Genomic DNA, 130,390 nt, shown 5'->3' with positions numbered 1-130,390 from the left:
CCAGCCCCACAGTCAAAGAAGTTACCACTGACCTATCCGGGCCACGATCGACCTCCTGTAGAATAGGGCACGATTCGCACTAGAAGGACCTAAAATCGTGGCCTGGATAGTTCAGTGATAACTTCTTTGACTGTTGAGCTGGGTGACACGGGATCGCATCCATCAAGGAGCATCAGTTCCCCTAAGATTACAGGTACATCTTGTTGACGATTGTCAAGTAGCTTGAAACCTAGGTTCAGGGTTCCTTGTTGACTACCTCCAACCACCATCTGATTAATTAGGTATCTCAAAATAGGGAATAACAATTACAGATTACGTCTTTAATATATCTATTCATCTAGTGCATATCAGTCCATAATGAGACTCATTTAGGCTCATTATTAGAATTATTCTATCTTTAGTAGACATTCCATTGAACATTTTAATTTGTTGACAGACTAAAATTGAACAAACCGGTTAACTGTCAGTAGATTAAATGATGTTGGATTAATGCAAAGATGTTTCGATTAAGTATAAATAGTTTATCAAAATGATCAATTTGCGGAAACAACATATTTAAGGTTGACAGATAGCAACCTTGAATTCATTCTTACTGTTATTCATTTGAAAACTGAAACTTAAAACAGTCAAGAAGATACGATTTAGTAAAGTTGAACTGTGATTAGTAAGGGAATTCAGGACACAAGTTTCGTTTAATTTTCGAACTTATTAGATAAATGTAAGTATATTTTGGCGTTTTTGTTCACAATGAGACTCGAATTCAGTGCCTATCGTTACAAACACTAACTCATAATCTACTAGGTTAGTGAATCGAGGTATCCACTATCTTGTTTAATAAGTGTGAAGTTGTCAGTAAGGATTTGTAATTTCGTTGTCGTTGTTTTTCTGAACTACAATTTATCATTCCCAAATAATATAAAATATATGTCTTAGATTTCAATGCTAATGGGAATTCAACTTCATTTAAACTTGTAACTAAATTGTATTGTCAGGATAACTCACTCAGGATTTACATATGATAACAGGGACTGGTCACTTCGAATCTTAAATAACTATAATGGAAAATTGCAGACCATTATTATTTACTGAAGTTCAATTCCGGATATGAACTTACATTTATCATTAATTCTTTAAGGATATAGGTAAAATAAATGAATATATTATTTATAGGTTGACATTCTAGTTGATCATTGAAATAAACATTGCCTAAATGATTTAATATACCAGGTCTTTTAAACAATCTATCATCAAAAAAGGATTCCTCTATGAGATCTGATGCATACTGTTGATGTATAATGTTTCCTTCATAAATTAAAACTATTAATGAAATTAATTTCTAATTGAGTTTCACCTGTTTTGTCTCCCTTCCTATTCGAATCTCATCCAATAAATTTTGCCAAATTAGCTAGCATACATCAAGTGATCAGTATAGGATTGTGAAGATAGTCAAATGTTCAAAACAGGTGTACTTTCCTATATGGGCAAAATTTTGAATCTTATCCTGAATTTAAATAATATTTATGATCTTCTTTTTCTTTTCCTGACAGAAATGTAAACAATTCAATGTTTGAATTCATTTAGTACTGTTTGTTTGAATCTCCCCATCGATTTGTTAGGACTGCAACTGGTCAGTCTCTAATTGGCATATGTGCATACTGTGCGTATTGCCTCGATATAGCCTTAATTCACAAGCATGGTAAACAAAGATGGATAGTGGCTAGCAGTGGAATCCAGGACGCGCGTTTCATCCTATTTGGGACTCGTCAGCTGGATGTACCTGTATCAATGTTTGCATTCATGTAAATATTTCTAAATTTTGGGAGATAAAACTTTATTTTACTAGAAGTTCTGTAAGTAATATCATTAAAATATAATTTTTATCAGTATAGGGTTGAGGAGATTGTTGAGATCATAAATCGATCAATGTTTGACCAACATTGAAAACTTGGAAACACTGGACTGTATCCAATATCAAATTCTTAGATAGTCATTTATTAAAACTTTTAATTTCACCTTGCATGGAACTATAGGCTAGAATTTTGTTTAAATGTCTAGTACTAATTACTTAGGGGTGAAACTCCATTTACATGTAAACAGAACAAAGTGATCGTTAAATCAGTCTTTTAAACTATTGAGACAACTTATACTATATCAGATACTTATACTTTCAAAAAGTAAGTCGGGTTTTTGTCAACTCTTACCAGTAATTTGATAGTGCAGTAGGATAACTGAGTTACAGAACAAACTATTGATTGTAAATGGAGCAATCCTTGAATAATCGTCCTGATTTTATCCGACTGTAGAACCGTACTAAATGATTTGTAATATATTGAGTAGTACAAGTTTAATTCGAAGTTGCCTATACGCCTAACAATCCACCGAAAGCATAAACAAATATCAATAGATTGTCAACCTGGTTATATAGACAGAATAATCTCACATTCTTAACAACTATTTCACTTGTGAACATAAATTTACTCAGCATTAGAATGTTTGCAACTTTAATTTACAAACATTTTTAAAATTGAAGATATGAACAACTTACTTGTTTGTATTTTCATGTGATGTTAGCTGTTCAGTTATTCTTGGGTTTTTAGGCAATTCTGTGGCTACAGTCACTTCATACCGTACTCTAAAAACTCAACAATCTCCATAAATATTGCATACGAACATCAATACTGGTTGAATTCAAGAGAAATTCATCGAGTTCAGATGATAAGTTGTTACCAGTGGAGTTTAACAATGCAGAAAGTTAGATATTAATGAGAAGACGTAATGATCATAATGTACCATGAATAGGCTGGATTTAAAAAACTTAATTCACTAGGTGTTAGTCAGTCTGGTGATCTATCAGAGGTCTAGAGGTCCTAGTGTAATGAACAAGAACACGACTGGGGACAATCGAATGTATTTGGACACAAATTACAGACTATCTCACTAAAATCTGACAACCATACAGTAAACATTTAATTTGCAAAACAACAATCAATTGTCTCAATCTTCACTGCTTCTTCTGTAAATATCAGTTCATCTTCTCTAATTTCATTGTATATGCATTTTCCTACCAATTGCTCTTCATTTTAGTTCTTTCCTTATCGGTCTTCTGCCGAAATACATTCTATGTCTGACCATCACCATATACTACTTATATGGATATAAGTAGATCACACTACACTAGGTTCGATTCTTGAATGCTCGTGATTCCTTAGCCGAAATGAAACAACTATCCAGTACTCCCTGGTTCTGAATGTTTACCTAAATAATTGTAATCAGTCCCGTAAACTACAAATAATTGAAGTGTTATTCCTGTCAATGATTATGTAGAAAATGTACAACGATTCTTATTCATTAACTAAAGACAAGAAACACTTTATCCTATATATACATAATTTCCATTTATCATAACATACTTCAAAACTGTCCGTTGTCTCTGCTAGCCACTATCCATCTTTGCTTACAATGCTTGTGAATTAAGGCTATATCGAGGCAATACCCACTGTATGCACATATGCCAATTAGAGACTGACCAGTTGCAGTCCTAACAAATCGATGGGAAGATTCAAACATCCATCTTTGTTTAGAATTCAATATTTTTGTTAAACTATTTGTAAATAACCATGTTAACAACTAGAATAACCACACAATAGCTACATAAATAAAAATAATGAAACCATACATACATATATGAGTATTAATATGATATATTGTTCGCCATAGTTTCACCTTATCAACTAATCCATGTGAACACAAACACCTAAATATAAACAATTTTACTTCTATGCAATCGGATACACACACACACACACTCTCTCACTTGTACTGTTTTCAGGACATCATCATCATCAACCAGTATTAAAAAATGTCAACATTACACTCTATATGTATCACAAATTTAACTAACAATATAGGCTACAAAGAGCAACAACCATAATAGAAGGCACCATTCACACACACACACACACACTCACATATATAAACATTCCATTTTATGTTTTATTTCATTTCCTAATTTGTTTTTTTTAGTTTTATTGACACTTAAGCATCTTCATTTATTTTTCAAATGAATGCAAAATAACCAAATGTAAAACAAAGTGGAATATTGAAATATAAAACAAAACAAAAACAAGTTGTTTATGTCTTTAATATGTTTATAATTTGTTTTTAATTTACTATCATTCTCCTTATTATTCTTCATTATACGTTCATTATACGTTGTAAACACACATAAATCACAGGTCATTTTTTGTTTAAATGAACATCGTGTTGTCTAGGCAACCAACTGTTGTCATTGTTAACAGTATCTTTCTTTTTTTTTTAAAAAACAATCCTTCATTCTACTGTTAAACATATGTTGATATGAGGAAAGAATAACAGTATTATTATTAGTAGTAGTAGTGGTAGTAATGGTAATGATAATAGTAATAATAGATAAATAGATCTCAAGTGATCACTAACTTTTGTAACGGAAAAAGAAAAAAAGAAAAGGACGTAACTGACACCATTTTTGACGGCCGCTTCGTCCTATTGTGGGGCTCCTCAACAATGCGCATCCACGATCCCGCCTCATGAGATTCGAACCCAAGACCTATCAGCTTCGAGCGCGGGCGCTTAACCTCTAGACCACTGAGCAGGCATCAGGTGGTGTTAATGTCTAACTTCAACCAATCCACGAAATTGACCAACCGTTCACCAATTGTTTTCAGTGAGTTACTATCTACACAAAACCCCTTCTGATAATAATCATATGCTCACTAGTGATTGGCTTCAAGAGGTATTTCCTGAAGTTCTAGTGAGAAGCAGTGACTAGTGGAGTAACACCATTGTTGTTTACTATTCGTTAGAACAAACCGTTATTGCTGTTGTTGTTATTATTAAGTTTGTACATGTTGATTTTTCTTAGAAAAAATAATTACTTAATATTACTAGTGTAAGCCTAAAAGGTGTATAATGCTAATGACATTGATGCCACAAACCGATCTAAGTTGGGAAATCATTAAAATCAGAAGGGGTTTCGTGGAGATTTAGTATTTATCATAGTTGAAAGCGTGAGTCAATTGAAGCTAGACCACCATGGAAAACCTGGAAACACTGGACGGCCGTTTCGTCCTATTATGGGACTCCTCAGCAGTGCGCATCCACGAACCCGCTCTCGCGAAGAAGCAGTGACCAGTGGAGTTCAAAACCACGTCTGTTGTGAGATAGGAACTCACTGAAGACAATTGGTGAATGGTTGCTCAACTTCGTGGACCAGTTGAAGTTAGACATTAACACCGTTGGATGCCAGCTCAGTGGTCTATCGGTTAAGGGCTTCGGCTCGAAACTGGTAGGTCCTGGGTTCGAATCCCGCTCGTGAGAGCGGGTTCGTGGATGCGCACTGCTGAGGAGTCCCATGATAGGACGAAACGGCCGTCCAGTGTTTCCAGGTTTTCCGTGGTGGTCTAGCTTCAATTGACTCAAGCTTTCAACTATGATAAATCATTAAAAGCCTGAATGCACTGAACGTCCATCTTGTCTTTGTATGGGACTCTTTGGCACTGAGTATTCATGATCCCACCATTGAGGGTCGAACCTAGAACCTTCAGTCTCCCTCACGAACGTTAAAATTTCAGATCACTAACTCAGAATTCGGTAGTGTATATGTTTGACTTTAATCAATCCACGATATTATATGGCCAAATTCTATTGCCATGATTTTTATTCCTGGTTATAGTGTCGTAGATTTGTACTATTTGAGGAGTCCAATAATTTGATGAAACGATCGTCCAGTTCTTCAAAGTTTTCAATCATTGTTCAATTTAGATTGGTTCGTAATGTGATTAAAACTCAGCAACCTTCATAACCCCATATTGATGATGGTAATTATGTCAAGTTTATGCAAAAATTTGTAGTAAATTGTTAGTAAATAAGTTACAAATCTAGGAGTTGAGAGAAATTTCTAAACATTTATTGCATGGTAGTCAGTGATATATCAACAGGACTTCAAGTGAATGATATTCTCTATATAATCTGATTTTTGTAGTTCCATGGTCAAAATATTGAACTATGAGAAGTACAATAGACTTCTCGTAGGGCTAGGATATTTACATTGATCGGTAATTGGGTTGTAATCTAATCGGTTCAGAAAATTAGTACAATTTTTTGAATGAGATCATGAATCGATTAATGTTAGACCACCATTGAAAACCTGGAGGCACTGGACGACCGTTTCGTCCCAGTATGGGAATCCTCTACAGTGAGCATCCACGATCCTTCATATGAGATTCGAATCCAGGGCCTTCGGTCTCATGTACGAACTCTTAACCACTGGACCACTGAAAATTAGTACATTTATATCAAAAATATTAAATAATTTTTTTGATTATGTGACGATAATAATCCTTTCTCCATGTTCAACAAAACTGAGATATCTAACAGTTTCAAACATTCAGTGTCAGTGTTTCCCATAAGAGTGTAATTTTTATTTGGGACTTCATTTTAATCATCTAAAACCATCCACATACGTCTTCTGTGAATACACTATTGTAGCAAGTCCAAACTTGTCAGATGAAAAAAGCAAACACAGTGAAAGTCAGAGCATGAAATGAAATCCTCACTAAAATTATGTTCTTATATACAGAGTTCATCTACCAAATGGAAGGAAAAATAATTGATATTGAACATTGAAAAGCAGATGAGCAAGAAATTTACGGACACGTACCCTATCTTTTCTTAAATTTGATTTATGAATATGGATTATTTGCTGATAGGGTGTGTAGCTGGTCTTCATGACATTATAAGGAATACCAAAAGGCTTAACTATTATGTAACTTAAGTAAATTATTGAGTCTACAATCAATCTAAAAGATTTTTTAAAGGAGGCTATATTGGCAGATGTTCTAGAAATGTGTATTTTCATGTTCGTGAATGCTTCCCATTCCGGTTAAGCGAACGTGTAGTTAAAACCGTTAATGGTTCAGTTCTAGCTCATTTATTATAAACGGGTCAAATAGCTAACATGGAGCAGTAATCTGAAGTACTAAATTGGGCTAATATTTATCTACCGAAATCCATCAGACCAAGAATCCTTCAAATAGCCGAAGCTTCGCACCCAGAAGAAATATATTCAATCACTTCTTTTATCTTAGTCAACTTTTGACCTAATTAGTTAATAATCATTTCGATAATAGGAGGATATAATTTGATTGATGTATATACAACTTTCTTCTTTGTATTTCCATGGTTTAAATAGTTCTTATTCTCATATCTTATTATAATGCTTGTGGACATTGGGAAAAAGTTGTTTAGCACTCAGCCCTATTTACTAATTCTTACCTGATTCATACTGTTTTGCATATTACGTAATCTTTGACCAAATATTTATTTGTTTTTAGAATTAGATTATTATTTCTCTCACATTATGCTACCCATATTTATTCTGAACATTAGTCGTACAACTTTTTTGCTTGATATTGAAACTGATTCAAGTTAATACTGGATATTAGTCATCTCAAGATTAACAAATATAAAACAGTAACTAGTTCAGTACAGGTGAATATAATCAACTCTGGACACGTTGCTCCAAAGGAGTGTTCCTTCAAAATAATCTATACAGTCAAAGGATCTGGATCGAAGGAAGGTCGAATAAAAACTTATGCACTGCTGAGGTGTTGACGATCTACTGATTCAAGCTCTAGCTCTGTGTTCAAAAACGATACATCTAACCTCTCATCCCTTCCATGACCCTAATTCCCTTCTGTAGTGTTTTTTGGTCTTGTATTTTTTTCAAACTCTTGTTTTGTTATTTTAAACCGTAGTCACTTATTATTATCATTTAACAATTTTCTATGATTATTATTCAGTTATTACTATGACCTTTATGTGTTTCATTTTTCTTCATACCTGTCAAGCGAACAATTGTTTTTCATAATTCTGACCTGTAAATTATTTTCATCCTTATATTCTTCTCTAACCTCATTTGATGTTTAGAGTCTCGAATCACTGTATGATGCAATGTTTTGTATGCTTCTATAGACATATATTTACCATACAACTATGAATACGAATATACAGTTTAAGTAAGTCGTTGAGTGGTCGCCAGTTAGATATTAGAAGTTCAGGAATCAACGTCTGATTAACGTATATTCTTTTCGATGCATATTGCCAGCCGTCATGATGTCTCTGATTCGGCTCTCTTGTAACTTGTAAAGCGAAAGGTCGTAAATATTTCACAAACACACGTGAATAGGTTATGCACTTAATTGACATAATGATCTGTTAAAACAGATAAGGAAACAGATAACTTATTGAAATATCTAGATGGCAGGAACAGGTAGCCCAGATATTCAAGCAGGCCGCCTTGGTCGAATAGTAATTGTGAATAAAACCAGCTGAAATCAGTCATTTAAAAATAAAGTTCTGCATTTGAAGGAAGTGATCCAATCAGAATAAGAGAAAGGCTTTCAAGAATGATGTGGTAAAGTGACCATAACGTCATCATGGTAAGGAAAGATTTGTTAATGTTTTCTTTTGATATATAAATCCAGAATGACATACTTGATGACTATGGCTTCGGCGAACTTAAGAAGAATTGAGTTTGATTGTCTATTAATGATACTGAAGGATTTCAATATTATGAACTTGATATTTTGTGTTAAAGGTATATTTCGAAATAAAACTCCTGAAAGTCCTTATTCTCACTGATCTACTACATTTTTGGATATGTTCTTGGAATAGAATATAGGCTCTTCTTTCTGCTCTACCAGTATGACAGCTACTTGAACATGATGATACATATCCATATCTAACTAGCTTCACGTTTATAGGTATGATAAATTTATGATAGTTCTGATCACTAAAATGAATTCATTTCATTCTACTTAATTCCTTGTTCTTGCCTTGTTCAATACAAGCAATTATTAAAACAATACAATTTCCAATATTATCCATAAATTTTCTCTAAAAAATCATCTGCCTAAATCATTACTCTATGTCCACAAGTTTAAAAGTATATTCTCCTAAGTTTTTACAAGAAATCATGACCTGTCAATTCATTCCATGTAGTGATCAATATCATGCTATATCATAAGTTGCCTGAGGTTTGAAAGTTAAATCACAAGAGATCTTCTTAGGCATGTTATAAAGATATTGTATACTCTTTAAACTATTAAACTATTATGTTCAGTTGTTAGATAAACACTACAGAGGAAGTTCGGAAGTAGAACAAAACAACTCTTCAATACTCCCTAAATTTCGATTGTATTCCAGTTGATACTAAGATTCTTAATGTAAATTGCCCTTTTTAAGTTGTTTTATTATATTATTATTATATTAGATCTTTTTCAAATCTGTGCTACTCGTTTAAAAACAATAACACTGTATTACACCTAGCCAATATGTATTTATCGCAATATACATAAGTATAAGCAACGATAGATAGTGGCTAGCAGTGGAATCCAGGACACGCGTTTCGTCCTATTTGGGACTCATCAGCTAGATGTACCTGCATCTCAGAGTTGATGTTCACTCTGGGACTCGAACCCAGTACCATTCGCTCAGTTACTGAGTCCTGATAACTACTTACTTGTGCAATCGGGTAAAGTTTTTGAATTCACTTAATATTACTTGTTTAAATCTTCCCATGCTTGTAAATTAAGGTAATATCGAGGCAATACGCACAGTATGCACATATGCCAATAAGAGACTGATCAGTTGCAGTCCTAAACATCAATCGGATGATTCAAACAAGTAATACTAAGTGAATTTATAAATACATAAGTATATATTCATTTCTATTTTTAAAACAAACGAAATAGTCTAGTTAATTAGATGTAAATTGTTCTTCAATGCATCCTATACATATCCGCGAAATAGTAAATTCTTATTAACTAATCTATACTACACATAGTTAACAGGGGGAACAAAAACCCACAATACGCATTATATCATTTCATGTTCTTTTTTTTCTTTTTTTTTGATTATAAAAACACCTGGTCAGAATTTTTTTTATTGTAAACACTTATTGTTACTATGCAAATGTTCTGGGAAAAATTAGATGGAAAGGTAAAATTAAAAAAATAGGAATATTATAATAAATAATTATCTCCATGACATATATGTTTTAAAGATTATGTAAATATAAACAATATACTTATATGTTATTAGTAGTATGACAAATTGTAAGATTGGAAAGAATATGAACTATTGTTTATTTAAATTATAGTGATATGAAAAATATGGTGAAATTAAATTGGCCAATTAAAAAATATTTTTTAATGACTTTAAATGAGTTTAGGTAATGAATTCCAAGAGGAAATATATGAATGGATAACAATAAGGGAATATAATTTGGTAACTATGGTGTATTAAGTTTCTTTTTGATTCGAAAGTATCACATGACTAATTGATTTTGGTTAGACAATTTTTTTTTTTTTACAGAGATATTTGATAAGTGTTTTGTCCTAATACACAATTCCTCAGCAGTGCGAATCCATGACTTCATCACTGAACTTCAGGTTCCACAATGGGTGCCTAACTTTGAAACCATAGGGTTTTTATCCAATTGTCAATATTTCGAACTGTAGTTATTCCGTGTTATTGTATTACCATCTGCTGAGAAGCGATCCAGTTAATGACATTTTCCTAATCCATATTTCCGTAATAACATTTGCTGTTACCTGATTAACTGTTATCGCTTTTAGTTTGTTACTGAATGATAACTCAGTCGATAAGAGCTTAGTCCTTCTCTATGAAGCCTAGAGATTTTGGATAAAGTCGTGGATGAATATTGTTGATGAGTCTCATACTACGATAAAATCACTATACCTTGCTTACTAGTTCCTAATGGTTGTCTAATTAAAATTCCGGCTCAGTGGTCTATCGGCTAAGGACTCCGGCTCGAGACTGGTAGGTCCTGCGTTCGAATCTCGCGAGCGCGGGATCAAGGATGCGCACCGCTGAGGAATCCCAATATTAGGACGAAACGGCCGTCCAGTGCTTCCAGGTTTTCGATGGTGGTCTAGCATCAATTGACCCATGATTTCAACTATGAAAATAATTAAGATCAGCTCAATGATGTAAACTATGACATTTCAAATAGAATAATTATTGCATGATAAACACATGTTCTACAAAATAGGAAACAAATAGTACACATGACCTTTTCCTAAAATACTTTAGAAGTAGTATATACGAAATGATAAGATAAAAGGTAAAGAAATTATGGCATTAAAAAAAACAAAACAATAAAGACATTTCTCTTTAATTCTTCCTCTACCTAACTAACTTCTTAATTCCGTGGATAACGTTTTTTTCCCCTACTAGTTCTTATCTTCAATAATAATAGTTTCACTTATCTTATAAAATGTTTTTCAGACTGTTGAAAAAATACACCCTGGAGCATTATTCCTGTCTAGTCGCCTTCTGTTTTTTTCTTTTTTTTCAGAATGTAAGTTTTACTTATCAGAACCTTATTGTTTTATTCAATGCCGTTTTTGTTTTCTCATTTACGTATAGTGCACAATTATATGGTTTATGTATAAACCCGGTGTAGTGAACAGCTGGTAATAAGTTCTTTCGACATATATACATATATACATGTACTTCAAAACACAATAGACTATTAATCCAATAAAACATTAATAACCTTTACACTTGAATCTAAGAATACTGCGTATGAATCACACCCGTTTCATAATAATAATAATAGTAAAGTTTTCATTTTGTATTGAATGAAGTGAAAGCCAGGAAAAGTAAATTAGATGACAGAACTGAGATAATAGATTTGAATAAATAAGGTTTTGTTGTTTTATATTTCTCATCTGTATTTTGATGAGTAAATAAAAATTTATATAATTAGTCTCAAATAATAATGATAGATTTTACAATTGATTGATTACTGGGTGGTGATCAGTGTCATGTATGTCAGATCGTTCTAAGTGTAGATCGAATCCTATCGATCAAGTTGCAATGTGGCCACTAGTCTAGGTGACTCAACATTGAGTGTACTATGTTGAGATAAGATGGTGGTTGAAGGTAGTCAACAGGAAACCCTGAACCTAGGTTTCGTGCTACTTGATAATCGTCAACAAGGTGTACCTATAATTTAAGGGAACTGATACTCCTTGACGGATGTGATCCCATGTCACTCAGCTGCACAGTCAAAGAAGTTACCATTGAGCTATCCAGGCCGCGACCGACTTCCTGTAGGGGTAGGGTTCGATTTGCACTAAGAAGGACCTGACAATCGTGGCCCGGATAGCTCAGTGGTAATTTCTTTGACTGTGCAACTGGGTAACACAGGATCGCATCCATCAAGGAGCTTCAGTTCCTTTAAATTATAGGTACACCTTGTTGACGAGTGCCAAGTAGCACGAAACCTAGGTTCAGGGTTTCCTGTTGACTACCCCAAACCACCATCTTAATAACGATAGACTTTATGGATTTATTTATTCACTGATGCATTTGAATATTTATATAATGTTATGATTGTTGTCATAGTTGAAATCATAAATTAATCCCATCTGGATCACCACTGAAAATCAGGAAGCACTGGAAGACCATTTCATTCCAGTATGAGATTCCTCAACAATACACATGACCAATCCAACTACAAGGAATCGAAGCCAAGATCTTCGGTCTCATCTAAGAACACTTACTCTTTAGACCATTAAGCCGGTACCCATTGATCCTCATGTCTAACTTCAATCAACTAATTATATTTCGCAACCATTTTCCGTTATCTGCAGTGGATATCTGTCTCACATTTAAAACTATTGAACTACATTTATCTCACTAAAACCCCATGAGTTACATCTTTAACCTAGTCACTAATGAGCATATAACTTTGATCTTAGCTAAAACTAGTTCATGATTAAAACTACAAAAGTTTCATAATCTCCATAAATTTCCTTATACCACTAACTACTCCTTGTCTGTTATTGATAATTAGTCTTATAAACATTGATCACTGTGTCAATTTGACAATCGGACAACTTTTAAATTGTTTATAAAGTCTATTCATCATAGAAAACAAAATTTTTCACTTGTTCATATTACTAATTAAATCGATGCTTAGAAGTTAACGTCATGTTCCTAGATTCACAATAGTGATTGAGTTCTATTGAACAAGTGTCCAATACAGTCATTAAGTTGAACAACTTAGTATCATGAAGCCATTGTATTTGATACTACGTAACCAAAAGTTCAATATAAGTAACCCTATATAACAGTTTAAATGTAATTTGGCTAATAGTACAAGTTATATAAGATTAAATTTGTTACACATGGAGATTGATTGACATTTTCAAATTAATGTATGTATAATCCGTTATACTACTTCAAATATAGACTACTGATATAAATTGTTAGTAATATTATTATTTTTTAATTATAATATCGTTATTTAATTGTTATTTATCCTAACGAGAATTTGTGGAGATTATAGTAATCTTAACAGTTAAATTCATGAGTCGATCTAAGCTAGACTACCATTCAAAACCTTCAGGCAATGGTCAGCCGTTTTGTCTTAGTATGGGACTCTTTAACAGTGTCGGGTGTAGACAGTTATCCACCTCGAGCAATGGATGAATGGTTGCGTAAAATCATGGGTCGTTTGAAGTTTGACATTAACAACGTTGAATGCCAACTTAGTGGTCTAGAGGTCAAGTATTTACGAGCGGGATCGAAGGTCATGGGTTGGAATCCCACGTAAGGTATCATGGACGCGCACTAATGAGGAGCCCCATACTAGGACGAAACGGTCATCTAGTGCTTCCAAGTTTCCAATGATGGTCTAGCTTACATCGACCCATAAATTCAACTGTTAGTATTTATCTACTGGAAACATGTACTAATTATCTCCAACTACTTTAATAGATCAGTTTATTTTTAAATTAATAAACTGACTACGATAGATTAGTATTTTACACAGCATTTGTTCAGTAGCACAATATTACAAGACACTATTTTCATTACTTTGTATCTAATCAGTGTTGTAAATTAACCGGAAAGCCAATCACTAGGTTGAAACTCACAATATTAGCAGTGTTCAAATTATAGTGTTGCTACTAGTTTAAATGATTCAACATCGTGTGGACTCTGTTGAGATGTTAAATAGTTGAAAGTAGACGGCAAGAAACTATAGCTAATATAGGCCTTATATTAGTTGACAACCTTTGGCAAGGCGTACCTACAAATTTGAAACAATCGATAATGTCTGGTGCATTCGAACCCAGGCCAAACTTATGATCCATCAATTTGTATAACTTTTGAATCTGTTTACACGAATTTTAGCTATCATAGTGTTTGTAGTTGAAGTTATATACAATTACGTAAAATATTATCTCACTAATTAAGTTGCAGTTATTTTAAAATCAACTGGAACTCATATTTCAACAAATTGGCTTGTCAGAAAAGAGTTTTATGGAGATTTTAGTAATTTTATATAGTTGAGATCATGAGCCAATTAAAGCTAGAACACCATGGAAAACCTGGAAGCACTAGACGACCGTTTCGTTCTACTGTGGGACTCCTCAACAGTGCGCATCCACGATCCCGCCTCGCGAGATTCAAACTTAGGACCTACCAGTCTCGCGCCAGAGCACTTAACCGATAGACCACTGAGGAGTCCCACAATAGGACGAAACGGCCATCCAAGGCTTCCAGGTTTTCCATGATGGTCTAGCTTCAATTGACTCATGATCTCAACTATATAAAATTGGCTTGTGCCAAAATAGATACAAACACGGAAACAGTGATTGATTTTCAGTCATATCTATCTATCTAACTATATATTCAATGTCCACTATTTGATAAAATGAAACAAACAATGAACAGTTAACTAAATTCTCAATTGAATTTTAGCTTTTCTCATTTAAACAAACACAAATAAATAAATAAACCAAAACAGGAAAGTATACTACAATTAATATTAGTAATCTGTATAATACTTGAATATATGGCACGTGTTTCTTTTACATATTTAAAAAAGAATAAATAATATACTGTACTATATTTAGTTGTATAAAATGGAGAAGAGAAACCAATCACTGTTAGATTGTTTTAATAAATAAAACGTGCTTAATAAAGTAAATTTGGTAGAAGAACGAATTCTAAGAGAAAGGAAAGTGATGTATGCTTAAGACAAACTACAGTAAAGAAGTATTGTGCTTTTTATTTGTACACCCGATATCTTGGTAGGACCAAAAAGAGAAACATACACGCAACAAACAATATGATAGACTTTAGTAAACAGTATTTACACGATACTTTATATTTTAAAGAGAAAATCATTGTTTACATTTATATTGGTAGTTTAGACTCTTTTTTTGTTTAAATAAACTATGCTAACATACTTTCCCGACCCCCCTACCCCCCAACCCCCGAAAAAATAAATCTAATTCATGAGTTGTATTCTATTTCAGATTGTGGAAATTGTTTGTCTCAAAACTGCTACTCACTTAAATGTAGCTAAATGAGAAAAAAAAGAAGAGAGAAAAAGAGCATAAAGACGAGTGGCAGAAGATAAGAAAATTGGAAGGCAATATTGTTTTTTTTTAAGAGAAAAACAATAAACGAACTTAAATTTCAACAACAGACAACTCAAGGAATAAAGTCTGTACCCAAATAGAGATGGATTAAAAGAGTCCTGTCAATCAGAGAATAAATAATGATAATAATTGTAAGTTTCATCCTATTTTAGTTTATACTAGAAAAATAACTCAGGAACATATTCCTCTTTCTAAAAGTAAAAACCATAAGAGTAGAGGAACATAATTTATATTAAAATCACGAACCACGCTAAGTTAGATGATCATTGAAAACCTGGAAGCACTAGGCGGCCGTTTCGTCCTAGTATGGGACTCCTCAGCAATGAGCATTCAAGATCCCGCCACAAAGAATCAAACTCTGAACCTTTGGTTTCGCGCGTGAGTAGTTAATCTCCATACCTTTGAGCTGGTAGTCAGTGGTCTCGATATTTATTTTCAATCAATCTACAATATTACGCAACCATCTTCTATTTTCTTCCGTAGATAACTTTTCCACATCCAACGCAGTTAAACTTTATTGTTCATAACTTCTTACACTAGAATTACAGTAGTTGTACCACTAGTGAACGCATAATAATTATCATTATAGAGTTATGGAGATTGTTAATTTAATCCACAATCATGTATTGATAATAGTATATATTCTCCCAGAGAAAAGATATTTTCAACAAGTCAGTAATTGTTTTCGTTGGTTATTGCCATCGCCAATTCATTTTGCTTTCATTATACGATTGTTAAGACACTTTGATTTTTACAAGATTGATCCCATCTATCTGAACACTAAATAACCAATCAGCTTATTAGTATTCCAAAATACCACTAATTTACATCAATCATTTTACTCCAGATAAATTTGATAAAAAAAGAGCTTTTACATATATGCTATTGAACATGATGAAGGCATTTATATTCTAGGACATCTATATTGTGTCATGTAATCACTGGATTGAAATCATAATGGTCTCCTTCAACCAATCTATGGTAATGTACCATCATTTATTTGTTGTTTTTTTTTGACTTGGACGACTTAGATGGAATATCAGGAAGTCTATTTTAATAGTATGAGGGCGTGATGGATTCACAAACTGGCACTAGGATGAAAGAGCTGTCCAGTACTTTCTGGTTTAACCAAGACTGATTCATGATACGAACTATGGAATCATTTTTTTAATTAACTAACTAATAAACATTCATATTACTGACCAGTTATATGATTTTCATGGAAGATTAATGAATAATAATTGACTAGTACGGTAGTTATTATATTCAATTTGCAAAGACTCTTTAAATGAATAAGATTGTATATTTGGTGAGTACTTCTCATTAAGAACCATTGAAAATTGAAGAATCTTGGAGTTGTGAATATTCTGGATTCGATTCCATGTGAAATGTATACTAAAAGCTGAAGGAACTCAAACTAGATTGTAATAACATCTAAGTACTTCATATTTTTCAATGGTTCTCTAGATAATGATAGTCCAAGGTAAAAATCTCTCTCGAAGTATAAGTTATTTGAAGCAGACACTTTTAGTGTATGCATGTGTATTTACAAACAGTTGTCTACTCAAGATACTCAATATCCGAAGACCAGATATCATTAGCAACAGTCTACTGTGGGAGAGGACAAAGCAGTTTCCAGCTGAAGAGGAAATTAGGAAAAGACGATGAAAGTGGATAGGACGTACATTACGGAAATCATCAAACTACATCACGAGGCAATCGCTAACTTGAAATCCTGAATGGAAGCGGAAAATAGGAAGGCCAAAGAATACACTATTCCGAGAATTGAAAGCAGACATGAAAAGAATGAATAGGAACTGGACACAACTGGAATGTATTGCCCACGACAGAGTTAGATGAAGAATGTTGGTGGTCGGCCTATGCTCCTCTATAAGGGGTAACAAGAGTAGCTAAGTAAGTAAGTTTTTGATCAAGGTTAAATGAAATATCCATCTGTTTAGACTAATATTTAAATAATTAAATGTTCATAAGCTTATTTGAAAGAAAGAAAAAAGAGAAGACAAACACTGCCCCTTTTCAAATTTTTATACCAAGAATATTCAATGATTTACGAAGTTGAGCAACCGTTCACCAATTGTCTTCAGTAAGTTCCTATCTCACAACAGACGTGGTTGAACTCCACTGGTCACTGCTTCTCACTAGAAGTCCAAGAAGTACCTCTTGAAGTCAGTCACACGAGACTGGTAGGTCCTGGGTTCGAATCTTGTAGGGCGAGATCGTGGATGCGCACTTCTGAGAAGTCCCACAATAGGATGAAACACCCGTCAAGCAGTGCTTCCAGGTTTTCCATGGTGGTCTAATTTTAATTGACTCATGCTTACAACTATGAAAATACTCAAATCTCCACCAAAACCCCTTCTGATATTCAATGATTTATCATTTTAAAAATGATAATTTCTTTCTCTCCTGTAAATAATTCCATTTATGTAAATATCCTTTCTTTTTTCTCTTCTGTTTTCGTTGTTCAAAGGGATTATTGACTTTGGTTAAATAAATTCTATCATATTATTTACAATAATAACATGATGAGGGTATTCAAACAAACAAACAAACAAATCTATACATGTACACGTAAACATGGAATGAAAGTGAGCAAGATTTGTTTTTTTTTTCTATACTACTCAAAATGAACAATTTTTTTCTTTTTTTAAAAAAAGAAAAGAAAAAACAGAGAAAGAAAAAAGACCACAATAAACAAGAATGGAGTGAAATAACACTAAAAGAGAAATTCTGTTAATAATGCTACTTTAGAATAGAATGTGTATTTACTTTGTAGTGGTTTAAAACAAAAATAATAATAAAACCAACTAATAACTGTCAATCATTCAAACATTTTGCATAATATACTACTTAATTAGTTTTTTATCTATATTGTCTTCTTACCTATCTAAAAACGTGTTATTTACAAAGAATAGTCTTGTATAAAACATTTACGTTAGACATTGTTTTCTCATTTGTCGTTGTTGTTGTTTTTGCTTCTGTTTTGTTGATGAACAAATTTAAGAAGTAGGTTCCGTCTGTTCAGTCAAATTGATGACGGTAAGCAGTAATATATATATATATATATATATATGTGCAGGAGAAGACGACCAGTGTAGAAGCAGCCTCAACAGAAGTAGGTCTCAACATACACAAAGGGAAAAACAAGATTCTCCGATACAACACAACATGCATCAATCAAATCACACTTGACGGAGAACCGTTGGAGGATGTAAAGACCTTTATATACCTGGACAGCACCATCGATGAACATGGTGGATCAGATGCATATGTGAAGGCGATGATCGGCAAAGCAAGAGCAGCATATTTACAACTGAAGAACATTTGGAACTCAAGACAATTGTCAATCAACACCAAGATCAGAATTTTCAATACAAATGTCAAGACAGTTCTACTGTATGTGGCGGAGACGTGGAGAATTACAAAAGCCATCATCCAGAAGATACATGTGTTTATTAACAGTTGTCTACGCAAGATACTTCGGATCCGTTGACCAGACACTATCAGCAACATTCTACTGTGGGAGAGAACAAACCAGATTCCAGTGGAGGAAGAAATAAGGAAGAAGCGCTGGAAGTGGATAGGACACACATTGAGGAAATCACCCAATTGCGTCACAAGACAAGCCCTCACATGGAATCCATTGGGGGTAACAGGCGTAAGTAAGTAAGTAAGTAATAGAGAGAGAGATTCCAAACAATGAATGTGTTAATGGAGGTTAATTTCTGCAATATGAATTTATTGACTAATTATTTAGCAAGAAATATGACTAACTTGTTCCTTTTATACATCTGTCATTTAAGTAGCATAATAGAAGTATGTAATTAAAGGTTTACGTTAAATTAAGTTTTTTTTTCATTGTTAATATCATGATAAAGATGTAGGATATCTCAACCTAAAGGATAATAGAATGGTGTATTAAAGGGAAAAGTACTAAGTTCAAGTCCAGATATGAATATCAATAAACTATGGTAGATGAGTTCCAAATCAAATGAAATGCTTATTTTGGATTGGATTTTCAGTTATAATTTAATTATAATCAAATAAATATATTGACTTAATAAACGTAAAAATAGATGGGTTTAAGTTAATAGACTTAAGTATAGTGATTCCTAGGAGAAATACTATTGATTTAGACGCACTATGATGCCGTAACTTGTGGAATCAAACTGGTAATCATGGAACAGTAAATTATCAATGAGATTCTGTAAAGATTGCACTACAACACAAATAGACTGGGATCGAAAATGTTTATTTCTGGATTTCATTTGATTGATTTAAATGATATCTTACTTACGATTAAAACGAAAGGTTTTTAAGTTTAATTTCATCTAAGTAATGTGTGTATAACATTAGGAAGTCTCAAACCAGAACGGTATTCAGCTATTCTACAGTTTTTTCTCAACAATTATATTGAATATTAATAGTGAATAGTTATAGACAATTTACAATAGGTCATAAGTATTGGTTTTGTTCCTGATGGCTTTTGTCAGAATAAGAGTCATTTGAGGACTTATATCCGTCAGATGGTTGAAACCCAAATAAAGTTAAGTCATAAATGTAGGTGTTGTTACAGAGCTTTTCTGTCCTTGACTAGTGTCCTCTAAGATTGAAATATGAACATTATTTGATTATTAAGTAATAAACAATATTATATTGTATGTTTCTGATCGATCACTGAATGGTAACCAATATGATGTTTGTCTAGACGTTTATTTATGATCGAATTTTATCAATTAGCAGGTTCCAATACCATCACTAATTTAAGTCATTCAACATCGCATAAACTATGTTGAATGATGTAGGGTGGTGACTAGAGTAGTCGATTTGAAACCCTCATACTAGATGTCATGCTAACTGGTACTCTCCACTGGGACGTATCCGTAATCTTGAGGCCACATTATAACGACAGACAGAATTCGATAAATATTAAGGGATCAGACAAGCATGAAATTTTTTAATACCCAATGTCCAACTAACGTAAATATCTCAGTCCTACATGAAATCAGTTTTGACTTGGGTAGCTCAGTGGTAATATCTGAAACTGGGAAACTGAGTGATACATGTCTAATCTCTGCAAAGAGTATCAGTTCCCTCCAGATTACAGTTATGTCTTGCTAATAAAAATATTGTATCATATTGTCCAGTCTTTGGTAATTACCAAGTTCTATTAATCATACGTTAACACTCATGAAGCTAAATGATTCAATATATCGGTAAACTTTGCAAACTACACAACAAATTTATGGTCAAATTATATATTTTCTTACTATGCTTTCTAATATTTGATTATAACTGCTAATGAGGTTTTAGGTATCAATACCAAGGTTGGACTTGATAGTTTCAAATAAATTGAGCATTAGGTAAAGAGTCAATAACAAAAATATGTTTATTATTGACTACTAATCGGGAGATATTTTTTTGGAAAAGGCATATATCTTCTTTTCAGTTAAATGAAATCATATCTTATTTAATGTGCTTACTTTATTTCGATTCATAATGAGATAGAATGTACCTTCTTGGCAAATAATTTAAACAGTTGAATTCACGAGTCGATTAAAGCTAGACCACCATGGAAAACCTGAAAGCACTGGATGGCCGTTTCGTCCTAGTATGGGACTCTTCAGAAGTGTGCATCCACGAAATTATCACCGTTGGATGCCGACTCAATGGTCTGGAGGTCAAGTGTTCGCGCGTGAGACCAAAGGTCATGAGTTGGAATCCTGCGAGCAGGATCGTGGGTACACACTGTTGAGAAGTCATATACCAGGACGAAACGACCGTCCAGTGCTTCCAGGTTTTCCATAGTGGTCTAACTTTAATTGACTCATGAATTCAACTATTAAATTACTACAATCTCCATTAAACCCCTTTCTGAAAAATAATTAAAATATCTCTTAATCAATCATTAAATTCTAAAATTATACATGATACACTACTTTCAAATGACAGTTGTCTGGTTTAATGATTAAGAACTGAAGCAACTTTTGCAAAGAAACAACTCCCCTTTTTTTAGAAAAATACACAAAAAAAGTGATAAGTGGCTTATGAACATATGACATAATTTGTCAATATGATGACATAATTGTTCATAACTTTAACAAATAACTACAAAGCTATTTATAAAGCAGTTGTATCTGGCGTTAATCTTCCAATAGTTGTATATCTATATTGATAAAAAGGGGGACTTGAAAATGTCATCAACTATAATCTCTATGTAATATACACACCTTTCAGACATCTAGTAAAATAAAACTATTCACAGTTGTTGACAGATATCAAGATAATTTACAAGTTGAAAAATATATAGTTCTTTCTATTTCATTTGAGATAGAAACAGGTGGCGCATACGTACCCTGTTTTCTTATTCATACAAACATAAGTGTGAAATGGATTATCTAAAAAAAATTATTAATAGTCATGATGACAGCAGATTACTTACCTACTTACATATGCCTGTCACCCCTCGTGGAGGAGCATAGACCGCCCACCAGTATTCTCCATCCAACTCTGTCCTGGGCAATCCTTTCCAGTTTTTTCCAATTGTTATTCATCCTTTTCATATCTGCTTCTATTTCTCGGCGTAATGTGTTCTTTGGCCTTCCTCTTTTACGCTTCCCATGACAACAGATGAATATAGAATTTTAAAACATGGTTAGGGATTAGATCTATAGTTTAGTCGATAAAACATTTAGTTTAGCAACATCGACTTAATTGTTTTGGATTTTGATGTAAATCACAATTTTCTTTGGTTTGGTGGGGAAAACTTGAAATGTCATTTCATATACGTGTTGAGAATGATACGAGTATCCCTTTTGAAACTAAACCATATTTATGTTGATTTGAGAAATGATTAGATTTAGGAACGTATACCATTTGATTCCAACTCGATGGTCTGATTTTGGGAAATTCATAGTTTGATCTCATTTGCAGTCGTGGGTGTTAATTGATGAGATCTACTAAACTAAGATGAAACGGCTGTCAGTCAGTTCATAGTTCTTAATTGTTCTCCCTGTATACATTAATCTGGGATGTCTTTGAAGTTTATTAAGTTTGCACAAACTATTTACTTTCAGGAAAACACTATAAATAATTGGCGAGTTACATGTATTTTTAGATGTTCATGTTTCAGTACGAGTTAACAGTGATAGGTGTCTTATTCGATGCAATAAGTATTTTGTATTGCAATTTTGATCATTATGTTGCGAAAATATTTCATCAAAAGAGATTATTAAATGCCTAGTGGATATCACGATGGCGTTTGAAGCGAAGGGTACTGGGTTCGAGTCCCAGAGTGAACATCAATTTTGAGATGCAGGCACATCGAGCTGACGAGTCCCAAATATGATGAAACGCGCGTCCTGGATTCCACTGCTAACCACTATTCATCTTTGCTCATAAAGCTTGTGACTTCAGGTAATATTGAGGCAGTCTACATATATACCAACAGAAGACTGATCAATTGCAATCCTAAATAACAATGGGAAGATACAAGTAAACAACACAAAGTAAGCTTAGAGAAATTATATTTATGAAGTAATCTTGAGAAGTGTATTTTACCCATCAGTTATAATTTACTGTTAGTTGGCAAAGGTATTGAACAACACCATGATAAATCAGGCTTCCGAAATGCATTTCAGTAAATGTGAAGATAGCTGTCTTCACTGACGGTAATACCATGAAACCCAAGTAAAAATCAAGAACAGTTTGGTGGCTATTTTATTCTGGTCTTGGACTCCTTATCAGTAAATATTTACAACCTCACACAGGGTTGAACTTAGGGCACTCAGGTATTGCGTAAAGAATGATACATTTAGCTCAGAAATTCTTAAGTTCAATACCAATTTCAGCTAGTTGACTCCATAGAATGATAATCATAAAATTATGTAAGTAATACTTAGAAATACAAGGAAAACAGTTGAAAAGGAGAAAAAAATGAAATACTGTAATAAAGATTCAGTTTAGATGAATAATCTATCTATCAAGATGGATAATAATTATCATGATTAACTTAGATATATTCAAAGTGTGGAGTGATTTACTACAGACTGTTTTTATTTTGAATACATAAGTTCTGTGTTGATCGGTTGTATTTTCTTATTTATCGACCACGTACATGGATTGAAAAGGTATAATTATAGGGTTTATGATAACTTTTAGATAACCTATAGTACTTGACTCCACTCCGGATCGAGAAATATGAAGACCAGATACCGTAATATACCTCAGCGATCCGTTAGGTTGTTGGTGTGAATTATATTGGAATCCTCGATATAGGTTTGTCTGTTAGTTTCCGCTCATCAGAATGGCATGTCTTCAATCTTGCGGGAAGTGAACGTTAACCACAAATCAACCAGCGCTTTAGTAGGAGACACTATTGTTGGACTATTCGTTGGAAAATAACCTCCAGTGGGACTGAGATGTTTAGAATAACTGATTTCTCAAGAGTAATATTGGGACTTTATCGACAGAATTCGATCAGCAATAATGATACTGTATGATATTAATATAAATACTTAAGATCTATCCATGAAAAGGTCTGTTGGATGATCATCGTATGGATAATCCAACTTTAGTTTGTCTTAAAGCATCTGTTTTGATCGGTTACCATCATCTGAGGAAAAGGACTAACCAGTCTTAATAATTTACTCTCTAGAAATGGAACAGTCAACAACAAAATTAGTTCGTAGTCCTGATAATCAGTCATTTCTAATCTGGGTTAAAGCTCGTATACAGCATAATTCATATCTCAGAAGTGAAAATTACTGAGACTGGTAACAATTTATAAAGACTGATCGACTCCGAGTTCACTGTTACTTAAGATATTTCAACAGAAATATTCATTTGTCTATCTGACTAATCCACAAGATTAAGTCAAGTAAGCGTGATATTTGTACTATGATAATTGTTTGTAAATTATTCCGTAATACAATGCATGCGCTCACTAGTGACTGACTTCTAGAGGTATTTCCTGGATTTCTAATGAGAAACCGTTACCAGTGGAGTTCAGCCAGGTCTGTTGTGAGATAGTAACTCATTGAAGACAATGGTAGATGGTTGCACAATTTCGTGGATTGGTTGAGGTTAGACATTAACGCTGTTGGATGCCAGCTTGGTGATCTAGAGGTTAAGTGTTCGCCCGCGAGACCGAAGGTCCTGGATTCGGATCCAGTGAGTGGGGTCATGGGGGCGCACTGCTGAAGAGTCCCATACTAGGGTGAAACGGCCGTCCAGTGCTTCCAGGCTTTCCATAGCGATCTAAGTTTAATTGACTCATGAATTTAAATTACTACAATCTCCACAAAACCCCCTTCTGATAACAATATATTACCTTTATATGTGTCCATGATATTCTAGTTTATTAGTACACCAATCCGTTCGTAGGTACTAGAGTGTATTCTGGACAGATTAGGTAATTTCTCTTGTAGGCATTACTCTCAATACCACTCCCTATTTTTATTTGCCGTCCATCTCTTGCTGAAAATATAACATCTTAAGAAAGAAATTTGACAAAACAATTCATAGGATATACTAGCTTTCTCGGTTATGTTACAATTCATCCCTATTCTAAATCCTCTATATTTTTCATTCTTTGAGTCCTTTTAAACTGATTAAGTGAAGTAGCCACTTCAGTATAACACAAGGTCAAGGTTATTTGAACCATGACTAATCTTACAATTAATTCAATGGATTAAGTTACACCTATCACACTCCAATGCTCGTAATTCATCTTATTGGGACATCTCAATATTACAAAAAAAATCACACCTATCCCCCATAATGAAAAAATACAAAAACATAACAAATTAATAGTACAAATCAAAATTAAAAAATTCTCATCTGTTTTTAATACAATATCTATTCAGAAGGGGTTTTGTGGAGATTTCAGTATTTTCATAGTTGAAATCATGAGTCAATTGAAGCTAGAACACCAAGGAAAACCTGGAAGCACTGCTTGACGGCCGTTTCATCCTACTGTGGGACTTCTCAGCAGTGCGCATCCACGATCCCACCTCACGAGATTCGAAACCAGGACCTACCAGTCTCGCGCCAGAGCACTTAACCGATAGACCACTGAGCCGGTATCCAACGGTGTTAATGTCTAACTTCAACCAATCCACAAAATTGAGCAACCATTCATCAATGTCTTCAGTGAGTTGATATCTCCCAACAGACCTGGTTGAACTCCACTAGTCACTGCTTCTCACTAGAAAAAAACCCTTCTGATAATAATGATAATGTTTATTGATAGGTATTAAAAAAAAGGAAAAGAAAAGGGTGAAAAAAGAAAAATGGAAAGTAGGGAAATAATCATACAAATTAATATAGATGAGTAGATAAACAATAAATAGATATAATGTATAAGATATGTTAATTCATTAATTTATTCTTCATTAAACAATTAATTGAAGAATAATGAACTCAGTAGTATACAATACACTTGTCTAATTGATTAATTATTTATTTATTATATAAAGATCCTGTCAGATCATTATTCGAAGTATGTACATGATACGATCAAGCCTGTGGAAATACAAGTACTACTACTAGTACTACTACTACTACTACTAATACTAATACTACTACTAATAATAGTAATAGTAATAATAATAGACAGTAGATTGGTTGACTCTGATCAGATAAAAAGTTTACTGATAATAGGAAAAGAAAAATATGAAAGTTTTTTTTAAATCGTACTACTAAAATAAACCACTCCCTTTTTACTTTTTTTTTTGCTTTACTACTTGTCAAATGTGTAAGTAGATATATCAGAAGGAATTGTCGTGATCATTTCAAATAGGAATTGTTTTCTTTATTTATCTAAATTGACTCTTGTCATTAATTATCAAACAATACTTAATGAGAAAGAGATATATATGCACATATTGTAAGTAATATACAACAGATGGAATATATATATATATATAATCACCCTTTAAAATCCGTTTTAAGGAATATAACTAACATGTTTATTAATGACTAAATGAACATTGAATTATTAATTTATATGTATATTTGTGGGCTGTGATACTGCCCTCATGCCCAGATCGAAGCAGGTGATTTTTTTTAAGAGGCCACACCCGGAGCATTCGACCTAAAGGTCTGATCTACAAGGCAGTGGAGTATCGTAAGGAGATGCAATCCCATGGTAGCCAGTGACCAACGATTGATTCATCCGCCATTTGTTCCATCAGGATCCTGGAGCCCATGTGCAACATTGGTTTGGAATCAGGGTTTTCCAACTCCCCTAAGTGGACTTTCCGTGTCCACCGACCCGGTTAAAGCGCCGGACATTCGCTTCTCATCCTCTCAATTTCGTAAACAATAGTAGTGCCACGAGAAGGCAGTGAGTAGGACTTCCTTGGCAGAAGGTGTAGACGCGTGGCTATGTAAGGACGTTTCCAGAGAGAGGGCGGGCCCTCCCCACTCTCGGCCGTACCAGGGCATTTGGGGGCTATGCTTACAGAAGAATTTACTTCAGTTCAGTTTTAAGTATGTATTATTCAAAGTGTTTCTTTGAGATGTTTGCCCAGATTAAGATATATATATATATATATATATATATATATATATATATATATATTCCAGTGTATTCTATAGAGGAAATAAACTATACTGGAAGAGTTTTTATCATATCAATTCAAATGTAATGATACCCCCCCTTTTCCTTTCTACACCTTTTTAATATGATAATAATAATTATATTACTTTATATATTATTTTCATGCTTAATCAAGTGTAACAGATTGTTTTGATTGAAATCAAAAAAGACTAAACAACCTTTAACAACCTTATAATCTTTTTCTTTCTATAAGTCTACACTTAAATTTGTTGATTATTTAAAATTAAAATTATTCTAATAATAAATACATAGGTCATAATTATTTTCTATGATGCTAATAATAGGAAGATATAAAGGTGATGACTATGATGCCGAAGGCAGTAAAATTTGTTCCTTCTTTTCCTTCTTCTTGTTCTTCTTCCTCTTCCTCTTCTTCTTCTTCTTCTTCTTCAAAACACCAGATGTTAAGTGTAATAACTCTTTGATGATGTAATATCTTTTTTTTATTTTTGGAAGTACAGCACATCTTTCATTCCATTCTCTTATAGACCATTAAAGAGTCACGCAAATCATACATACATTGCTCATTTATTCATTTACATATTGTTAACATCATTAAAATATGAAAACTAATATGATTAATACACACATAAACAAACACACATATATATAAACAATCCAACTGTGAAGTGTTCATACCCTTCATTTATCCACTTCAACAACTATGATTATATTAGTAATATTGAATCAAATTTAACTTGTCATTTATAACTTTAATTTTCCATTTTTTTTATATGAATGTTTGTTTTAGCCATAATAAAAAAACGATATTCTCATGTTTAGCTAGAAATTTATTTCAGTTTAATTTAATGAAGCTAATTAATGAGAAATAAATATCTTTGTGTTTTAGATGGTTGGCTGAAAAAAAACTTGTTAATACTTTACCTACTTATGAGTAGGTTAATAAAATAAGCTAAAATTTAAGTTCACCTGATGTTTGCTTGTATCTTCCTATTATTGTTCAGGATTGCAATTGATCAGTGTCTTGTTGGTGGATTGCTTGGATATTGCTTTATGTCATAAGCTTTTCAAGCAAAGATGGATAGTGGCTAGCAGTGGAGTTTAGAATGCAAGTACATCCAGCTGACAGGTCCTAAATAGAACGAAACGCGCTTCCTGGACTCCACTGCTAGTCAATATCCATCTTTGCTTAAAAAGCTAAAATTTGTTTTCTATTTTCGAACTACTCGAATAGACGATCTGTAACAAAAATAATGGTTATATATTTTTTGAACTTTATTTTGAAACCATTGAGTGGGAATACAATGGTCGTTTAGTAAATTGAATAGACTAAATTTGGAAGTGTGGGAGTAGATACGATATCTAGATTCAGTAGTTCATGAGAAATACTGGAAAGTGAAAAAGTAGGACAAAATTGATTATCCAGTACTTTTTGTTTTTCATTATTTCACTATTTCTCATAAATCCATAACAATAAACGCCTTTACAAGAAAATGAGGTTGATTGTGTTCAGTAAGACTAAAAATATTATCGCTTCATTCATGATTGTATCTTATTTTTTAAATTCCATGTCTGATAATGCTTTTATCACATTATCTTACTACCTTAATCTTGTCATTTTCATTTTTTCACTGGGAATCAGTTTTGTCATTTTAGTTTTCGTCTGTTTACTTAGACACTCCTTTCCATTCTCTCCATTTATAGACATGGTTTTTTATGTCGAAAATACCCTCCTAATTTGACACATATGTGATCTTGTTTGCCTTCTGACATCAAATTATTTCGTATGGTTGTCTTAAATATCTGGCAGCGCTTAAATGGTATCATATAAATTCAATTCCTATCGTGCTTTTATCTTTAGGATGCCTATTTGTTGTGATGAGGAGGATAAGAAAATATGGGGGCTATTTTTGGGATATCTGTAATCTGATTTCTTAATATGTAATTGCTAAAGCTTAGTTCACGCGATTTTTATATTCACCGGATTTCAAATCTTTATGTCATTTATCAATTTTCCTAACACTTTCTCGCGTTAGTAACTTATTATATATTGGTTACAAGCCTTTCATTACAGTTTTGTCTTCCGAGTACCCTACTGTGGCAAACAGTAATTTATGATCTATGTTGCTCTACGGTCCCGTAATCCATGCATTTAATGATGTACGTTTTCGAGTCAGAAATGCATAAGTTAGATCACTCATCTGATGTTTATTTTCCCACTGAGTTTTCAGAGAAACGAAATTCTACTTGGCCAATCAGCATAATTATACAAGTGGTCAAACCCATTCGTAGCAGGTAGTATCAGGTAGAGAATTAAATCCCATTATATCTAAGGGCGATATTAGTGGGATGAGCTATTACATTATTACTCAAATAATTCTATGAACCATGACTTTGAATGAGTGCCGACTTTAGAGAAATTATAGCTTGTAAGCAGGAATAAATAACTTTTCAGAGTAGTCAAGTTCTATAAGCTGGATGATTTAGTTGAGGTGCTTTAACTGTATTTCTGAGAACATATTGTCAGGGTATACTTCGTGTGGAATTAGGGCCTGTCCAAACGGTCCTATAATATACTTGTATTAATCCCGACAAAAATCATCTATATGACATACGACATTGGTATTTAGAAATCAAAATGACTAACGGTATTAATTAGAAGCAATCGAATATGTATGTTAGCTAAGAATTCCCAGGATTGTCCAAGTCAAGTCAAATAGAACACAGTAATAGAATTAATGGCAGTCTTTGATGTTCTGACCGCAGAGTCCAGTTAGAAGGATGATTTTTCGACTTAGGACATCTTTCACAATTGTTTACTGTACGATATACATTTCTATTTATCTCCAGCTGCCAAAAATTGGGTCTTTCTAAATATTTCACTTTTCTCAATGCCCAAAATCTAGCCTTAAGGTACTCAAGGACAGATCATTTAAGGAAGAAATACCATCAGAAGTAGTTAATAATTCATATTGCTTGGCAAAATCTACGTTCCAGATTACCATCCCAACCTTTACGTATAACACTTGGTATATATCCGAAGTATCGACAGACTTCTCTGAAGAGATCTAGATGGCTTACTGGTAGAGGTTACACCAATAAACAGTCTGTAGTATCAATAGGTTTAGCTCGTAATGACTTTCAAGATGAGTAATCAACATTGTAAAACCCATCTTTGTACGCTTCTGTACAAATACGAAGGAAATCCTTCTATGTCCGCTTTCCCTAATGACTAGCCCTTCGCGTTCCTGTATTACGTATTGTTCCTTTTGCTGTCTGTATTTTTGTATATTTCTTCCCATTTTTGAGATTGATCGCACCTATTATACCATATTGTTTACGAATTCCGGATCTTAACTATTTCATTGATATTGTTGAGTATTTCAGTAGCCATTTTATCTTCGCTTTACTTAACTGTATTTTATGGTGCTCGCCATATTAGACTGCCATATTTGTGAACTCGTTGCTACTGTTTTGTGTGGTTGATTTTGAGGCACATTCCCTATTTGTTTTAATAACATAATTAATTGTATTTTCTCTGTAATCATTGTTTTCTAGTTGGTTACTCATCCTTGGAGTGAATTAAATTGACCTACCCTTCTCTTCTAGGTAGGATATTGTTCATTGACTGATAGGAATATTTTTCTTATTGTGATAATTTGGTTTTATCAAGTGTCCGTACCAGTTGGAAGAGGTACCGTTCATACACCATTATTTCTCGTCGTACTTATATTCTTTCTTATAGTACTTTTTCTATTTATCTTATGAACTATTTTGAACGTTTGTTACCTTATTATAAGAGAGTTATTAGCTATTATCGTCTCTTGAATTATGGAACTGTAAAAAGAGCAACTGTGATTCTATCAAGGACAGTTACATTGAAGTAGTTCAATTTCTGGATCTAACAAACATGTTGAACTTGTTTAAAACTTTTGTGCTGAAAGGTATTGTCATAAGCGCTCAGGGTAATGCTCCAACGTTTAACCATAAGAGGTAAGAACTGTTCAGGCTGATGAATAAAAGATGGCGAAATTCTTTCTAAATAAATATTTATGAGGCTGTTTAACAGTCAAAAAACACAGCTAATTATTCTCTCCGAGCTTGAGGATAAAATTGTTCATCAGCAATAAGTTTACGTAAAAAACAGATTACGGATCAACCTTCCTGCTTCACAACTGCACCAATACCTACATGTGATGCGCCAGTGATAAGTACCGAGTGTAAGTACGAAGAACAGCACCACTGAAAAGCTCTACCAAACTTCATAGGCATGATCCTTGTTCCTCACTCTATTTAAATAAGTTGGACGTCAAGATTTGAAATAGACAATTAACGTGACATAAAAAGTCGGGAATAAAACAGGAATGATACTGAATAGCACATACTAGTGAACGTAGTTCGGTGAGATTTTTCGGAGATGGTTCATTTGTAAGTGGAGCTAATCACAATACATCTGGTCCAAAATCATAATCGTCAATTAAATATCTAAGACATTCAAAAAATCTATGCAAAAAATGAGCAGAAAGGTGTCACAGGTGTTCAGGGTTTGGTAACTCTTTTGTCCATGACACCCTTATAATTAAAGGATACCAACCAAATCAAGTTAGAGGTCAGAGATGAATGAGTTCCAAGATATATTTGGACAGTTGTCGATATGTTGAGAAACGTTTGAACAGGGCTGGCCGGTAGTTGCAAGGGATGCGTGGCACTGTGCAAATACTCGTGATCTGATGCCAATGCGTGACTAGGAGCCTTTACTTGGAGTGTGTCCAGTAAGGCTATTGAGGACAGTATCAGTGTCTAAAACTTACTTACTTTACGTACTTTGCTCAGTTTGCTTACTCTACTCACTTTACTTCACTTTGCTTCCCTTACTTTACTTAAATTACTTAACTTACTAACTTAATTACTTAATCAATTGCTTAAGCCTGTTACCCCCAGTGGAGCGTAGTCCACCGACCAGCATTCTCCAACACACTCTGTCCTGAGCCTTCATTTCTAGTTCTATCCAACTTTCGTTCATTCTTCTCATATCTATCTCCATTTCTCGGCGTCATGTGTTGTTTGGTCTTCCTCTTCTCCTCTCGCCTTCAGGATTCCATGTGAGGGCTTGTCTTGTGACGCAATTGGGTGATTTCCTCAATGTGTGTCCTATCCACTTCCAGCGCTTCTTCCTTATTTCTTCCTCCACTGGAATCTGGTTTGTTCTCTCCCACAGTAGAATGTTGCTGATAGTGTCTGGTCAACGGATCCGAAGTATCTTGCGTAGACAACTGTTAATAAACACATGTATCTTCTGGATGATGGCTTTTGTAATTCTCCACGTCTCCGCCACATACAGTAGAACTGTCTTGACATTTGTATTGAAAATTCTGATCTTGGTGTTGATTGACAATTGTTTTGAGTTCCAGATGTTCTTCAGTTGTAAATATGCTGCTCTTGCTTTGCCGATCCTCGCCTTTACATCTCCACCGTGTTCATCGATGGTGCTGCCCAGGTATATAAAGGTTTTTACATCCTCCAACGGTTCTCCGTCAAGTGTGATTTGATTGATGCATGTTGTGTTGCACCGGAGAATCTTGTTTTTCCCTTTTGTGTATGTTAAGACCTACTTCTTCTGAGACTGCTGCTACACTGATCGTCTTATTCTTTCTTTTTTAGTTGAGTGTGCCATAGAATAGCCAGATCATTTGCGAAGTTTAGATCGTCCGTCTGAATCCTAGCTATCCATTGTATTCCTTGCTTCCCTCCAGATGTTGACGTCTTCATAATCTAGCCAATCACCAGGAGAAAGAGAAAGGGTGAGAGTAAGCAACTTTGCCTAACACAGGTCTTTACTTTGAACGAGTCTATGAGCTGTCCGCCATGCACGATTTTGCAGTTTACCCCATCATAGGACTTCCGTATGATGTTGACTATTTTCTCAGGTACACCGTAGTGCCGAAGAAGCCTCCATAGTGTTGTCCTGTCGACGGAGTCAATGAAGTTGATGTAGAGTGGTGAATCCCATTCAACTGATTGTTCCACAATGATCCGTAGTGTTCCGATTTGGTCGGTACAAGATCGATCCTTACCGAATCCAGCCTGTCGGAGTCCTTTATTCCGTTTAACAACACCCTGTTGGAGACGTTTCCTGGTATGGAGAGGAAAGTGTCTCATTAGTCCTCTTACTTGCTTTGATTGCCCTTCTTTGATATCTTGATCAGGTGTCTTTCTTTCCAGTTTCCTATCGAGTGGAAACAGGTTTATCCGAACACATAGCGTTTTTAAGCCTTCTCGTGTAGGAATTTAGATTCACATTCAATGAAGAAGGTGGAAGATCCTCGAATTCTACTGGAAGTCAGAGCGTCTTTCCGTAAGCGAGTTGAGTTGCAGTGCATTCAATGTCAGCTTTCGCTGCATTGCGAATACAGAGTAAAATAAGTGAAAGAGCGTTTGTCCACTGTTATACGTTTGCAGCTAATAGTGAGGCTTTAAACTGTCTGTGAAATCGCTCTACCATCGCGTTAGCCTGTGGGTGATAGTCAGTCGCTTGGAATCGTGCTATTCCTAATAGTGCAGTAAGACATCGGAATAGTCCAGACTCAGACTGTTGTCTTAATTCCCCTTTTTATTCATACTAGGCCAAAAATATCGTTTTGCAATGAGTTTAGTGATTATTCGAACATGTAGTTAAGAAAGCTTTTGCAACGTACTTAAGACTTTGCGTGGAAAATGTCTCGGCACGATCGGGCAGTCCCTATATGTCACAAAAATGTTTCCTTACCCGTCCCTACTTGTTTGACCCTTGATTTCGGGGTTTTTGAAGATAACTCGTGCTGAAGACCAGTGTCTTATTTTTAAAACTGGGAGAGTTTTAGAATCTCGGTTCCTTGGAAACTGTTCAAGGACGTTACACGAGACAAGGCATCTGTCACTACATTGTTTGTCCTAGGAATGTGTTGTCTATCTGAAGTGAACTGTGAAGTGTGTATTAATTGTCCATACTCTCTAGGGGAGTACTTGTGTGAAGAGCCTAAAGAGAAGGTAAGAGGTTTATATTTGGTGAACGGAATAAATCCTCGGTCTTCCACCATGTCGAAAGTGCCATACAACATAATACACGGCTAGAAGTTCTCTAACGAAGTGCTATACTTTGGTTCAGTGTCTTGCAACCGTCTCGAGAACACTTCCCACCGTATGATGCATCTGCCTACATATTAGTTTGCTATATAAGCCCTTAGGTTCATACAGTCTCGGTCCGGCTAAAGTAAAGATCAGTTACTTAAGCTGGCTGGTGAAACCTTATCTGTTTCTGAAACACGGATCGATATGGTTGAAACAAGAACAGAAATAAATAAATATATGAAATAACTTTTGGTGAATAGTGACTAAGCGACACAATGAACATATCTGTGGAACTCAGTCTCGTCTATAAGAAATGGACAAGTTTGTGATTGGTGAATGAACAACGTATGGTGTCATCAAAGCCAGATGAATCCAAAGTGGTGGGTGCTTGATTATACTGTTAGCGAGTTCCTTTACTTGCCACGCAATAATACCCATTATCACTGGAACAGTGAGATGATCGGAATCCTACTGACGCTGAATCAGAGCTAATGACGAAGCGATTGTTGTGAGAAAAGAGTCCATCCCCACGATCCCTCGCTAAACCTTAGTAGCGGAGATGTCTCACTAACAAAATGACTCCTCTAGCAACAGACAATTCACGTCAAAGAATATAAATAATTAAGTACAAATGGGAAGGTAGATGACCGGGAAAAATTGTAAACCACTCAAGCTTTCGTGTCTACTCCCAAGTGACCAGATTTCCGTTGAAGTGTCCACCTTTCGACTGCTCTGAAACAAACTCATTCACTCGAATTGAAAAATAAATAAATCTGCAAATGATTATAAGATCGATTAGAATTAGTGCAGTCGAATGGCTAGACTAACACCCATCGGACATTACCAAATACGTGAAATGATACTGAAACAACAGGGAATAAGTGCAAGGAAGTCATCTGGTTTATGCGAGCTCGTGACAAAGCCATTGGAGATATTGGGGAATACACTAGCTTTAGGATGAGCGCAATTTTCGTAATCAGCGTAACCTAGCTGTTTGCAAAGTACTTGGGTGCATAACTTTCCATAGTTGAACATTACGACCTTTTAATGATATATCTAAAGTGAATGAGTATTTTCGTATTTTCAGGGGCTTTGCGGTGAGACTATAATTTATGGACAACCTTTGAGTGACTCTAATTGGAGTCACTTCAAAGTGGCCTTGAGAATGCTTACCTACTAACTAGGGCTAAATGAGGGTTGTAAACTTGTGTGAAGGATTGTGATTTACAGTTGATGGGCAGGGATATAGATTGGACTTAGGGTTTTCATCACGAACTGACATAAGCTGAAATGCCAAGATGCTATTTAGCCAAAAAGGTAAAGAATTTCACACGGAAATCCAAGACCTGTTGTCGTAAATCTTATTGGTTCGTCCGTAAATTATAGTCTCCCTGCGCACAGTTTTGCTTGTCTTATGCGTTTCTCAAAGAGATAGATGAAACTGGCTTTATGTAAGGGCTATCAGCACAAACACAGCTGTGTTTCCTCCTAAATTTTTCGTTTGGTTCATTGTCAGACTTCTCAAAGTACGCTGAATATCCCGTTGGTCCTTTGTTGCCTATTATCGTCAGGGCTAGTGTCAGTGTTCTTGTATACACCTTTGATATATACTGTATCTATCCAAATAATGATGTAGAATGCAATAGAAAACTTGTCGAAAGTGCATTGCATTATGTACATGAAGATATTAGTCATCCTTCTTTCTCTGTGGCATACCTTAGACATGCCTTTATCAAACATTTTGACTTCGTTGGTGTTCGTAGGTTGTGATTTAGAGTTAGTAGCATTGTACTGAGAAATCTAACATAAAAAGCAAGAATCCTTGCAGTGTTTCTCATTTAAGAATTAGAGAAGTCAATAAATTTGCTAATTTTCGTTTTATGTTAGGGTCATGGTTTTTCCGGGCACATTAACTTTTTTCAATACAGTAAATAAGTAAGGTTTCATGTACTCGGCTTTGAGCTGTGTTTTAGTGTAGAGACCTGTGGTAACACAGGCGTTGAAGTTGTATCTAAAATTAAGTCTACGATGAGGATTTTAAACGACTGAAATAGCTGTCTTTCGAGACCAACTCACTGGCGGACGTCGCTCCTTCAGAAAAACGTCATCCAGATTCATCCTTAGTATAATCCAACTGTAATTAACTGTGGTATTGATAAACATTGCTAACAAGTCACTGTTTATCGTAAGCTGCGTGAATCAAAAATCAGTTCAAATGAGCAGGTAATCGGCGATGGGTTGTTTTCGGGGGCCTGTTTTCTCTCGAATATGACGTATCTCACTCTTGTTTATTCACTCTGAAATTGATTTATCAGATAGATCGATGTTAAATAAGTTAATGAAAGTTCTACCGATTGTTTTGAATTGGGTCTCAAAAACACTATACATCAAATGTTTAAGAAATGCTGTTAGTTCATTAACAATAGGCCTGGAGTTTTATAAACTTTCATATTAAACACCTTGGTGTCTCAAGTTACGCTGAAGATCATGCAAATGTAAATCCAAATAAAACAGTTAAAACCGATTTTCATAACCTAGATTATAGGCTGTAAAATAATTCATTCAAAATTACATCCCTAATACTATGAGGATAGGGTTTTATCAACCCGAAGTACGTTTTTAATAAATCATAACTTGAAATTCAATTCTATGGGAACTCGGCTCATAACAACTCGCTTCTTTCAAAACACAAGGTCTGTATTTGATGTTAACGATTGTACGTTTTTTCCTGTAATGTCAATGATAACCCTTTAAGTCTGCAAATAATCATCTATGACCTTTGGTCTTTCGCTACAAATTAGCTATTTTTTACATACACCAACAAAAATAATTGAATCTTTTATCGAGTTCTCTATTTTTAAGTCGCTCTGAGTGAGCATATCAGTGTAAAAACTATCAGCTTGTGTAGATCTCGCGTATTTTCCTCTTAGGATGTCAGAAGAAATTCAAAAAACTGAAGAAACATCGATACGAGAACTTCTTTTTGAGCGTTATAAAGACTACTTAAACCTTTCAGACGCGGATCGAATTCGTTACGTAAACTTTTCAAAAGAACTGAGCGCTGCATTAAACGGTGATGATCCATCATCCTTAAAAAGAACGATTAGTAATCACATCTTTTCTGATCCTGAAAAGTTGATTCGCATGAAATTATTAACTTTTCCTTTGCCACCAAATGAAGAATTAATGGTGCGCCGGGTAATGGACAGTTGTCCATTTAAAGCTCTGTTAAGCTGCTTTGGAGGTTCGGTAAACTTGAAATAACCACCACATAAATATATAGGTTTTGTTTTGGGCGGTATATTTGGGTTGTTTTCAGCCAGTGTGGACCCAATGAGTACAGTATATGGTGCGGAAACTCCAACTACTCGCCAAGTTATGAAGGAAATGTATTCCCGTTCATTATCACATGCCAAGAGTTTTGCTATGATTGGGACACTTTTCGCTGGTACTGAATGTGCTCTTGAGAGTGTAAGCTATCTTATGGCTTTGTGATATTGGTTTTTTAGTACCGTGGAAAGAGTGATCTTCTGAATAGTACATTGTCAGGTGCAATAGTCGGTGGTGGAATAGGTTTTCGAGGTAATTTTGTTTATACGTGATACTCATTTAGATTTTACTAGCTGGTTTACAAGCCGGTCTTTTGGGAGCTGCTGGTTTCTCAATATTCTCTACTGCCATCGATTACTATTTTAGACACAAAAACTAGTCTTTCTTGACTCAGTACTTGTACAGTTGTAGTAAAATATAATGAAATATTGCACAGAGTTTCTTTTCATTTTACCCCGTTTATCCCTCCCATTTATTAAGTGTTTGTTTTCAGATAAATTACAGTCGTTTCTCGGAGATGAGTCATAAAATTAAGTCGGAAGTCAGCTCATATTACAAACACGATAAGGTTACTGTAAATCACCGCAGAAGTTCTAGTGTTGATAGTAACGATGGTAAAATGTCTTATGTCAGTCGGTCGTCTAATCATAAACATAGCAAGACTAGGCCTCATAGTTCGATTAAGTCAACAACCCATTCAGAACACAAGAAATCCCACCATTCTTCCAAAAAGAAAAGAAAAAAGCATAGAAGGTCATCCTCTAACTCATCGTCCTCTTCATCATCATCGTCGTCATGTGACAATCGCTCTGATAATGGAACCACGAAGAAACACACATCATCTGCTACTGTTCCTAAGGAATTGTTGTCTCTTTCACTGGAAGAAATACAAAAGATTAGTGAAGAAAGGCGACAAAAGAAGGTAGGCAGTTGCCATACATTTCCATACAATTTTTCTCATTAGTAAAATTGACTAAGGCTCTCTCTCTCTCTCTCTCTATATATATATATATATATATATATCAGTTGATTGGTGTCATTCTTAGTAATTAGTTAGGCAGTATAGATCACTTATTCCACAAACACTGCTTGGGTACATAGTGAATTAAAAACTATCACGATTTACAACTAACTTAATGTATACAAACATGAGACAAATGTTTCAAGGAAAATGTTTAGTTTGATCACAGCAAAAACAATGAGCGTAGCAGAATATATGAATTAATTTTTGTCGTGTAGTTTCTCTTCATACCATAATATCGGGAAATGTTTCGTCAGTGATGAACGACAAGATGGGCAATGATTTTTTCTGACTTATTACTCTTTCCATTCCGACCACAACATGCCTCCTGCAAAAATAAGATGTTTACACTGGTTTCTTAATGCGTCTACCAAAAGTAATTTGCTCTTATGAAAGTTTAGATTATAGACCTTTCACCCACGTCGCCAATCGTTATGTTCTCTTGGCCTGTCAATTATCAAGTTATTTTACCAGATACGGGTTGTTTTAATGATTCACATATTTTTGATGAAATTTCTTATAAATACGATAAAAATGTGTTGAATGCATCAATCCATGATCAAAAATCTGATGCGATTTTGGTAGATGCTGGTTTTTCTAATGATTCATTATTCACCAATCAGGTTCTTAATAAAATTGAGGAAAATATTTCAGAACAATCAAATTCTGATGTTGTCATAGTAAATGTTATTTGTCAGCGTAATGTATTTGTTTCTGATGGGAAACTTGTTCAATGTGAAGCACGATTCCTAAATGAGTTCTAACTTAATTAGAGTTTGAACGATTTCACATCGACCCATTGTTTATCCTTCTAATGCAGTCAGTTCTAGTGAATTCTTTAGTAAATGTGAGAAACATGCTGTAAATAAAGCCACCTCATTTGTAACGTGGGCATATGAATATCTAACATTGTTTCGTGAGGGAGGATAATACGGGAAAATCAGAATTACCTATTTTAATCAGGATATGATTTTACGTGGAAACAGGCAAAACCATGTGAGTTGTTATATCCATACGAAGAATAGGCGGGCAGTAACCGCTAGGATATATTTGTGGACTGTCATATATATATATATATATATATATATATATTCTTATTGTATAACTATTAAGTAACTATATTATATTCACATCCCTTTTATTATGAGCTTTTATTTGACCTATTGACTGTTATTATACGATTTACTCTTCTTAAGATATTTCCAATTTATTGGTAACAGTCTCCTACAATCACAGCCACTTTTTGGCCTGATTCTGTATAATTGTTATTTTTTATTTCATGGTATTATGCTGTATGGTTTGTTTGCATATAAACCCAGTATTTCTGGAATATATGATTCGTATAGCGGAGACTGATGTTGGCGTTCTGAACTGAGCCGGCTGGGTTAGAAGAGAAGCTACTATCTCGGAGGACCAATAGGAACTCATCGCTGCTCGTACTAGTTTATGCGTCATTAGTGTGGTCGTACAATTCGGGTCTAATTGGCGATCTTATCACGTGATATACTAACCAGGGTATAAGAACATAACGAGGTGGTTCAGTGGTTAAAACATTAGGCTAGCAGGTTCAGAACTTGTTCCATCTATTTATGTTTAGGCGGTTTAATAGTATCAATTGTTCCTACATTAATTGTGTGGCTCCAAGCTGTGTATTTAATCCTGCACTTGGTAGCTATGTTTCAGACCGTAATATATGAGATTTCAATTGTTCACGGGGGCATATGGCTTCTTAAGCCGCAGATACGAAAGTCAAATTCAAAAATATAACCACTGACATCTAACACCAACATACTGTATTCTGTGTTAGTAATTCAGTCGATTCTTGTTACATATCAATGAACTGTACAACTTTCTTAAGATTCGCTCGTTTTTACCCTTTCATTTTTCAGCGTTAGTACAGAAATGAAGTGTACTTTATTGTGGCATGCACGATTTTGTACACACTATTACTGGTTAATTTTACTAAATCGACTACGGTCAGTAAACTGTGTTGCAAGCATTATCTATTAAAAGCAAAACTACTATATTGTTTTATGCTACAATGAACGAACAAAAACAGCATTTAAAAACCAATGTAAATATCTTATTTTTGCAGGAGGTATTTTGTGGTCGGAATAAAAAGAGTAATAAGTGCGAAGGAATTATTGCTCATTTTGTCACTCTTTACTGACGAAATATTTCCCGATGTTATGATACGAATATGTACGCTTTTCGGACTGCAAATGGTTTTTGTTCAAATGGGGAAAAATCCAAAATTAGCTAGTCTTTTCGAAAACAAAGGTTAAATGTTTGCTAGGGAATACTAATCGTATGATATATGCGTTGGACTTATATTAAGATTTTGTTTCGTAACAGCTCAGTTAATTTACAGAACATTTAGTCCGTTCTTGTTTAGACCTCAACCCCTACCCTAATCACTAGTAATCTGAGTGTATATTTTTGCATTTTATTTACCTTATTTTTTAATGATATTATTTAGATTGTTTCAGATATGTCCTATAAGAAACACATTATCACTGTTATTAATTGTTTGTGAACATAAGGTTATGAGTATCTACGTTGGGACTCACATTAAATTCATCACTAGAATTCAGACAACTAACTCTCAGATCCTAACACTGTTCCATGTATCTCGGTTTAGATAACTGTCTAATATCGTTAGCTCGGGGTCAAGTACATGAGTCTGTACCTACTAAATGAAGAAAATAAAATGAGAACTGAGGACCGTGACTCTGTAAGCCTAACTCTTAAACAAAAATCTTGCAAACCATCTACTTTCATTTATTTAGAAATTATACAACTTTTCCGTATTTAATAAATCCAACTCATGGCTTTGTACATAACTGTAGATTGTCTAAAAAGTTGGTCTTATTTGTGAATAATAGTTCAACTTATTTTTTTCGGTCACTATAGCGTGACAAAAAGGGCTTGCAGACAAGAATTCTAAGTCTATCGCATTTACGATTATTTCCTTATTACTAATTATTTCCTTCCTTAAATATTCAAAGGCTTTGATGAAAATCCTGGAAACACCAGAAGAGAAACGAGCCAGACGTTTAGCTAAAAAAGAAGCTAAAGAACGTTGGAGACGCGAACGAATGGGATGGGATAAAGAGTATTTAGGTTATACAAATGAAGATAATCCATTCGGTGATCATCGTCTTTCTGAATCATTTGTCTGGAAACGGAAATTAGAAAGACAAGGATTGTCACATTTATCCAAAGAGGATGTAGGTTTTAATCTTCCTGTTCTTTAGAGATGGTAATTTTTTGAAAAAAGGTTTATGCTATTCGCACTGATTATCTATCGATAGTTAACTCGATATTGTTTCTCAACTAGTTCAAACCTTACATCAGTTAGCCATAAACGACTTAAGCGTAAATTTCCATCGACACAAATTGACAGAATTCACATAAATATAAGAAGAAATTAGGAAGAAAGTCATGAGTCAAAATAATGATACTTATAATAAAATAATGGTATCAGCTAAACATAGAGAATATGGTTTGATAATGTCGAACAAAATCACGGGATAAGAAATATAAAATAACATTAAAATAGAAGATAAAAAGAAAATGTATTCAGCTATGCCACTGCAATTGATTTCGAACCACTTTACTCACGGTCCTCAATTGTTAACTGAGATTGCTGCACCAACTCAGACCGGGAAGTTTGCATCTTACAATATGGCCCAATCCAACAATTAATGATCTTATGGAATAACTTCATGTTATTATTTGGTCACATCTAACCATCTTTCAGTTTCAGTCAGTTAGTCATAGGCAACATAGAACCTGGTATATATATATATATATATATATATATATATATATATATATATCGGTCCAAGTTGTTATAGCACATCAGCATTGGAAGGTAAAATTATCAGGACAGATTAATAGAATTAGCTACAGTACTAATGGTAATGGGAAATTTTAGGCATAGACAATGTGGTACGAGAAGAAAGAATAAATTTCCAGAATGCAAAGTATAAGTATTTTAAAATAAAGTGAATGCATTTACGTTACTGCGACAGATTTTGAGTCATGCCTGTCAACATCTTCAAAAATTCGTTGCAATAATCGCAGACTTCAACTTGGTAGCCTGAGTTTACCTACACGGTTCAGTTCATCACATAATAACTTTGTGGATAGATGTTACCTTTTGGTTTGGGCTTCCCTAAATTTCTCTCAATTTACTCTCAAACCAGCTAACATCGCGCGTCGATTGAGAAAGTGGTTGAGCATACGTAATGCATTTTTCAACCACTTTAGGTGTTAGAGATTCTTTCACCCTACTGATATCCCACCGACTATCGTATATTTATTAAAAAAGCAGTATAAACCAGTGACTCTTATTAAGATGCTTTTATTAAGATATGGGTCTTGTTGATTCTCCATATATCACACGATAAAGCACTGGTAAAGATTCTCGTTGACATGTTTTAGAATAGTATAAAACCAACTATTAGCGTGATCTATTTATTCTTAAACTGCATCACATCATCTCCTTAAAATGCGATAGCGTGTAACCCATCCACCATATCCATGTCCAAACAAATGCTATATCTAAAGAATGAGTTCTAATGATACTATCTGTTCATTTAGAGATTTTTACAGAAAGTGGGGCTATGGCGAACAGGTGAATAAATCATATCTTTACCTTGATTTTCAGTTTAATCAAATGCAAAGCATAGAGTTCTGGTCTCTGCTTGTTAACACGGGAAACTGTGCTTTTTCAGCGATTCAAACCCAGTTTATTGAATACTATGTTTAGGGAGATTATTTCTATATTTCTTAGATGATCTTACCACGTATGATACTTAATATAATGTAACCAGGCAAACCCATACTTTTCATTATTATTATTATAATTAAGTGTTTAAGTATTCTGTTCTGTTTCTTCACTTGCAATCACTCAATTATTTCTCAATATCAACTTACACCTAGCTTCAAGTCTTACAAAAAAAGAAAATGCAAGAGAATAAAATGGAATTGGAAGCTGTTCGACGTAGACGTATTGAAAGAGAACGAGAACGTGAACAGCATGAGAAAGAAATGGAAATGATGCAACGAGATAAAGAAGCAGAATATTATCGATCATGGGAACAACAAGAAGACAGTTTCCATTTACAACAAGTATACTATATGCTTATATTTTAAATAAGTAGTTGTTTTATCCTCTGAAAAAATATGTATTTAGATATATACCCTCATTTTTACTGTTATAGCTAGCTACTTATATTGGTTTATGAAGTGTTATGCTTGTAGGATACATGTGATGAATTCAGTCTTGTACTCTTTTTTCATGTGTAGGGATTTAAATGTGTGTTGATGATTATTTTTCATACATGAATAACTTTATTGCATGATTTTTTACTGAGTGATAAACTAAAATTGGCGTGTCAAATATTCATCTTGTTTTAGTTATCTAAGCAATCTTTGTGCTCAGTAACCTTTTTTTAATTTACTGGACTAAGATAGTAGCAAATAGACCAAGCGTACTAACAGTATTGTGTATGTTAGTTTGCAAGACAGTAAAACCTAATGTTAATTATTTTGTGTATAAATAAAATCATTTCTACTCTGGTGTCATATGTCTCAACAGTGCACATCTACAATCCCTTTGGGGATCAACTGCTAGGCCTTCATTTCTCATAGTGAGTATGTAGTGTGTAAGGTCACTAAACTGGAATCATATGATCTGTAAATGCGACCAGTCCTCAATAATATGGCAAAACAATCATTTAGCGGTTACGTTGGTGGGTAAATTCCCCGCTCTTGGTATTGATAGTGAATTGCACTAGTTGTTACAGACGTTTACTACAAATTCGAGGATTCATGTCGGAGCCAGTTGGTTAGCGTGAGCACACAGTAACTTGCCAATTGATGTCGATGTGTGATAAAAATAATCTTCATATTTGACTTAATCAACACAAGCCTCTCAACCAAGCATAATTAATTTTGTGCGCAGTTGGAGTTAGTCAGAAGCAAATTCAAGGTCCAGGTCTCATACAAGTCGAATACGATCAACAAGACTTACGTAAAATCTTAAAGGGACTGGTTCTCCTTGTTGTATTCGGATCCGCATTACCCAGTTGCACAGATTTTAGACATCACTGAGAGCCATTTGGGCCTCGGCCAACTTTCCATAGGACTGAAATCTTTAAGATTGGTTCATCACTAACGTAGTTTTTGTCTAGTCGTTTAGTACTAGTCTAATTCTATCAATCAAGTTACAATGTGACAATTAGTCTGAGTGAATTAGCATCACCTGCAGTATGTTGATATGTTAGATGGTTGAAACTAACCGATAGGATACTCTGAATGTAGGTTTGGTGCTAGTTGGCATTCCTCAGCAAAGCATACCTGCAAAAATAGAACGGAGCAAGATCTTATATCTATTTGGTTTCTAAAACGTAAACACATTATTACTTCAAAAAAACTAATCAATTCTATATTAATTTAAGAGACTTCAATGGTTCTATATTTGTATATTGAAATTCTTAATACCTTGACCTTAACAATCATTGGTTAATTCTATTTTGACCATGTAACTTGTTTTTGGTTGAATTGCCTTTGAATTGTTTCTATGATTTAACGGATCAGTTTATATGGTCGTCTATACCAACAATATGCTAGGCTTCATAAATCTTGTTTTGTAAATGATAGATATTTTTATATTGTTAAGAGTTACTTAGCAGAAGTTGTTCGGACAAGTCTTCAGAAGAATTCAAGGAAAATACTGAAAAGAACTGTGGACAAATGATGTCTTTTTGAAAACTTACAGAGAAAATGTAGATAACGACATATTAAACCTAGTTATTTCTAATTAGCTAATTATCAGAGTCATTATAGATTTTATTACATTTTACCGAAGCTTCTGAACCTAAAAATGGCCTATGCGTATTATAATCTTTGAAGTACAGCTTTTTCTACACGTATCAGTAATCCATGTTTGTTGTAAATTTACTAGCCTCTAAGGTGGGATTGTGGTTTATTGGTTAAATCATTAAGTTTTTAATTACTGAGTCTTAGGTTTGAGAATGTTAGCATGTTCCTGGTAGGATTGTGTTGAAGCGTTCTGATTGGGCATTTCTTATCCGATTAGCAGATAATTGGCGAAGACTCTAGAATATTCTCGTGCAAAATTATAAATATACTGACGTTTTTCTTGCTATGAATCCTACTCCCATATAACCTTGTTTATTTGGAATGTAATTTCGTTTCTGTTCAATCATGTTCTGATTTGGGGACTGGTTGAGTGAAGTAAAGTTTCCGAAGAATGCTAAGCAATAAGAGTAGCTTGGTCGTATAAAGAGATATATTAACCGATTCATCCTATCAAATTTGATTTAGACACAGCACTCAAGAGACACTTAAGAAGCACCATTCATACTCCATACAAAAAGTAAAGTGTAAAACTGAGTACATATATATGTACTTTGTAAACGAGTTACATAAAAAAGGCTTTAAAAAAAGACCTACTCCACTTACTTCATTTTAGTCAGTTACACAGTTCCGTTACCATGTCTCATAAAAAATACATAAGTGAAAGACGAATACATAAACTTTTATCTTCTATATGAATTAAGTTAAATAATTAATCAAGTATTTAAATTAAATAGCTGATTAATCTTGTCAAGTTTTCTTTTTATCACTTATGGTTTACATCATGAACTAATTTTAGTTTGAAAGCTATTAAGAACCAGGATCCATTGGGCAGCTACTATTCCTTAACAATACTCATTCACGACCCCACCTAAAGTCGAACCTAAAATCTTAAGTGAACCTTTAGAAGACCACAGTTGTCTAACCAAGGTCGGTTCGTGATATTAGCTATGAAGTTCAATAGTCTATACAAACCTCTTACATTAGTTTTAACATTTATTTATGGCACCAGTGATAGAATATTTGTCCAAGGCTAGTGAAGTATACAGTTTTTTATTTTTGAGATTTGTTAGAATGAAATAATTTAATGTCCAATTAGTAAAGTCATCATATATTAGATTGTATTTGTGTACTTGTTAGTAGTTAACTATCGCTTCGTCTATGTTCATATTGATTATGAGATTGGTGGAACATTGATTATACATAACTACTCTTATAAACCATTTCAATTCTCAATGTATGACAAGGATAGGGGAGTCTTTACTAAAGGAGTGGTAGTTTAATTGAAGTAATAACTTATCATTATATGAAAATAGTTATGAACAATGAGTAGTTCAAGTGTGATTTTCTAAAGTTATATTTCTTTCCCTGTTATTACCATCAATATTCTAGCTGAATATTTGCATATACACATGATAAATCTTAATAATCTTGCCAATATTTTACTTAATAATATGATATTTGTTTCTTTTTCATTATTGTAAATATTAGGCTAAATTACGTTCTCGTATTCGTATTGCTGATGGACGTGCCAAACCAATTGATTTGTTAGCAAAATATATAGCTGATCAAGAGGAAGATCCAATGGAGTTTGAAATATCAGGTGTAGTGGAAATTTTGGAACCGACACAATTTCTTGTTGGCTTAGGTATAGAAGATTTAGAAGATTTACTTGAAGATATTAAGGTTTGGTTGTATATTATTGTACTTTCTTTATTATCATGTTATTCATTATGATATCTTTTAAATTATTGATTTCACCAAATGATTTATTTTATTCACTGTGAGAGGAAGATGCCTATCCATCAACCAAAGGACAAGTATACTATGCAGCTGTCTTCATTGTATTACTGTATAACTATAAAACATGGTCTATAAAAATAGAAGACATGTGTAGGCTGGAAGTTTTTAATCATAATTATCTTCGAATCAATGTTTGACCATAGTGAAACAAATAAGTGAGCAATACTGATGTTAGGGATTTGTACTAGGTGGAAACAGTAAATCGGTTGGTTAGATTGTGGATCTTCATCGGCTGTGGTGGTTGAAGCCTGTATTACATGTGCACAACCATCCCCTACTTTGCCGCGCGATGTTGGTTGGTGCAGGAGTGAGCTGGAAAAAAGGGCAGGAGCTCCTAAATCAAGACGTAACATCAGTCTATAAGTCGTTGAATGTTGGTCTGAAGCACGTTGGTAAGTGCAGAATAGCGCAGTTATCATGATCAATGATCGGAGATGTTAGATGACATAGTTCAGAATCGACCACCATGGCGCTAGTTCACTTGCTTTTTATCTTCTAGTTTTTGGGTTTCGGTTATCCTTCATACATATCTTTTCATTCTGTCTTTTAAACCATAGTCTCATTGTTTAGTGTTCCTTATTCTCATAATTACTGCAGTTATTTCGACCCCTTTGCCATTCGTCTCATTAATGTCATCTCATCATGATAATGTGGTACGGTAACTTATTTTAACAAATATTCGTACCAGCCTGTAAGATAATTATGACTGATTGCCTGGGCATTGGGATGAGAGATTTGTGGAGATTATTTGATTTGAAGATAGTGTGTTATCTTTAGACTTCTGGGTCTCGACACTCAATGGTCTACATTTCTAGCTCCAACCACTGCGATATTCCTCGACTAACATCCATTATCCTTAGTTATAATTACTATCTCACTTTTGATATGGTTGAACCCACGAGTAAAAGTTCCTCATTGTTTCTCCTAGTCTTATTTCATAAATACAGACACTCGTGGGCAGTTATATGGGGATTGAGATCAGTTATCTTAGATGTCAATAAATGATGATCGTACAATATCCTATGTACCACTAACTAAAAAACCCTGTTGTTTTAACACTAATCTATCCATTTTTTCTAATGACTATTTTCTTGGAATACTTTTATTAACTATAGGTAGTGTATATGGAATTAGAAAAAGGTTGTAATGCAGAATATTGGCGTGATATTACAACTGTTGTTGAAGATGAATTAAATAAATTGCGTCGATTAGAAGAAAATAGCGGAGTAGCTGGTGCATGCGGTGCCGATACCAGAGGTCGTAGTTCGGCTACTATTAGTCAGTCTGTTATGCAAAGTGTTGCGGAAACGTTAAAAGGCAAAACATACAATCAATTAAGTGCATTAGAGAAACAAGTAAGTTTTTCATTAATTTAAATGTTACCTAGATGAAGTCTAATTATTTATTTTGTTCATGCTAAAATGATGATTGAAGCGATATTTTCGGTAATGTTGAATTCTCTGAGTTGTTAAGTTTTCTTTGTCATTTTCTGGACAAAATCATTAGTGCTTACTTCAGATAAAAGCTCTGACACTGTTGTCCAGAATAACAGCGAAAGCTTTCGCCATTAAAAAGAAACTATTCAGCTTAGAGCATTTAAGATTACTAAAAATTAGTTCATGCGGTAAAGCACGACTGTTGATAACGTAGTAAAACTTTACTCTCCTTTCTTCGATTTGGACAAAAGAGCAGTATTATTAGCCCTTATACTTAGAAAGTGACTCATTATATCCAAGTACCTAATGAATGAGTTTATTTAAATTTGTTTTTAAATTAGTAAGAATGTAAGCATATGCTTTATATTGGCTTGTACTACATCTAACAACACAACCTTTCTTATTAGTCTAACTGATAATGTCGGGCGTTGGGAGGCCCTTTCTTTGCTTTTTTTACTTCGTATATATATTGAATACCGATTTCCTCTAATTGATCCATTAATTTTGGCTTCAGAGTCATGTTGAATTGGGGAGCATATTCTAAATGTTGATATAAAACGTGACTTACTACAATCTTACCTTGTCAATTTTACTAATTAACAGAATCACTGTTGTAATTCAAAATTACTGACATTCATTTACTTTCGAACACAAATACAATGTTAATGCTATCAACTACTACTGGAGTACTAATGAGTTTAAAACGTTACTTTTTTTATAGAATTGTATTTGCATCCACTATAGTTTTGAGGACGTTTGTGTTTGCAAAAAGTAAATAACTCAAAATCCTCTTTATTGCTCCAAAGATATCTTTCTACATGACTTATCAAAGAAGGAACTAAGTCTACCTATGTTACAGCATAATGGTATGCAAACTGGTATTCAGTTAATCTATGTACCAATAATTCAGTAGTCAAATCACTCTAATTTAAAAAAAAACAGATTTCACATTCGATCCCAAATACAGCCACACCTATTTCGGTAGCTATCTAGTATAATTTTCTATGAAAGCTGAGTACATAACCCACTTGTACTTAGGACATGAATTGATACTAGCATTTTCTGATAAAACGGTAGTATCATTAACATTATGACAGTCATTTGAGTTTATTTTCCGTTACATTCCATTAAATTTCTTATGTTCAGACCAAAGATTTGATTATTTAAGCAGTTATATATTGTCTGTATACATAAAATTAAGTGTTTCACTTTGTGGATAGTTTCGCAACACCCAAGTTAATTACTGGTTAATAAAGCTGATAATGATTATTATTCTGTCTACTATCGAGTCTGTAATAATATTAAATTGTTAGTTAGTAGTTACATATACCCAATGTCATGATTTTAAACAGTCTCAGTTACACCCTCAATATAACCAATCAATGTTCATTGTTTCGACAGTTGTTGATTACTGCGTTTATAATTGCTTTTGTTATAAATTGAAATTAAAGACTAATATTGCACATTTATTTATTTATTTGAACACATAAATATTGGCACAAGGAGGTACCAGATATATATGCGCCACACAAATCTTATTTGATTTGTGTGTGAGGGCTGTGATACTGCCCAGGTGCCCAAACCGAAGCAGGTGGTTTCCTTTGGGGGCCACACCCGGAGCCTTTGACCGAAAGATCTGATCCACAAGGCAGTGGAGCATCGTGAGGAGATGCAGTCCCATGGTAGCCGGTGACCAACAGTTGATTCATCCGCCATCTGTTCCCTCAGGATACTGGAGCCCATGTGCACCATTTGTTTGGAATCAGGGTTTTCCAACTCCCCTAGGTGAACTTTTTGTGTCCACCAACCCGGTTAAAGCGCCGGACATTCGCTTTTCGTCCTCTCAATTTCGTAAACAATAGTAAAGCCACGAGAAGCCAGTGAGTAGGACTTCCGTGGCAGAGGCTATATACACGCGGCTGTGAGAGCATTTCGAGAGGGAGGTCGGACTCTCCCCACTCTCGGCCGTACCAGGGCATTTGGGGGCAATATTGCACATAAGAAATGATATCATGTTCCTAACGATCCAGATGTCAATAATTGATATAACACGTAACTGGATGTTATATTTTCCTGTTCAGTATATTATAAATCCTAATGAGTTTATATAACTGAATTTAGGATAGTGTACATTCATCTAGCAACTCATTTGTTACGATTATTTTAAACAAGAAGTTGATTGATTAACTACTCAAATGTTGGTGAATTATGTAATAAACTATGAGCGGATTAGAGTAACACACCTGAATAAGTTGTTGTCTAGTTTGTAGAAATTGCATAGCCTAAACTTTTGACACTGATTTTTATAGTCCAAGATCATTTACACTCGCCAACGGAAGTTTAAAATTAAAACATAATAATGTTAATAACCCCCTTTTTTTTCTAAAAGTGTATTCTCGAATTGTAATCAATTAATTATCTGACAAGTGCAGCTACTTTATCTTTTAACGTTTTTCCATGTTCTTCTAATTCTCATTATAAAATGATAGAGTTCGCTTCATTTTGTACACTATGTCTACAGGTATTCTTGAAATTCAAATAACAGAGACAAGATAAGTTTGATTTGTAAAGGTAAAGAAGATGGTTTTTAGCACAAACCGACACTAGATAAGTAACTTCTAAAAATGAACCAAACGATTTTTTCTTGAAAAAAGGGTTATCTAAAAATACAAAGCAATAGTTTGCCTCTGTTGATTACCGATCCATATAAATTGTTTAAAACAAAGAAGTATTGAAAGTTGTTTGGTTCTCAGTAATGAAAGTAAGGAGTAGAGCGTTAGAGATAGGTCTTTATACAAATTGTCTATCCATACATTCTAAAGTGTTGACCTGTTAGAAATTTTTTTATTAATTCCCTGACGTTAAACGGTTCGAAGTAGTCAATCGGCAAAAACCCTTTACACAAATTTCATGTTAGTTGAAACTTATCAGTTCTAGAAGATGTGGAATCTTTCACGTACCTGGACAACATCATCGATGAACAAGGAGGATTGGATTCAGACGTAAAGGGGGGATTGGCAAATCAAGGGCAGCATTCCTACAACTGAAGAACATATGGAACTCAAAACAACTGTCAACCAACATCTAAGTAAGAATCTTCAATACGAACGTCAAGGTAGTCAGCTCTGCTGTACGGAGCTGACACGTGGAGAACTACCACAACCATTATCAAAAAGGTACAAGTATTTATAAACAGTTGTTTATGCAAGATACTGAATGTCCGTTGACCGGAAACAATCAGCAACAGCCTATTGTGGGAGAGAACAAACCAGGTTCCAGCTGAGGAGGAAATTAGGAAAATACGATGGAAGTGGATGGGACATACATTACGGAAATCACCAAACTGCATCACGAGGCAAGTGCTTACCTGGAATCCTGAGTGGAAACAAAAAAGAGGGAGGTCAAAGGACATACTATGTCAGAAATTGGAAGCAGACATCAAAAGGATAAATAGGAACTGGACACAACTGGAATGGATTGCTCAGGACAGAGTTGGATGGAGAATGCTGGTGGTCGGCCCATTCTCCTTCACGAGGAGTAACAGGCGTAAGTAAGTAATGAAAGCGGTCAGTAGGATATACCTGCAATATTAAGACGACTAATGTTCACAGTGAAAGTCAGACTTACGTCACTCAGCTTTACAGTTTCTGAATTGGTAATTTCGTATTCGTTAACAATTTAGACTTCAGTGATTTTTGTTATTCCATTACTTTCGTTATACAAACATATAATTGTTGTTACTAAATTTACCAAAACATAAATTAAAACTTCCTCGTTTTTCTCATTATGTTCTTTTGTTTGTTCTTATAGATTGCTCCAAAGCTGCGTGGTGGTGAAGGTGTAGATGTGACTTATTGGGAAACATTAGCTCAATTTGTTCGTGCTCAAATGGCCCGTACTCGTCTACGTGATATGCATCAAAACAATCTTAAACGTAAATTAGAATGTTTACGTCAAGCTCAAGGTATTGTCTCAGAACCATTATTTCCTAGTGCTGCTGTTAAACAGTCAAATGATCGTGTCGAATCGGACATTGAACAACCTGCTCAGCCTACTGAAGATGAAAATGATCCTGAAAATTTCATCCCACCTCCCTTACCTCCGATTGAATTGAACAGAGACGTAAGAGAACTCGGTTTGTAATAATTTAATGTTCATTTACTCACTTAAATTTCATAGAAGCAAAGAGTAAAAATATTAAAAGTGTTATTTCTGGGGAGAGAACTGCTTAACTGACTTGAGTTTGACACCGAAACCATGAATTCGACGATGGGTAGTGGGAACACAGAGTTTGGTTGATATGGATTTACTTGATCCTTGGAAGTAGATCAGTAAGTAGAAAGGAATGTCAGATAACACAATCGTAATTAATTAACGGACAAAACGGTGTTACAAAACGTTTAGATCTTAAATTTCTCCAAACATCCACTTATAGTTATAAGTTCTTTTGTTTTTGATTCGTCTTAATTAACTAATTTTATCTGTCATAATCTATCACGCATCTAATTAATGAGAAACTCAGGAATCACCAGTATGATGACTCATATCCTTCCCTTCTCTTCTGTCTTTTTGTGAAACAAGAGACGATTACTATCGAATTTATACATTATACATCTATTCGGCAATGAAGAAAAATGTCCGTATGGGCAATAAGTCTGATCTTTAACATTTATAAATGAGTATGATCGGGAGCGAATATTATTATTTCAGGTCGAAAAGAAACCTCTAACCATATCTGGTTATAATTTAACTAGAAAGAACTAATAGTGTTATCACACAATAATCATTTTTCTGATAGTTCATGTATCAACCAATGCCTTATCGATGAATTGGTCAAATTCAAGTGTAACTTTGCCTGTTAATATGAATTACAATTAAAATGATTCATCCTTTTCATCAATGTTTAATTATTATGTAATCCGTTAATTTTTCAACTGACATTCATGTTTCTCGATGATTCTTAGTTGCAAATAGTAAATTTAAGTGAATTTCTAAGTAGTTAAAGCAACACATCCTATAATACAAAAGTGAAGAATGAGGATTTATGATCACTAGCGTTCAACCATGTTGAGTGAGGCAATTACCTACCGGTAGTATTTGAAAACAGTTGCACGATATCTCGAATTAGTAGGAGTTATATGTGTAAACTGTCGAATTCAGGCTCAGTGTTATAAAGGTTAACCGCTCGTCATGAAACTTGAAGGTCCTGGGTTCGGTTTGTGGTGGGGTCGTGAATAAACACTATTGAAGAGTCCTATACATGGACGAAACACGTTTCCAGCGATTCCTAGTTTCTATTAGTTGTCTAACTTAGGTTAGTTTGTGATCTCAATAATATATTCAATAATCTTCACAAACCACCCTATAATGAGAAAACATATGTTTTTTTGCAACGAGAAAAGTACACACTTATACTGTGTCGTCCATTAAAACAAATTTCTCCCTCTCTCATATTCTCTTGAAGATTTACACAGCGCTGAAGCTATCAAAGCTGTTCGTGCAGCTGAACTACAAGCGGCGGCTTTGATTGAAGAAGAATCGTATAATCCATCGCTTTATTCACCACCACGTATAAATCCAGATGATTTAGAATTGGACGCCGTTATTTATAATCCAGAAGATTGGACGCCGTTATTTATAATCCAGAAGATGATCAAGCAAAAATTGAATATCAGGTTAGTCAAATAATGTTAAAGACTATTTATTTAATTTGTTCATCTTTTATTTTTTGTTGTTGAAAAAACTAGATATTTTAGCAACGTGTAAATTTAAAACATGATCACTTTATACATTAGTAAATGTGGTTATATTTGAGTTCAGTGAATGGTAATACACTGATGTTTAAATTGAAAGGTAGTAGGTTCGAGTCTCATTGTTTAGGATTCAGTACATTCGACTGACGAGCCCTAAACAGAACGAAGTATTGATCTAGACCGATTAGCCTTAATAAAATGAACCAGCTAAAAACAGACAGTCAAGTACCGATGCCATTTTAATATCTCACATATCATGTCACTGTTATACTTCCCGCACCCAGCTGACTAAGTTATATGATTCTCATACGGTCTCCTCATTAATACACAGCTTTGTCTGAAATGGATTTTGTTCTTCATTAGCTGTGATTAACAGATTTTGGTGTACCAATGTGCTAAGAGTTTAGTATCGGTGTTATTGGAGTATGTTTTACTTCTGACTGGAATGCTAAGTGTTTTAAGGCAGTCACCAGGAGACCCTCGACTTAGGTTTGGTGCTAGCTGGGATTCATCAGCAGTCAATTTCTATGGAAGCAATGCCTCCTGTGGGGTTCGAACCCGCGTCACTCGCCCTCACAATCCGAGACGTTACCATTGAACTGTAAGAATGAGATATCTACATTGGAACAACACATGTAAGCGAACAATTGTTTTCAACTAGATCGTCATCAGGCTTTACTCTAATATACATGAATATTTATACGAAAATGTTAGACCAATCAAGGCTATGAGTCAATAATCACAATGAAATAGAATACGTTACCAAACATAATAAGCCTTCCCACTATCAACTTGTACTTTTACCTATTATGCTCGGTGACGTATTCTATTTCATTGTGATTATCGACTCAAATAGCTTTGATTGGTCTAACATTTTCGTATAAATATTCATGTATATTAGAGTAAAGCCTGATGACGATCTAGTTGAAAACAATTGTTCGCTTACATGTGTTGTTCTAATTTTCACAATGGGAATCTTTAATATCTACATTGATTGATCACTGAGTAATAAAGTGACCAATTTCATGTTTGTCTTGTCATGCTATTTGAAATCTATCTATCAAGTTACACTGTGGCCTCAAGATTGCAGGAATGTCTTTCTGATGAATACAAACTGATACAAAACCTATTTCCAGGGTCTTCTACTGACTACTTCCAACCATCTAACATCTCAACAAAGTGTATATGATTTCGGGTCACTTTGAGTAGTGGTCACACTGCAAGTTGGTTGATAAGATTCAGTAAGCATTAAAAGACTAGAGAAGTACGATACTGATCATTATTCAGTAATCAATCAATTGCTATTTTATTCTTCTAAATATACTTTATTTCTCAAATCAATAGCTAATACATCTATAGATGTTTTCACATAAGTAGTAAATTCTGCTTAAAAAACTGTACACTTATGTACGCACTGTTTTTCATTATCAGTGATAAGTGGTAATCTCATACTTTGCATTCTAAATTAAAATATTGTAATTCGTTAAACTGTTTACAGTGTTTACACTTATTAATATTACTTGTCCATATTATTTTACTCAATCTTGGCTTTTTATTGAGATCATGAACCGAACAATGTTAGACCACCATTGAAAACCTGGAAGCATAAGACGCCCGTTCCGTGGATATGCACTGCCGAGGAGTCCCATACTAGGACGAAACGGCCGTCTAGTGCTTCTAGGTTTTCAATAGTGGTCTAACATTGATCGATTCATGATCTCAATAAAAACTCAACAATCTCCACAACCCCTATATTGATAATCTTGCATTTTACAAAAATATTACAACTTATCTATTAAGTACAAGCTTTTATGTAATTGACTTTAAACTACAGTTTTATATGGCAAGTGGTAATACCACACGACTATCAAACGTTTTAGAGGTGAGGTTTGAAATTGAAACATGATAGTTAGTGACCAGGTGGTCGAAACTGAACTATTTGTTCCACAATAATTTAACGAAATAAATTCACAATATATAATCATGTTTTACGTTTAGTTTTTCAATAAACACAATCCTTTGTTTTTTATTTTTTTAAATAATAGCGTCAAGAAGTTTTACGTACAGGAACGATGCAAGCTACTGAAGAAGAAGAGCTTATAAGGCGAGCTAGAGAAGGCATGGAAGATGGTGAAGATGCACAATTCTCAGTTATGGTAAGCATGGCTATATCTTTGTACAGAATAAAGCCAGCAGTGGGATCCAGGACACGCGTCTCGTCCTGTTTGGGATTCGTCAGGTGGATGTAGCTGCGTCCTGGATTCCAATGCTAGCTGTTATATTCCATCTGTTCTATACATAAACTTGTGGCATAAGAGCTATCTCGAAGGAATCCGCACTGGATGCACGCATGACAACTAAGACTAATCAAGGTTCATTCAAAGTATCAAAAATTAGATAATTCTAACCAATACAAACTAAATTATCTTGTTGTCTCGTGAAGATATTTTAATAGGGTAATGAATGTATAACAATGATTTCGTGATTTATTTAAAATCAGAACCTAGTTTATGTTTATCCATAGAAATTATGATGTGAACAGGTGTATGTGTAAGTGTTTTAGATAATCCGTCGTTAATTATTGGTTAAAAGATTGTTTCATTCACTAACCAACATTGCCTAATGGATAATAAAAATAGTGGAAGGCGTCGGGCAGATAGATATTTTATTGTTTACGAGAGGGACAGACCGTTACCGAGTTGATAGACGTGTTTCTCCTCAGTATTGAAATGATGGGGAAGACTGGTAGCCTAGGGCAATGTTCTTAGTTATGTTGTGCTCTAATTGCGAAGCTTTCTTTGTCGTTCTGATCAACGCCTTCAGCATTTATTTTATTCAATCCAAGGAACGTAACACATTCCAAAGTTGACCTATTATTGGATAATATCAATGAGTATCCACTATCAAATCCAACTTCATTTTATAGTTTTTTTTATGAGGAAACATCTATCACAGAATATCTTTAATTTAAATAGTTTAGAAAGCTCTGAGGTTAGCTTAAAAGTAATATATAAGAACTCTCGCCTAAATTAGGGCGAATAGTTTCACAGTATTTGAGCGCCGAGTTGATGTAAGACATTAAATTAATTCCTTGAAAAAGCTTGGACCAGATTGCCAGGCGAAACGTTGGATTTACTACAAATTCATTCACTAAGATTTTACAAATATATTATTCCTATTTAGCTTAAAAGTAGTTTTAATTGGGGACTTGGGAGAATAGAGTAAACTAAACAGTTGTTTAATCTTAATCAAAACAGACTTAAAATGAAACTCCGAGGTATGATCGTTTTAATTTTATTTTAAAGATAATATTTGTAAAAGTTTGAAGCCTGTTGATTTAATATAACTGTGACTGAAATCATGTTTTGAATGATCATTTAAAAGTAAAACACTACATTCTTTAGACGTATGTATGAATATTTTTGTCATATGTAATAGGATCAGTTAATCTTAATGGGAGATGAACAGCTGTTATGTAGGAGGTGGGGCCAATGCCGTTTTGTAACTAAGTGTAGTTTCATTTACTAAGTCTTAAGTAGCTACATTTATATGAAGGATACTTCACTTCTTCAGTCGAAGTAAGATTGATTCTTCAAGTCATTTAGTCGATATCTCATTACTTCAGCATCTGAATGACTAAATACCACCACTACTACAGAAAAGGTTATTAGTATAAATTACTGTGATATGTATAACTGGATGACATAATATGTTATTCATAATTGTTTTAATACAAGAAAAGGCGTATGTAGTTGTTTTATTGACTGATCTCACCTAAGATCATTTACCACAGTTTCTAAGACAATTAAAATTAATCAAGTAGAGACTTTTCCACAAAATAATCACCTGATTAATGTGTGATGTATATTCAAGTTGATTGTAATTAACTAGCTACTTGTATTCGGTGATTATAATTCTAGGGAATGATCCACTTTTATCTTAATAAATACACTAGGAATCCGTTACTGTGAATGGCTTTTGTTTATGATCATACAAATTATTTTCTATCGTATAATAATGTACTTATCAATGACTAACTTGGACAATTTCTGAAGTCCTAGTAAAAAGCTGTTATCATTGAAGTTCATGTGTCAGTCACCGTAGATGGTAATGGTTGCGTTATATTACAAATTAACCATTTAGAAGTGTGAATCATTGGTCGAAAACTCATTAGTTAAAGGGTGACGCTTTGACACAAGGTCCTGGATTCTTTGGCTAGCAGCGCCTCGAGTACTCAGCATCTACCACAAAAGAATATTGTACTGGGAAAAGATAATTGTAGTGATTATTTAGCTGAAATCAGCTTATGATCTAAATCATAACATGTATTTGTTTTACCCGTGACACGTATTATAAATTTATCTACTGTTTCATTCTCATTTTGTCTTCTAGATTCCAGTTGAAGATCAATCTTTTCTTTGGTCCGATAAATATAGACCAAGAAAACCACGTTTCTTTAATCGTGTTCATACTGGTTTTGTATGGAACAAATATAATCAAACACATTATGATTTAGATAATCCACCGCCCAAGATTGTTCAAGGCTATAAATTCAATGTTTTTTATCCAGATTTAATTGACAAAACTAAAACACCAACTTATACATTGACAGCATGTGGTGAACCAGAAAAAGATTTTGCTATTCTACGTTTTATCGCTGGACCACCATATGAAGATATTGCATTTAAAATTGTTAATCGTGAATGGGAATATTCATATAAGCATGGATTTCGATGTCAATTTCAAAATAATATCTTTCAGTTATGGTTTCATTTTAAACGATTTCGTTATCGTCGATAATTCTTACCAAAGAAAAATGGAGATGAGAACTACTGTATACTGCTTAGGTTTCACAAAAACTTGTATATTCTGTATTTTCACATTTGTTATTTAATAGAATGTTTATTTCGAACTTTTTTGATATTTTGAATTCATATATACTCCATTCAAACTTGATCAATGTAGTAACGTGATTTTGTGAATTTTTCTGTTATCACACGCATGTACTGACAACTACAGTCTATCCGTTTAACGATGATGCCCGCTGGTTACTGAATATAAACAAAGCATATCTTAAGCAAGTAGTGTGACTGATTCATCATCATTACATTGATTCGTAATACTCACTTCATGCTTATTTCATTCGGGAGTTCCACTGAATACGTGAAATCCTATTTCAACACCGATGGTTATACATCTTTGGTGTTTTAATGTTATCCGTTGTCGTTGGGAATGTTTATCAGAAGTAAATTAGTAAGAAATTTACTATTCTGTCATAGATTCGAAGTGGTAAGGGACTGATTTTTTTGTATGTTGATAATCTGTTCTACTTATCAAGAAAAGATCTACATTTCGATTGAGAACTTACCAATAAATTAATTAATACTAAGATGAGTGAATTAGTATCTATATGTTGATCTGGTTGAACAATTGTCAACAGTGAATTACAGTTGCCTATTTGTTTTTTTCAGACTCACTGTCGCTTAGCCTTCATTTGTAACGAAATTATATGTCGATTTAGATAGTTGATCTGCATTTGTCAATAAATGAATTATATCTACAAAATAATTTTGGTTAATACTAGTTCATTAAAGTTATATTTAACTTTGACGTCTCAATCACTATTGCTGAATTACTATCTATCTACCACTTTTTTATGATATTTGTCTTATATTAGATTTCTCATTCTCACGGTTGAAATGCTAATATTAACAATCAAATTTAATTACAATATACACTCCGCACGTATATAAGGTATCAGTTCAGTTGTGCTATTCGAGGTAGTTTACGTAGTGAAATGGATCATGTAAATACAGTATCTTGTTAAACATATGTTGGACACTGACTTCCATTTCGCCATTTTCATTCTTTAACTATCCATTGAATAGCATATGTTGTAAATCTACTTTTGCTTAATACTGAATTATAACACAAGAACTATGCAACTATGTGTATATCACATCAAATAAACTGTCTCTTAGTGACATTGAGTCATTTTCATTCTAAGTTGGAGGTGAATCACACGGATAGTGATCATTTACTAGCTACAATATGAATGCCGTTATAGATTTAATAATCGTAGTTTTGGAAGCGAACCGAAAATAGGTTTTCATTGATCACTGAATCGTATACACGAACGGAAACATGATTCTTTGTGCACCGTAAAGATTTTTATCCATAAGTGTTGGCAGAAATTATTAAAATTATAAAACACTACCAAGGTTGATGTCTTTTCAGGTAGGTATGATTTGTGGGAATTTGCAAAAGCAGGAACATTAAGATGATACCTGGAGGTCAATTCAAGAATAACCAACTTAATAATGGAACTATGACAGTAACAAGGCGTAAAAGTACCGGTTAGTTTGCAAGTGAACCTTTAGTACATTGAGAGCTTAGCCTACTTCATAAATGATCCATAAAATGATTATTCGGCTATTGAGTGGTCGAAAAAGGAAATTATGTTTATTATTTATTATCTTACTGGCTAAATGATGGGAGAATATCTAATTTGAAGATATATGTGAGCAGCATCGTATGAAATGTTTCACAGAGGAAGTTATCACACATTAAGCTGTAAAAGAGGATACATCTGCAAGTCAAACTATAGGAATGAGCAAGTTGGACGGTAGGGCTGATAAGATGGAAAAAAAATAACGCTACTTGAAAAGGACAGGATTTACTGATATACTGTTAATTGGTTAGAATCCATAAAGATTTTGTGCAAATGTTCTGAATATCAGCGATGTATATATTATATTTTTCAGAATAAATATCACAGAAATTACGAAATGGTAGGAGTTTTTTAAATAAAGTATACTATAGAGAAAGCTGACTATACAGAAAATATCTACACGAAAACCATCAAACTTGAGAACCTAGAAAAAAAAAGTAAAAAACGGAATTATGTTGATGTTAATAATCCGGATAAACCAAATCGGTTTTGAAATGATGGATATGGGCAAGTGAGTAGTGGAGGTTTGGTTGAATCCAAAAAACTGAATTTATTTAATTTATCATTTTCTTTTTCATTCTCTAAAACTGAGGATTTAATAATTTCGCGAAGTTCTATCCAGGAAACAATTAAATTAGAATCAAAATATACATTATTAAAACAATTAGATGATGACTGATTTATTATCCAAGTGAAAGCATCACTTGATGAATAACCAAGTTGAGATTGAACATGTTCACTGAAAACTGAATCAATGGTAGAAAGTAAATCAATTTCTGTAATTTGATCAGATGTATTAGTATCGCTGTCAAATTCACGATTATTTGGCATTTTTAAATGATTAGAATCAGAGAACAATGTTTCAACTTTGGATGCTTGTTCAACTTCATCTAATTGAGGAGCAAAGCAACAATTCAAAGCACCAGGATCAATGGGATGAGCTTCTGTATTGAAAATGTAACCACCTGATTCTGGAAAACATTGAAGTCCTGACGGTAAACGAGAACCTTCTAATGATGTTTTTTCACCTGGTAACTGATGTATGAAGTTATTTTCATCAAATAATAGGTATAAATATTTTGTTGTTTCTGATAGGAAAAATGACTCCATTCTATCTTCCAAAGTATGTTTCGTAACATCTGAAACCTAGAGAAACGGATGCTATATAAATATTATTGTTTAAATAAGTACTTTAAGCATAATAAAAGAGATATGTCTTAGTGTGAGGGCTAGCATACTAGGCGAGGGTCCAAATTAAAGTAAATGGCTTTTTTAAGGGGCTACTACACGAGCCATTTAACCTAGAAGTTTAATCTACAAAGCAGTCGAAAAACGTTAGAATCCGTCCCATGGTACTTGACGACTAAAATGGATTTATGTACTGTTTATTCTCTTAGAATCCTGAGGCACACTGGTTTGGAATCGAAGATCCCCGATTCTCTCTGTTTTCACCAACCAGGTTAGAAAACCGGACGTTCGCCGTTTGCCCTCTCATTTCCGTGAACAGCACTACATTATGAAGGAATTGAGTGAGACTTACCTAGCAGGAGGTATGAACGAACGCCGTATGAGAGCATTTTGAGGGGGAGAGGATTCTTTTCATTATCGGCTGTACCAGAGCACTTGAGGATTATTCATAATTATAAATGTCTTGCAAGAGGGTAATTTTACATTGGTTTTCAGGAGAGCCACAAACTATCCAGGCTCTTTACGAATTGAGTAGTGAAGCTTAATCATGAGGTGCAAACACATAGATACCAAGAACGGTGATAAAAGAAGCAGGAATTATCGTTGTTTTGGTGATTAACAGTAGGGTGAATATGAATATAAACCAGTTAATACTTGTAGGGAATCAGAACTACAAAACATTCGTGTAAGCTCCATCAAACGGGATTAAAGAGTGTTGATAAAGTCACTACATGCAACAGTTGTCTTTTTCTTTCACCCTGTTTACAAAAGATTGTGCGAATGTACACCAAAAACTTTTTACCTTTCAATCAAACATGAAAAATCTTGCAAAAATGTTTCTCGTAACTTCTCACGTACAAAAATTCACCACTTGATGGGCGAAAAAACTGATACATAAACGACAGTTTTTATTGATTTTCTCCAGTACCAACTAGTGACGATTTAATCTATCAAATTATATTATAGAACTGATGTCAACATCTATCAGGTTAGACTGCTTCAACTACTTCTGAGATTTGATACTACTGAAGAACACTGGAGACTATGTAAATTACTAACAATCAACATTATTTCGTCAGAATGAATTTCGGTTAATCCAAGACAAGTGGATAATTCCGTAGTACAAAGCTGCAATGATTAATTCGTTTAAATTTACCGTAAAGTCCTTTGGTCCGATCAACTGAGCAGGTTCGCTGTCAGTCACATAAACTGTTTTAAAATGACGTACGTAAATATATAATTGGTGATGTCTATCTTCTGTTGTGTTTGCAGATAAGCTTAACACCATTGTGTTTGTTATTAGAGCCCGAATCAAACGAAGTATAGAGAAAATATAAAGACTACTGATATGCATTTAATAGCCTCGGAAATCGATCAAAATGGTAATATAAACACACTACTTCTTATGTGATTTATGTACAATCAGGTGGATACATGTTCGGAATATTATATTGATCGATTTTTAAGCTGACTAAATTTTGCTCTTTTGATTCCATCACATCACTTTCCTCTCCTAAAAATACGTTCGACTAACAGTGTTGTAATTGGCGTACATCATTTAGTATATGAGTAACATAAGGAAGCGTGCAGAAGTTGTTTAAACTACTTGAATCTAACCATTCGAGTTGACCAAACGACAATTTCATGGATGAGTACATTATTGTTTACAAACGGCAAAGTTTGCAGTCAAATTTTTGTACTTGAGAGGTTCTTCAATAATCGAAAAATCTAAATCCTGAGATTGGTGGATTTGTGAAGTGTTATCACAAGACAATCATATAGAATTTCTTATAAAACTGGAAGAGTAAATGTCACTGAAGTGTTAGTTATCACATTTCCATGAACTCTAGACTCAGTCAATTACAGGATAAATATTTTCAGTGAAGATATTTGAAATTCGTTTTTTCACTGTGAAAGGCAGTGATAATTCAATTAGTTAATGATATCAAATTATACTAGAAAACTAGAGTATCTTCAACAAACTACTAATGTTTATAAAAACAACAATAAGCTGATTGCTTTCTACCTTGAACAGCGACTTACTATACTCCATATCAATATAATAATAAATAAACACGAAAATACCTACCGTCGCAAAACCACAAGGTGTACGCGCTGAGACTTCAATCGAAGTCAAAATATCCACACCCATATCAATCAGAGCAGGATCACGTGTAGCACGATATACGTAGAGAATGGATTCAATTAATTCTATTGGAAAAAATAAATCCATCTATTATTTTGACATTTTCAGGAGAAAAAATATTTCAAGAACGAAAGAATAGCACAACTCAGAAAAGATTAACGAAAGACGAACACTTTAAACACTAAGTCTCAGGTTCAAACTCCACTTTATTTCACTTTGAACAACTGGGTAGTGTCACTGACTTTAACAGTTAGAGTGCAGTTTATACCAAAGCCTACTTAAAACTATTTTATATGAATAATCTTTTATTAGTAAATACGGTTTGTATTTGACACATTCATTTGTTTAGATCCTACGAATAAAGTGAAAATAAAAACAAAGAAATGACTTTTAAACTGAACAATATTTTCTTACCTGGTCGTAATGGATATGCCTCACGACCCTTATAAGCTTTATGATCAGATAAACTATAGAACTCCGGAAGAAATCCATATTTTCTCCATATTTCGTGATAAGCAATCAAATGTCTGCGAGCACCCTCAATATCACCTGTAAGTGCCTATAATGATTGTACAATCAAAGTGAATTTGCCCTATATTAAATTACATTTCTAAATTTATTTGACAAAACTAAAAACACAAAAAAAACACTTAGAAACTTTGATTACTATAACTTCTTTATAAGGAAAGTTAAATAAACTGAAGGTAAAAACATTTCATGGATAAGTGCCATATGAGAAAGTAGCCTGTCGCTTAATAATTATCAATTAAATTGAAGGTGGGTCCAATGTAAACGCAGAAGATTCTTAACCTTCACTTACCAAGTTCATAAGATAGTAGAGTTCATTGTCAACTTTATAAACATACGGCACTTACTAATATACACCTCAACATTAAATCTGAATGAGGTTAGAAGATGACCGTATGTTAATTAGAATGTTTTAAAACAGTAAAAAAACCATTTTATCCAATGTCATTTTGCAGGGAACATATTCGAAGTGGATCCTAATAATTTTGGATTGCAATAAAAAGTTTAAAGCGGTTCAGAAGAAAGTTTACATATATTTAGGACAAGCACCAGTATTTAGAAAGAGTTGGTCAACATATCTGTTCAAAGTGATCTCTAAGAATACTTTATTCGTTCATGTGAAAGACCATGTATTCTAAATAGCCTCATTTAATAAAAAGTAAATAGCTGGTTAAGTAACTGTTTGTAATATAGAATCCGTGGAAGCCTATGGCATGGGATCCTCTTGTGCTGGTAAAATATTTCAAGAACAATTTTGCAAGATGGCATAAGTCGTTTCGTAGGAGAAATCAGTAGTTACTTAATTCATTCCTTTTTTAGGAGTGAAAGTATGAGAATTATTTACTGAACTTTATTTTTATTACAGGAGGGATTGCAGGGATTATATGATCTTCATGGTTTTAAATCACTAGTGGCCAGCTTCAAGATGAATATCCTGGAGCTTTAGTGAAAAGTCATGACCAGTGGAGTTCAACCATGTGGAGTCTGAGATAGTTATCCACCAGAAACAATGGAAGATAGTGGCACAATATTGTGAATTGATTGAAATTAGACAAGTACACCTCTGACTGTAAGCTGAGTGATAGAATTGCTGAGCGTTCGAGGGTGATACCGTAGGCCGCTAGTTCGATCCCCGGTGACGGGGTTGTATATGCGCAGTTCTAAGGAGCTCCATACTAATGAGAGGAAACACCTATCCAGTGCTTTCTGGTTTTTAATGGTGGTCTAGCTAACATCAGTACGCTATTTAAAGCTATGTATTTTATTTCACAAAAATGATAAACACTCATTCAAAAGACAATCTTTGGTTCCAATGTTTCTGTGAAAACAAACAATAACTACTTTGAGGGTGATCAATCATTGTACAGGTAATATACTGGAAAAATAACAATTTTTTCTTCAGCATACTAGACGTATCCGGTGACTAACTAAGGATATAGAAAAGTAGATGAAAATATACATCTGAGAAACTACAACACACCAATTAATTCTTGTCTTGCGTTTAGCATAAAACTAAAAATGCTGGCAATATAGGATAAGACTCACGATGCATGTGTTTGGAAAGTCAGTTCGAATTATATAGCAGTTTCATTAATTTACTGTAACTCGTCTACCAAGTACGACTTCAGGCCATAACCGAGTTTATTTAAGAACTAGTAATACTACTCAAGCGAAGCTCAAAAATAGAATTCATAAGTTTGAATTCAATCGACTCAACAGAAAAATCACCGTTTCATATATGTCGCAGAAGTGCTGAATAGTACTTTTAAAAAATAAAAGAATGAATGATGTAAGACAAAATCCAAAGTAAACGAGTTGTTTTATACATAACCAGATGTTTTAAAAACAAACAAATGAATTACCAATAAACCAGGCCAAAATGCTTCAAGACTCTGAAATACTGCCATTGTAACTCCACCTTTATCCTTATTTATCATTGGATTCCAATCACCATGTCGAATATGTTTTTCTATTGCTAATCTGTACTCTAAAGTTGTGAAGATAAATAAAAGACGGTGAATACAATACTTTTATGGTCTACGTCGCAGAAATTCTTCGCCTAATTGTCTACCTAAGATCAGCTCATCATGTTAACTTTAAAATTCAACAATCTCCACAAAATTCTTATACTAAGAACAGAATTCTCCCTGTAGGAGTATCAACGTGTAAAAATTTCACTAATGTTTAGTAATGAGAACATCAAAATATATTTATTTTAAGTTAGTACAATTATTGGCATATCAATTAATAGTGACAGCGAAACCCAACACTAGTAACTATTTCAGTTAGCCAGCCAAACACGACATAAAACTTAAAGCGTGTGCACATCGGTTTACGTTTATATACCCCATTAACATAAATGAATGAAATTGCTAAGGCAAATTCCAAGATAGTAGATGTAATAACAGTATTATTGGTAATGGAAAAGACTAAGAAACGACGATACGACTCAAGAAAAGGTGAAGTAGTGAAATAAAAAAAATTTGGGAACTTAGAATGCAGAAGACAAAAAGTGGGTGCACCTGCGCCACTGCAAACGACTTTGAGCCATCTCATTCAAAGTCTTTAACCATCGGTTACGATAATCACGCGGATCCCAACCAGGTAGTCTACATTTACTGAAATGGCTCAGTGCGATTGCCAATGGCTTCAAAGACTAGTGCCATGTTTTGGCTCGGCCGCCCTCAGCTATCTCTCAAGCTACCCCTACACCAGAAAACACTGCCCATCAAGGTAGGTGGTGGTTAAGCACACGTAACATGTCTCAATCACCTTAGTTGGTGAAGATTTACTAATTGACCAATCTATTTCCCATCTTTACCTAGTACCATATGTCTAACCTCGATGGTCCCAAAACACACGAGCAATGCTTCGAAGACACCTGTGATTGAATACTAGTAAGCTACCGATATCCTCTATTCTTAATGGCTATGTTTCAAAGCCATAAAGTAGAACGGAGAGAACTGTTACGCATTAAAAACGTCCGTTGGTTGGTAAACGGATATCTCGCCTCTTCCACATGATAAGCCTTCTAATTGAATGCTAGATTCGGTCCCTAAGCTCTTCTAGTAACCCCCAGGATAAGATGTTTCTCAATGTTTTCTGAGCCTTTGTCTTTTTTCGAGAAGTTTTTTGGATCTCCGCAACATCACAAGTGACTAAAGTTGACTATTTCATGAGGTACCGAAAGTTATTACTTTATCTGGGACAGTGTGGATCTTCTCAGTGTTCTTATATTAAATAAAAATAATATTTAGAATGTAAAGTGTGTATCTAAAGAGTTGTATTTACTGCATAAGTCATAAATTATATTCAGTCGTGAGCGACGGATACGTTTTTTAAAATAGCTCATTAGCCAAAGGTTCCAAATAGATTATAACCCAATACTTGGTATAATAATAGTAACAGTAATAACAGTGACAATAATGATGATAATAGATGTTAATGTCACCGTAAATAAGTCTATTTTTATTTTATTTTATTTAAACACATAAATGTTGGTACAAGGAAGCACCAGATAAATATGCGCCTCACAAATCTCATTTGATTTGTGTGAGGACTGTGATACTGCACAGGTGCCCAGACTGAAGCAGGTACCGTAACTAAGTACAGTTTCTTATATTGTTTTCAGTCACAACTATCCCAAGACCTATCAATCCCTCATTATATCATTCTTTAAATCGGTGAATAAATTATTCAACTAGATAATCGACGAGAGGAAATTTTACGGAACGGCTTTACGGACACAAACAATACTACAAGTGGATTGGGTATGCAAATTACCGAAAGCATTTTCAATTTAGAAGCTGAGATGAGTCATTTTCTAGGAGAGATAATATTAACCTTAATATCGAGGTTAGCGACGTTACTTTATCAACAAGAAGAGCCAAATACACAGTTTCCACTGGTGCATTTTAATCGGAAACCATTTTGGTTTTCTTAATGTGTAATACAGATCCCAGAATTTCGTTTATTAGTTGAGATCTGAAGTTCAACTCCTTACATGGAGCCGCTCTTCTGAGAATGTACATCAACTCAAAAGCGAACATTTCACTTGCAAATATTTTCAGAAAGTGAAATGTATCTTTTTCATATGTTCCTAAATACCCTGGTACGGGCCGAGGGTGAGGAAAGTATGCTCTTCCTCCCGAAATGCTCTCACATGGCCACGCGCATACAGCCGCTGTCAGGGAATTCCTACTCACTGAATTCTCGCGACAGGGGTGTTGTTTACGAAATTGAAAGGATGGAAGGTGAATGTCCGGCGACTGAACCGGGTTGGTTGATACGGAGGATCCACCTAGGGGAGTTGTAAAACCCTGATTTCGAATCAGTGGTGCGCATAGGCTCCAGGATTTTGAAAGAACAAATGGTATATGAACGTATTGTTGGTCACTGGATACCATGGAACTGCATCTCCTAACACTGCTCCATTGCTTCGTGGATTAGACCTCCAGGTCAAAGGCTCGGAGAGTGGTCCTCTAAAAAACTCACCTGCTACTGTTTGGGCTCCCAGGTGGTATCCCAACCCTAACACAAATCGAGTGACGAAGTGTGGTGCATATACATTTGGTGCCTCCTTGAATCAATGTTTGTGTTTAAATAAATAGATAAATGATGAACAGAGAATTGATAAGACTGAGTTTTTGAGACGCTTATTCAGGTTATCATTGACATACAGGTCTACTGTTTTCATATAAAGATCATGATTATTTATCTCCATATCGAAAAATGAAGCATCCATCACGTTAAAATGCGATCAAACCGCTTTGAAACCTTAAAATATCTTCACAGTTAATTCATTGTGTTAAAATCTGTTGAATGTTTTCATGAGAGGAGTTTGGAGGTTATCTATCTGCCTAACCCGATAGTGAGGGTACCCGGGCTACCTGAGTTGCTCAGACAGCATAAGGAGCTTCATTGCAAAGCTCATTTTCTACCATTTTAGTACGAAGTAGCATGTTTCCCTAAATCATTCCAATGTATCTCACTTTCACATTTATATATAAATGACTTTGTGAGCCTTTTTTTCCACCCTAGCACTAGATACGTTCAAATCTGGCTCCAGACAACTGACACGAATAGCCTCAAACAGATAATAGTTATTTGAACACTGATACTACCAAAATAATGGCATAAACATTTTTTGGTGGAAATAATGAAAGTAAACTACTCCATTACGACTTCTACAAATCTCATACCTCGAAACATAGAATCTAGCTCAGGAAGGCGAAATAGTGCTGCACCCTTAACCAAATATTCGAAATAAGAATCGACTCCTGAACCAATAGTGGCATCGCGAGCTGTCCAACTTCCAGTGATAACATCAATATGGTTTCCCAGTAATCCAAGAGAAGATCTGTATTTCCACATAGCTTTTAGAGCACGCGTCGCAACAGCCTCGTATCTAGGATCTCCTAAATGAAGAATTGAAGTTGCATGAATATATTTACCAAAAACAAGAAAAGTGACAATAAAGTCTTAGACTAAATTATACAAGCACACAGCTCTCGATAAAAAAGTGCGATCAGAGGAAGAAATTGCTTGGTTTTACAGCCGTTGAAACAAGAACCGGTTTGCTTTTGCTCAGAATGCAGAAGTATGATAACTTGGGGTGAAAGAAATGGGCCAAAGAGAATACAACTTGAATTTTGCGAAACAGTTGCAAAAACCATAAAGTGGCGAAAGGGAGAGCACAGTGATGAAAAATCTGATTAAAAAAATCGGTCGATACATATTTTGTCTCATAGATTTACGTGAAGCAAGCGACGACGGGGACTGTTGATATATGTGTACATGGATGAAAATATGAATCTTATTGGCATTCATGTAGAAAGAAACACGACTTGAAAGCAGTAGGGAAGTCATACAAAGGAGTTGATCACTTGAGATAAAAGCCTACTACATCGATAAAATGGATGTACAAATGTAGTCTAGTAATTTAGGAACTTGGATTTAAAACATACAGTTGCCAGATAGCATCCAAGTATTCGCATCAGGCATTATATGTAAACATACGCAGTATTCATGAACGAACATTGAGAGTTAAACATGAGTATGCAAATATATATGGGAAAATGTTAGAGAAGCAGAAAAGAACAAAAATGGTTCTCATTTACTGAAAGCCAACATCAGTTAAACACTACCTGTCAGACGAGATAATGCTCCAAACTCCAAAATAAATGTACCAATACCAGCAACACACGTGATTGAAGTCTCTCCTTTAAGAACGCCACCCAGTTTGAAGTTGACAGTACCGTATGGCATCCCGGTCGGGGTGTTGAAAGCAGGTAGTAGCTTGGAAGCAAACACTTCTGCTTGCCTGAGTAGCGGTCCAGAACAAGGCCAGGATGGTTCTACTTCAAAACCGGCTCTGTGTGACAAAAGATGGGCTGAGATGAGCCCACCGACAACTAGAGGGTATAAAATAGTTCAATTGAAATACCTCTGATGTTAGTCTCGAAGACAGAAGCATTGACATTTTTTTCAGAATCCAAGTGATCAAGAAGAGCACGTGCAGCACGACGAAACTCAGTAACATTGTCCATTATAACAAGTGTATCAAGTGCATCTACCAGGGTCAGCGAGAAACTACCCCATGTATCATGTCCATCACATGAAAGCGGTCTCAACTCATCTAAAGGATATGCATATTTGAGGTAATTATCGTAAGCATGATAAAATATTTTCCTAACGCGGTCTCTAAATGATATGCACAAACTAAAAAGGGGAATTACTTGAGGTTTTCCATATTATGTGCAAGACCAACTTCGCCGTGAGTAACTGCTAACAGTGAGATCATAACATTAATCCAAAACATTCTGAAGACAAGGGAAGGTAAAAGTGACTTGTGAACCCCTCAAACACCCCTGTTTATTGTTGTCATCCAATCAACTGTTAACCTTGAGATTGAAAAGGATGAACACCCTATTTTCAATACCTCTTGGTTAATAAATTGGCTTTCCGGTTATACTAGGTCGAACCATTAGCATTTTTGGTCTTGCATTCAGATTCAAAAATACTATTTTTAGCTTCTGGGAATTCTATTATCTGTTCTTATGCCTTCAAAATGGTTCAAATGTTTGTGGACGGAATAGAAGAAGCTTTCGCTTAACGGGCTTCCGTGTCTAGTAGCAGTGGATCACCAATACCTCCAGGCAAGAACCTAGATATGTGAACGATAATAGAGGAAAAAATAACTTCGTAAATCATGATAATATGTTGTCCTTAGTCATTAAGAATAGGTCAAGTTTCCTCTTAAAGGACTCCTGGGAAGTCGCTTGGACTAGCTCAGTCGGCAGCGAATTCCAGCATTTGACAACTCTAACGGAGTAGAAGTTGTGTCTGCAGTCTGTTCTGCTATGTCGGGTCTCCAGTTTCTGGGTGTTACCTCTTAGGTTAGTGTTGTGACTAAGCTTAAGAAGATGTTTAAGGGGATGACTAGAAGTATTAAGGATACTGTAAGTCATAAGAAGGTCACCTCTAAGACGCCTGTACTCTAACGGGTAAAGGTTAAGTGGTTGGGGGCGCTCTTCATAGGCTTTGAATTTGAGTCCCCGAACTGATTTCGTGGCTCGATGTTGTATACGTTCCAGAGTGTCCTTATCCTTTTGGGGGGAGGGAGGAAATACTATGTTTCCGTACTCTAAATGAGGACGAATAAAACTGTTAAAGATTATGTGGAAGGTTCTACCGTGAAACTGGCCAAAAATGCGCTTCAATGTTACCAGTGCAAGGTTTGCTTGAAAGGCGTTTTAGTCACAGTTAGCGTACGATTTCATGTCGTAGGGTACCAACACTCCTAAATCTTTTTCGACTTGAGAAACTTCTAGAGAGGAGTTACCTAAGCTGCAACTATAGTCCTCAACATGTCTCAAATGAACTGTAATGTCGTGCTTCAATAATAGTTCACTTCGATAACCGTTATAACACAAGTCTTAACGGAGCTTATTATCAGAAGGCAAAGTGAAGCGGAAAGTACATTTTTATTGATGAATGATGCAGACCAGAAAGTTATAAGCACATGAGCATATTTAAGCGAGCGAAACATAAACGACATGCATTGGAGATGGCTGGTAAGCCAACTCGAGAGTGAAGCAAAAATAATGCATGTTGGAGATGGCGGGGACTCCAACTCGCTATGAGCAAGAATTACTCAATATTTATAATCGGACAAAAATGAATGACAGACATGTGATGGATAAGATACGAAGTGTGCATGCATATACGCTAATATAAAAAGTAGTCAAGGTTAATAAGCGAATAATTAACAAGATCAAAATATGACTCATAATGTATAGGAGAATTGGCTTGGCCAGTAACTAGAATGAAGTATGTGGGCTTAACATATAAACTGATACTACAGAACTTCTTTGCACTTTGAAGTATTGAAGGTAAGTCCGTTGTCGTCTGCCAACTTTGAAGTCGAGTCAAATTTTCCTGAAGTACTAGTATATGATTTTGGTTACGTATCTCTCCAAAGTTTCACATCATCAGCAAAAAGCAATAAATCAGATGAAGCTTGTTGTGGAAGGTCGTTAATGCAAATCAAGAAAAGAAGAGGTCCTAGTATTGAGCCCTGGAGGACCCCACTAGGACATTCCATAGCCCAAGAGAGTGAAGTTAACCCTGGCCTTAAAATGTCGGTTTTCTAGATATGAAGCGAGCCAGTCAATCTGAGGGGGTTCGATTGGACATCTGAAAGGACAAAACAGCTATTTATAATCATCAGAACATTTGGTAAAAAAAACTCTCGAATTAGTCTACCACAATACTGGTAAAGCCAGAAGGGGTTTTTGTACCTTGTTCACAGAATAATTGTTCGTCCGATACTAAGATCTGCAGTAATAGACGACCTTCTCTTAGCACACCTGTGAACAGAGAAAATGAAGTCGTTTGCTCGTCAGATTTACTACTGGTCTGATACTGATGCTGATACTATTTGACTAGCGGTCATGAAATAAACTTAATTGAATTCCTTGATCTGAATCTCATGAATCATGATAACTTACTGTGGGGCATGTGTGAGTAGTTGAAAAAGACTTACTTTGTAATTATTCATATTTTTTACAAGGGGCTTTGTAGTGGTGGATACTACTTTTCAGGCTCATATGGGCAATTTTAGCTGCTGTACAGACCAATCTGTTCATTCTTCTCGAACCACATTCTGACCTCGTCACATATTAGCTTATTAACCCTGAATGTTTTTATGTGATCGTATGCGTGTCAATCGCTTGCTCTGTTCATTGCGTGTCTGCAATTTATTTGTGATCTGGCTGTATATACTGAGTAATGCTTGATTAAATTGAGTTAACTCACTCGTCTTCTTTACTGAGCGTCATTTCGTTTTGTTTCCTCCGCTTTATTTATTGTCTATTCAAATCAATGTGTGCATGAAATATACGTATTCAAAATCCATTGTCGTATCAAGCTTATATAATTCCGTTAATTACTTATGAGGATTAAGTTGACAAAAACGTATGAAGTCAGATGCATTTATATTTCGATACCAATCAGCAAGCGATCTAGTTGTAGTCAGATAAAGGGTTCACCAAAAGCATTTTTAAACTCATATTATACTTTAGTTACTATTAATTCATGTTTCAATCGGCTAAAAATATTACTTACGAGCAGTCGTAGAGGTTACTTAACACGAAAAGCTATGAGGAGGACTTTTGGTCATGGAGAAATACCCAAAGTGTTAGTAACTGATGATAGAACCCACTTCACAGAAAACGTTTAGCAGCTAGGTTATGATATTGGATACTGTAATCTCTTTACCTCAGTTTGGTGGATTAGCAGAGAAACCTGCCCAAACTTTGAAGCGTGTTATCACATCGGTGGATCAAAGGGACCTAGAGAAGCTAGAAAATGTAACGATAATTTTCTTCTTCCATATCCAACATTCAAGGACTCATAACAGTTAGGCTGAACTCCTTAGATCTCGGATATTTCGAACTCATTTCGTGAAGAAAACACTATGACAACAAGTTTTCAGAGTAAATGACAGTTGACCATTTACGGGGATTATGGTTCGGAGGATGGGTATTCGGGTGGGAGAGATTCTTGATCTGAATCACCATTCAATTCACAACAGACATATGTGCAGCAGTAAGTAAACCCACCAAGCAAATAGTTCTGCAAGTTTTCGACGTTGATGCTTAACTAAATATTATTTCTGAGCACACTATCTGAAGGCGCTTGATCACACATTGTGATCAGATTACCCGTGGGTATGCAGTGCCACGTATCCCATGCAAATACTAACCATTCTAGATTAAACATTTCTCAATATACTGAAAACAATCCAAATATATTTTCGAACTCATTCAACCCTGACTTCTGAGTTTACTGGGTTGGTATCTTTCGATCATAATGGTGTTACATAGAAAGGCATTGTAAAACCTCGATTACCTGTGGCATCTTTATAGTGATCAGACAAGGCTTAATGAAGTAAGTGGCTTCAACTTTAATTCTGACTCTTCTCTAAGTGATCCAGATAGCTGGTTCCAATTTTAATTCTAACGATTACTCTGGTAAAAAAGAACTCTTTACAGAATTACGGATTTCAGATAGATGGAGAAAATCAAAATTTTGAATAAGTGAGATTGTATAGGATTAAGAAAACCAAGACTACATAATGGAAAATAGATAGCTGTATAGTGAACAACTAATACACTTACTGTACAAATAGATATTTCATGTTGTGTTTTGATCTGTTTAACCAAATTATTGAAATTTCATGGTAAATGCTTCTAATTCACGTTCTTCAACGTGTATTGTCGATGTTCCGGATTTTTCAGAGTTGGTAGCATTTCATTCGGCGACTTCAAACTCACAATATCTGTGTGTGTCTACGATCTTCAGTGTTCTGAAGTATCGAAACGGTTATTAAAAATACCGGATTCGGGTGAGTGAAGTGTATTTGTTATGAAAATAAATGTATGCAAGACCAAGGGTAATGCCAAGGATCTCGCCAGTTTCCTGAATAACTTCTTTTTGTAAAGAAATGCAATAACGCTCTCAATACTCGAGTGTGATTTAAATTTACAGTCGGTACTTCAAATAGTAGTGACAAAACTATTCACTTGTCATTAAAAAAAGTGGGTGAAGGAAATTATGATCATGAAAGATGAAGATATTGAGCTGACATTCGCAGATGTATTAGTTTGTAGAACGCTAAGCAAATCACTTATTCAGTCGACTCGTCGATATAATTTTTATTCATGAATGATCCAGCAACCCTGTCACAAAAAGTGGCAGTTAGGAAGGGCAAAGACGAAAAAACAAAAAGATGGAGAGTGGTGTGTGGTAGATAATGTTGTTTGTAAGATTATGACAGGTTTGTTAGTTTATCTGTGTTACAAAATTTAGGGTTTGTAGGAATGGAACGATTACGTTTCAGATTCACAAGAGTGGGAACCACTCTTAATTGAAGACCTATAAAAAAGATTCCGATAAAAAAATCAAATGTTTGAGGAGTTTAGAAAACTGTAAATAATTAGCGAATGGTTAATTAAAACTGTGTTGACAATGTTAGTCACTTGAAGAAAATTCAGAGTTATCTTCTACTGTTTCTCGTGGAAATTCGATTGAATTTAGTCTAGAAACGTATCGAAATGTAAATGAAGTTTCTTTAGAAAAAAGTGTTGAAGTTGAAAAAGGAAATGCCAACGGAATCTAAAGGTCATATTGATTTAATGGTAAAATAAAACAATAAATATAAGATTCGACTAAGTAGCCAGTGATCACCATACAGTTCACTTTTCGACTACATTTACTCCAAACTCTCTTCTCCCCAAGTGAACCATAAACGGGAACCAAAATCAAAGTCGGGATAAATAAAAACAACAGCAGCTTAAATAGGAGTTTTTGACACGTGTGTGAAGTACACAAATCTAATATGCTACTGATTCTCACATACTTTTTATAAATCCTTCATAAACACTACTCAAATCGATGACACTATTGAAACACTGTTATGCAAATATCAATAAGTTCCTGAACTCTATTAACAGTTATAAATCGATTTGTTCGTTACTTAGCTTTAGGTGCGCAATATTAGCAAGAGAAATAAGAGCGAATTTTGACATCGAGAAATGTCGATAAACGCATTATTAACTTCTAACAAGGTAAACAATTAGAGCTTGATGATACAGCTCTACTTGTGACTTAAGTGACTTGCATAGAAGTCAAATTAACTGCAACTCTAAAGGCAAACTGAAAATTCTTACGAGGCAGAGGACTTCGAATGAATTGCACGTAGAGTAAAACAGAGCATACAGGTCAACAATAGATTAATAGAGTGAATTCATACTGGCTGAATGAAAGTGACAACCATCTTGACTATGTTTCTCCGTGGTTTTGTAAACAAAATGCAAACGATCATCAGGAGCAACGTTCGGCCCACCGAAACGTTAGTCAGAAACGTCAATAGCCACTAAACTTGGGAGAAAATCCACTGATTATTATTATTATTCACAAACACCTTATGGGTACATAAGTGCTGTGAAGAAACCATTTCGGGTTTCTTCAAAAATGCAATAATACACAATTTTCAATAATGTTAACAATACATATGCCATGTTTGAGAAAGGAAGGAAAAGGAAAATAAAATATTAATAATAGAATAGTAGTAATAAATGAGGTTCTGTGTAATTAGCAAGAATTTTGAATTGATTTTGAAGAAGGAAAGGAAGAAACTAAGGAAATAGAAATAAAGGAGACGCGGAAGACGTAAATATCTTAACGCAGAACAAGAATAAACAACTATGTATGTATAGCAAAAACGAGTAATAAAAATAAAATAAAACAGAATAAATTAATAAGTAAATAACTTATTATTGCGGTAAGATATGACGTTAGAATAAGTGTTTGTGCGAGCACAGTCATAGTTTTGGTTGATGCTCTGAAAGTTTCAATTAAGTGCAAAAGATAATCAATGTGTATGAGGTGTATATACATAGTGAAGATAAAAAGAGACTGATAAGTTGATTTCAGCGTAACACAAGTTATTGCCTTAATCCAAAGCTTCGTAATCTTAAGAATAATATTTATTTAGAAGGAAAAAAAAGGAGAGAGTAAAGAAATGAACCTATAGTGAAAGGGTTCAACCATGATCATAATAGTGTAATGGATATAGACTTTTGAGATGAACGAATAATTTTAAAATAATAATAACAATAGTAACAATAATAATAAACCTTTACTGCACTCGGATAAATACGTGTAGAATTATGTAACAGTATACAGAGTGAAACAGGGTTGTAGTATAAACATTAGTGCAATAATAATAACATTTATAATGTTCCATCGCTGACCTTCTCTAATCGCTATTATTTTTCGTCTAGTATTCAATGGCCATTGTGAATTTTCTATGCTGGTGTATGTTCAGCTTCAAAGATTATTTGTGATGTTGGTCCCGTGCCACTGCATCATCACCACAGAGTTACTGATGTGGCGACCAATTAGATGTAGAGAAATAAGAAGGTAATCCGACGGCAACCAGAAGTGGCCCAAAGGACAGGTGCATTTCATTGGCTAATAAATGGATCACTTTCCTACGGATTAGAGTGGTATGTTTGTGCATTTTATTCGGTAGCCCAATATATTTTCTCGTCCACTCTTGTGTCTTCACACAAGTAGTCAGTTAGGGGTGGTTAACGTATAGCAGACCATGTATCAGTATCGGATTTCGGACACCGTTCGTCATAACAGTTACCTCAAATGTATGGAAAATATAAGTCTACCCTAGATGAATTGTGTTTTCCTCGCGATAACGTTGAAGTTAGCAACAAATCAGAGTTATTAGTGTGAATGAGGGGCAAACAAATGATGTTAATCTAGAACTCTGTTGTCTTAGGATACTGCGAGGGCTGGAAAGTCCCTAACTTCGGTCAGCTATGAGACCCTAATATTGTATTTGTTTAGTGGCACCTAATATAGTCATGTCGTTTTTATTTTTAGAACGAAATGTTTAGGATAAAACGCTTCGGCGTAGCAATATTAAAAAGAGGTGAAGATGATTTCCATGAGCGACTGTATCCAGGACGAATAATCTAATAAATAATTAATAAAACCATAGTCGGAATCAGGATATGACTGCCAATAGAATGTAGATTCCGACTACGTAGTTCCAATAACTTTATGATTTAATCAACCATATGATTTGACACAACGTCCTTGCTTACATCCTTCGTCAAAAAATGAATATTAAAGATTCCCATTGTGAAAATCAGAACAACACATGTAAGCGAACAATTGAATAGTTGACAATCAAATATTCTTTGAGCTGATCTTCTTAATACAATAATGAGAATTCTGATGAGGAGTAAATCAGTAAACTGATGAAGAACTTAGCATGTTCGAACCAATTAGTATTTCTTAGAATTTCAATTCACATCACCAATAATGATAACATTAAAGATATTACTGAATACACTCTAGATTGGAATCTATTAAAGATACAATACTTACGAATGTTAACTGAGACGGCTACTATGAATCTGCATAAAAAATAGTAAGAGAATAAAGTTTGATTGGTTGCTTAAATACAAGTAGATTCGAATTTCAATACAAAAAATATGCCCAGCATGCGGCTTCAAGTAAGAAAAGACTTTCAGAAGAAAACAATCATTAGGTCAATGCAAAATATGTTCATTAAAGAGATAATAAATCGAACCACATGATAGTGTGCTTGCATTTGGTAAAATATAAAACCTCAGATTTTTTCAGAACGCATTCTACTAGACACGAATTGTTCAGTCCTTGAAACAGGAAACAATTGTTAATATACATATCGAATTATAATAATTCAGGTAAATTTGTACGAAGTATTTATCAGTTATTACAAAAACACCGCATAAACTTAGTTAACTTACAATGTTTTTATTTTTGTTAGAATCTTAGTGTAACTAAGGCTATGTTTACTTTAAACAATATTGGATGTGAAATTCATCTTATTCTAAATGCATACAAGACGGGATTTTATTATTTTTAAAGGTTCTCTAACAGTTTTAACCATTTACTAACGATAAGCAGTTCTCATTACCTGGGTAACTATGAATGATAGGTTGAAACGTAAGTTGACTTATATATCATTACTATGATTAAGGAATGTGTTAAGAAAGTTTCATCATGAATTAGGATTATTAGATGATGAAATATTTATCGAGTAATTTACATTTCCATGCAGCCCCCAAATGCTTTATAAGGCCGAGAGTACGCTTTCCCTCTCGAAACGCTCTCACATGGCCACACATACACAGCCACTCCTACGGAAGTCGTACTCACTGTCTTCTCGCGATAGGGGTGTTGTTTACGGAATTGAGAGGATGAAAAACGAGTATGTGGCGACTTAACCGGGTTGGTGGACGCCGGGGGGAGTTGGAAAACTCTGATTCCAAACAAATGGTGCACATGGGCTCCATTATCCTGAAAGAACAAATGATGTATGAATCAATCGCTGGTTACCAACTACCATGGGACTGCATTTCCTCACGATGCTCCACTGCCTTGTGGATCAGACCTTTCGGTCGAAGGCTCCGGGTGTAGCCCCCTAAGACAACCACCTGTTTCAGTTTGGGCACCTGGGCAGTATCACAGCCCTCACACACAAATCAAATGAGATTTGTGCAGCGCATATATATCTGGTGCTTCCTTGTACCAATATTCATATGTTTAAATAAATAAAATTTTCATGCTTGATCCCATCTGGCAATCCATGAGTAGAATTTGGATTACTCTAAAGCTGAACAAAATAGGTTTTATAAGTTTCAATATGTTAATAATAGATGTTTGGTTAGCATGAGTTAGTCTGTTATGGATTAAAAAATATGCTCAAACCATAATCAGTTCAGTAATTATTATTATTATGCAATATCATTAATTTTCTTATAGAAACAAATAAATTTCATTCCAAAAAAAATAAATAAACACATACAAAATACATACTGATAATGAGTGAAAAATGCAGTTAAATTTAAAAGTGTAATTAGTTAACTAGTTTCATAGAATATGAAACGAGGTAAATATTAAATCATTAAAAAAAAAAGCCAAAGCACCTTCACAAAAACAAACAGGCATTATTTGAAAATAGGCATTATCAACAATACGGTTGGGTTGTATGTGTATTACACATGAGAATGATCTATCATTATTATTATTATTATTAATCAGTTAGTTCGAATTCAAACAAACAAAAACAACCTTCATTTTTAAAAGTTGAACTGAAAGAAAAATGTTTGTTCTTGTTTTAATAAAACAACAAATTGTATTGATTTTTATTTGGGTTTTTTTCATAAAAAAAAAAGAATAAATAAATAAAAACAGAACACAAGAGAAGAAACAATAAACCCTTAATATTACACACATGATTAGATAATAATAATAATAATAATAATACATAATGTCTTGTATGTACTACTTCAAATGATTAGTAGTACATTTTCAATTCAAATATACATGGATTTTTAATAGATGTAAAGTAAGCTTAAGTGAGACACCAAAAAAAATGTCTATTTAATTATAAATAAAAACAATTGAATTACTTTATATGATAGGGTATTACAACAGTAATGTTTGTTTTGTTTTTTTTTTGAAGACAACTGATGTAACGAGATGGTACAAGCGATGGACAAATTCTTAACAAAAACACCAGGAAAAAAAGATCAATTTAAAAATGTGAAAGAGATTCATCACCAGAATGAAATCATATTTTTTTGAAGTGCATAAAAAGAGATGGGCTAAACAAAAACAAACGGGGGGGGATGGTATTATAGTGCATGATAGAAAAGAGACTTTCTAGTCTAGTCTAAACATTAATAAACAATATTTTCAGGTGTACATTCTCAACTCATTTTTTTATTTGTTTATTGAATTACATAGATATTTTCTTCAGATTTTTGAAAATTGTTTTGTTTTCAGGATTTATAAAACGCAGCAACAACCGTCATCACGTGATTTATTCTGTTGTATTTGAGGTTGAGTATTTGCATGTTTCATATCAACTACCGCTTTGGCCATCTTATAAAATACCTATATTTAATTAAAATAGAATAATTATGAATATTTATAAATAGCGTCATTACGTAATGAAGAGAATCGTAATTTTTTGTGTTAGTTAAGTGGTTCTTTTTGAGTAGGTAAAAGATGGTAGTGACTATTGTTCCAGATAGACTGGTAGATATTTAGACGCGTATCTGATTTGTCATGTGTTACCCTACCCTATGTACTTAGGTAATTATTGATTAGTACTGACCAGACGAATTACATGTTCTTGATTTGAGTTGTGTGAAAGCGTGGGAGAGTAGTTGGTGACTTGGTGTATAGTACAGAGCGAAAAATACTATACTCCGTAAAGCTGTTCATAATTAGTCCTAAGCAAACTAGCACTCTTTCAGTATACGAAAGAAGTCGAGTGTTACTTCAGTTACATGATAATTTCACCTAAAAATGGTAGGCATACTGAAAGAAATTGTCTATTCGATGTGTGTTTCGCCCACAATAAGTCAGTACTGCTGTGTCACATCAACTTTGATGAGCTGGTTACTGATTGACGAAACTCGTCATGATGGGAAGACTGATCAGTTTTTATGAATCCAAATTATTTGTAATAAGTCTGAAGTACCTGAATATTTATTCCAATTCAAGCATTCTACGTAGCAATATTCATTATCCCACTGTACATATGTAAACAAGATAAAATGTCATGGATTTTAGATTGTCATAATCATTAAGTCAACTTCACTAATTACATGAAACTTATAGTCTATAGAATCATACTAGTTTAAACAAATAAAACATAACAGTAATTTTTATATGCAAGTTGAATAGTGATGGGCAATTTGTCCCATTCAAAACCCGTTAGTAGAGAGTAATTATATAGCATTGTTATTGTTCACACTGAGATTCGAACTCCCTGCCATAATTTTCAAACCTCAACACGTTATCTACTGGGATATAACGAGTTCAAATATTCACTAGCCTATGCAACGAGTATAAATTTTATTTATTAGGGTTTGTATTTTTCATGTTGTTGGCGTTAAGGGCTGTAATAGATAAACCATTAGCCGCTTATCGAAATTTACTGAAAACTTATCACTAAATAATGATATCTAAATGATACACTCAGGATGCACATATAGACCACCAGAGATTGATCAAATGCACCTACTTAGGATTAACAACGAGGAAATGCAACCTCTTAAAGATAAAATCAATAAACTTCCTATTCTCATGAAAAAAAAACTCAACCACCCTGAATATATGGTATTTTAGACATGTAATAAATACATGTTTTTTTAAAAAAAATATGAATTTCTTATAAAAAAGTAATTCCCTGTTGAACATTGTGATTTGTTTTAGCTGAAGTTTCAATGTATTCTATATTCTTTCTTGCAGCATAATCGAAAGCTTCTCTCTGTGACACATTTCTTTGATTCGCTAAATCTACTTTATTCCCAACAAGTATAATTGGAACATGTCCTATATCTCGAAGAAGAGCAATTTTTTCCCTATGTAAAAAAACATGAAAAAATTAATAGAATTTGTGTGTACAGAAGTAGGGAATAGCTAAGAAATTATAATAAAAATCTGTAACTAGTAGAATTCGGCAATATCGGGCGTGAGATATATATAATCAATGGTAATGTTAACAACTCCACTGGTCACTGGGTTCAAATCTCGCGAGGCGAGGTCGTGGATGCACACTGCTGAGGAGTCCCACAATAAGATGAAACGGCTGTTCAGTGCTTCCAGGTTTTCCTTGGTGGTCTAGCTTCAATTGACTCACGCTTTCAACTATGAAAATACTAAATCTCCACAAAACCTCTTCTGACTATCGTAAATGCCAAAAAATAAGAGAGATTAACAGTTGATATCTTATTTGTTCACATCTTATATATAAATATTACCTAAGAATACATGTAAAAAAGTAAATGGACTAGTGAATAATCTTCATTTTGTATATTGATAAATATGAGAGAACAAAAAATGGACTTATTTATTTGTTTTCATTTCACAAAAAGAAAAGAGAGATTTCTTTTTCCAAGATGAGATAAAATAATATTTTTTTAAATATTAAATAGAACGACCACAAGGAAGTCCACTTATCCTCTTTTTTTTTAAAAAAAAGTTTAACTAAACAGTGTGTACTTTTTAAATATTAAATTATTAAAAGTGTATACAATCTTTGTCTTCCTTAAACCGTGAGATTAAAATTGCTTTAGATCTTTTTATGAACTAGCTCTTTTTTCCTGTACTATATCCTTGTACACAATCTTCTATATATTACTACCATTGAAGTAACTACTATGAATTTTGTGTTAATCTTGTGCTAATGAGATGTGGCAATTTGCACTTATCTTAGAAGTCTGATCAGCCCTAATAGGTTGGTGTCTGACGAAATCTCAGCACGGATTCAAAAAGCGCGTTTGGCTTTTGTCAACTTACGTCACCTCTCGCGAAGACGAGATATCCGTCTATCAATTAAGGGACGAGTATACTGCACAGCAGTTCGCTCTGTTCTACTTTACGGCTGTGAAACATGGCCATTAAGAGAAGATACTCGTAAGTCATTATTATTTGACCACAGATGTCTTAGAAATATTGCTCGCATCTGTTGGGATCACTGGGTAAGTAATAGTGAGGTTAGACACAGGGTATTAAGGAATGATGGTAAATCAGTTGATGAGGTTGTGAATCTTCATCGACTGAGATGGTTGGGCCACGTGTTACGTATGCCTGAACACCGATTACCACGACGCGTAATACTGATTAGTATTGGGGATGGTTGGAAGAGGGTTATGGGTGGACAAACCAAAACGTGGCATCAGTGCTTGAAGTCACCAACTTCTAGTCTGAGTCATGTTGGTAGATGTAGACTACTTGGTTGGGGTCTGCGTGACTATCGTAACTAATGGTTGGAGACTCTGGGTGACATTACCCAGAATCGATCACAATGGCGTAGGTGTATACACTCTTTATCTTCCCTTAAACACTGAGATTAAAATTGTTTCATATTTGTCTTTCTTCCTGTAATATATCCTTATATACAACCTTTCTTTTATATATTATCACCACTAAATTAACTGCTTCTATGAATCTGGTGTTAATCTTTTTGTGCTAATGATGTATGGCAACTTGGACCGATGCATATGTGTGCCTGGTTCTACGTTGTAGCTGACTGACTGACTGATACAAAAGCAGAGTAAATATGAATAAGATTTCTTTTTGTTTCCTTTAATTTCAAAATTAATTTAATGACTAAACTACAGTTTGTGAAACTAATGCAATCAAGTATGGATCAGAAGGTTAATTTAAAGAAAGCATTTTATCTAGATATTAATTGTTAATGAAAATTCATTACAAAGATATTAATGGATAAGTTTTATATTGATTAAAGGCATATACTACATTTGTATATCTAATTACTTATTTACATGGTTATGTATGTTAAATACGATTAAAATTTCTTATGAATGATTAATGCTTCAGTAAAGCTATACGTTTAATATAATAAATATCTAAGGAATTGAATTATCAAAACTAATAATTAAAATGGAATAATGTAAATAAGTAAATGTTATATTTAGGTAAAAACAACAAAAAAATGTTAACAAGAGATAGAGATCTATGGTGATTATGAATTAGTATAAAATTAATTGGGATCATGAATAGACCAATGTAAGACTACCACCCTTGAAAACCTGGAAGCATTGAAAGGCCTTTTCGTTCTACTATGGGTTTCCTCAGCAAGTGCGCATCCACAACATTAACAGAATTGGATGCCGGCTCAATAATCTAGAGGTTAAGCATACATACGTGAGACTGAAGGTCCTGGGTTCAAGTCCTGTGTGCGAGATCATGGGTGCGCACTTTTGAGGAGTAGCATACTAAGACGGAACGGCCGTCCAGTGCTTCCAGGTTTTCATTGGTGGTCTAACATTGATCGATTCATGATCTCAATCAAAAACTCAACAATCTTCACAACCCTATACTGATAAAATTTATTGTATTTTATAATAATAAGGGACTATTCGCATTTTACATGACTTTCTTGAACATCTTTCTATGAAATATTAGGTGGATTTGATTTTCATTTATTCGATAAGCATACATGCATATAAAGTTTATAATGTAATCTAGAACTATCTGTAATAGATAATAAAAAAATGGTGTACCTTGAGTGTAATGAACTCTTACTAACGAAGATACTACCAAAACTAGAGTGTGTACTGTAAAGCATTCACGTTCAGAAGGGTCACTGTGAATTGAACGTGAACTTCCGTCATATGATACATTACCGTTCTCTCAATCGGGGCTGACTAAAGAACCAGTTACATGGAATAAACAAAAGATTGCGAAATACATATAACTACAGGACAGACTGATGAAACAGTGTAAAACTCAGCACAAATGTACAATGATTACAGTTGCTACAATTTTAAACAAAATAATCAGAGGAAAAGAAGGTTAAATCAACGAAAATATCAAAACTACAAACAGAAAATAATACAAAGTTTCATTTTATTCCCATTAGTTTATTACTACCTATCATGAATACAATGAAACTACTGACCAGATAAGTGAGTAAATTAAGCTTATATTAATTGAAGGTGTATTGTGTCGAAAGGCCCCAATTGTTTTTCGGGAAAGTCTTCAGAAACCAGAAAAATGCTAAAAGAAAACTACTGTGACTATTTGGAGCTCTTTTACAACTTCAAAAAAAAGCCTAGACAATAACTGGGTATGACTTCCTCGTATAAACTGAACAATCAACAATTTTTCTCACGACTTCAAGAAGCCTCTAGAATCCAAGAGTTACATACAGTCTCATAAAAATACCTTCACCTTCTTATATACTAACCTTTCCAGGTTAAGGAAATAGTTAAGAAGTCAGTGTATAATTATTCTTCTACAAGATGTATTATAAATGTAAAACGAGACATTAATTAAATTTCAAATAATAACTTGTACATTCACATTAGAAGCACTTACATAAAATCATTAACAGCGTAAAATGAAGCTATGTCAGTTATTGAAAATACAATAATGAATCCATCACAAGTACGATAAGCTGTTTCTGTTATACCGGCATATGATTCTTGACCTGAATGAAATTGAAAACAATAAAAAGTAAGTAATGATTAGAGGATTATGAATAGGGAAATGTAGAGATTAATTTATGTAAAGCTAACTTTATCATAAATTAAACAACACAGAAAATTTGTACAAAGCTCCCCATAATTAATATGATTAGTAACCAAGGCATTAATCGATTTTAGTGTTAGTGAGATATAAAATTGATTTTTTTCAATCATCTATGGATAATTTATTATACTTTTAGGAAACAGTAATTTTATAACTCTGTAAATTAGCTATATTTGTTGATTGTAGTAATTTAACCTCATGATTTTGTAAATTTGTGTTTACACGGGCATTTATTGATTAATCTGTGTCAAGTGGTAATCAGTATATTTTATTCAAATCTCGTTGTTGATCAGTGGATATAAAACATAGTGATCATTGTGCGTTAAGATGTGATTTCGCTCCATCTTTACTTTATAATAAATTCTCGTCTATCATCTTCCTTGTATCGTGAAAATTATAGTTTCTTGTAACATATACTTCATTTCCTGCAGATTATATCAATTAGTGACGGGGTAAACCTAACATGAGCACTTCTTTTAAACAGTTGAAAGCCTACTTTGAGGTGTCAGGAAAAGCAATTTGAACAAGATCAAATAAGAATCATGAAAGCCTTTATGTCAGCAAAATTTTGCATTCAATGAACTATGAGCATCACACATAGGTTTAGTTATCAGTGGCACGCGTGAAAATCGCTTTAACGGTATGACTGGTGTTACATTTTATTCATTGTTCAAAAAGTATGAAGAACTGTTTCATGTTAAATTTTGTAAACTCAGTGATGTTACAAAATCTTGAATATCCATATGAAAGCTTGGTACTGCAAAACAGGAACGCTACAGTAATTTTATTCTTCCAAAGAGTCTATGGAACATCTGTTTTCATAACAACATAAAAATTTTGGTCTAAATCTTTTGAGAATGATCGTCTTTGTACAAAGTTCCTTATTATTGCTTGAAGGGATTAGTTCATTTCGGAGATAGCTTTTGTCAGACTGACTGCAGTTGAATGATAATTAAAAATGAGGGACACTAAAGACATGTTCTGTTTGAAAATGTTGGGATGATCCTGCAAATTTCTCGCAATAGATACGACAAGCTCAGGAAACATTAAGGAGCATTTTATCAAATCAGCGTTTGACTAGAAGTTTTGCTAGAAACATCGCGGAAATGAAAAGTCACATGTAGAGGCTCTGATTGGCTGATTATTAAACTGCTACTATGTTGAGTAGTATTCTAGAATTTTCAGGAAAACCCAAGGACTTCTAAAATATTATAAAAACCCTATATTTTCTGTACATAAATGAACCTTTGGAGTAAAGTGCTTCCCGCATATTTTGTGCCTTTTCTCTTGTGTTCAAGTCACTGTGTAGTTCTAGCTTGGGGGTACAAGACTAGCTTAGGATCCGAATATAGCGTTCAATCAATAAGATTTATCAGAAAAGACTCTTCAACAGTAAACATGTAACACATCTTGACCAAAACTAGCGATCCATGAAATACTAAAGTCTTGAGTCTGATTCCTAGCTAGGTTATGAGTGTGAATTGTTGAGATTTTCCAAACTAAGTGAAATAGATTTCCAGTATTGTTTTAGTTGTTGTTGTTAAACATTGACAACGATCATATACTAAGTCATTTATGTGTAATTTAAGTCGTATACAAATATGTGTTGATTTTTATAGGTTACAGCTTTGCTATGTTCTGTTATAATACTAAAGAATTCGGATATGTTGACTAATGGATCTAGTACTCTAGTACGTAAATTATGACAATGCGCTATCATCAGCATGGATTTCAACACTAACATTCTCCATCTATATAATTTTGATCAAAACAAAGCTACAGATCTCTTCATCTTCCAACATTTTACATATATTATTAACTCGAAATTGATTGATTGATACTAGGACTAAAAATGGTATCCTCCTATGCTGGTGGGGTATAGTAGTAAGTAATAAATATTTATCACGTATTATTAAGAACCATTCCAATTATACCACCTGGTAACAACATTTAATGAGATTTTTTCCCGGCAGAATATCTAATTAACAGTATAGTTGAACATGCCAATCTTCAAAAAATGAACATCAATAGATTATGACAATTTTTAATAATTATCATAACTACATAGTCATGATCACTGTGGTTCAGTTACATTCCAGCACGCAATAATTTTACAAAATAAACATTTCTGTTATATCATAGCGAAGATTAAACTATAGGTAACCTCTGAGAGCTATTAGTGGACTAATATTACAAATATATTCTTATTATATAACTATTGAGTAACTAAATTATGCATATTCATATTCCTCATATTATAAGCTTTATTTTGACCCATAAACTATTATCATACACATTATCTTACACAGTTTATGAATTACAGTCTCTCACAATCTCAGCCACTATTTGGCTTGATCTTGCACAATTGTTATTTTTTATTGTATGATCTGTTTGGCTTGTATATAAACTAAGTATGTCTGATATATATGATTCATACAGTGGAAGCTGTTATTATTGACGTTCTGGATTCAACGGGTAGAGCTAGTAAGGAAAAGGATCAATAAGGATTCTGGGTTGCTCAGACCGGTCAATATGTCACTGTTGTGCCACAATGTTAAGATTGTACGAGTCATATTCTGATTGGAGAATAAATCACATGATATTCAACGGGTAAAAGTCACAATTTCAATTAATGATTGTCCTGCTTGGGGCATGTCTATAAATAATAATTATAAACATTATTATTAGTAGTAGTAGTAGCAGCAGTACAATTTTTCTCCGACCCATAAAAATTAAACTTATCAGTCTTAGCAGAAAAAACTGAAGGTATTCTTCTACTAAAAACTGTCGATAAAGCATAATGATTATATAAAATTCCTTTCAACACCATTCGGAGGTAATAAGTGCCAAGATAACAACTTAGCTTTATGAAGTTAATACAAATTGGAATAGTACCAGGAAATTAAATTAGATCAAATAATTAAAATTCTTTTTGATTTAAGTTACATAACAGTAAATTAATTAGATTAAATTATGTGCGAGAGTGTGTGTGTGTATCAAATAATTGGTCAAGTTTATTCCTTGAACTAATTTTTTGTGTTAATGTTTGTTAAATGGATTATTTTGTAGTCTGGATGAAAGTACTCAAGCAAGGTTTTATTAAGTGTTTCCCATTCTTTGTCTTCCAGAAATGTAAGTGAACTTATTAAATAAACGTATGACTTTATAAGCAACCTACAAAGACATTAGGAATTTCTAACCGATTTGTATCACGAGCCAAAACATTATATATATGTAGTTTTTATAATCAGTTCATTCTTCCTTGCACTTTTATCTCATGTTATCTATTCTCTGAGTGTCTGTTTAAGGTTGTTACTGATTTGATTTGAATTATTTATTTATTTGAACATGGGAATTTTGGTACAAAGGGTCACCAAATACATATGCGCCACACAATGAATTCGTGAAGAGATAGAGAATGGAAGATGGGTATAATAAAAAGAGCAACAATGAACAGATATTAGCGTGAGTGAAAGAATAAAAATAATGAGATAGGCAGTTTAGTTAGAGAATCCATACAACCATTGCCTACATCCATCAGAGCTGTTTCCAGAACGTCATCAATGGCAAGGTTGAAGAAGAATGGTGAGATTTGGCAACCCTGTCTAACCCCATTGCTTGAATGGAACAATGGAGAGAGGTGGTTGTATGCTCTCACTCTGTCTAAGGTGTTTGTATATAGGGCTTTTAGGATGTTAATAAACTCGTCAGACACACCCTTCTTCAATAGACAATTTTAGAGAACAGTCCTGTCAAAAGAATCGAAGGCGGCTCTAATGTCAAGAAACACTACGATTATTATAACACTTGGCGGAGGGTGAAGATATGATCAATACACCCCCGTCCATAACGAAAACAAGCCTACTTCTCACGAGTCAATCTTTCTCGGGTTTTGAACAATCTACGAAATATGACGGAAGCCAATATTTTGGACGCAATCGAAAGCAGACTGATCCACCGACAGTTGTTGCAAAGATGAAATGAACCCTTTTTAAAGATAGAGACAACTATCAACTTATTCCAAGATGTTGGAACAGTTTAATTGCCAGATGTTTGTCAACAACTCAGTTCCATGTCCAGAAGGTCACCACCACTTTCGAAAAGGCCCGGAGGTAAGTCATCTGGGTCTGGTGATCTATGGAGTTTGAAAAGTTGGATTTCCTTGCAAACTTTCGCCTCGTTGGGTGGATCAGTCGTCACTGGCCATGGAGGACAGGACAATCTGATCAATGTCCCTGAGGCAGGATACCAGTTGAACTGTTCCTCGAAAAACTCTATCCGTTTTCCAAGACATCGGTAGATGTTATCGATAGGCATCTCATCAGCTTTACAGATTGGTTCACTCACACCAAGCTTCTTACTGCTAGTAACTCGGATGAGTTGAAAGAACTTCCGGTAGTTACCAGATGTAGTTGCCGCTTCTAACTCCAACCACCAGGCTTCTCGGTCATCACGACACTTGGCACACTTTCATTGCGTAACAATTTTCGTTTATGGTCAAACTCTGTCACCCAAAGTAGATCGACGTGCTTCAATGAGTTATAAGTGCTTATAAAAACCTAATGCTTATTAGTGGAATGTTTTGCGAAACATCAAGCGACTTTACTCGCCATTTTCATGGCTTAATGTAAATGCAGCAAATGCTCATCTATACTTTTCGGCGGGTTGATAGCTAGCCCCAAACCTAGCTCCGTTTGATATTTAGTTACAACAGAAGCTGTAACCAATTTGCTTACATCGATCCGTTCAAGGTAGTCGATTTGTCGGCCATTGACACGTGAGATAAGATAAACACAAACAAGGGTATGATCAGAGTCCAGATAAATAATCCAAAAGGAGCGGTAGTCTTGTGCACAACCATTTCAGCAATAACTGATTGCTATGTGATCAGTCTGAGTCCATGTTTAAGATACAGATGGTGACCTCCAGCTAGCATATCGGGGATGACTGTGCCAATAGCTGGTGCTAGACAGAAACAGGTTGTAGTCTGAGCAAAGTTGCAGTAGGCGGTCGCCGTTATCTGACCTGAGACCAGCAAGTCTACATCGGCCACCCAGACGATTCTCCCCTATGTTTAAACACTTGACCTGTGCATTCAGGTCTCCGACTAGTACTACAATACCTGTTGAACGCACTTTCTGCAGAACACTTAACTGGTAAAAATACTCATTTCTGATCGCATATGGCTTGAAATCTGTTGGAGAGTAGGCGATGGCGAAAAGATATGGTTTCTCACACCAATTTTTCCTCACTTTGATGGAGATTCCTAGTCTAACAACATAACCGACTGTCGATGGGGACCAAATCGACTAGAAATGTCTCAGCTTTAGCACTTAGTGCGACACCAACACCAGCAAAACCAGACGAATATGCCACAAGGTTCCTAAATAAACGAATGAGAAACACGCTTTTCGAAGTAGAAGATAGAAAGCGATTTTGTAGTACTGCACTAGAGTCTTAAATACGGGTCTCAGATAGACAACAGACATTGATGTTGAGACTTTCTAGAGACATAACCAACTCTATCTGTTGTCCGATCTGCGCTAATGTGCGAACGTTAAACAAGGTCAGTTTGAATGGCATACGTGATTTCCGAAAGGCTGGTTCAGAATTCTTATTCGGTGATAGCATTCCACTTCCAACAAGTCAGTGACTTGGGATCGTCTATATAGAACAGGGTTTTTACTATAGGCGAGCTGATGTAGGAGTTGAAGAACAAAGGAGTATACAAAATGAGAATAAAAGGGAGTAGACAAGTGAAGTAGTATAAAAACGAGTGTTACCAAGTGATTGTGGATGTCCTTTGTTTGAATGAGAACTGAAGTGATAATGATTTTTTCCAGTTGTAATCACTCCACTTGTATATGGGCTGGGAAGCTGCCCATGTACCCGAACCGTAGCAGGAATTAACTCAAGGAAATTCAGGATACGTATCTAAAGAAAGATACATCTATGTACTTTGTTTAACAGTGACACGTAGTACAATCATCCTATCCCTACCTAAATTGGTTACATCAGAAGTGAATTATTAACTCTCACTCCCCGACCTCTCTTGTTGTTTATTTATATACCCTTCTTCCAATGAAGAAGTACTAATTAGCAATTTATCCTTCTTAACAAACATACTATTATTACAATTAACAGATCACATTAACCTCTATATAATATTTCTCTCATACTGTATTACACTCACATGATTTCTAGACTAGTAGTGGTTATATAACTCACTGTTATACAACTGTCCCCTATCCTTAAAATTTCAATTTAGCTGATTACATATTTTCTTGGTATTCAAGTAATAACCGATGCAAAAACTCATTATTTTTATCAATGTATACAATTGGAACATTTTTGGAACTTTTTGTTCAATATTCAAAATCGCTTATGATTTAATCATTTTTTTTCTTTTGTACAATCAGTCAGTCAGTTAATCAATAATAAATATGTTTCTTTGGAATTTTAATAGTAACCTTACTTCATTATTATGGAACATACCTTGTACTCAGATCTATTACTTCTTTAAAGTAAAGAAGAAGAAGAAGGAGAAAAAAGATAGTCTTAATTGATTCATTCATTTTGTTATTGTTTAAACCACTAGTTAGTTTGTTCTATTGTTTTAAAATTCATCATCTCACATGTTTAGAAAGAATAAAAAAAACAGTTTACTTTTAAATGTGAATATGTGTACACTTGAAAAATCTTTAAATTACTTATTTTATGAATAGAATAATAATAGTAGTAATAGTAATAGTAATAATAATAATAATATGATCACATGAATTCGTTCCAATATTTTCCCTAGTTGTTTGAATGAATGAGCTATCAAAAGTATAAAACGTATCTACCATTTAAAATAATTATTACATGTATATTATTACTATAAATATTGAAAGTACTTTCTAATACTATAGATTTTGTAAAATCATCACAGTAGGACGAAACGGCCGTCCATTGCTTCCAGGTTTTCCCTGGTGGTGTAGCTTCAATTGACTCACGCTTTCAACGATGGAAATACTAAATCTTCACAAAAACCTCTTCTGATAAAATCATCATTGTCAATATCATTAATTTTAATATTGAAGTAAGAGATAAAAGAAACAAGAAAAGGGAGAATGTATAGGGGGAAAAATGAAAGCCAATTAATGTTGAGATTATATTATATCTATTTGTGGTTAAAGTTGATGAGGTCATGAATCTTCATTGACTGAGATGGTTAGGCCACGTGTTACGTGTGCCTGAACACCGATTACCACGACACGCAATGCTGACTAGTATTGGGGATGGGTGGAAGAGAGTCATGGGGCGGCCAAACCAAAACGTGGCATCAGAGCTTGAAGTCACCAACTTCTAGTCTGAGTCATGTTGGTAGATGTAGACTACTTGGTTGGGGTCTGCGTGACTATCGTAACTAATGGTTGGAGACTCTGGGTGATGTTACCCAGAATCGATCACAATGGCGTAGGTGTATACACTCTTTATCTTCCCTTAAACACTGAGATTAAAATTGTTTCGATATTGTATTTCTTCCTGTACTATATCCTTATGTACAACCTTTCTTTTATATATTACCACCACTAAATTAACTACTTCTATGAATCCGGTGTTCATCTTGTTGTGCTAATGAGGTATGACAACTTAGACCGATGCACATATGTGCCTGGTCCTACGTTGTAGCTGACTAACTGACTGATCAGCATGCAGTTCAATGTGTAAACTATCTTTATAGTTCATATATGAATGTTAAATTAATGATATTTGTTTTGAGTAGAAGTTTTAATAGCCATTCAGAAAAAAAAACACAACCGTGATGACTACAATCGAAAGGATAGATAATGAGTAAAAAAATTACTTACTGTACATATCGAACTAACCTTAATTAGACAACCACTGAAAACCAAGAAGCACTAAAATTTTTCAACCATTGGGTAATGATTCGAGGGTCTAAAGGTTAAGGGCTCCAGGTAAGATATGAAGATCCTGGATTTGACTAGTGGTGGGGTCGTGGACGCGCACTATTCAAGAGTTCCGTACAAGGGTGAAACAGTTGTTCAGTGCATCCTGATTTTTAATGGTTATTTAACTAAGGTCCATTAGTGATCCAAACAATGGAATTCAACCATCTCCACAACACCCTATAATAAGAGTAAGGGAATGATTTTTGATTACGTTTCAATTACACTTTTGTAGTCTAGGTTTGTGATCAAATACTAGTAACTTACGAGTATCTTCTACTCTTAATGGCCACGTTTCGCAGCCGTAAAGTAGGACAGAGAGAACTGCTGCGCAGTATACTCGTCCCTTAATTGATATACGTATATCTGGCCACCACTATAGGTGACGTAAGTTGACAAAAGCCAAACGCGCTTTTTGAATCCGTGCTGAGATTTCGTCAGACACCAACCCATTAGGGCTGATCAGACTTCCAGGATAAGTGAAGTTGTCTACGCGTTCGACTACTTCACTCCCTATCCTTAGTTGAGGTGTTGACGCAGGCCAGTCCTGGAGTAACAATTTATAGTAGTATAGCTCGATTGGTTCATCACGATAGGCAAGCCCGATCACCACGTTAAGGTAGCAGCAACGGTCGGGTTTAGGATAGTTATATATAGTTTTAACAATAGTCTTGAAACTATGCAAAGAAAACTTAACGTAATCTACAAAACACGTGACAATTTTAGACCGGATATATAGTGTTCATGATCCTTAAATTCCATCAATGATATTTGTCTCACTCTTGACATGGTTGAGAGTTCACTGGATTATAGCTTTTAATTAGAAATCTGAGAGTTATTCACGAAGATCAGCATCGTTGAACAAATGATTATGATTGAGAAAATAAATTTGTTAAGATTGTTTGATTTAAAGTTAGTTTACATCATGGACTGATGATTTTAATCGTTTATCAATCATAAATATGTCAAAACATGCTTATCATTAAAATAATGGTTTATTTATAGTATGAAAATAACTTTTAGTAAAATAGACAGTCATTTATATAGACATCATGAACAGATCAATGTTAGACCACCATATAAAACCTGAAAGCACTGGATGGCCGATTCATTCTAGTACTGAATTCCTCGAAAGTGTACATTCACGAGTCTGCACAAGGTACTCGGACCCAGAACCTTCGGTCTCATGTGTGAATGCTGAACAGTTAGACCACTGGGCTGGCTTCCAACGGTATTAATGTCTAACTTCAAACAATTCACGATAATCATTTATACATTATAAAATTTCATTGTAGCATTTCTATTGCTAAAATCATTATTTTTAGATGTTCTATAAATTAACATGATTTATGACGTTAGTTGATGAAATCAGTTAATTACAAAGAACATATTTTTCAATGCTTTTTATAATTTACCTAAATTCCAGTTTAATATGCATTGGTTTTTATTATACTTTGAAATGTTATGAAACTTTAACTAACTAACAAGAGACCTCATATGTTACTTGATTATGTCACTAGTAATTTGGCATTCTGTCAAACACCACAGTAGAGATCGATAACAGATACTATTGATTTGTTAGTCATTTTCAAGGATAAGCTCGTAGGTTACATAATTTACGATTATATTGAAATGAATATCATGAGATTTGCTAAATATCTGAGTAAAAATAACCCACCATAGTGAACAAAAAACATTTCGTCTGAGCAGTTGAAAACATTTTAATATCGAAAAAGATAGTTTTGTAAAATTTAACTTATTCTCATAACCTCATTTACGAACAGAATAAAATCTTAACCGAAGGATTAGAAGAAGCCTAAACGATTTTCTTAAAGTCTATTTGGCTAGAAAAACGAGTCAGGGTGGAGTTGTTAACTTATCAAGAGTTGATAGATAGTGTAAGAAATTTGCGAAGTGTTTAATTCGTGGTTCACATCATGGACTAAATTTAAATGGAACACTGTTGAAAATTAGCGGTCATTGGGCAGTTTTTTAGCCTTAGTATGAAACCTTTTAGAAGTATATACCTAGTGGTAAGCCAAAAACTAAATTCAGAACCATCGGACTTATTGTCAAGCGTGCTACTTGTCAGACCATTAAGATGGCACCTAATGTGTTACATCTTCATGAATTATATGGTGCTTAAAAGGGTATTTAAATTTAGGAAAAAAAGCTACTACCTTCATTCAAATATTCTCCTAATCTACTCCTATCAGTTCTTCATGGTTTGGTTCAACACTAAATTATTAAACAAAACTTATACGTGAAGTCTGTATTGATTCGTCAGCCTTTTTTCAACTGTATGGACTTTCTCACGAATGGAGTATTTAGTTATCGCACAATCACTTGTGTCATTTAGAGTCAGAGTCCGTTTAGATAAAATTTGACGAGTGTTATTATTAACTTAAACTCTAAGCAAAAGTCAGTTTACATCCTATGCACTCAAGGTACATGAAATGCACTAGTAAACAATAAAAAGTGAGTAAAATTAAACAATTATAGTCACAAAAGACAGCAATCTGAATACACTAACGAAATTGTAATAACTTTAACCATATGAAGCTATTCCAATTACCTAAGACCAATGTTTTTATTTCTATGGAGGCTCGTTCTCAAAGTAGTGAGAATTCTATCCAATAGAAAACTTGATGGGAGAGTCAAGTCACTAGGATTTTTAGTAGTCATCCTTTTTCATCTCCAGCCGGTGGAATCATGAAATACTGAGAGTGAGGTAGATGTCATCAGTGTTATTAGACAATGTCTGAACGATATCTTGAATTGACTGAGGTTAGGAATATTGGTTATTAGGTATCTACTCAGTTTTCTGAATATACTACGCTAGCTTTAATATCCGGAAGTTTTAGGTAGATTTTTGTTTAGAGTTATAGATGTACACTACGAAAAATTATCGGACTAGAATGAATCAGTCGTTAAGTCCTTTTTCAATAATCTAATGTCAGTGCGCGATAAAAACTAAAATAAAACCAAGCAATTTTTAAATCCCTAATTTTAGTACAAATATCTTGTTATTCGTTGCTGTGTTACATAACTGTAAATTCAAGAATTGACCAAGATATTCGCAAAGTACGGTAGACATATTTTATGCAAATTATAATTCATGGTAATTCAGTCTAGTCATATTTCTGTAAATAAACGAATAGACAATAACTAAAAGCATGTGGTAAATCAATCCTTTACATGCGTGTAAGCTGCTAAGTCATCAGTCAATCGAAAGTGACCGATATTACGTATGTCAAGTCCTTTTTAATGTTGGTTGTACTATATCGATTAAGTTTTAGTGTGGCCACTAGTCTAAGTGACTTGACCTACTTTCCGTGTTATTTGGCGCTTATCAGCAAAGTATGACTGTAATCTTGAGGAAACTGGTGTTCCATGGCCAATTCTATCCTGTGTTACCCAGCTTTAAAGTTAGAGACGTTACTGCTCAGCTATTCGGGCCGCGACTGACATTATGTAGAGCTAAGATATATTTACAATTGATTGGTCACTACATAGTGATCCATTTCATATACACATAAAGTCTTTTGTAGTGTTGATTGGATTATATTAATCAATTTTGCGTTACGTTATTTATTGTTTTAGAAGGGTAGAATGAAAAGTTTATATTTATTGATATTATTTTTTTTAACTGTTTGTCTACTTACCGGCTGTATCAAGAACTGAAACTTCTACGTCATGACCTCTTAAAGAAACTTTTTTCAAATAAGAATCCGATTTTGTTGGTTCATATTCATCAACAAACTAAATAATCTGAAATCAGAAAATAACTTGACACAATTCTCACTTCGTCATACATAAATTGCAATGTTAATGCACTTTTACCAACAGTCCCAACACCTAACATACCAAGATAGATGCGTTCCAAAGGTAACGCCATTTTGACTAAAATTCAACAAATAATTTTTACTTTTCCTGCGAAAATATGAATAAATTCAGTTTCCTTCTGCTTTGTACACCTTAGTTAAAATGAGAAATTAATATTGTTAGTATTACTGTGGCAGATAAAGATTTTCAGGAGTCAAATGATTTTGTCTCCTTAGTTTCAATACAGTGAGACAGATTGAAATGAGTGTCTGAAAAAGAGAAAACAATATTAACATTTACCAAACAAAGAATGTATTGAATAGAATTTACTATATGGTGTTAAATAAATAACTTCAAGAACGAAAGTATCATCTTACCCTTTGTTGATAGGTTTAATTTTATAAAACAGCAAACGGTGGAAATTGCGATTTTACCCTGGGAGGTTTGATTTTTCTATCAGTTTTTCGCTTTCTTTGTGATATCTAATCACCCAATATACAATTTTAGTTGTAGTCAGTATTTACAAAACCTAGGTTTTGGATATTTTATTTTCGAAATTACTACCTGGACAATTGACTGGATTCTTTAAGTTGCAAGTGCATATATTGTCACGTCTAATTTCTACCCTGATCCGTTCTTGAAGCACGGTCGACTGGTACAACCGTGACTCACAACTCAAATAGCGAGAAAACCGGATTTCAGTTCTGGTATAAAAATTTTATTCATAAATTGCAGATAATCGATCCAAAAATGTTGTTGTGCCCCCAAATGCCCTGGTACGGCCGAAAGGTTGAGTGAGTCCGCTCTTCCTCTCGAAATGCTCTCACATGGCCACACACACAGCCACTCCTACGGAAGTCGTACTCACTGTCTTCTCGCGATAGGGGTGTTGTTTACGAAATTGGAAGGATGAAAAACGAGTGTGTGGCGACTTAACCGGGTTGGTGGACACCGAGGGGAGTTGGAAAACCCTCATTCCAAACCAATGGTGCACATGGGCTCCAGGATCCTGACGGAACAAATGGCGTATGAACCAATTGTTGATCACCTGCTACCATGGGACTGCATCTCCTTACGATGCTCCACTGCCTTGTGGATCAGACCTTTCGGTCGAAGGCTCCGGGTGTAGCCCCCTAAGAAAATCACCTGCTTCAGTTTGGGCACCTAGGCAGTATCACAGCCCTCCCACAAATCAAATGAGATTTGTGTGGCGCATAGGTAATCGGTGTCTCTTTGCACCAATATTTGCGTTGAAATCAATAAATAAATATGTTGTTCTAATAATAATTGTAACAAATTCTGTAACAAAACTTGAATCTTTTGGTTTCTAGAGCACAATTTCCAAACTATCAGACCAAAAAATGGAACCGTCAGGTCAGAATTGTGAACAACTACGTTCGAAGTTTGGCTCAAACAATCATATCCAAAACCCAGTAAAAATAATGATGTTCGTAGTAACAGTTTGAAATCAAACAAATACTTTGAGCCTCTCCTGTAACACACACTTTATGTATGTAGCAATTCATGAGGTTTTCTGTGGGATGATGGTATCTTTAGTCCTCTTTATAAGTTATGTCGCATAATTGATTAGTCTGACCTAAAATGGCTCCAGAGGGCATATCCATTGTTCTCATATGCTTATTGAGGTACAAAAAACAGCACCGTAGATATAAGAATAAGTTGTGGGAACTTAGGATGATCATAAAGATGAAAGTTGGAGATTGACGGACATGTTTTACACATTACGAAACGCAAGGGTTTTATAACCGATGTTACTACAGTCGCCCCTAGCTTTGACATATCCTAGTGTTTACTGTGATATATGGGAAGAGGCCTCATCCCTGTTGATTCGGTTCTTTATGCCCTTGTTAACAATTCTAGAAACTATGGGTAAGAATAGCAGTGAAGTGTTTTCTAACGAATACGTGTTAAACCTCTTAATTATTCCCGATCATAAAGAAGCAAGATGGTTTTTGATGCGACGTAATAGCAACTTAAACCTAAACTGGAATCCTTGATACATAACTAAGGACAGTAGAATACCAGAACTAAGTGGTTCCATTCTGTACTATCTACTTCTGCTGAGATTGTCGTGAATGATCTTACAACAATAAAGGAATGAGCAACAAACAATGAGTTAAGAAATAACCTGTAGAAATATCATGTCATAAATATTCTGGCCCATTCGACACAAATAACTTACAAACTCCATAAAAATCCGACCCCTATTGTCTCCATAGAGCGTGATCACGGGTAAGTAACCACAGAGAACTTGGACACAAGTTAAAACTATGCAGATGATGCAGGCAGTGTAGACGAGATGCTTTACTTTAACCGGAGACAACTCGACAGTCACCCCAGAATTGTTCTTAACTCTCTTCAAAATGTACGCACGGTTCTACCTTGAAGTCCACAATTTCGTTGCACCTTTTCCTCTTCAAGAGATATAAACTTCCTCGACCAAGTACAGAGACAGGGGACTATTTGGGGGGTGGGTCTAAAACAAATCTTAAAACGACCGACTCCAACACCTGTGATTAATTTCGCTGAGCTACAGTAGAATAAGAGATCTGATAACGGCTTATATATTAAGTACTCCAAGTCATCCCAACTCGAGCATTCTGCCAGAACATTACCACTACGCTTCTCAGGGCAACTCACCAAACACTGCACATTAAAGAACAAAAACTCAGGTACGCTCTCACGTTTTCTTATCAAGAGTTGCTCCTACTTGGAATGCTTTCCCACTTGAAGTGACCACAGCCCCTTCAGTGGACAGCTTTAGAAGGAGACTTAACAAACACGTACTCATCCATGGATTACCGTCTCCCGTTTGAGCCAGCTGTGTATGGTTGGTGTCCCATAATATACTGTTGCTACAATTATCACATCACTAACTACTTCGTCTCGCTTATTGTCATCCCCGTTTTCCCTTGTTTTGCACTTCAGCCTTCTCACACTGTCTGTATTACCAACTAACTGACTTATGATTTCTGAAACAATCATCTCACAGAAATCGAATTATCACTTTATTACCTTTGTGAGAATCTTCAATACGGACGTCAAGGCAGTCTTACTGTACGGAGATGAAACGTGCAGAACTACTAAATCCATCGTCAAGAAGGTAGAAGTATTTATAAAGTTGTCTACGCAAAATTTATTATTTATTTAAACACATAAATATTGGTACAAGGAAGCACCAGATATATATGTGCCTCACAAATCTCATTCGATTTGTGTGAGGGCTGTGATACTGCCTAGGTGCCCAGACTGAAGCAGGTGGTTTTCGTAGAGGGCTACACCCGGAGCCTTTGACCTGAAGGTCTAGTCCACAAGGCAGTGGAGCGTCGTGAGGAGATGCAGTCCCATGGTAGCAGGTGATCAACAATTGGTTCATACGCCATTTGTTCCGTCAGGATACTGAAGCCCATGTGCACCATTGGTTTGGAATGAGGGTTTTCCAACTCCCCTCGGTGTCCACCAACCCGGTTAAGTCGCCACACACTCGTTTTTCATCCTTCCAATTTCGTAAACAACACCCCTATCGCGAGAAGACAGTGAGTACGACTTCCGTAGGAGTGGTTGTGTATGTGGCCATGTGAGAGCATTTCGAGAGGAAGAGCGGACTCACTCAACCTTTCGGCCGTACCAGGGCATTTGGGGGCACAACAGTAAACACAGTAAACACTAGAATATGTCAAAGCTAGGGGCGACTGTAGTAACATCGGTTATAAAACCCTTGCGTTTCGTAATGTGTAAAACATGTCCGTCAATCTCCAACTTTCATCTTTATGATCATCCTAAGTTCCCACAACTTATTCTTATATCTACGGTGCTGTTTTTTGTACCTCAATAAGCATATGAGAACAATGGATATGCCCTCTGGAGCCATTTTAGGTCAGACTAATCAATTATGCGACATAACTTATAAAGAGGACTAAAGATACCATCATCCCACAGAAAACCTCATGAATTGCTACATACATAAAGTGTGTGTTACAGGAGAGGCTCAAAGTATTTGTTTGATTTCAAACTGTTACTACGAACATCATTATTTTTACTGGGTTTTGGATATGATTGTTTGAGCCAAACTTCGAACGTAGTTGTTCACAATTCTGACCTGACGGTTCCATTTTTTGGTCTGATAGTTTGGAAATTGTGCTCTAGAAACCAAAAGATTCAAGTTTTGTTACAGAATTTGTTACAATTATTATTAGAACAACATATTTATTTATTGATTTCAACGCAAATATTGGTGCAAAGAGACACCGATTACCTATGCGCCACACAAATCTCATTTGATTTGTGGGAGGGCTGTGATACTGCCTAGGTGCCCAAACTGAAGCAGGTGATTTTCTTAGGGGGCTACACCCGGAGCCTTCGACCGAAAGGTCTGATCCACAAGGCAGTGGAGCATCGTAAGGAGATGCAGTCCCATGGTAGCAGGTGATCAACAATTGGTTCATACGCCATTTGTTCCGTCAGGATCCTGGAGCCCATGTGCACCATTGGTTTGGAATGAGGGTTTTCCAACTCCCCTCGGTGTCCACCAACCCGGTTAAGTCGCCACACACTCGTTTTTCATCCTTCCAATTTCGTAAACAACACCCCTATCGCGAGAAGACAGTGAGTACGACTTCCGTAGGAGTGGCTGTGTGTGTGGCCATGTGAGAGCATTTCGAGAGGAAGAGCGGACTCACTCAACCTTTCGGCCGTACCAGGGCAAAAAAGTGCCGAAATAACATGAGGGTGTAAAGAAATTGACGGAACAATACAAGTTTGTGACGAAGACACTGGAATTGTACCACAGATGTGTTACAGACAATTTACTTGGAGAATGGTGAGATATAGTACAGGCTCCAGTTTTCTGTAAATGCACACAACCAAAACCTAATGACTAGCATGGTAAAAGCCTGATAGAAAGGGATAATAGACCACTTAGAACTTTAAAAAGGTAACAACAACATAAACGTGGATCTAGACTTATTTGACAAGCATCTCATCTGGAATTAATTGATATAACCTTATGACTAGTCAAATACAAAGCTCGTTTAAGCGCATTAAATCTGATAACATCACCACCAAGGATTTTCCACATACATAGCTTGTAGGAACAATTTATACACACCAAAACTGAAAGTCTTAAGAGAAACAAAAACCCAAAAAGATTAAATAGCTTCCCAAAAATCTAACAGGTGTGTATTTGTTGAATTCATACAGGACTATTTTGATGCAAAATATATAGATTCTACGGAACCATTTGTGTCTAGTTTTACTCAAAATTTCAGATCCATTACAAGCAACACGTGGTTAATGACCATGGGCAAAAAGATAAAGTTATGTGGCGACTTGAGTGTATCCAGGAAATACTTTGCGTACTAAGAAAGCATGAAAAGTAGAGTGAGTGAGGAAGACTGTAGAAAGAAGATCAAGGGGTGAGTTGATGACCCAGCAAGGCGACACAGTGAACTTACTCTTACTACGAAAGGCAATAGGCAGCAATCAGTGTTGCCGCAGTCGCAACCGCTACTATTTTTGAAATTACCACAGAAAAACTATTTATAATTAATTACTCATCAAATAGGTCAAACAAATCTTTCTGAAGCCGTTCAATTAATAGAGACATTCACCACAAACGTCCAAGCAAATTAACCGCATATTTTGGATTTTGAAAGTTTTCATCTTCAGATTTATGTTTATTTAGGCTGTTCATTCTTTGGTGACTACGGATATGTCTAGTACTATGATGCCCTGATTTATGCACTATATATGACAACGTTTGTGTCAATAGTTTGTTGAAACATTAATTTAACCGGTTTGGAGAGAGGGTAACGATATCACCTTAACACTGGGTTACCTGTTGTGTTTGTATTTCTCAAGTTGGACGATTGAAAACATGTGTAAGGCAAACACTAAGTGAACCAACAACTAACATAGGACAGGCTGCTCAAAAGGGTCCGGGAAATACGTTAATACCGCAAATGTTTCTGCTAAAATTAGTTTGGATTCTTTTGTCACCTCTGATGTAGAGTGGTCTGAAGCTATTAATATTGTAACAACATAAACTGATTGAATTCACTTGGTATTGTTTGTCTGATTCTTCCCATTGATGTTTAGGACTGCAATTGGTCAGTCTCTTATTGGCATATAAGCATACTGTGCGTATTGCCTTGATATAGCCTTAATTCACCCTTTATTGGTTGCTTGTGTTGCGGAATGTCAGGGGTGAGGGAGTAAGGACATGACTTATTATGAATAATGAGAGGAGGGAGACCTTGCGTTTTATCACTTGGTTACGTATATTTGAACAACAATGGGAGTCTGACGTATTCATGATCCGTCCAGGTGTTAGACAGCGTACCAAAAAACAGGGTTATCAGTCTTTTAAACTTGGTGAGAAAGTTACAGTTATGGATAGGTATTGACAGCCTGTTCCACTATAAACTATACCGCACTGTAAAAACTCACAACGCAATACTTTTTGGTGTTTTGCAGTTATTAGTGTATATGCGTTGCTTCTGCATCTGTAGGTAGGTTCGTGGATCGTAATTGAGCAGGAGCTTACAGGTGAGAGACCATATATTACTTTGTAGAAAAATATCAGATCATTCCTTGGTCGATGGTCTTATAAAGGTTCTAAGGAGAGGTGTCCACATCTAGCTGTGTGGTCGAAAGTGAAGTCATATCCTAGCAGCCCATATATGAAGCGTCTTTCAAAATTAACTCGTAGTTTGTCTATGATATTCATGTTTGTGGAGATAAGTGAATAATCGTCAAGGGAGAGTCGTGTACGTATTATAAAATGGGTAAGCGTACCCTCATTTGTGAAGAAAATTCCTAATATTGAATCCATTAGACGTCTACATTTAGAGAGAATAGAGGAGGCATGTTCTTGAAGTTTCAGGCTTCATGTATAATCAATACTTAGATCTTGTACTGATTCGAGTGTCTGAATTCTACATTTATCTAAGTAAAACGGTAGTTTATGGTGATGTTTCCCAAAATGCATTAACCCACAACTGTTGTGGTTAGATGGTAATTGCCGTTGTTCGCTTCAGATAGATAGGCTATTGAGGTCACTTAGAATGTGGGATATATCACTACTTAAAGCTTCATGTTTATAGCCGTATACTACTTTGAGATCATCATCGTATAGGTATGGTCTACTAAATTTTATCATTTCACATGTCGTTTATATACATGAGAAACAAGAGTGGACCTAATAAACGTCCCTGGATAACTCCACTAGTTATTGGTCTCGGTAATAAGGGAGAATTGTTGTACCCAACCACTTATTTACGTTTTGTTAGAAACGGAGAAAACCACGAATATAGTGAGTTACTGATTGCGAGGGACTTTATTTAACGAGAAGCCTTTTGTGTGGAACCCTATCTAGAGCTTTATTAAAGTCTAAGAATAGGGCTGATACAAGAAACCCGTTGTTTCATTTTAGAGTTATATCATCCTGGTAGTCTACTAAATATTTATCGTATGACCGGAACCTCAAAAACACACTCTGGGAGGTCTAGATGAAATTATTGGTAGGTGAATGTTTAACTACAACAGCACCAACTACTTTTACATCTCTCTAGATACCATTGAGGTCACTTTTATGGGCCGATAATTTTCAACATTTGTTGCAGGTCATGTCTTAATTTTGTGAATGATATGTGTAGTTTTCAAGACAGTAATATTATTGTATTTAATGTTAAAGTATAGAACTATATGACGTTTAACCCACATATCGTCACTTCCACATTTTTTTTATGCTAGCTGGAATACCATCTGGTCCTTCAATGTGTTAGCTGCCTCAGAAATATTCTGTGTATTGAAGTCTATATTAGTAACTTCACAGTAAGGCACTGGAGTAATTCCCTATTCATTTGGTGGCTATTGGTTTGTTAATGAGGCACAAAAGTTTCCACTAAACAGTTCCGCAGTAAGAAGGGGGGTTTTGTGGAGATTTCAGTATTTTTTTATAGTTGAGATCATGAGTCAATTGAAGCTGGACCACAGGTAGACCGTAGTAAGTTTAATATCTTCATATACTTGGTTATCCTTAATAAACATGTTTCCTCTTATGGTTCTGGACATTCAAGTTTATTTTTAAAGGGTTTGATGGCTGAGGAGTAGTCAATATTAAGTGCAATAATACTTTTATCCTGTGAGAGTGTTTTTTGTGTACGTATTTAATATGCCTTGATAAATATTTCTGCCACTGCTACTAAAGTGGAAAAGTCATTACGGTTGTAAAATTGGATCTAATGCCTTTGAAGACGTCTTTGTCTATGGACCGGTATATACAGATCTTTAGAAATCCTAGGTCTCCAGTATCCTCAAGATGTGATGTATTTGTATTAACCGATGGTTCCTATGCACTCGATTGAGTGTTTATTACGAATTATATACATAATACTTCCATTTGTGTCCATCGAGTTTTACCTGCCTTAAATTGAACTATATTGGAGACATTTAATTAGCAAATCGACTTGAATACCTCTAGTTATCATAGTAAATCTTTAACCAAAGTCAAATATTAAAAGTCGAGATATAGGAGATTTTAAAAAAAAATGAAACGTCTCTGCGAGACGCTTGAGTAGAAATTAAAGCGCAAAACACGTAATAAGAACAGAATACAAGGTTCAGTAGATGCTTAACTTCGAGATCAACGGGCCAGACTACGTAAGGACCGATCATGTACAGGCCGAATCGTGACTATTGAGCATTCAATTGAATGGAATTCGTCTTTATACACCAACGCCCTTGACTATGAGAAAGCGTTTAACAACGTGGATAGGAGAGCCCAATAGAATATTCTTCGACACTATGGTGTATCTGAGAAGATTGTCACCATCAACAAGTCACGCAAAGAGAGTAGCTGACAGATGCATCTAAAGTGAAAACCGGTGTCAAATAAGACTGTTTATGCTCGCCTTTTCACCTTCTTCTGGTGGTTGATTGGATTAATAAGGCCTCCTCACCTCCAGTGAAGCACGGAATGCAGCGAGCAGCTTGAATGAGGTTAGACGATCTGGACTTTGAAGATGACCGAGCTCTTCTATCCCACACACACTAACAAATACTGGTGAGGATAGTGTAGCAGCAGCCTACTCAGCAGTAGGCCTCAGCATACACAAAGAAGGAAGCAAGATCCTGAAATACAACGCCGCGAGGACCAATCAAATCCCGCTTGATTGAAAAATTCTCTAACAGGTGGAAATGTTTACGTACCTCGGTAGTATCATTGACAAACACAAGGGATCTGGTGTGGATACGAGGACATGAAGTGGCACAAAACAAGGACAACATTCTCACAATTGAAGAACATCTCGAACTCAAAACAATTGTCAGGTGACACAAAAGTCAGGGTTTTTCATGCAAACATCAAGGCTGTTCTGTTGCACAGAGATGAAACGTGCAGAACTACTACAAACATCATGGAAACGTTACAGGTATTTGTAAACAGTTATCTTCGCAAGATACCCTAGATTGGTTGATTAGATACAACCACCGCTAATCTACTGTGATGGATAATAAGTGTGAGCTTGAAATAGTGTGACGAAATAGATTTAATCTCAAATAGGTCTAAGACACCAACAAGACATATCAAGAACTCAAGTTCGAAGCACGCAGTATGAGACTGTATTGAATCATTATGTTAGGTTTAAACACAACTTAAAATATTTAATCGTACAGCAAGTGGACTGTTTATTAACCACAGTAAGTCAGTTTCCTTTCGAGGAGACTACAGAAGACATTGAAGCTGAATAGGATACATCATGCGGTAATTACTTAACTCCGTCACGAAGCAAGCCCTAACTTGGAATCCTCAAGGCAAAGGGAAATGAGGCAGACAAGAAACACATGGCACTTGAAATTGGAGGAAGAGATCGAGATCATGAATATCACCATTAACAAGTGGAAATAAGGACCTAGGATAGTTTTTTAGAGATTTTAGGTTAGTGGCCTATGTTTCAGTAGAAGTGACAAGTTTAAGTGAGTAGGCGAATCACCAAAACACGACAGTAATATTTAAATATACGATCAAGAATGGTCCGAAAAACGCGACACGAAGACGTTTATTACAATGGATTACATCTGGGTAACGAAATCTAAAGGTGCACGGGTAAATTCTTTAACTGAAGAGAAAGATTATAACATTTTCAAGCAATCCTGATGCACACAAAAGAACTGAGAAAATAAAGTTGTTTAAATTTCAGAGTTAAGTTAAGAATATGCAGCTGGGCTACTACAAGACATAAGAGAGTTGTAATAGAAACTCAAGACCACTTGATGGCTTTTAAATTAAGGATTATGTTAAGAAAACTACATAAATCTTGATTGATAGACTATAGCCAATTTTTATCCCTCTCGAAAAAATTGTTTGAAAGGTACTTGAAAATTAGCAACTTTCTATACATGCACACTCTAAAAACAACACCTTGTGAATATTATCGATTCCATTATGAACTGTAATCCTAAAATATTGTCATTAAATGAAAGTTGGTAGTACTAAAGCATCTATCCTGAATCCCTGTTCACCGACAGATCTTTATCAATGTTTCATAGTTGGCGTCAATCATTAGAAAGCCCTGTATCTAGGTTTCATGTTCGTTGGTACTCGTCAAGAATCCCCATCTGGAAGTATGAGGAAACTGATAGTGAGGTACTTTTCACGTGTATTTATTTAAACCTAGCCCAACACTGTCCTTTTTCCGTTAACAAAGAATTGTTCTAGGTGATGAGATACTCATTGCTCAAACTCATTTTGCAATAATTTTGTAGTGTAAGTGATTTCAGTGTTCTACACATAGAAAACTGCCTAATCTTTGTATACTTGCTGTTCCTTATTTTGGCTCCATTCTAATGTGTAACAGATTATCATTAGCGTCAAATCGATATTTGAAATTTCGAGGTATAGACAGAGAAATTTTACTATCGGATGCATCATAATAAACAATTATTACAAGGATTTAACATTTAGGATTGCTGACATTAAAAACAAAGTCTGTCAACATATAGGTTATTTTTAGTAATAGGAGTTCAAGTTTATTTCATTTATCGTTTCTTACATTGAAAATACTTTTTCAGTAACAAACTAACTCTCTTAACTCAAACTAGTAGATAATACATGGATAGGAGATGGATGAATAATCATTAAACTCTTAGAGTCTCATGATATAGGCTGTGTTAATCAATTTTTGAGTACCAAATGGTTGATTAGTTATTTTTAGAAACTATTAACCTTCAATATAAATGAATTTCATTGAAATCATATTATGGTATGTGCTACTGATGTCAACAGATATAAGTAGTATGTAACATCAATCAAAAATGAAATATCTGAAGGCAGAAGGTTGAGAAGATCAAAGAATATTCGTTACCAACAATTTTAAAAAGAGTATTAAATAAATTATTGATTTACACCATGTTTCACATGAGTAATTAATTATTATGGTTAAGAATTTTACTGTTCATTCAATTATTCAATTAGTTGTATAAGAGCATAACTAATTGGAACATTAGACCGTTATATACAAAAACAATGAAATTCAACTTTGAAGTTGGAGATATGTGTATTTTAAGTGATTAGACACGTTTTTAAAATTTTCTATCTTTCTATACAAAAAATCTTATACCGCCATGTTGGAAGAATACAAAAATGTTCATAATAAGTTGAAATGGGGTTCTTGATTCAGAAATCAATAAATTAAAAGCGATACAAAAGAACCTAGTAATACAGAACTAGACCTGAGGACATATTGTGATGGACTCAGGATCTGGTTAATTTTAATAAATGATGCCACATGTCCAATATTTATGCAATTTAATCAAATATTTAATGGTTAACTCTTTTATTTCCTCTCCGAAAAGCTTATCACTTAAAGTATTTTTTACCGTTTGAAGTGATCTTAAATGTACCGTCAGTTGGATAGTGTTGTTTTATGGAACTTATTTCCATCCTAAACAAGCATCAGTTAGAAAACAAGTGTAGACTTCGTTCTTATATGAAAGTCTTTAGTGATATGTAATATTTAATTTCATGTAAGATCTAACTTATGAAATCCATGTGTTTCGGCGAGGACACTACCTTTAGACATTTTCTACCACAGTCAAGTTGTGATATAAAGCTATTCACAACTAATGTCAGTGATGAGTTACTATTTCAGACTTTGATAACTCCATAATTTATAGCTTTCCAGTTATAAACTTCAAAACTAGAACTAAACAATTATCAGAATTACATATATTTAGATGTTAGCGCTGAACTTCTACTTTTCATTACTTAACTTCATGTAGAAGATTTGTAAAATTGTAATATTTACAATTTCTTTCAAATACATTACTGAGTTCTAATGGGAGTCATCCATAAATATTCAATCTATAAAGGTTAATTATCATATCAAAAGGGGGTTTGGGGGAGATTTTAGTTATTTTTGTGTAGTTAGGATCATGGGTCAATTGAAGCTAGACCACCATGGAAAACATGGAAGCATTGGACGGCCGTTTCGTCCTATTGTGGGACTCCTCAGCAGCGCACATCCAGTGCTTCCGGGTTTTCCGTGGTGGTCTAGCTTCAATTGACTCATGATTTCAACTACATAAAAATAACTAAAATCTCCAAAAAACCCTTCTGATAATAATCAACATTTGCTCACTAGTGACTGGCTCCATTACGTATTTCCTGGAGTTCTAGTGAGAAGCAGTGATCAGTGGAGTTCAACCACGTCTGTTGTGAAATAGTAACTCACTGAAGACATTGGCGGATGTGTCGCTCAATTTCGTGGATTGGTTGAAGTTAGACACTAACACTGTTGGATGCCGGCCAGCTCAGTGGTCTAGTGTTTAAGCGCTCACGCGCGAGACTGATAGGTCCTGGGTTTGAATCTCGCGAGGTGAGATCGTGGATGTGCACTGCTGAGGAGTCCCGCAATAGGATGAAACGGAAGTCAAGCAGTGCTTCCAGGTTTTCTATGGTTGTCTAGCTTCAATTAACTCATGATCTCAACTACATAAAGATCATATGTTAACATATTCTGTAAAGATAGTACGTATAACTGAGATCAAAGTATCTAGTTCAATCCAGATGAATTACTTTTTATTTCATTTTAAGATAATTTAATTTTTTTCTACTCGTTTATTCTTTATTATTTTATTTCATATATTTGTTTATGCTAAACCGAAAACACTTATCAAAGTTTATTTCATTGTATCAATATTTGTATATTTACCCTACTTTGGAAGAAACGTGACTAGATACTCGTTCATGCTTATTATAATCGATATTACATGCATATTTTCTTGTTAAATAACAAACTAAGTATTATTTATTCATTTGAAGAGAGAAGACTAATTTATAACTTGTGATCTTGTGCCCTATCAATACATAACGTAATGATACCGCCAATTAGAGAACAGTGACTTATCGATCGGACCAATGATATATAAACCCGTACGAGCAGTCTAGAGTCCTTATCGGTCCTTCTTCCTGACTAGTCCTTCCTGCTGAGTTCAGAACACTAGTCTTAGCCTCCGCGATATGAATAATGTATTTCGAACATACTGGTTTTATATGCAAACAAAACAGACCATATTACACCATAAAATAGAAAGTAACATTTGTACACGATCTAGCCAAAAGTGTCTTATTGTGGGAGACTATAATTAATAAACTGGGTATAACTTAAGAACGGTAAATCGTATAATAATAGACTATAGGTCAAAATAAAGCTTATAATAAGCAGAACATGAATATGCATAGTTTAGTTACTTCACAATTATACAATAAAAATATATGGGTAATGTTAATTCAGAAATGGATCCCAACAGTGACCATTCATTATTCTCGTCGGGATATATCAAAATATTTGTAGCGTTATTCTGTCAAAGTTTTCTTTGTTTATTCCCTGGTTCATTAATGATTGATATTTATTTACTTAAGTTTTTCTACTTCATTAAAACAGTACTAGAATTATTCTATACCGTTAGTCCCCGTTTCTTTGTGTGAAAAGAATTCATCACTTTTATGATCATTATCATCATTGTTAAGCTTATAATATTGATCCTGTTAGTTAATAACAATTCTGTTTGATGGTGACAATCTTCTCAGGCACACCATAGTGTCGAAGAAGATTCCATTCCATCCACGTTGTTAAACGCTTTCTCATAGTCAAGAGCGTTGGTGTATAAAGACGAATTTCATTCAATTGATTGCTCAACAGCGATCTAAATGTTAACTATAATCTTTCGATCATCATCATCATCATATAAATGTTCTATAGTTGATGTTATTTCATGCTTATATTCTAAACTTTAAGTCTCTCAACTCAAAATTCAATTAATGAATGATTATTTCTATTCAGAAATATTGTTAATTTTTCTTAGATCAAAAATACCTATGATAATGTCTAATTTACTTATAATGATCGAGATCATTAGTCAATTGAAGCTAGACCACCATGGAAAACCTGGAAGCACTGTAATACTATAATATCCACAAAAACCCCTTCTGATATTATTTCTAGCGGTTAACGATATAGTATATTAAATGATTTCTATGATATTCTAAAATGTTGAATCATTATAAGAGACAATAAGTTATTGTTCATTAAAAAGTCAGTCGAAAATTGGAAAATTCTTTGTTTTTTTCGTATGATTAATCGGAAAAAATCATGATTTTATCATATAAATGGTGAGTTTATATTTAAATTACGATCGTTAACAAAATGAGTAACACTTCTGACTTTTATCAAAATGGGAATTTGTGGAGATTTTAGTAATTCAGTAGTTGGATTCATGAGTTGATTTAAGCTAGGTCACTGTTGAAAACCTGGAAGCACTGGACGACCGTTTCATTCTAGTGTGAGACTCCTCAGTAGTGAGCATCCACGTTCCCGAACACGAGACTCAGACCCAGGACTAGTACAGTCTCCACCAATCCCCATTATGACAATAATAATGTGCTCACTGGTAATTAGCTTCAAGATGGATTTCCTGGAGTACTAGTGAGAAGTCATGATTGGTGAAGCTCGATACTTGTCGGGTGGAGACAGTTATCGACCTCACACAATGGATTGTAAGGTTGCGCAAGATCATGAATCGATTGAAGTTAGACATTAATGCCGTTTAATACTGGCTCAGTGGTCTAGAAGTTAAGCGTTCATGTGCGAAACCGAAGTTCCTGTGTTCTAGTTCCAAGTGTGGGATCGTGGATGTGCACTACTGAGTAGTTCCATACTAGGATGAAACGGCCGTTGAGAGCTTTTGGGTTTCCGATGATGGTCTAACTTAGATCGACTCATGACTTCTGACTTTATTTATTTTATCTTGTTTCACATTCAACATTTTCATTATGTACCTCAATATATTATTCACTGTGTATATTTAATATCATAACTATCCAACTGATCACTTAATTCTTATTCACCGATCTTAGTGTCAAAATGCATAAACTGACTTTTTTCATGACTACACCTAATTCAGTGACTGATATCATTTTTTACACTTTATGTTACTTAGAAACTAATAATAACTATGATAAAACAGATTGATTATATTCATTTTCGTGATCCATTACAAGTAACTTCAATGGAACGTATTCAAATCATTGTAGTTCATATTCTGTCTTATTTAATTTCAAGCATATTTATTCACTATTGCATTCCTAGTCAAAATATATTCGTGTTGTTAAGATTACAACTTACTACTAACTAGTAAAAAGAATAGATAGAAAATATATTGTTCATAATAAAGGGTACAGTATAGCTCAAGACCGTTGTGTGATAAGATTAGCTTAGCGAATGTAAATTGCAATTTTTCTGACAACGGACTCTATCTAAATTGGTAATTTCATTAGATCCGACATCTAATTGTATCTCTTTATGCAATAAATTCCTAGTTTCATACTTATTGGGAAATATAGATCTATCAACATGTTATTAAAGATAATAGTGCCTGAATTGTTTAGTCAGTCAGTCATGAGCAATGTAGTACTTGACATCGATTCATGTTATCATATAGTATGAACACAGCAAAATTAAATTATCAGTATAAATTTTACAGTAGTAAAAGTCGTGAAAGTATTAACGGTAGTAGAAGAAAGTAAACATAACCAATCTTATTTGAAAAGAAAGAATGAATATGAAGATTAAAAATTCAAGAACTTTGGAACAAAGAGTGGGTGCAACTGAGCTATAGCGACTAATGATCAGGCATGTTTGTCTAACGTTTCCGACCACTGATTATGATAGTCGCATGGATTCCAAACAGGTAGACTCCAATCTACTTATACATCTAATTCCAAACGGCTAGTGACTACATGGAATGTCTCGATTTGTTTCAACTAACGGTAAGACTACAATTTATGGACGACCTTTGAGCGACGCTAAAGAGACCTTAAGAGTGTCCACCAATTAACTATAATCAAATGATGGTTATAAACTAGTGTGAGGAATTAGAGTAATGATTTACAGTTGATGGTTAGGGTTAACAATTAGATTAAGGGTTTTCATCACAAACTGACTTCAGCTATAATATCAAAACTCTATTCGGTCAAATGAATGGGTGAATTTTACGCAAAAACCGAGACCTGTTATCTTATATTCGATTGGTTCGTCCAAAAATTATAGTCTCGCCCAACTTACTCCTACACTAGTCAACATCACGCATCAAGATAGGTGACGGCTAGACATACATAATAAATGTCCCAGACAATTCAGTCAATGAAAGTTCATTACCTCAATCATCGGTTTACTATCGCTGACTAGCACCCTGAGTCTAACCTCAATTTTGCTTACCCAGTAGTCCAAAAATGCTTATGTAACACTTCTACAGCATCTATGATTAATTAATGGTAATTTAAGAATATTTTCTATCTTTAGAGGTCTCGTTTCACAGTGAAAAGGCAAACTATTGTGCAACAAACTCGCCCTTTCTTTGATAAGTAGTCATCTCAGCTACTTCAAATGTGACAGAATTCAGCAAGAATCAAATGAGATTTTTGAATCATCAGATATCAACCAACCAAGATAAGAGAAGTAGTCCGCTCAACCAATTATTTGACTCCGTACCCAGTTTTTTCAGTGTTCCATGTTTTACTAGTTTCAGATAGTTATATGTATATTTCTAAAATGTTTTATATTATTCTCCAGTCAGTCCGTTGTCTATCCAGTTTACTACTGTTTTAATGCAGTCCATCTAACAAATAATTTATTTTCAATAATTATGTATCTTTTTACATCATGTATTGTTGTTTTTTCTTTTATTTCTCATTACTATTCTTTAAAGTTATATCCCTTTCAATCCCCGGCTCCTAAGTTATTCGTTTAACTCATAGACTGAAAATAAAAATAGAACTTTTAAACGAAACAGATAAAAGACTTCTCTTATCAGTACATGTTCAGGCTTAGAAAAAGAGAAAGAAAAAAAACAGTTATATTGTTGAACAGATAGACAATAAAAAATATAGCTCATTCATTCAGTTTATTTTACGACATTTCATGTTACAAAGGATATTTATGTAGATAAAAACAAGTATAAGTGAACTTCACATTGAAAATATACATATATATACTACTTTCACATATCCAAGTAGTACGTTGTTATATATATATATATATATATAAAGCTTTTAATAGAATGTCAAATCAAGGAAATATATTGTAAAACAATAGTCTAGTTAGAACTAGTTTGACTTAGTTCATTGTCAAGTGTAGAAACTAATTAATCTCAATTGTGCACATCATCTTAAGCTTTTTAGGTTTTTATTGAATATAATTAAGCTATTGATGATGCGACATCTTCATGAACGAGTAAATTTCAGTATGAAAAGGTTAGTGAAGATTAGTAGGCAATAATGAACACATATTTCGGACTCTAATTACCACTTATTAACATTAGGAAACTGAAATGTTTATGAGCTTGTTTGTTTTTTGTTAAGTTCTTGGTACTAATCTTGTAAAAATATCCAAACATTGATAGATATTTCATAACTCATTTATACTAAAAGTAAATCCATTGAAAGTATACATTATTTCGTTTAAAAACCGTGTTTGTTCTAAGGCAGTTACTCACTGAAGATAATGGTGGACGGTTGCGTAATATCGTGAACTAGATGAAGTTAGACATTAACACCATTGAATACCAGTTCAGTATTCTAGAGATTAAGGGTTCGTGAGCGAGATCTAACGTCCTGTGTTCGAGACCTACATGCCGGATCTTGGATGCGCCCTACTGAGATGTCCTACACTGGAACGAAACGGCCGTCCAGTGCTTCCAGGTTTTCAATCGTGGTCTAACTTATACTGACTCATGAATCCAACTACTAAATTACTAAAATCTCCACAAACCCCCATTCTGATAAAAACTTTTTATTAAAAACTCATCTCTTAAATAACATTATTTGTACAAAAATATTATGTTTACTGTAGTCAAAATTTGAACACAGATTATATCAAGTGTTTACAGGTCAGCATAAACTAATCAGTTTAGCAATTTACACAAACTATGTGGTGTGTGCTACTGGTGTTAATAGATATAAGTACTATGAACCATCAATCGAAAATAAAATATCTGGAAGCAGAAGGCTAAGAAGATCGAAGAAAAGTGAGTGAGAACAGAGAATGTTTGGTATGGAAACGAAATAACAGTGAAGTCTGAGGCGATTGATTGACATTTCGCAAATAAAGTATTTACTATATGGATTATCAAATTATACGAAGAGATTATAAGCAAAGATATATAGTGTCTAGCAGTGGAATCCAGTTTGACGCGCGCCCAGTCCTATTTGGAACTCGTCAGCTGGATGTACCTGCGTCTCACAGTCGATGTTCACTCTGGGACTCGAACCCAGTATCTCTCGCTTCAAACGCCATCGCATTATCCACTCAGCTACTGAGTCCTGATAGCCAATTGCTTGTGCAATGGAGTGAAGTTTGAATTCACTTAGTATTTTTTTGTTTGAATCGTCCCATTGATTTTTAGGACTGCAACTGGTCAGTCTCTTATTGGCATATGTGCATTAAGGGTATATCGAGGCAATACACACAGTACGCACACACGCCAGTAAGAGACTGATCAATTGCAGTCCTAAACATCAATGAAAAGATTCAAATAAACAATACCAAAAAGAATTTTACCAAGAGATCCTATCGTTTTATGTTTAAATACATTTGATTATCTCTACTTGTATTCTCATTCACTACAATTAAAGTGTATATTGACATACAGTGATATATATAATTAATTAGTTTCAATTATCTTAAAATCATTTTTTCTTTCAATCAACTATCTTACACAATTAATTCATTCACTATTCAATAGACTGTTTTCTAGAAAGATCTTGATTTTCGAAGAAAAAAAAGAAAAAAAGAGAGAAAAGAGATTGATAACCATCCATTAAAATACCCTCATTATATACATATATTACATAATAATAACAAATTATTCAAATTATACTCATACAGTTTAGTTAATAAAATAATTGAACATTCATCAATCTTTTGTTTACTTATTTAATTATTCCTCCCCCTCCCCCGAAAAAATTTAAAATGTACATTTCGATAGAGAAATAAAAATAAATTAGTTTTTGTTTTTTTTTGTTTTTTGTTTTTTAGTTTTTTTTTTGTTTCAACGTTACTTTTTATTTCATTTTAAAAATTGAATAAATAATTGAATAAGAGAATTGAAGTGTTGAAACATTCAATTTTTGTTTGGCAATCTCGAGGCAGCCCGTACAGGATGCACATATGCCAACATGAGACTGATCCATTGTAGTCCTTAATAACAATGAGAAGACACAAGTAAAAGAAACAACACCAAGTGAATTCTTTTGTTTTGTTTTTTTCTAATTATTATTGTTATTTTAATTGATTACTTAAAGCAAGTTATCTATCTATTCATTTTGTTGAATAAATAATGATAATGAATTTAGATTAGACATGACAGATAGATGAGTGAATATGGAAACAAATTACAAATACAAATGAATGGGTTTTTTTTATTGTCAGAAGGGGTTTTGTGGAGATTTAGTATTTTCATAGTTGAAAGCGTGAGTCAACTGAAGCTAGACAACCATGGAAAATCTGGAAGCACTGGACGGCCACCTCGTTCTATTGTGGGACTCATCAGCAGTGCGGATCCACGATCCCGCCTCGTGAGATTCGAACCCAGGACCTACCAGTTTCGCACCAGAGCACTTAACCCATAATAGGACGAAACGGCCGTCCAGTGCTTACAGGTTTTCCATGGTGGTCTAGCTTCAATTGACTCACGCTTTCAACTATGAGAATGTTTTTTCCACCCTATTTAAACAATTAAATCATTGATATGTATTGGTAATTAAATGAAATTGAACTGGTAATTGTGAAAGTGATAAACTTGTTGTATATAATAATGATTGTTTGTATATCTTTACAAGTTCATACGAGTTTTTGTTCAACTGTAATATATACTAAATTTATCCAGTGTACTGAATAAATACACGAACTGAAATCGTAAAACTATTCAGTGGTCTAGAGGTTAAGCGCTCGCGCGCGAGACTGATAAGTCCTGGGTTCGAATCTCGTGAGGCGGGATCGTGGATGTGCACTGCTAAAGAGTCACACAATAGGACGAAACGGCCTTCAAGTAGTGCTTCCAGGTTTTCTATGGTGGTCTAGCTTCAATTGACTCATGATTTCAACTATATAAAATTACTAAAATCTCCAGAAAACCCTTTTCTAATATTTCATTATTCCATTGTCTTGTCATTTAGTATTTTAATCTTAATGATAAATGTTTTTCTAGCTTCATATGGACAGAGCTTTAACCAATACTCATTATCGACAACCATTAACACAATCCATTAGAACCAGCCATGTGAGAGAACAAGAGATCTTGTTCCATCCTCGTAGACTTGACAAATCTCAATAACATTACTGACCCGTTTTAAAAAGAATATTTATTACTATTAACTCATTAGTTTGATGAATAAATCTCGATATTTCATGGATTTTCTGAGAGCTTCTTGTGAATTCCATTAAAATTCATAGCAGATTAGTCTGCGTAATCATTGGGAAGTGTAGTATTTTCTATGTTTCAGCTTCTTCGACAGTAAAATAAATAGGTTGAAGTGCTCTTATTTGCTATTTAACTGTTTCACGGTTTACGCTTCTGGATGATGCAATCATTTGGAATCATACTTTATATTGTTACGTTTCATGTTATTTACAGATTTTTTATTTATTTCATATTGATTGTTGAAGTTTGTTTTAATGTATAATTGATTCATAAGTTTGTTGATTGATTCTAAAAAAAATTTGAGATATTGTTGGGTTAACTTCACATCTATTCACAACCTCTTGATGATAGAACTGAGGTTTACGTTGAGTTGGAAAGAAAATGAGGCATTAATAATACGATAAAGGGAATTTCCTAAAAAAAACAGTTTTATTATATTTGCACAATTTACAGTTTCTTAAATAGTTCCCAATAAATGAGCGATTACTATATTTATGAAAGCTAAACAATTGTATGAATGCCCAGAAAAAAGACTTTTTGCTCAAAGAGTTATTTTCCCAGCTCTTGGTTTGAAGATAAAATTCATAAGGTATTATAGTAACGATAGGAATTGGATTCCCATGATAGCTTTTGACCAATATGGACTTTCACCTTGTTTTTCCCCTAGTATTCCGAAATATATGTGAACTTCTACAAAGGAACCTACGTATTCCAACTTGTATATGTTACATCTATATATTAGGCAGTTCATGTTGAACGTCTGATGTTAGGTTTGATTTTAAAACAATACCCCCACCATATGAGTAGTTTATAAACAATCAACCTTATGAAAAGAAAGCATTTCGAGTATGAGAGCCGAACCATTATATACTGTGTCGTAGCAGATCATTTGAGAGCAAGTGCTCAATATCTAGGACTTACCGTCACAGAACGGTGCTTGTGTTTGGATTAATCTCAAGTTTTCTTGCAATTTTCACAAAACAATTTGTATATGTATTTATTCTCCGTAAAATCTTTTCATAACACCTGAGAACATACTATTAAAACATTCAACATGATTAGAACCATGGTCGTTATTTGTGATTATGACAATATTTGATCTTAACATATGTTACTGATAGTAATTTTATTCTAATTTTCAGTCAATGATAAACACGTTTGTTCTTTTCAATTTCAACTACTAATTAGTAGTACATACTGAAGAAATAAAATTGTTCACCTCAATAACTAGCAATTCCAATATTGAATTAGAATTTATCTTTTTAGATGAGAAATAAGTCATAAGTTTAAAAACAAAAATATGCCCGAACCTTTCACTGCAGTTTATATGCATATAGTGAGGGAAAATTTGACGATAGAAACACAATTTCATGATCACAAAAATACTTGTTCAATTCATCTTTGACATTCAGAAAATGATAATTGAAAAGTGTGACTGTTTGTGTATAGCAAACAAACAATCTGTCGGCTAAATTAGGCCAAGACACTCAATAGTTGAGCATCTCACATACATTATTTCAATATGTCAACTGTTAAAAATCATTTTAGACAACTGTTAATATAAGCAAAGATGGATAGTGGCTAGCAGTGGAATCCAGTTGACGCGCGTTTCGTCCTATTTGGGGATCGTCAGCTGGATGTATTTGCATCTCAGAGTTGACGTTCATTCTAGGACTCCATTGCACAAGCAAGTGGCTATCAAGACTCAGTAGTTGAGTGGATAACGCGATGGAATTTGAAGCGAAAAATACTGGGCTCGAGTCCCAGAGTGAACACCAACTCTGAGATGCAAGTACATCCAACTGACGAGTCCCAAATAGGACGAAACGCGTGTCCTGGATTCGACTGTTAGCTACTATCCATATTTGCTCATAATGCTTGTTAATTAAGGCTATATCAAGGCAATACGTACAGTATGCATGTATGCCAATAGGAGACTGATCATTCGCCGTCCTAAGCATCAATGGGAAGATTCAAACAAACAATACTAAGTAAATTCAACTGCTAATATAGTTAAGTCGATGCTACACATCTAAACATTTACTCATTCTATCGGTTGAATAACAAATATAAATTTTATATATAGTGGTACCACGAATACACTGTAGACAATATCTTTGTTTATGATACGAAAGCCATCAATTACTCCAGGAACTCAGATACACATCATTAGTTAGTGCCAAATAGCACGGAACCTAGATTCAAGACTTCAAACCATGAGCCTCAAACTAACGAGCAAGTGTCGATAACAGCATTCAGTGTCGAAGTATTCTGGTATTCTATAGTTAACGTGAAAATGTCCCTCTCAGCTTAGTCAAAATAAAATGATAAGACCTATATATATATATATATATATATATATATATATAACCGAAGAAAATATAATTATATAATTAAATTATATTTTTATTACATATTCTTCATATCTCCATATCTAGACATAAATAAACAGACAATTTTAAATGGCGCCTTAAATATCATAAAGTAATTTACTACAATAACATGTACAAATTAAAGCTTATCTATATGTATTTATGCGTTCCGTATAATTTAATTATCCTCCGGAGTACATTTGAATTTTACTTGTCTCCCTATTTCATTATTCTTTTTTTTATTTTTTGTTTTTTTTATTTCATCTTAGTTAATGATGAAACGAAATGGTAAAAATATATTGGCTATATTTGTTTTATCTTCCCCCCCCTATCTATTTGACCCATATTTTATGAGCCGATTCATCAAGTTTTGCATAGTTACATAAAAAAAACAAGACAGGATATGGCTACAAAACTTAAACAATTCATTTATCTTTAACTATCTTTCATCTAGACTGTAATATTATGAATAGCTAATGAAGGTTTACAGGGAACTTTATGAAAATATTTGAATAATATAAGCGATTACATTAATAAATGTTTTGTTGTTTGTAGAAATCCACCCACAAGATAACTCATTGTACCAACGCAAAAACACACCCCTTCATCACGTCACCACAGTTGAATTAAATGTGAATAAGTTAGAAGAGAAATATAAACACATACATACAAAAAAATGCAAGTATATACGTATATACATTTAAATTATGTTTTCCAAGGGAAAAAAAAACAACCGGTACCTGTCGGATTTTACACCCCCTGAACAATAAAAACAATCTTTATGTAAGTTTTTTTCCTTTTCTTTTTTAAAATAATACTTATGATAATAAATATTACAAAATTAATTTTAATTTTATTCATTAAACTGAAGAAAAATTTTTTATTTTTATTTCTTTCCTCTATTAAATTGTAGATTTTCTTTGTTCAAACTTTATTAGACTGAGCCAGAAAAAAAATAAATAAATATTGATACACTTCAAAAAAAAACTTAAATTTCAATCTACCCCCCCTCCCACCCCTCCAAAGAAAAAAGAAAAAGAAATAAAGTATAACACTTACATATGTATTATTATTTAATAGTTGTTACCTACTATTGTAAGATAAATTTTAATATAGAAAAATAAAATTAAGTTAGTAGAATAGTTTCTATTTACTTTCTTGATTTATGATTATTTTCACTTATACTCAAAAACAATGAATAAAATAATGTTATATATATATATACTCAAGAGAATGCCAAAACATTTGATAGAGAAAAAAAAAGAAATATCAGAAGGGAGTTTTGTGGAGATTTTAGTAATTTTATATGGTTGAGATTATGAGTCAATTGAAGCTAGACAACCATGGAAAATCTGGAAGCAGTGGACGGCCGTTTCGTCGTATTATGGGACTCCTCAGCAGTGAGCATCCACGAAATGAAACTATTTATTCATGTTATACCATTAATTCTGTGTATATGTGTGCGTTCAATGTTCAACATTGTATACGTTTAAAACATTAGAATCTCTTTTAGAACTGAGTAATAATGCCAGGATATTTGGGATGCGTTTCTCCTCCTCGAAATGCAAGTTGTTGCTTCGGGACTAGCCTGAGTCAACATCTGAACTAAGGATAGGGAGTGAAGTAGTTGGACGCGTCGACAACTTCACTTATCTTGGAAGTCTAATCAGCCCTAATGGGTTGGTGTCTGACGAAATCTCTGCACGGATTCAAAAAGCTCGTTTGGCTCTTGCCAACTTACGTAACCTACGGTGAAGACGAGATATCCGTCTATCAATTAGGGGCGGGTATACTGCGAAGCAGTTCGCTCTGTTCTACTTTACAGCTGCGAAACGTGGCCATTAAGGGTAGAAGATACTCGTAAGTTACTAGTATTTGACCACATATGCCTTAGAAATATTGCTCGCATCTGTTGGGATCACTGGGTAAGTAATAGTGAGGTTAGACGCAGGGTATTAAGGAATGATGGTAAATCAGTTGATGAGGTGATGAATCTTCATCGACTGAGATGGTTGGGCCACGTGTTACGTATGCCTGAACACCGATTACCACGACGCGCTATGCTGACTAGTATTGGCAATGGTTGGAAGAGAATTAGGGTCGGCCAAACCAAAACGTGGCATCAGAGCATGAATTCACCAACTTCTAGTCTGAGTCATGTTGGTAAGATGTAGACTACCTGGTTAGGGTCTGCGTGACTATCGTAACCAATGGTTGGAGACTGGGTGACGTTACCCAGAATCGATCACAATGGCGCAGGTGTATACACTCTTTATCTTCCCTTAAATCATGAGATATAAATTTCTCCATAACTTTTTCCTTCCTATACTATATTCTTATATACAACCTATCTTTTATATACTACTACCATAAATTTAACTACTTCTATGAATCCTGTGTTCATCATGTTGTGCTAACGAGGTATGGCAACTTGGACCGATGCATATGTTTGCCTGGTCCTACGTTGTAGCTGACTGACTGACTGAGTTAATAAGTAAATGAGCGAGTTAAAAAACAGATTTTTAAATAAATTAAAGGTGTATAATAATAACAACAATGTTAATGAATTTTCTTTAAAAGTTACATAAATATGTTGTATAGAATTCAGCATTAGAAATAACGAATGGAGTTGGATGGTGGCTAGCAATAGAATCCAGGGTGTGCGTTTCATCCTAATTGGGACTATTCAGCTGGATATACCAGTATATCTCAGGGTTGATATTCACTCTGGGACTTGAACAGAAAGAGCGTTCTGGATTCCATTATTATTCATCGTCTATCTCTGTCTGTGAATTGGTGGTAATATCAAGACACTACGAACAGGATGTACATAAGTCAAAAAGAGACTATTCAGTCTCAGTCCTAAACATTATTGGAAAGTTACAAACAAACATTATATGTGAGTAGTGATTAGAGTTTATTCCTAGGTGTAATTGTACACAAAATAATAATACTCATCATGATTTTGTCTTTAACTTGAATAAATCTTCTAGTCATAACTAGTAGGTTTCAGTCATCTATAGCGACCTAATAACATAACTTGTAGTTAAAATGGTGAATGACTTATCTCTCATTTATCCAATATACAGTCAATGTTTAATTAAAATCAATTCAACCTTGCATAATTTATATTTAGTTCTAGAGAATATATGAAAGTCTTATAAAGTATTTAGATTCTATAGACATTTCTCTATTTTTAATTTATTTAAGTAACAAATTGTATATTGAAGAAAAAGGTCTATGTGACGTTTTCTTGATTACTCACCATTTTTATTAACTCTTATCTCACATAACTATCAAATCTAGTCTGTTTAAAGTTGATCGATCATTAATAAGTGCTGGTGAAATTCTGTCTAGTAAGTTTCAGTGTGGTTGCTAGTCTGAATGATTGAACAACACATACTCTGTGTTAATATGTAAGGCAGTGATTAGAGGATGTCAATAGAAAACCGTTAACATACGTTTCGTTCTACTTAGAACTCGTTGGCAATGATTATCTGTAATCTTGATGGAACTGGTCCTACATGGTGGGTTCGCGTCTACAACTTGAAGTTTCGCAGTCTTAGTTGTTACTATCAGACTTGTCGCGTCCCTACTGACTACGTGTAGAAATGAGGTATTTGTAGTTGATTGATCATTGAGTTTTGTTGGGTGTCCCGTTTATCTAATCCTTTTATGTTGATGGAATTATGTCAGTTAAGTAATGTCTGAGGCTGTGAACTAGTGTGACATCGGTTTGAGTCCACCAAGAAGAATAACTTCTTTTAATATGGAAGATGTGATCTACTGATGAGTGACAACCATTACAAAACGTCAGTCTTTTGTCTCTTACCAACTACATTTAACCATCTAACAAGACTAATTTATGATTTTGTAAGTATCTAAAATTAGTTGATATAAAACACAAAACTTCCTTGCCTTGATAATAGTGATATTTTCCCTACCGACTAGTTTTCAAACAAATTCTTCAAGTCTATAGTGAGAAACAGGGAGGTAATTGGTGTTCGACAACTTTAAGTGGTAAACAGATACCATCCTTCAAAGACATGGGATAAAATTAGTGTTAATACATGACGAACTGACAGGAGTTTGGAAAAATCATATACTACTGAATACCGAACTAGTAATACAAAGTTAATGTGTTTATAGTAATAGCCGGAAATTTTGAATTCGATTCAATATAAATATGCAGATATAGCATTTTCATCAGTATCGAACTATTACCAACTGACTCAATACTATTACTTGTTTCTTACGGGTTTAATATAAGTTAATCTCAACTGATAATAGAAACAAATTTTAAATTGATTAAACCTTTACACATATTCATCTTAACTAATCATTTAGGCATTAATTTAGTGAATAAAAAATAAAAAAATATTTTTTCCAACGAAGACTGATCAAAAATCAGCTCTAAAGAACAACAATTTAATTATTCAGACGTTTACTAATAATCAAAGATGGATAGTGGCTAGCAATGGAATCCAGGACTCGCGTTTCGTCCTATTTGGGACTCGTCAGCTGGTATGCAATTATATTGCACCTTCTTAACATTGATGAAGTAATAGCCATACATTTGAAAAAACCACAATTGTGTGTCCAAAACAGATTGCTACAACCTCTTCTTCCACCATGGTCTCAATTTTTAATAAATTTTTTTCTTTCTTCATACTCTTCTTCCTTTATAGCCATCTGCTTCCCCTTCCATCTTCTCCTTAAACCTTCTACTCCCAACTAGTTTATTTCTGTTTCTATGATCCTCCTGATTACATTTAATTATGAAATTATGAATTAATACTTTTTTTTACTTTTAAAACTAATAAAAATATTATGGACACATAATAACAGGAATATATATATATATATATATATATCTGAAAGCATGTAATAGTCAGGAATCTAGTCTGTTGACGTTTTCCTTTTCAAAGAAATTTGTGCTTGTTTGGACAGCATCAATGCAACTCTTTGTGTATGTGGGGCATTTTCTTCTTCATGACCGGAGTATAACAGAAGCTCCCCTGAAGATAGTCGTTGTTGTCCAACCTGCATCCAATGTGTTTCACTGATCCCAAGCATCTCCATGTACCTATAAAAATGGTTGCTCGGGTTGTTAGAAGGTGCATCGGCCTCATGACTTCCGAAGGAACTCGGCTTTCATCATGAGATGTCATAATTATTCCTTCAACTCCCAGGGCAGAGTTTTAATGGCTTGAATAATTTTTTTCTGGTTAGCGTTTTTTTAGCGAGTTAGTTTTCTACGGGATGGGGTCGCTAACCCCATGCCCAAACCCCCTCCTTTATCCGGGCTTGGGACCGGCAGTAGCCTCTAGAGGAGCTACAGGCGGAGTTAAAGAAATTCGTAGCATATGTTATTCAGATCCATTTGCATCAGACTGTCCGGTCTGCGCTCATACTTTATCTTCAGTTAGACGGTACTGTACGATGAACAGTGAACGTTTCGTGTCTAGTTTTAACCTATGCTTATATATATATATATATATATATTGATACATCCTTAAGTATATACTTGTATCAAAATTAAGTATATACTTGTATCAAAATCACTCAATGATTCATTTAAATATAAACGGAAGTCTTAGTATATAGATATACATTGAGTATACACTTAAAAGTCCACTTAACCACTGTAATCGAGTAAAAATTTATTGATGAATTCAATATCTTCTATTCTTTCTTATATCTTTACATTACAACAATCATAAAAGTAAAATTAATTAAATATTATTATTATCACTATATTACTATTATTACTATTATTATTAGTAGTAGTATTACTAGTTCAGAAAAGAAATCCTGCAAAACAACTCGAATGACGAAATGGAATAATAATGTAAGAGGGAAAGTATGTTGAATTAAATTTGCAATAAGATAAATGTTAATCAGTTTGGAAAAGAAAAAGAAAAGAGAAATTAGTCAGGAAATCAACTAAGAACGTAAAAATGATCGTAATTATTTATTAACTACTTATTATTGAGTACAGGAAATTCATTTATCCACATATATATATATATATATATATATATATATATATATATATGGTTTATCGTGCAAGTCACTTAGACCGAACTATACTACTTATTTCCGGTCAACTTTTTTTATGTCCCTTATTATTTCTTGTAATAATTATCTTTAATCACCATTACCAATTAAATTAAAAGATGTATATATATACACACACACAAACATAAATAGAAAGGGAAATAAATGGTAATATCCTTCACGTTTTAATGATAACTGATATTTATCTCATAATAACGAATATTTTGATGACTATTGTAAGGATGGCTCGTTGACAAACTCAAAGAAGCCTCAAGAAGTCCAGAGAGAACCGAAGACATTCCGTCCAATCACTGCTAGGGGAACATTCTAGAATGTCGACGTGTAGCTCCCCTATTGGATGAATAAGAAGGACCCCCTATGTGCCTATTGGCTGTCCGAAATGATAATTTACTTTCAGGCAAAAACTATAAATACATGAGATTTTTGTACCATGTTTGACATTGTTTGGGGAATAAAATTCCTACATACTAGTCTTCCGTCTTCTAATTATGCAACTAGGGAGGGTTCTAGCGTTCGAGTGCTCAAGTATTACGCGACATACTAAGAATCTAAGTAGTAGTAGAAGTAGTCGTATTGTTAGTAGTTGTAGTAATAGTAATGATTACAGTGGCGGTTCGATATTCAAATTGTATTATTGCCAGTACTAATGTAGTGAACAAGAACACGAGTGGAGACAATCGGATGTATTTAAGCACAAATTACAAAATATCTCATTAAATTCTGATAACCATACAATGAACAGTTAATTTGCAAAATAACAATCAATTGTCTCAATCTTAACTGTTCCTTCTGCAAATATCAGTCCGTCTTCTCTGATTTCATTGTTCATGCATTTTGGTACCGATTGCGCTTCATTCCTGCTCTTTCCTTATCGATCTTCTACCAAAATACAATCTCTGTCTGACCGTCACCATATGCTACTGATGTGGATATAAGTAAGCCATTAATAATAATAATAATACACTAATACTAACATTAATAACTGTACGACCGCCCATGGGGAAAGTCTTGAACTATAACACACTATTGTTTTACACATTCTCATTAAACTGTCAGGACCAATCCCCTAAAACTCCAGCTACAGATACAAGATTTCATCATCATCATCATCATCACAAGCGATCACCACATCAATCATTTTAATCGCTGAAAAATTCCCATCATATGAATACACAGATATGTTTATTATTGTAATGTTATTCATTCTTATTTTTTTAGGCAAAAGAAAAAGATACTTGACATGTTGTTTCGCTTTTTACTCAATGATGAATTAGATAAATTGGACTAATGTCAAAATAATGCTAACAGTAATAATAGTAGTAATAATGATGGTTATTATTATTGCAAACTATCCACTTCATGTCATCCATTTTGTTTATTTCCAAATAATAAACCACTTTGTCTATTCCAATACATAAGTCTCAGTTTATGTTGAAATTTAAGTAAGAGAATGAACAAAAACAATGAACTGAAACAAATGAATTTTAGTTTACTGGGAAGATTAATTCTTATTCAAAATAAATTTGATTAATGTGTTATGGAGTTATGGTAAGTAAATATAACTGTAACTGACAGTTATAATACAGTTTGAATTGTTTAGAAGAAAACTGATCGATTGGTAAACAAAATTTCATGAGTGGATCAATGTTAGATCACCATTAAAAACCTGGAAGCACTGGTGGATGGTCATTTTGTTCTAGTATAGGACTCGCGAGACGTGTGCATCCACGATCCCACACTTGAAACTCGTACACAGGACTTTAGGTTTCGCGGGCGGACGCTTAACTTCTAGACCACTGAGCCGGCAAACAACGGTGTTTGTTGTGAGGCAGTAACTCACTGAAGACAATGGTAGACGGTCGCTCAATATCGTGGATAAGTTGAAGTTAGACATTAAACCGCTGTATGCCGATTCAGCGGTCTAGAGATTAAGCGTTTGTGAGCGAGACCTAACGTCCTGTGTTCGATTCCCACATATGGGATCATGGATGCATACTGTTGAGGAGCCCCATACTAGGATGAAACGGCCGTCCAGTACTTCCAGGTTTCCCTTGGTGGTCTAACGTTGATCCATTCATGATATCAATCTTGACCCAACAATCTACATGACCCTTTACTGATCAATAGAATTTCAACAGCAAATAATAACGATTTCAGTTTATCGAAGTTTT

At 34.4% G+C, this 130,390-nt stretch overlaps 3 protein-coding genes and 3 non-coding genes across 6 annotated transcripts; 4 read left to right on the top strand and 2 right to left on the bottom strand.

Moving 5' to 3' along the window:
• The first annotated feature begins 5,221 nt into the window (after window positions 1-5,221).
• Window positions 5,222-5,291, top strand: Smp_tRNA_00560_Pseudo_CGA.1.1. The gene has a single exon. It is a non-coding gene (tRNA).
• A 17,481-nt stretch (window positions 5,292-22,772) lies between these two features.
• On the top strand, window positions 22,773-22,846 carry Smp_tRNA_00982_Pseudo_TTG.1.1. The gene has a single exon. It is a non-coding gene (tRNA).
• A 14,321-nt stretch (window positions 22,847-37,167) lies between these two features.
• Window positions 37,168-37,945, top strand: Smp_038630 (putative mitochondrial import inner membrane translocase subunit tim22; the record flags this gene model as incomplete). The annotated part of the gene is made up of 4 exons (XM_018796627.1): window positions 37,168-37,480; window positions 37,520-37,707; window positions 37,746-37,818; window positions 37,860-37,945. 4 exons carry the CDS (start codon window positions 37,168-37,170, stop codon window positions 37,943-37,945), a joined length of 660 nt encoding a protein of 219 aa, XP_018651750.1.
• A 138-nt stretch (window positions 37,946-38,083) lies between these two features.
• Window positions 38,084-59,270, top strand: Smp_038640 (cactin-related; the record flags this gene model as incomplete). The annotated part of the gene is made up of 8 exons (XM_018796626.1): window positions 38,084-38,488; window positions 41,596-41,817; window positions 43,538-43,726; window positions 46,970-47,164; window positions 48,397-48,636; window positions 52,528-52,839; window positions 56,516-56,626; window positions 58,863-59,270. 8 exons carry the CDS (start codon window positions 38,084-38,086, stop codon window positions 59,268-59,270), a joined length of 2,082 nt encoding a protein of 693 aa, XP_018651749.1.
• Window positions 59,271-61,165: 1,895 nt separating this feature from the next.
• On the bottom strand, window positions 61,166-98,842 carry Smp_143170 (mannosyl-oligosaccharidealpha-1,2-mannosidase-r el ated; the record flags this gene model as incomplete). The annotated part of the gene is made up of 11 exons (XM_018796625.1): window positions 61,166-62,067; window positions 64,199-64,320; window positions 64,670-64,814; window positions 66,646-66,770; window positions 69,985-70,200; window positions 70,930-71,196; window positions 71,229-71,485; window positions 71,521-71,604; window positions 86,780-86,891; window positions 98,610-98,706; window positions 98,750-98,842. 11 exons carry the CDS (start codon window positions 98,840-98,842, stop codon window positions 61,372-61,374), a joined length of 2,214 nt encoding a protein of 737 aa, XP_018651748.1. The 3' UTR covers window positions 61,166-61,371.
• Window positions 98,843-117,597: 18,755 nt separating this feature from the next.
• On the bottom strand, window positions 117,598-117,664 carry Smp_tRNA_02000_Gln_TTG.1.1. Its single transcript has one exon. It is a non-coding gene (tRNA).
• Between the last annotated feature and the right edge of the window lie 12,726 nt (window positions 117,665-130,390).

The sequence above is a fragment of the Schistosoma mansoni genome, chromosome 4 (genome assembly GCF_000237925.1).
Source record: "Schistosoma mansoni strain Puerto Rico chromosome 4, complete genome".
NCBI classification, from domain to species: domain Eukaryota; kingdom Metazoa; phylum Platyhelminthes; class Trematoda; order Strigeidida; family Schistosomatidae; genus Schistosoma; species Schistosoma mansoni.
Note: the sequence above shows the minus strand (reverse complement) of the source record. Positions and strands in the feature narration are given on the sequence as shown.